Raw genomic sequence first — 144,179 nt, forward strand, 5'->3', positions numbered from 1 at the left:
GGGTATTTCCAGTTCCGCGAATGCTTTTCATGTTTCGCAGTAAAAACGGGTGAACACAAGTATTTCAACCCATTTCTTGAGCAGGTATTGATTTCGCTTAAGTACGTGAGTAAACCCAATTCTCGGTGAGCCTGACTGTATACTGCAGTTTCGCTAGAATAATTGGTCAAGACGGCAGCAAAGCTGCTGACGGCAAAATGCGTTTAATGAAAGGCTCAAATTTGTGTTGACTCAGCCTCATAGTTTTCCCTTTTGTTACTTTCGGCATGTAGCTAAAATGATGTACCAACTAAATATAGGTAGTTTCCTTTTCATGAAATTCATTTAGCCGCGGCTTGAGTATTTACTTCTAATACTGTCACTTAAATGCATGTGATGGACTAAATGATTTTAAAAACCTTTACAGGGACTGCCGCAATAGCCAACGTTTGGACAAGTGAACTTTTCTTCGTCTGGGCAGCGCGTTGCCCTGACGAGGACAAGTGAACTTGTCGAAACAATGTTTCCAGTGCCATTCTCTCTTATGAAAGTTATGATCACGTCAAACCTCTCTCGGCCTCTGAACTTCAGTCTCACTTGGTACTGAAGTTCTGTAAGAAAACTATGTGCGCCATCATAACAAACGTGATTGCGTGATATAGGACGTGTCCTACTGAGGATTGTTGATAATTTTTGCATTACTTCGGATATTCTGTGTTCAATGTTCGCTCATTGTGTCCATATGCCACTTGCAAATTGAAGCTGCTTTTATAGACTGACACTTTCATACGACGTGTATGTCTCTTTTTTTCTTTGGTACTAGACGTGCAATAAAAAAGTTCATTTTATTTGTGCCGATCAAGTTTTATCTTACTGAGAAATTAATCAGCCTACTTTCGCCACTACACAACACAGGAACAAAATAAATAAAAAACAGGTAACAAATTTTTATGAATGGCCGCATCAAACAAGCGACCAGTGGTCCTGAAAAAAAAGGCGCGAGCGCATTCCGCTTGCATGCGAAGTGAGAAAGGAGGGCTTTCGCGGCAACCCTCCTTCTCTCGGTTTTTCATCCTTTCTCTCTCTTTGGGGACCTCACGACGTCACGAAAGGAATGTTCGTGAGTTATTCCTAGTTGGATGCCCAGCAACCGCCAGTGGCAAAAGTGGCGCTGCCGCTGCGTATCAGCATACGAGGGCGTGTACATGGCAGGTGCAGGGAATTTCCGCACCCTGGCAATAGTTCGAAAGTTCAGTAACTTTTCAGTACTATGTTGCAACTAGCCATCGTTGTGGTCGTGTGGTTATGACGCCCTACTGCTAACCCGAAGGTCGTGGGCTCGAATACCATCTGCAGCGGCCTCGTATTCATGGAGGTGGGATTCTAAAGGCTTGTTGACCGTTTAAGGTTTCCAGGCAATCAAAATCTCGGAAGCTTTCCTCTGCGGCTTCGCCTTACGATCATGTTAGGGTTGTGACACGTCAGACACCAGGAATTTTCATATTGTCATTTTCCATCAATTTTGACATGACAGGACAGTTTCCGAAAGCCCAAATTAAGGCCAAAGCTTCACGCTGACATTTTTTGGTGAAATTTCAGCAGCATAGTGTTTATTTGACGTTATGAGTTTGGAAATATTTTGCACGTTTCGGACACGTTGGTTCACTGCAATTTTTTGACGCTTGCTATGTGAAGATTTCGAGCCACGTGGCACACAATGTATACCACTTCAGCTACATAAAGTTACGTATAGATCCTAGCAGACACCGTTAATATCTTTCACTTCATGACCATCTCAAGCCGCATTAGCATGTGCATTTTTTTTCAAACTTTCGGCGTGCGTAATGTCACTGATGAGGTCACTACGTGCTGAAAGATAACCGTGGAAAGAAAACTGTAATCTAGAATCAGCGTCTGCAGGTTTAGGTCGTCCTATATATGGCTATCGATATGTTTCTAGAATTCTGACGTCAATCCCCTTTGACAAAGAGACCTTGTACGAGATATGAGAAAGGCGTTCTTGCTGACACCTCGTTGAAGTTCCCTGATACCCCTCACCTCCAGCTTTTTTTTCTCCTGTGCCTCAACCCTTGTGCTAGAAAATATCGCGGCCACGGCCACCTGGCGGAGGTAATCTTGAGACGCCTGGTCTATGAGATGTGTAGTATAAACCCGGATAAGAAGTTTCAGATTCAACTGAAGTTAGCTTCATTGTGTTTGCATATTTTGATCTTCAATTGAATCTTATTCGCTATAATTCAGTTCGACCCCCCGCTCTTTCATTACTGTCAAATTATAGTACAGGTGACAGATACTTTCATCAATGAAAAGATTAAATGATTCGCTTTTCTTTATATTGCAGATATTCTTTATTAGTTACCCTATTTCTGACCAAATATTATAGGTGGGTGTCAGACAACATTTTACGGTCTACGTCTTCGTGAATGCTACCGAGTGGGCACGTGTCTTTATTATCATCATCGTCGTCACTGCCGGCGAGAGCAGTCTATGCCGGCCATGACACGTCAGACAGCCGCAGTTCTGTGGAGGACCCTGGCGATCGAGTCCATCAAGCGCCACTACTTGCTGTCCCTCCTAGAAGTGCTGATCGTCCTCATGCTCGCGTTGCTCTTTCTGTCCACCAAGTTCGTCACACAGCCGACGACCGAACAGGGCCAGCTGAGACAGGCGGTGGTCAGCACTGGTGAAGACACCGCGGGAACCGGGCAAGGCGTCAGAACTCGCAGGTTCGATTGCCGTGTTCTTAATATTTTTTATGAGCTTGATGTTCTTAGTGAGAGCTATGTACACTTAAAGAAAAGGTTTCACTTATTAACTACCGTTTGGTAACTGCTGGTCAAGTGGAACACCAATATTATGCGTGTTTGGGCCGAAGGTATATAAGAGCCACATTAGCGATAAAAAAATTTTTGGATTTATTCACTCTCTCTTTTTTCTCTTGATGAGTAATCGATGGAACATACCGATAATTCAATGGTGAACGGTGTGTGTGTGTGTGTATGTGTGTGTATGTGTGTGTGTGTGTGTGTGTGCGTGAGAGGGAGAGAGAGAGAAAGAGATTATTACCGCAGGAGTGCAGCAGTTAATACAAAGGCATCACTTCAAATGTTATGCGATGGAAGCAGAGTAGCTCAGTCCTTCGGCTTCCAACGTGGCAAATTTAAGAAAATGCTTACGAAAGATATTGCGACCGCGGCAGCGTGGGAGTTGAACTTCGTTCAATGCATCGCTTAAACGCAAACTGGGTGTTGACAGCGCAGAACGTTAAGCTCTATGACTAGCCTGCTGATTTCTGACTAGATATACTTAAGCGCTTTCGGCCACTAAAAGCACGCAGTTCCTGCCGGATCACATTGCCCCCTCTTCGACACTCTCTACGGCTGTTTAACTTCCGCTTGAGACGCTGCCGTCGTCTTTGGCGTAGACAAAACGATAGGCGAGTGTTGTTATCGTCCTTGGGCATTATACAGAACATCACGGCGACGGCGACGGCAGATGTGCACCTGCCCGTTTAGTTGCTGTTGCAAGGATACGCACGGTATACACACAGACCTAAGATTATGACGTGAGAAAAAGCGACCCAGTGGATAGGCAAATACCTAGATTTTATAAAAGCATTTATATAGTTCTTCGGCACGTCCCTGCACGATCTTATTTTTTTTTCAATTGCCTGTTCACCATCAGTTCACATCAAGTTTGTTAGAAATCACGGTTCACGCTGGCAGCTACACAGCGGTCCAAGGCGAAAGGAAACACCAGAACGCGTGTCGTATACTCGGCGTCACTGCCAGTCGAAGTCACGTGATTGGTTTCGCACTGTGAGCCCTGTCGGTGTTGCTCTTTTGGTTGTACGGCCGCGGCCATTTGAGTCGTCCCGAAGCGGGCTCTTCAGGCGACGAAAGGACTCGACGCCCTTTTGCCTGGGCGTGGAGCCCGCCGCCCGACGCGAGCGGTTGTAGTAGTGTTCCTCGTTTATTTATGATTCACGTGTCGTTTATTTATTATTCACGTGTTCAGTGTTCTCGTGTCGTGCTTAAAACCATTTGTGCGCCGTACACCACCGTTATAAACAGCAGCCTGATTGGCCACTTCCGCGCAAGGGGGAAATTAGTGTAAGCACAATATTCACAACGTTTGACCTTCATCTTCTTCATCTGTATATAATCATCATCATGAAAAAACTATTCGTTCGAAGCGTTGATCAGGCGATTCGACCTAATAAACGCCGTCGAGACTTCAACGCTTCTACTGTCTTACAGTATGTATGTTATTGAATATTTACATGTGCTGTTTTGCGGTACCTGCCCGAAGTGCCTAACGAAGAGTGGGCAAAGTCAAGAGACTCACTCTCTTTTGCCCACATCGTGATAATTTTGTGAAAACGCCCAAATAAATAAATAAATAAATACAAAATAATGGCCTCATTTGTACGAAAAAAAATAAAACTATAGTTTACGTCGACAGTTGTAAAGTACAGGCCACATGCTGTGGGGCTATGCTTGGCTTGCGTGTTTTCGGGAGGCCCAACTAGCCACCGGCGAAGTTTCTTGACTATGTTGAAAAAGTGTGGCGAAATCCTTCTAAAAAAACTTTGAAGCGCATGTCGTCCACTCAGTGCCACGGGTGGCTTCAAAAGTTTAGTGTGAGCGAAGTTAGCGGCAGGCGTGGGGCCCATCGCTCACTTCGCTCGCACTTAACTCTTGAAACTGAAGTTACTAATGACCTAGCAATCATTACTAACTTATCTTGCGCCTGCACAATTCTAGTGTTACTAAAGTGGTACTATAATGTTAGCAGCTGACTGTGAGACGAAGTAACGCCTCTTGTAGCTAAGTTACTGCTTGCAGTTAAGGCTTTTGACTAACATATTTCAAGAATTTGAGCCCGATTGGGAGGAGGTGGAAACGACATTGACTTAGTCATAGGGGCCCCATGCCCTCCGAAATCTTCGCATTTGTCTTGTATACGAATACACGGTCGAACTTGTACAGCCGGGGCCACGTCTGTGTAGAGCACGGTAGCCGTCGGTTTTTGCTCTGCGACACAAAACCTTAAGAGAGTATCAGGCTCTGACATGGTCAGCCTGACAACTAGACCAAGCATGCTCTTTATACACCACTTCAGAGCCCGAAAGTACCTCAAGCTTTCGCACCACCGGGGAAAACCGTCTGCTCGCGTGCTCTACACAGACGTGGCCACGGCTGTACATGGGGTGTGAAAGATCCCCTTCCTGCGCATAAACACACATGCGAAACAACTCTGTCCCTAGGGACCAAGGCATATCACTACGTTACATCTTAAAGAGCGGCTCCTATGCGGCATATTCGCAACCTGCATGCGGAGGAGGTTATAGCAGGTTCCGGAAAAAAATGGGTGTCGACTGGACTCCCTAGCCCCCCTCTCAAGTTTACATTTAAAGATCCAACGCAATCTTTTTGCAGTAACACCGCTCAGCCTCATGGTGGCGCGTAAACACTTCGCAGGTATGAGTTCGACGATGATCAATACCCCGACAATGACGACGACGACGACAACGAAGACGGTGATGACGACGATAAGGAACATGACAACAGTGGCGGTGACAAGAACACCACCGAGGAGGAATGCGGCCTTTACAGCCCCTGGGGTGACGAGCCCGAAAACCTTTTTCGCGCCGCCTTCCCTGGCATCAGTACGTATTAGGTATCGATTAGAAGGACCTCGAAGGGGAAAATGCTTTGCGGATTGTAGTACGCTTAGCACAAGGGTGGCGAATTTTGCTGGGTACACTTAGCGCTAAGCGCGGTACACTTAGGGAGAGAGGAGAGCAGGACGGATCAAACTGACGATTATTTGATAGTCTAGGTTTTCGCCTTATCTCATACACGAGTACTTTTAAAAGTGAATTCGGTGTCAGGGAACTCGAACAGTCTATCAATGCCGATCAGCAGAATGAATCAAATCTGAGCACCCATACGTTAACGTAGCTTTATTCTACCCAAGGGTACCTCGAAAAATAAGAAACAAATAATTGTAGATCCCACGTACCATGGCACTCGATGTTTTGTAAGACATGTCGAGGGAGGCTCGCTGTGGTCTCTTGTTTACTGAGTGAAACGTTACGAAGTCGCGTGAAAGATGTGCACAAATGATGTACGCACACATGTGTTGGAACATTCACTTATGTTTCATATAACGAGGTTTTCATACAGTTGTTGAACGATGCCAACAGCAACATGGGTAAGCTTATATGCAACGCTTGTGCTTGCGAGTGTGGCAGTCCTGGCTGGTACTACGTAGACCAACTTCAGTGGATAGCGCCTAAATATGCCATTGTCGTTAACCCTATGTAACGCCTGTATCTTAGGAGTGCATATGTGATGTTTACAAAAGTATGCAACACAGGACAATTTACGTTTCACCAATATTATACATGAGTAGGATCTTTTTTCTTAGCAGTTTCGAGACTCGGCGTGCCTCTGTCAATAAACAATTGTATCGGGCCAGTTGGTAAGTATCCATCTTGCTAGGAAGCGCAGCCCCTGTTACAAAGAACACACACCACAGCACACATCATACACCACACACCACACACACACATAAGCGCTTGTGTCGTGTGTTCTTTGTAATAGTGGCTGCGCTTCCTAGCAAGACGGTGCCTCTGTCGTTGAATGCCTGAATACCTCGCGGAACGCTTGGGTTCGACTCCTGCTGAGACCCTGGTAGTTATTATTCGCATTCGTAAGGTCGACGCTGCCGATGTCTAAATTTCTTAATGATCTCGTTTCAAATTCCTAACGTCTGTTCTCGCCATTCTAGGGTCAATCACCTGTGGCGTATACGTGCGTACCACCTCCCATGGCATACGAATATGTGCCATGCGTGTCAAGAGGAGAAGGCTTGACGACGTGCGCGATGCGATTTTCTCTTTATGCCGTGTACAATCAGACAAGCTTGTCAAAGCCTCTTGCCATCTCTTACTAATTTTTGTATGCCCCAAGTTAATGACGCCATCATGAGAGCACCCCGACGTAGGTGGGTGGGTGGATGGATGGATGGATGGATGGATGGATGGATGGATGGATGGATGGATGGATGGACGGACGGATAGATGGACGGGCGGGCGGGCGGGCGGGCGGATGGATGGATGGATGGATGGATGGATGGATGGATGGATGGATGGATGGATAGATGGAAGGATGGATGGATGAATGGACGGACGGACGCACGGACGGACGGACGGATGGATGGATGGATGGATGGATGGATGGGCGGTTGGTTGGGTGGGTGAATGTACGGAAGGATAGATGAGTGGGCGGGTGGGTTGATGGACGGATGGATGGATGAGTGGGCGGTAGAGGGTGGGTGGATGGATAGATGGATGAGTGGGCGGTAGAGGGTGGGTGGATGGATGGATGGATGAGTGGGCGGGTGGGTGGGTGGGTGGATGGATGAATGGATGAGTGGGCGGGCGGGTGGGTGGATGGATGGATGGATAGATGGATGGATGGATGGATGGATGGATGGATGGATGGATGGATGGATGGATGGATGGATGGATGGATGGATGGATGGACGGACGGATGGACGGATGGATGAGTGGGCGGTTGGTTAGTTGGGTGGATGTACGGAAGGATGGATGAGTGGGCGGGTGGGTGGATGGACGGAGGGATGGATCAGTGGGTGGGTGGATGGATGGATGAGTGGGCGGTAGGGTGGGTGGATGGATGGATGAGTGGGCGGGTGGATGGATGGATGGATGGATGGATGGATGGATGGATGGATGGATGGATGGATGAGTGGGCGGGTGGATGGATGGATGGATGGATGGATGGATGGATGGATTGATTGATGGATGGATGGATGGATGGATGGATGGATGAGTGGGTGGGTGGGTGGATGGACGGATAGATAGGCGGGTGGGTAGGTGGTTGGATGGATAAAAGGACGGACGGACGGATGGGTTATGCAGTTGGCACCAATGTTTTCAAGCGTTAGAGGGCCCCTTTAAAGGGGTCGTGAAACGCTCGCTCTAAAACGACAATGCAAAACCACCGGCGTCCACACGCACTAATTAGGTGACGTCATAATAAGTAATGCATTGCCTATGGAGGAACGCGGAACTCCTCGGTACTTGCGAGCGCGTGCAATTTGAATAACCATCAACGTCTCTGCCATACGTAATCGGCGCTAACTTGAACTATGACGTCATATTAGGCAGCGTTCTTGTGGGACGCGCATTGCGTATTGCAGACGCTGATGAGCGCTTCTTGCGCGCGCTCGATATGCGGTAGAGTTCCACGTTCTTCAATAGGAAAAGCATCTATGCAGGTCCACTCGGGCTAATGATATAACTAGCACGTGTGGCTGCCCATGGTGCCGCATTGTCGTTGTAAAGTGGCCGTTTCACGACCCCTTTAAAGGGCCACTCACCAGCCCACATAATGACAGTGGAAGTTCTTGGGTGTCCAATGAGGAACATTTCGCCACAAAAATTTTTCGAATCGGTTCATCACGAGTGGAGAAAACAGGTTTTTTGAAGCGGCGCGAAACGAGGATGAGACGACGTGAGCTTGAAACCCTTGCCGCTCCTCCGCGTAGCCATCGCAAGACATGTATTTCCTTAACCTCTCCAGCATCGGACAATGAGTTGACGTGCGCATGATGTGCCCGAACAAGTCCAACCCCCGAGCACGCTAGCAGCGTTGCTTTGTTGACCAGTGTTATTTCGTGGTCTTCTGCCTGTTTCTGCGGGATGGTTTGGAAACGCCGGCTTATGCCTAGTTCATACTGAAACATCCGCTTTCTACAGCGACCGAAATTCCCCTGCCGCCGAAACGCAGCGTCGTTCGCACTGGACGCGCCCCGTGCCGCCGAATATGCCATCTACTACGGGGCGAACGCGGGATGAATGCGCTGTCACCCGCTTGTTCTCGCGACTCGCAGACGCTACTACGCTATCCGGTGGTGCTTCGACGATTCTCGCACGCAAGAAGCAAGAAAAGACAGTACTGCTTAATTTGCTGGCAAGTGGCCGTCTTGTAATGCACGAAGAGCAGAAAAATCACCGACGTCAGCGGCGTTGGTGGGTTTGTTTTGTTCTGCAAGACCGCAACAAGCTCGGTCACGCCAACAGCAAGCTCGGTCACTTCTTTTACGAAATACGGAGGCGAAGTAGCCACAGAGTAGGTCAAACTCCCGTTGGTTTCAACATTCAGTTACGTGCACTGCGGCATAACATGTGAGTAGGGCTTGGTCGCCATTTTTCAAAATTCTTTGACTAGCGCTCCTATTGGTCCACGGTGACCGATTCGGCGGCAGACGCCGCAAAAATCGGTCCGAGAGCGATCGGCGCGGAGAGGGCCCTTTTGGCGGCACTCACCGCCGCCGAACCGGATTCGGAGCACTTTCGGCGCCGGAATGCTCCGGGTGAACGCGGCCTTAGACGCGGTAGAGTAGATGAGCACAATGAGTGCGCGAACACGGAGGAGCGTTCTGCGGCTGTCGTCTGCTTAAAGCGCTGACCGCGGGGACACGAACACATGCGAAACGCTGGCACATTAGCCCTGCATCTCACAGCATTTCACGGGAGAAAAATGAAAGAAAAATGCACACGTTTTTCATTGCGTCTTATTATTTATTTCAAGTTTTATTCTCTTAAAGCAACAAATAAATAAACCATTCATGTTGTGTTAAATAATTTTTGCCATGTCAGGTGGTATATACTCTTGACAATGTCAGTGCAGAGTCGTCTACGTAGAGGATCAACGTCATTGCATTGCCGTGTACGTAGGGCCATTCATACACCCACGTCATGTCCTCATTCTCTAGGCGTGCGCCGGCAGAGGGGGGGGGGGGGAGCAGCGTTCATCTTGAAATTCGACCCATTTCCGCGGTGCGTAGCGTTGAAAATTTTGGCAGACGTGATCACGAACGCCTCGTCTATATACTGCGCTTGTCAGCTCGAAATGGTCAAACCTGGTGAGTGGCCCTTAAGGGACCAATGAGTGGCACTGAAGTTTGTCCAACTTTTGAATGCGCTAGCGTAAATTATGATTGAAAATCGGTTGTGATGACCCCTTCAATCACTAACTACTATTAGAACACCGTTCTTTTCGCAGAGACAATCAATTACAATGGTGAGGACCAAGTGGCGGCGCTGTGCGCGTACGAGGGATGCGTGGTGTGTGTTCACTTCAGGACGCTGACGAATTCGACGCTGGAATACGCGCTTCACCTCTACGAGGACGAGAACCCTGGTCAGAAGGGCTTAGACATCGGGTTTCGTCACCCCAGAGAGTTCTTTTACGACCCAGAGATGGACAGGCAGCTCTGGGGTGAGTTTTTATACACCGTGAAAAAAAAAAAGGGGGGGGGGGCAGCTTTGTACTATAAGGTGGCGAAACAGGAATGAAAAGCGCAGCTGCACTGTAAAAGTGTTTCCGGAGAAAAACAAAATTTCTGGCAGCTATCTCGCCACAAATCTTTTGCAAAGCTGTTTTATGTTGTGAAGTTGTAGAACGACGTTTGCTATTAAACTTTCCCGTGCTTAAAAGGTTTCCTTTGTTTTACTTTTATGAAAATGTTCTGCATAAACACCATTCTAATTTTTTCGTTACATGAGAAATGCAGTGCTTTCTGTTTGTCAACATTCGGCGATTTTCCTTTTTTCTGTTTTACTGTACACAAAGGCCATGCTTTGTTTAATATGGTTACATCTTTAAAAGTGTTCTGTTGAGAGCCTTTGTATCTGTAATTGATTACAGCCTAAGAATAAATGTTAGCTCCACCCACAGTGGTCACCATCCCACCCAGGCGGAATTTCCACGAATGTCCCGCTAATTGTAATCGCTTATTTACGTGACGTCCGAACATTTCATGTATTTAAGCAAATGGCTTGGCTGTACAGGCACATGTATTCGTTTCGATAGTTCTTGGTCAATAAGCTTTACTTAATGGCAAATTTTATCGGACGTTCCGACTTCACTGCTTAACCCAACTTAACTTCAATAAGGAACGATGAGCTTTCAATTCGTAGTATATGTAGTATTTGCTTTCACAGCAAAAAATGCCACCCGCAACTTTGCACGAGGGGGGGGGGGTGGTATCGCGTGAATGATGTGTAATTGGGTATTTTTTGGGAATGCTTAATCGTTATGTGCTCTTTATTATTTTTATTTATTGAATGAAGGACAAGCATTGCCTTCAAGGAATGGCAGGACGCTGATGTTGAGTTCTGCCCATAGAGTTTTATACAATCATAACTAGAGCGGAATCTGGTGCTAGTGTCAACGCGGGCTCCTTCAGGTGCGCTTGTACCCGAATGAGAATTATGGGAATATACAGGCTGCGGACCTGCTTCGGATGGATCATGTTCTAGATATTCGTGACGCTTGTTTGCTGAGTGTAAAACAAAGTAATTTAAAGTTATGCCTAATTGAAACATGCTTAATTTTTTTGTGCAAACTTTATTGAAACGGTTCTTGTGACTAGGCGGTAGAAGTGAAACCTTGACAAATTTAACCACCAGGGTATGCATAGCTCTGCCATTGTGTTCCAGATTTGGCATGAAGATGTAATCAATTATTCCTTACAACATTTGAAAACAAAAATTCTTGGTTTGCCTTCGAAAGTACGCAATATCTATTTATGGAAACAACAGCACAGTATTAAGTGAGGAATATTTAACCTTTTGTCTGCTGCGATCATTTACTCGTAGTTGAAACAAAGTTCGTTCGCATTATTTAAAGAGACTCTAAAGATATTCACAATTTTTTCACGTATTAGAAAATCATAACTTCACAATATCAAAAACACCACTACTACCGCGAGACAACGTTTGATAAGCGAAAAACGCAAGAAACAAAAATAAGGGTACACGTGACAGCAGAAAACTGCGGTAGGCAAAGCGTGTTTTGCCTACCAAGACAGTGCCACCGCATTTTCGTGACGTAAGTCCGGTGGAATTTGTCTATACGGGGAGACAAGCGAATGATAGGGCAGCGTGGGCAATCGGTTTTTTACTAGCAGACGCTGCCTGCGTCGGCCTTGCGAGGAAAGAGATGGGGAGGGGAGTGACACTTGGCACGAGACGTGAGTATGCGGCACGAGACGTGAAATGCGAGCGTGCACAGTTCGGGTGCGGACGGCACCACCGACAATGGATCCGTGACATCGTGCTACTATAAGAAGTGCTCCGCATTTAAAGATTGTTATGATTCTAACGGCAATCGTCAATAATTGCTCCGTTGCACAGGTGAATGACCGGCGCGCTGCAGTACTGGGGGTGGAGTGCTCATTCATTCTTATGTTTTAACCGGCTATACTGACGGTCACCTTTGACTATGCTTTCAGGCCTTCCCTGTAATTTCTTTCGTTTTGCTGTCACCATTCGTTACCGTTAAGGGCGTTTCCGCACAAGGATCTCTCCGCGACTACTGAAATGCTTCTACAGTGTGACGTGATTTCTTGCAGAAATGTTTCGCAGTCTGCGTTTTCCCGTTTGCTAGATGTTTACTCTTGGCTCCACCCTTTATTATCGAATGGTTTTATTCTGTCTGGTGTCACACTTCTGTAGTAGATGAAGCATGCTAGCAGACTTTCCGGAGAATTGACTTGATGCACAACGCCCTAACAAATTTTCTGTTGAAGAACGGATAAACTTTAATGATGTTGCGTATTCCCACAAAATGACTAATATGTAAACTGTACCGAAGCATAGTAGCGTCAGCTCTGCGCCAGCGTGAAAGAAGACGTTGACGTCTGTGTGTGGCTCGTGCTTGCCGTGTTCCTGCCTGTACCAGCATGTTGCGGCTAACGTTTCTCGAATAATAACCTGTGTTTTTACGCAACCTTGCTCGTTGCATTTGGTGGAAACGTGCTGGGTAACGTCCTGGAGCTCCGCAGCCATAAGCTACAATCTCAGTCCGCGATGACCGAGCGCGTCGATCCCCCACAAGCCTCTTCCACGCTGCCGCCTTTCATGTGCCCTGGTGTGCTTCGTCTGCGTGACCCACCAGTATACAACGGCACTGAAGATCAAGATGTCGAGGACTGGCTGGCAGAGTACGAGCGTGCAAGCGCGATTAACAAGTGGGATGACCCTACGAAGCTGACTCACGTCATCTTCTACTTGACGGATTTGGCCAACCTATGGTTCACCAACCACCAATCCGACATCCCCACCTGGTCGGTTTTCAAAGAGGCCGTCACCTCGTTTTTCGGTCGTCCAGCCATGCGCAAGCTTCGTGCTGAACTGGGCCTGCGGGGACGACTTCAGCGAAATGGTGAGAGCTTCACGAGCTACATTGAGGATGTGATCAGCCTCTGTAGGCGAGTTGGTGCGAGGATGATGGAGGCTGACAGAATTAAGAATATAATGAAAGGCACTGATGACGACGCTTTTCATATGCTTCTGGCCAAAGACCCACAGACCGTCATGGCCGTGATTCAGCTACGTCAGAGTTTCGATGAGCTTCGCAAGCAACGAATTTCTACACCTCGCGCTAATACGCAAACAGCTGATATTTCGGCTTTGCAGTGCAAAAGCAGTGGCCCCGACTACAGCGTGTTAATGCCTCAAATTCAACAGTACATCCGGGAGGAAGTTGCTAGACAGCTCTCTCTTGTCGCCACCATCAACGAGACCCCCACAACACTGGACCACTCACTTCGCCGGGCTATTCAGAGGCAAGTTGCCGAGGCTCTCCCTTCGCCCGCGTCCCCAATATCAGTTGCTGCACCACTGACTTATGCAGAAGCCGTCCGCTGACCTCCTGCCCAACCGCTGCTCCCTTCATACAGTCCAGCCACCAACTACTACAGGTCACCAGTTACGGTTTATCCGGTAAATCGGCCCTTTCCACCACCTCGAGGACCTGTAAACTCTTGGCGTACTCCGGATAACCAGCCCGTCTGCTACAACTGCGGTATTCCAGGACATGTCGCGCGCTACTGTCGTCGCCGTGGATTCTATTTTAATAATGTTCAGCATTCCGGCAACATACTTCGGCAATCAGAATCGCATGTGACACCTCATGCACATGACCCCCGCTCACGTCGACCAGACTTCAGCCGACGTCGATCTCCTTCACCCCGTCTTCAGTCTCCTTCCCCATGCTTCGCCGTTCCAACCACGCCCAGGAGGAAAACTAACAGTCGCAGTTCCTGAGGCAAGAGCTGCGCCACCGACGAAATTTCCAAGGCCTCATCTTTCGCCCCCTAATGAGATTGCCGTGTTTGTGGACGGTTTCGCCACAACTGCTCTTGTCGACACAACTGCTGCTATTTGTATAATCAGTGAAGTGTTATGCCGCAAACTGAACAAAGTGACGACTCCACTGGTTGAAATTTCTTTACGCACAGCAAGTTCGCAACACGTCCAACCTTCTGCCACATGCGCTGCTCGTGTTGTGATTCAAGGAGTGCTTTACATCGTTGAATTTGTCGTCCTTCCGCATGCGTCTCATGAAATCATCCTGGGATGGAACTTTCTTTCCGCTAATCATGCGGTTGTCGACTGCGCTCGTGCTCAACTCGTTTTGTTTCCATTCAGCACGACATTCATAGATCTCCCTCGCTCACCCAAAAAGGTGATCGTCGCCGCTGACGTCGTCATTTCTGCTTTTTCGGTCGCCGCAGTATCTCTTTTGGGCAACTGCGTTTCCGATTCAACTGCCCTCTGTATGCCGTCACAAGAATGCGCTCGTCGCCGGAACCTTGTCGTCCCGTTTGCCGTCATAACACTTGCCGATGGTTCCAGTGCCGTGTACGTGTGCAATATGTTCCCTTGTCCCGCTACCTTATTGCATGCCGAATGTATTGGGAGTCTTGACACTTACGATGACATCTTTCCTTTCGATGCCCGTTCTGATACGACGCTGATGTCCGTGGATGCTGTCACAGCTGCCACCGCGCCCTCACTACCCGACGAAGACGTTCTGTTGCGCAGCGTAGACACCGGCCTTACCAGCGCAATCAGCTCATTCAACTACTTGACCGTTTCCACGCCTCCTTCGACCACGGACAACCTCCCTTGGGACGCACGTCAGTTGTCGCTCACCATATCGACACCGGTCATCATACTCCACTTCGTCAGCGCCCCTACCGCGTCTCGCAGGCTGAGCGTGACGTCATCACTCAACACGTCGACGAGATGCTGCAACCTGGTGTTATTCAGCACTCACACAGTTCTTGGGCTTCGCCAGTGGTCCTCGTGCGAAAAAAGGATGGCTCCATCAGGTTTTGCGTGGATTATCGTCGACTAAACAAGATCACACGCAAGAATGTTTATCCCCTGCCACGCATTGATGACGCCTTGGATTGCCTTCAAAGTGCGGAGCTTTTCTCTTCACTGGATCTGTGCTCTGGATATTGGCAAGTGCCAATGGCTGAACCAGACCGTCCAAAAACGGCGTTTGTGACCCCTGACGGCTTTTATTAATTTAATGTAATGCCCTTCGGTCTTTGCAATGCGCCTGCGACTTTTGACAGAATGATGGACAGTGTCCTCAGGGACTTGAATGGCACATCTGCCTTTGCTATTTAGACGACATAGTTGTATTGTCGTCGAATTTCGAAACTCATCTTTCCCGTCTGGAACAAGTTCTCAAGTGCCTTACGGCAACCGGGTTGCAAGTAAACTTCAAGAAATGTCGTTTTGGCGCGCACAAACTCTCAATTCTCGGCCACGTCATTTCAAGAGAAGGAATATCACCAGACCCTGCGAAACTGCGTGCCGTTGCCGAGTACCCCGAGCCTACTACCCTAAAGGAGCTTCGAAGTTTCGTAGGCTTGTGTTCCTATGTTCGGCTTTCATTCGCAATTTTGCCTTTATAATTGCCCCCCTGACTCAGCTTCTGTCCCGTAGCGCGGACCTCTCTGGCTGGAATACCCTGCGATGACGCATTCACGGCGCTGCGCCGGCTACTCACGTTTCCGCCAGTTCTCCGCCACTTTGATCCCAATGCACCCACTGAAATTCACACGGATGCAAGCGGTGTCGGCCTCGGTGCCATTCTCGCTCAACGCAAGGATGGCTGCAACGAGTACGTTGTCACCTATGCCAGCAGTACCCTAACGAAGGCAGAGTCCAACTATTCCGTCACGGAAAAGGAGTGCTTGGCTATCATTTGGGCTATAGAAAAATTTCGCACTTACCTTTACGGACGCCAGTTTGATGTTGTCACAGATCACCATGCCTTATGCTGGTTAGCGTCCATGAAAGATCCTACTGGCCGCCTCGCTCGTTGGGCTTTACGCCTTCAGCAATACGATATCCGTGTTGTTTATCGCTCAGGACGCAGAATTTCAGACGCCGATGCACTATCCCGTTCTCCACTGCCTCCTGACCTTGCCTGCTCATCAACTGCCATTTGCGATTCGTCATCGTGTAGCATCCCTGACATGCCATCCGAACAGCGCAAGGATTCTTGGATCAATTCTTTGCTCGACGTCCTCTCTCACAGTTCATCAGAAACGACTTCACGCTCCCTCTCTCGTCAAGCAAGACACTTTGCTGTCCGTGAAGGCTTGTTGTATCACCGCAATTACGTGACGGACGGCCGTAGGTGGCTCCTTGTCATCCCTCGTCATTTGCGTTCGGACATCTGCGCTGCCTTTGACGATGACCCCCAGTGTGGCCACGCTGAAGTATTTAAGACTTACTCTCGCCTTCGTCTCAGATACTACTGGCGCGGCATGTATCGGCACGTTCGCCGGTACGTTCGGACGTGTCAACGACGCAAGACGTCTTCTTTCACGCTGGCACACAACCTTGCTCGTTGCAAAACAAACTATAGTAGTGGGCAAAACTGGCAAAAACACATTATTTAAAAATCAGCATCTGCATTTTTCATAACGCAGCTAATTCCATGTACGTGAAACCGAAAGTACCTGTAAGTTTCATGAAAAAAATCCGTAAACAGATGTTGAGTGCTTGAGCCAGTGGTTCGACAAGTGCACGTGTCTTCTTTAAGGCTAGAACCTTCTAGCCTTGAAACAAAAAGTTCACCTGTTGATCTCTCTTCTTTACTGCTTGAGCATTCTAGCCTTGAAAAAAAAGTCCACCTGTTGACCTGCAGGTCTTCTTTGCAGCCTTAGAAAAGACTGGTCAACTTATCAATCTGTGTGTTTGAGGACTAAAATCTGCTAGCTTTGAAAAAAAAAGTCCACTGATCGACTTGATAAACAATTAATTGACCAAGTTCGTATGAATCTGCCGTGTTAAGGAAGCGCAGAGCTTTTACACGAGAGCACGAGAGAAAGACACACGCGCTTATTTCCACTAAACGTTTATTGCGGTACGTCAATGTATATAGAAAGGAGTGAAAGAAGGACAAAAGTGAAAGGCAAAACAAAACACAAAAAACCCACGTGCCGTGCCATACATTACTCTCATTCATTATTTTCAACCACACCATCGAAAATAAAACCAAGTTTTCCTGCGTGAGCGGCATATATTCTGCGCTCACGCACTCTAAGTCATCACGGGTCGTTTATGCTGCCTCCACAATCAAACGAGCCGACAAATTTCTGTCACAATGTAGAATGCATGTGTTCTCAAAATAGGGCACAAAACTGCACTGAATAAAGCCGGTAGCCTTTTCTTGCGTCAAAGTATCAAAAGAAAGGCTATCGTTTTTAAAAGGTATCCAAAAAGCCTTCTATTGGTCAATGGAAGGCAAGCGAAGCAAGGCATGTACGTGCATGCCCTTTCTTTCGTTCGCCTTGCCCAAGCCTCCATCCCGTGTTTCTCGTTTATCCATGCCAAGCATTAGACCTTTATCCACGTGCTTAGCCCCGCAACACTTGAACACCTCTGAAGTTTGTAAGTCATGAAAACTTTCGTCTGTAAACTCTATTCGAGTGTCATCTCCGGTGCTTCTCTCTCTCTCTTGATCACTTTCTAAAATGTAATTTTTTTTAGGTGTTGAAATTGCATTGAGTATCATACTTCCAAGAGTCAAAACTCCAAGCCGCCCGTAAATTAGGTGCACCATTGCGTTTTTTAACAGTTTCTTTTTTGTTTTAACTTGCAGAAAGAGCCTACAAGATGCAGGTGGCGTTGAACAGTGCTTTCCTGAGACAGCGGGACAAGGAAGACATGGTGAATGTTAGTATTTCACCTGAAAGTGTGGGTTAATTATGAAAACGTGTGCTACATGCACCAACGCACTCAAACTGATGCAGATTTTTGAAGGAAAAAAAACGCTGCATTTAAATATACTTTAGTGCAGTTCATTCACGCAGCCTGAGCGTACTGCATGCGTTGTTAAAACGCATGGACGTCAACGGCGACTGTCGCTGTACCCTTGGCGGCAGTTTTCTTGCTAAGGTCCTGCGCTGATCAGCCCGAGGATGCGGGTATCAAGCCAGGTCATGGCGACCGTATGATTATTAGGGCGATAAACTAAAACGCACAAGTGAAAAGACTTATCCGCAATCCTTGAATGTTGATGTTAGGTAGTTGACATTCTACAGCTTTTCGCTAAGTATTGCCAGAAAATCTGTGCGGAATATTCGTAAAAAATATTTTAAGAAGTTTGTCCTGATCTTGGGATCGAAACCAGGGCCAAGATATTTTTCAGTGTGGTCTGTTTACCAAAGATATTCAAGAGCACCATTTGGATCTTTATTCTCCGAACGGATCGACGTCATTTTTTCCTTTCACACATGCGCTAACATTTAGGTGAATTCAAAAGAAGTCCTAGTGGTCAATATTATTCCTCAGTTTTCTGCTACGGCGTGCCTCGCATTCATTACATAATGCTGGTGCGTAAGAACCCTTGAATTTAATTTTCATTGCAGATCACGATGAGAAGCTTTCCTGTACCTGACTTCCCGGAAGACGTTCTGCGGTACCGGTACGGCTTCTTCTGGCTGGCGTCTACTACCTTCCTTTTCCCGATGTACAGGATCATCAGTCGCCTTTGCTTCGAGAACAACAGCGGCCTCAGGGTAAATATGCCTAAATCGTACATCTTGGCCCGTAGCAAGGAATTCTTTTTTCGGCGAGGAGAGGGGCACGTGTTCAAAGCCTTAAAAATCCTTATTTTTGTTATTTGTCCTTGGTTCCTTGGTAAAAAAAACCTTTCATGCGAATTTCGGAGAGGACCCAGGCCCACAGGGCAATACACTCCCCCATCCTCTCGCTAAGAGTCTGGTTACGTCGTTATGGCGACGGCCCAACGTCTCTCACACAGTGATGCCAAGAGAATTAAAGGGGTTATTACAATCAGTCGTATGTAAATGTGGAGAAAGAAGTGTACAAAAAGATAACTTGCCAACGGCAGGATTCGAACCTGCGACCTTCGAATAACGTATTCGATGCTCTACCACTGATTTACTTACGGTGGCGGTCATTCTTCCGTCCAATTTACAGCGTATGTGTGTAATAAACGTAGGAGCGACAGTCAGCGATGCCTACGGGGATTGCGGCGAGTGTGGAACTTTTTTTTGTTGGGGTCTGATGTGATCACGAGCTAACAGCTGATCAGCGGTCTTATTACGAGCTGAAGGTCCCTAAATTTACTTTCTTTCCTTCATCCATACGAGGGTATTGTTCTGGCAGTCTTGATGCCTTCAGGTAGTAATCGAGGAAATGTTGGTAAGCTTCCAAGGTCGTTGGTCAGCTGCTCTGGAAGCACGACGATGTGCCAACGCCATTGCATATACCGGAACGCTGTACAAGCTTACTCTTCTCACTGTTTGATGTCGTCACTTGCTCAACGTGTAAATGCGGCATGCAGGAGTACCAGCTGATGATGGGACTGGGCAACTGCTTCTACTGGACGGGCCATTTCGCGTGTGCCTGTTGCTTCTTCGTGGTGCACAGCGCCATCTGCGTCTATGGCGCCGTCGGATACAGGCATTTCGACACCGGCGCCCCCTACCTCGACCGCACGGACCCTTCGCTGCTGCTCGTCGCGTTGCTGCTGCACAGCGTATCGCAGATACTACTCGCCATGCTCGCTGCCTGCGTGTTGAACTTGGGTAGGTGGGAACGTATTTTTGTCCTTTGCTACACGCGACGTCCTGAGTGTTATGGATTATTTATCTACTAATCAACTAATTTAATATGTACGACATTACACTGTCCGACACTGAGCAGGTGGGAATGCATCGCAACAACATATATTAATAAAAAAGCGCTTAACAAAAAAACAGCAATAGCAGATTAAGAGAAACATAATAACAAGCAAAAAACAACAGCGTACTGGTACCGTACCAAGGAATATGCGGAATGCTGTTCCTCCTTGGTCCTCCCTTATTGGTCGTTTGAGCCTGCCAGTGAAACAAGCGACTGCCTGCGGCACAATGACCTCTTTTCGTTTGCTATACTTAAATACTTCAGGGCCTCCTGCATGCGCACAGCGTATCGTAGTGATATGGATCAAAAGTAATAGTATTCCGTATTTCATGTAGGGTGCCCCCAGAGTGCACTAATAGATCAAGGAAAAAAAAAACAGTGCAGTATGACATATATCAGGTGCACAGAAGCGGCATAACTGGCCTATGATATTTATTTATTTATTTATTTAAAAAGTCCTTACATAGGCATTTTTTGGATTACCCCCTTACCCAATGCCTATGGCATTGGGTAAGGGGGAATCTCAAAAAATTATCACACATAGTGAATACCTATTGTTATACAGCGTGAAATGAATAAAATTACCCACATAGCTTCGCAACCTAGTAAAATATTGGTTAATAATGAAAAAAGGAGCAAAAGAGTATACCAATACGTGTACAACTAAAACTAATTAGACAGAACATGAAAATATACATTTTTTAAACGCGCAGGCAATTCAAAATAAAAAAAATATGGTTTAAGGAGCAAATAGAGCCGTTTGGAATATTTCCTCTTTAATTGCACACTATTCAAAGTTTGCCTATAAGTACATACGCGTAATAGTCCAAACTATCCCGCTTTCCGGTTTCACTTTTGATTGACGAAGTTTCAAATCTATGTATAGTCACTGGCAGGATATGAGGTCGTTTTTAAACATAGTGCTTGTTTTTTTTTCAGAATACTTATTATCTCGACGCGTAAACGTGAGCATGTACATCGCTAGCGTCAACTGATTGCCCGTGGTTGAACCAGAGCAGACAGGCAGACAGACAGACATTTATCGTTAGAGGCCTTTTTTTTGCCGAGCAGAAATGCGGTATGGCGATGCTATGCACAAAAGCTCCGTTTCGAGACCAAGGAGGATTTAAAGAATTGATGGAGTCGAAATGATCACGCAGAAGTGAAGCCGATCCTTTGGCAAGAAGGCAGCTGTGGCGGCCATCTTACTGGAGGCATGATAAAGTATCACCATTAAAAACAAAGCGTTTCCCTTGCACGCCCAACGAATTTTATGTGGGAGCTTTTTCGGGTGCCCCAAGTGCGTCTTACAGTTACTGGTTTTACTTATAAAACCTCTAATTGGAGGCGAAATTCTTTGAATATTCAGTCATTCATACTGGTTTCTGTAGGTTATTTTGTCAAGAACAACTATCTTTAATTATAGAACCAACGTAGCATTTACACAAAGTATCAAAGCCACGTGATGTTTAAGTGGGCACTATCGGAAAAGGGCATGTTTCCGCCATCTTGGCAGTGGCAAAAGGTGGCTTCACTTCTGCTGGCAAGGCATTGCGGGAGCTTGCACTCCAGCAATTTTTCTTTAATCCTCCTTGTTCGAGACCCGGCCAAGACGGCCCATTTCAGCCCGATAATTTTAAGAGCTCGTTTCACAGAAATGTCGGGAATGGTGTCTGTGGATGCATCCTCCAAAAAGGCATTTGTAATGTTCCTCATATACTTAGAAATTTGGCGCAACCTCGACTCACGCAAACACTCACACAAGCACACACACTTACACCAGAGCAACACACACAACACGCAGCGCTCACTACCAACTGTTTATTGCTCCTATCCGACCTTCTTAAATACGTACATCGAAATGCGCAAAGGCACAAACTAACAGAACTGCGCCAGTAGAAAACCAACATGGCGTCACCACACCACTAGGAACAAGTAAAAAGTAAAAAAAGTAAAAAAAGTAAAAAAAGTAAAAAAGGGGGGGGGTTAACACGAAAAGGAGATATAATCGCTAAACCCTCGCATCAAGGAAAGATATTTCTTGTTGATGCAACACCAAGGATGGCTCGCTGACACATATATCTTTATTCTTTTCTATATAATATGCTTCTAACAGCAAACGTGCTGATAAATTTGAGCTTCTCCCAAGAATCCTTGTATCAGAAAATCGTGGTTCACACCCACATGCGGCAATATGCGACACAAGATGTGCGTACTTGTCCTCGTTTTTCTTAACCTTTAGCGCATGCTCCCTAAGCCGGTCATTGAGGCATCGCTCGGTAATGCCAATGTACACGTTACCGCAGGAAAAAGGAATGGAGTATACAACTCCCATGGAACATTTTACGAAGGCATTCTCATGTTTTTTCACGCAACCGCGTCTCTTGCCATTGCAAATACGCGGACATAACTTGGCGAGCTTTTCTGGCGCAGAAAAGACCACAGCCACACCATGCCTTGCAGCAACCTTCTTAATATTATGGGAGAGCTTGTGCACGTAAGGCACGACTTGAAGCTTGGAACCCGAAGGATCCCAAGTAGCTCTATCCCTTTGTGTTCCACGTTTCATCTTCTGCAGTAGTGACTCGGTGACCGCGTTTAGGACCGACGAAGGGAAGCCCGCCGCCGTCAATCGGCTGATCTGTTCATAAAAACTAGTACGCATGTGGTGTGGACACGACTTAATCAACGAGGATTCTAGACAAAGCGAAGCAATACCTCTTTTAACTAATTTTGAGTGCGCAGAATCATACGGCAACAGCCCCTTCTTCACTCTAGGCCGGTAGACCCAACAAAAGTGTTCACTACCCCACAGTAGCTTGAGGTCTAAAAACTGGAGACAAGTCTCTGTGGGTACCTCGGTAGTGAACCTAAGTCCGCGTCCATGATCTTTAAAAACACTAAGCACATGTTCACAATAAGAACGCTGCACTTCATATGATACCTCATCCGCACGCACACTCACTGAAGTACAGGCGTCTACTTGAAAATCTAAAAAGTAATTAGGGGGTGTATATGGCCCCCGCTTGTCTAAAAGAATTAAAAAATCGTCAACATATCTAAAAATCTTCAAAACCTTATTCCCCCTTAAAAATTTATCCAACGTCCTATCTACATCTGCTAAAAAAATATCAGTAAGAACAGGGGCGACACAAGAACCTATACAGATGCCTTGTCGTTGTAGATAGGGCTTGTCGTTAAACGTAATAAAAGTGACGTTAAGATAAAATTCTAAAAGTGCTAAAAAGTTTTCAACGGATACGCCCGCATTATTCATAAAAGAAACGTCACCATTATCTTCTATGCACTGTCGGACCGAAGTCAAAAGCTTATCATGAGGTACCGAATAAAACAGGTCTTCAACATCTACTGAGAAAGCAAAGGAAATCTGCTGGTTATTCCGTATGAAATCTGCGACATCACTAGAGCTTTTAGTGCGAAACGGGTCACTAACACTGAGTGGCTTTAGTTTGCTTAACAGGAATTTGCTAACGTTGCCCTGCCATGAACCATTTTCACTAACAATGGTTCTGAAGGGAATGCCCACTTTGTGGGTTTTAGCGGAAAAAAAAAGACGTTCAAGTTAGTGCTTTTGCTACTAGCTAAGGTTCCAGCCAGCGTAGGAAGTCCTACTTCCCTACAGAACGCGGTGAATTTAGATTTAACGCGTACAGCACTTTTTTTAACAGGTAAAAAGTTCTTGTCACCGCGCGGTCACCGAGTCACTACTGCAGAAGATGAAACGTGGAACACAAAGGGATAGAGCTACTTGGGATCCTTCGGGTTCCAAGCTTCAAGTCGTGCCTTACGTGCACAAGCTCTCCCATAATATTAAGAAGGTTGCTGCAAGGCATGGTGTGGCTGTGGTCTTTTCTGCGCCAGAAAAGCTCGCCAAGTTATGTCCGCGTATTTGCAATGGCAAGAGACGCGGTTGCGTGAAAAAACTTGAGAATGCCTTCGTAAAATGTTCCATGGGAGTTGTATACTCCATTCCTTTTTCCTGCGGTAACGTGTACATTGGCATTACCGAGCGATGCCTCAATGACCGGCTTAGGGAGCATGCGCTAAAGGTTAAGAAAAACGAGGACAAGTACGCACATCTTGTGTCGCATATTGCCGCATGTGGGTGTGAACCACGATTTTCTGATACAAGGATTCTTGGGAGAAGCTCAAATTTATCAGCACGTTTGCTGTTAGAAGCATATTATATAGAAAAGAATAAAGATATATGTGTCAGCGAGCCATCCTTGGTGTTGCATCAACAAGAAATATCTTTCCTTGATGCGAGGGTTTAGCGATTATATCTCCTTTTCGTGTTAACCCCCCCCTTTTTTACTTTTTTTACTTTTTTTACTTTTTTTACTTTTTACTTGTTCCTAGTGGTGTGGTGACGCCATGTTGGTTTTCTACTGGCGCAGTTCTGTTAGTTTGTGCCTTTGCGCATTTCGATGTACGTATTTAAGAAGGTCGGATAGGAGCAATAAACAGTTGGTAGTGAGCGCTGCGTGTTGTGTGTGTTGCTCTGGTGTAAGTGTGTGTGCTTGTGTGAGTGTTTGCGTGAGTCGAGGTTGCGCCAAATTTCTAAGTATATGATGTATAACCAACTAGCCCAACAACAAGTTTTATTAAATGTAATGTTCCTCCCCGGCAGTTGTTGCGGCGACACTGTCCATCGTGTTGGTGTCCGTGGCGCTGCCGTACTGGGTTCTTGAAAGCACGGGAAGCCTGGGGACGCTGGCCCAGTTCGTGTTCGGAGACCGCGTCTGTATGTTGCTCTCCTCCGCGCTGCCCACGGTGGCCGCCTTCAACGTGCTCACCATACTGGCCATACAGAACGATTTTGACGGTACGTGGAGGCGTTCACTGCACTTGGGCAAAAATGCTTGAGGCTCGCGTACTTAGCTTTGGGTTCGCATGAAAGAACCCCGGGTGGCCGAAATTTCCGTAGTACTCCACGTCGGCGTCCCTGATAACTATTTCCTCATGCTCGGACATTAAACCCCGACAATTTTTAGACCACCTAAAGTTTTACACTACTAAAGGCCACGTCGGAATACTTCGTTTTTTGCCTACGAATATAAGCGGGCTTCTGGTGGCTCTTGGAAACGAACCCAGACCATCACGAATCGAAGATGAATGCTCTGCCATCTGACCGCAGACATGGGGGGGGGATAATTGACATTATTAAGCTAATCAAGTATAAATTACTGGATTCCGAAAGCAGCAAACACTCGAGGCGGATACAGAAAATTGGGTAGGCAGATGAAGTTAAAGAAGTTTGCAGGTATAATGTAGCAGAAGACAGCACAGGACCGGGTTGATTGGTAGAACATGGGAGAGGTCATTTTCCGTACAGTGACAGTACTTAGGCTGATAATGATGATGTGGTGATGGAAGTGTGATGGAGGGGCTTATGAAAATATGCGATTGAAGGGTGGCAGGTTAAAGAATGACAAGCGAGGAAGGAAGTGGTTTTTAGAATAGAAAATGGAAAGTGCACCCCACAACTGTGTGCGCCTCAGCGCGACACCTCAGCAGTCGTTCACAGGAGAGGAGGATGGCGGCTGGTAATAGCGAAGAGTGGAGAGAGGAAAGGAGAAGGAGAGAGCGAGAGACGCGGCAGAAAAAAAGGAAAGAGGTGGGGCCCCCGGATAATCTACCAAAATCACGCTGGGCAAACTCTTTAAATTAGCTAATGCAGTCCGCTCCGTCAAAAAGTTCAGCAGCACAGAGAGAGCACAGTTGATGCGGTTGCGGCGGCTGTTCGGGAACAGGAGGTGCTCAGATGATGTCCGAGGCAGGCCGGGAACTCCATACACTGCGAGCGCCACTTGCCCACGTCACCAGCCGGGCAATAAAGCAAGAGGTGCCCTCGTCCTGGCAGGCTTTGAGTTATCATCCAGTAGGCTTATCGTTGACCTGCAACTTATTGCAAAGATAACTTGCCACGACACATCCTGTGGCAAAAAGTATTCCACACTCGTCTCATTGGTCGCGACTGCACCGGGTAGTACTCCCCTGCATTGCGCGAACAGAAGCACCCGACGAATTGGGCGGGAAGCGCTTTACGTTGTAAATAAATGAGTAGAGCATTGAACACGTAAATCAATGGATTTTGGGTTCGGATCCCACTAAGAGAAAAAGCGTTTTTTTTCGTCCACCATCATTCATTTCTCTTGAAACCACTGCTGCTAAGGACAAGAGTTATGACCCCAGTTGTTTTTAGCCTGTTTGTTGGAATAAGTTGGCTGTGTCTAACGAAGAAACAAGCCCACAATAAAAAATGCAGGCTTCGTTTATGCGAAACCGTCATTTCAGTACACCACACTTCTCTTCTTAAAGCCCTGGTGATTAGCAGCACGCACGACTTCATCACCTGACTCGAGGTGCCCCGCATTCAACGACGATGGTTGTGCGCGCAGGTGGCGCTGCATGGCAAAAAGTCCATTACGTGACCTTGGGCATCGTTCCTGCCACTGTGCTCGAAGTGTGGGTTGTCAGCATCCTGACGATGGCCGTCATGGTACTGCTCATTGGCTACTGCTCCAACGTGCTGCCTTGGAACACTGCGCTTCCACTGCATCCGCTCTTCTTCTTCAAGGTAAGCACTATACGGGCTGGCCATTTTCGTCACAGTGCTTAGACACGGAGACGTCGCTTGCGTTTCACCCATTTCACCAAGTATGAACCGAGGGCGCAATGCAGGGTCGGTTGAATTTCGCCTGAGTTTCGCGAAACTCGGGATATTCCCAAGCTCTGGAGACACCCCCTTCTGAACGAGTCAACAAGTACGAAAAAGTGAAATCCACTTCTCAGCGCACTGCGTTTCATTGGTTACGATGAAACCAGTCATCGCGTCGAGGATGGTCGACTAAGTTGGGCAGTGTTTTCAAACCCGAGGCATCTTCTTTCCCTTCTTTCTCGTTCCACTGAGTGCAGAATTGCATCCTTGTTTAGTTTTTAAAAACTATAGCCTTTCTTGGAAGACCTTCGACGCAAAAAATTTGGTCTGTCTGTCTGTCTGTCTGTCTGTCTGTCTGTCTGTCTGTCTGTCTGTCTGTCTGTACTTTTGTCTGTTTTTCCGCCTTTAACAATGCTACCCTAAACGGCACCAAACGTTACTCCGCACGGTCGACCCTATCCGCAGCGTCCACGAATATTGCTCAAGATTTAGCGCTCATACTTGTGCAATTGTGAATGAAAACACTTGCCCCGTATCTGTATGTTAATCTTCAAATGTAGTCGAAAGACGATAGTCTTGCGTGTGGAGAGAGTGAACAAAACATTTATTTGATGTTCTGCGCAAGAATTCGGAGAATGGTATTCTACAGGCGAAACATTAGAGTGCCTCGAGCGTGCAGCGGAGGCGAATGTGCGCATGAAGCCACGTCAAACGTGAGACATGAGCGCCACCTGGAAGTTTTCTAGGAAAAAGAAGCGCGCTTCTCTGAGACGGGCGTGTGCGCCCGTCTCACAGCCACGCGCTTCCACGCGTTACAGCAACTAGGAGGGTGCAAGAAATTTTAGGAAGAGCTTTTGGGCAGTTTTTATCGTAGACTTTTAGAATCGGAAAGGTAAAGGCTGCCAGAAACCGCCAATATGATTTTGGAAAAATATTTTTTTTACCATTTTCGCGATGCGAGGAACGCACCACCCATTAAATGCAAAGTCTCATTAGGCTTGCAAGGTAAAGCACCGACAACATCATTTATAACACTGGAAAGCGTAAGCAGGAATTTTTTCTGGCTATGGGCCTGATACTGAGAAATAGGATGGGACATAGGATGGCATTACATGAGTTTTGCCATCAAGCATACAATGGCAGCATTACAACAAATCAATACAGAATACCATCTGCTATTAAAGTGCGGGAAGAGCTAAAGAAGAATGCAATGATATATCACGAAGAAGTTACAAATCAATACGTCGTTTCAGTGGGTGGTTGATTAAGGGAGGACGCTTTATACGGGCACCGTATAACTATAGGTTTTGGTTTTCAGGTGGGAGGCCGGGAGTTGCAACATGCGCATAATTCTACTTGTTATACCTAAAATGCCTCCGAAGAGCCGTCTCAGTCAATATCTGCACCATACATAAAAGCAAGCCAGGGTTGAGATGTATATTATGTTTAACGCTGCAGCCATATTATATCGACGACCCGCACATGATGCCGTCATGCCCTTACTCCGCTAGCCTCACCAAGCGTCGTTGTCCTTTTGGACAACGGGTATGTTCACGCCAGCCACCGCAGAAACGTCGTAAACATATTATACGCCAAAGAGCACTAATACTGCGTCCTCGTAGCCCGCCTTGCCAGTTTTGCGGGACTTAAGTGCCATTCGAGTTCTGAACCGACTGCGAGCCGCCTCCTCTTCGGAGATTGAATTTCCAACCTGGGCGGTTCTCAACGCGGTCGACACGCCGTAGTTGTTCGGGCCTCAATGTGGCGGGCAATGGAATACAATTAAATTCGGCGGTCTCCCGCAACCGAGGAAGTCGTACGACGTTCACCTGTGTCGCGGCTGGGTTTTGTGTAATATTAGGGTCATTTATATCTTTGGAACATGATGTAGTTAAATGGCACCAAGGAGGTTTAAAAAAATTGTTGGAGTGGAAATTATCACCCACGAGTCAAGCCGTACCCATTGAAAGGTGGCCATCTTACTAGGGGTATGATAAGCTGTTGAGATTCGGCAATTAAGAAGGAGTGTTTTCCTCGCACGGCCAGTGAGCCCCACCGTTGTGGTCTAGTGGCTAAGGTACTCGGCTGCTGACCCGCAGGTCGCGGGATCGAATCCCGGCTGCGACGGCTGCATTTCCGATGGAGGCGGAAATGTTGTAGGCCCGTGTGCTCAGATTTGGGCACACGTTAAAGAACCTCAGGTGGTCGAGATATCCGGAGCCCTCCACTACGACGTCTCTCAAAATCACGGTGGTTCGTGGTTTTGTTTAGAAAAAAATTATTTAGAGCATGTACAGAACACAAAGGCGTCATACCATTCCAGTAAGAGGGCACATACACTTCGGCACATCTATGTTTCACGACTAACATCACTACGTTACAGTGAAGACATTTGATCGCATATACATGACAATGTTGGCATATATGTACACAAGAACTCAATGCGATATCATGATACAATGGTATAACGATACAATAGATGCAATGAAACACAACATGTAACAAATATAACACCAAATCGGTCGAAAAAATAGTTGCATCCTTTCATCTTCAACCTTGACGAAAGGGCACGACCAATGCAGCAGAAACTCCTGCTCCCCGAGGAAGAAAAGCTCCTCGGAGAGGAACGCGAGTATTTCTCGTAGCATTCTCCCCCGCATCGGCCACAAAGCACGCCGGCGGCAATTGGCAGCTACGGCCTCACATCCGTTTCTCCAAAGGCTGAAGAGCCCCACAACTATTAAAAGAGCAGAGAAGTGGCCGTGCGGAAATTGGCCGTTGGACACGAACGTTCGCACACCCTGTCCCTGAAAACCAACATGAACCGCACGCCAAAAAAGGCTGGAGACCACACATTCAATCGTCGCGTGCTGATTGGTTTCCACCATGACGCAGTTGTGGCAAGTGGAAGTGCGAACCACCTGCCACCGCTGCATCTGATATCGCGTGGGTAGAAAACCCCAGCCTAACCGCCAGACAAAGTCTCTGAGATGCCCTGGCAACACTGCTGCAGTTATTGGTTTCCAAGCGTGGTTGATTATAGATTGACGATGCTGGGGCATCAAGGGCTGTAGAAGGGCGGCCAGCGTGTACACCACTTCAGAATCGGTCACCTCTATCTCTGGGCACGTAGCTTCCAAACTTCGGTGAAATGCCAGAAAGGCTCGATACAAAGATGGTAATTCAGTTTATTGGGGAGCTTGCTAAATTTGGCTAGCTGGCAGGAAGACACGTAGTGATGGCCCCTGATGGTAGCGAGCCAGTGTCTGAGCGGGCGTGCCATCATTGCTTAGTATTCGCAATAGAGTGCGGAGGCACAGTGTAGAAGCCGTGACGGAAACGTCGGGGAATGCAAAACCGCTTTGATCTCGCGATTGAGCTAACACCGGACGAGATAACAATTTTGTGCCACCAGACCAAAAAATTGAACTGATGCAGCTCTGCACTTTCCTGCAGACGTGGAGTGGTGTTTACCAGAATGGCAAAGGTACCGAAATTTTCCGAGGTACACCATGTGATTTAAGTATCGGCGTTCCAAGAGGGGGAATTCGAAGTGCCTGGCTGCTTTGCTATCACTTTGAAGAGATTGTACAACGAATGACCAGATGCTATCCTGTGCACCAAATGCAGTTGACGTAACTCCGAGTATTGCAATGTTAGGAGGCCACTGTAAAGGTGACGTGATGTTGATACGACCACTGGGCTTGCCAATGAAAAAATACTGGCTTTTAGAAAAGTTTAACGTTGCACCGGAGATAATGCCGAAATGATGCAAAGTATCAAGGGCATGCTGCAGCGACTGTTCATTAGGTACATATAAAGTAATGTCATCTGCATATGCAGTGACTTCTACTGAGTGTTACTGGGTAGGGGTAAGCCTCTAATCTGCGGGTGACGTTCAACGGCCTCTAAGAAGGGTTCTATTGCAAGGATAAATAACAATAGGGAGAGGGGACACTTTTGACGGACCCCACGCATGACTTTAAATGGGTGAATCTCACGGGAATCTACGTAAAGATTACTTTCCGAATTAGTGTACATCGCGTGGATGAGGTCAATGAACTTATCCGGGAATCCGAATGCGTGTAAAATACTTAGTATGTAGCCATGTTCTATGAAGTCAAGAGTTTTCTCCTGATCTAAGGAAACCAATAGACCTTCCGAACATCGGCTAGTGGTGTATTGAATGATGGCACACGCATTAACCACGTATGGGTGTGTATTTGTCGGCCCGAAACAGAGAAACCAGGTGGGGAGTGATCAATGTTGCAAGAGATGGACTGATTCCGCGCACCAAAATGTGTGACAAGAGCTTGTAATCTACATTGAGCACGGTAATAGGGCGCCAATCTTCTGATCACGTGGACATTGGGTCTTTCTTGGGAACTAGTGTTATACGGCCTTTGTGGGAAGAAGTTGGAAGGGTAATATTTCGGAAACACTTGCGTATGACGCGTGACATAATAGAAGCAATGATAGGCCAGAACTGTACATAAAACTCTGCAGGGAGTCCATCAGGCCCTGGGGCCGAACCCTTTTTTATTGCGTCTAATGCCGCCCTTTATTTTGTCATCGGACGGCAGGGATAGCAGAACGTCATGAGACATGTTGGAATCATCTGGTAAGTCTTTTTGCAGTGGATGCGAAGAAACGGATCCTGGGTAACTGACACTATACCAACAGATTGAGCCATTGACTGAAAGTGTTGAGTGAATGCCTGAAAGTCGCGCGTACCCGCAGCAGCTGGCGCGGTAAGTTTAGCGAGTGGGCAGGCGAGCCAGGTGGACGAAGCAGAGCTCTGCGTTCATACCATAGCACCTCAGGGTGCGCACACGGTGCACTTCTACAGCGCCAAGCTGCAGCCGAGAGCGAAGAAGCGCGCATAGTACGTTGGTACCGTTCGACGAGCTCCTCTTGCCATTCCCGCATTACGGGGGAAGGGCTGGGATCACGGCGGACATTGCGTATTTTTTGGATTAACAATGACGCAGCCTTCGACATACAGGTGCGAAGTCCCCTGTCCGACGCACTGCAATGATGGCGCCACTGTTCTTTGAGGTGATCCCAATCAGCTATATCCGCCCCAATGAGCGATGCGCGTAACGCTCGAAACAATTTATCCGTAGACTGAGAGTCCTGGAGGACGCGGCAATCGAGACGCCATGATCTGTGAATCGCTGGCGTCCCCGCTGGCAGGTGGAAAGAGAGCATAACCAGTTGATAGTCACTAATGTACACTGGTGTCGGTGGCAATGACATTACCCTGGTGTCGTGAACGTAGGTAATGAGACCGGGGGATGCGTACACGCGATCATTCTGCTGCTCGACGCCAAGTATAGGCATAATTGCTGCCATGTACACTTTCACGAATGTCACTGAATGCCAATTGCTGCACTAGACGTTTGAGTTCTCTGGCATTCCAGTTTGACTGGCTGCGACCCGGACCTCGAACGTCTGCGTGTGAGTCTAAGACACAATTGAAATCCCCTAAAAGTACCACGTGCTGTGAATTTCAAAGGAACGCATCAAGAGATTGGAAGAACGCATCAGAGTTCACGGGCGCCGCTGGGGAATACACGGCAACAAACCTTATTCTTAACAAAAAAAGGTGCAGTCCAACGCCAGCACACGTCTCAAGGCATCGAAGCAAACATGATGGTCACGCAAAAGACCTCGGTTAAAAATGATGACTCTGACGCCAGTGTAACGCGTGCTGGCGTACGAAAAAAAACAATCAACATTGAATGTGCGCTTGAAAGCGAGTACATCAGGAAGCTTGAAAAAATTTGTTTCTTGCACGAACGGCAAACCACAGTGCACTGAACGCGCGAGAGCCAATACCTCAGTCTGTTTTAGAGGCGAAGCTCCTTAAAGTGGCACCTGTTCGTCCCTCGTAGTAGTCGTAGTCGTTGTTGTAGTCTGTAACCAGTCTTACATTTTGACACTGCAAGGTGGTGCTGGTGAGAAATTTCTCCTGTGCGTTGTTGAACAATCAAAAATTCGCGGCATGCGCGTTAACTAAAAGCCGAATTTTCTTGTCTCTCATTCACCATTAGCAGCCATTGGCATGTACATTGAGCACTAGTAGTATAAAACTAGTATAGTGAATTCGAGGTAGTTAAAGGTGGGAAGTAGATACAAAGTGCAAGCCATAAGAAAGTAAAAGCCGAATTCTCCTGTCTCTCATTCCCCATTAGCAGCCATTGGCATGTACATTGAACACTATCTGACAAGAAAGGATTGCTACGTTCTACTCGCTGGGCGTAACCTCCTTGGTTTTAGAAAGGTTTAGTGAGCGTTGGGCCGCAGTGCCATGAATACAGTGAACTAGTATATACCATGAACTCGAGGTGGTTAAAGGTGGGAAGTAGACACGAAGCGCAAGCCGTAAGAAAGTGTGCGTGCGCCACCTCTCGTTTAGTCCTTGGAATGTCTGCAGGGTGGCGGTGCTTCTATATGGGGAATATATGATGAAAAGATGCGAGATGGTGGTATTTGGAGTGTTGAATAGATGGACGAACGGACACACAGACAGATGCATGGATGGAGGCACGGATGGCTGCATGGACAGATGGACGCACGGATGGACCTCTCGTTTTGTCTTCGGAATTTCCGCTAGATGGTGGTGCTTCCGTATGGGGAATATATGATGAAAAGATGCAAGATGGTGGTACTTTGAGTGTTGAATAGATGGACGAACGGTCACACAGAAAGATGCATGGATGGATGCATAGATGGCTGCACGGATGGATGGACGCAAGGGCGGATGCATGGACGAACGCAGGGATGGACGCACAGTTGGACGTGCGGATGCACGAAAAGACACGCGCACGGATGGGCGGATTGACGCAAGGACGGTCACACAGACGGACGCATGGCTAGATGAAAGCAAGAACGAATGGACGGACGGATGCTTTGCCCCACTCTCCATCATTCACCCCGTGGATATTCTGCCATTTTTTGTGGATTGCGGAACCTTGAACGTTAAAAGTAATAACGTCTAGACCACGAGCCATGGGAAAAATTAAAACGTAATATAGAATCACACAAATGCAGGGGTACCTTTAGCAGGCACGGGAGCCGGTGCCCCGGGAGCGGCTATACGTCTAGACCACGAGCCATGGGGAAAATTAAAACGTAATATAGAATCACACAAATGCAGGGGTACCTTTAGCAGGCACGGGAGCCGGTGCCCCGGGAGCGGCTGAGTCATTTTTTACGGCCAGGTGATCCACCGGAGGCTCGGGGCTTCCACGACCACGTCGAAGTCTGCAGGGGACTTCTGTCTCTGTTAGGGGCTTCTGAGTCACTAGCAGATATCCGGTGGCATTTGGCGTCCGGGTTCTTGATCGAGGATGGTACAAAGGCGTCTACACAGTCCTGTCTTATGTCACTGGGGCTGGTGTCTTCGTCAATTTGTAAGAACACCTCACTTGTGGGACTGTCGGAGTCCTCAGAGATGCAGGCGTCGTCGTCTTGAGATGCAGACTCCCCATGACACCTGAACTTGTGGTAGATTGAGCAGCCACGCGAGGAGCGTCAGATGCAATATTTCCATTTGAGACGCCTTCGTCACGCGGTACCTTGTCTTACGAGGGCTTAGCCTGCGATTCCTCAGAAATGGCTACAGGACGCGGGGAACTTGAGTTTTCAGAACGTGGAGTAATTACCAGGTCCAGAATCGTTGGGGACGCAGTGGGCGTTTGGTGCAGCGTCGCGATTGGCGCACCTTGGTCGTGGTCTTTTACCGCGGTTCCCGTTGACGAACCATCGCACCTGTTCTTAGACGGCGTCCCTGGCTGAAGTAGAGGGAAATCCTTGGACTCCGCCTCGGAATACGACGGCCTGATGGTGCAGGTGACGGTGGCATGCGGGTACCCACAATGGCGACACGGCAGCGAGCAGCCTTTCTCGTCGTGGCCATAAATGCCGCACCTTCCACAAAACGGAGCTGTGCAGTTCTTGCGGAAGTGCCCACTGCCTCGACATCGATGGCACACTCGCTGGATCTCTTTCTAGTCACAGGTCACTCGATGACCTAAGACGTTGAGGTAGTTGGGCACCGGTGATGATGCCTTCATTTCCATGCGAACGTATCGCGTACCAGTGGTCAAGGTTGGGTGAGATCCCATGACTCCTCAGGTTCTATGCATTACCTTCCCGTAGGGGGACAGTGCTTGTCCGAGGACTCCACTTGGGACGCGGCACGGCAGGAACAGAACAGTTACCTGGGTGACTTGAGGACTGAGGTGTATGATGGCGACGCGCTCTCCTCGGATGGTGAGGTGTGAAGCGTCCACGATTTGAGCCAGGGCGGCTTCGCTGTTTACGGTGACTTGATAATTCCGGCCTCTGAAGTGCTGGACACAGTAAACTTCTTCGATTCCTACGATTGAAGACGTCGCGTGAACGACGTCTCCAGGACTTGCCCCCTCAGGGACGATGACGTCGGTGGCTGGCTTGCCTTGATGGGCGCCCACCAGCCTAAGGACGCCCTGAAACTTGCTGCTTAGCCCTCTGCCGATGGTCCAAATGCCACTATATGCCAGCGTACTCCTGTAGCTATCGGGTCAACAAAATACGGATTGCGCATCTTTACCATTCCTTTTACTATTCGCCTTTTGTGTTCACAAAAATGTTTAACGATTTCGAGTACTTCGTACTCAACCATGGGAAAGCACTGAGCCATCCCGCTAAAACCAAGGAGGTTACGCCCAGCGAGTTAGAACAGGGATGTTTATTGCAAACTGGTAACAACATTTCAGGTGAGTACAACTGTCTGGTGTAACAAAATTACTTCAGTGGCGTGTGCAAACAAGAAAACATAGACAGGTTGTAACACACAGCCCTTCAATATTCTCACAGGTCACACTGTTTAGAAAAAATTTATTGCCACAAACGTCAATAATACTCAACAGAACATTTCCGTCTTAGGCATACTCTAACGATGATGACAAGACAGACGTCATTTACATGAACATGGACATGAGATGACGTTGAAAAAACATGTACATTCGATGGTTCACACAAACACAACCACAAAATACTTCAAGGTAAACAAGAGACAAATAAAACATAAATATGTACATTTTGCATATTTACATGTTGGCATGCCATTTCTGCCGGCGCATCGACAGATCAGCCTACCAATACCAGGCCGGCCGAAAGACAAGTTTCACTCGTCCATCATAGACCGACACAAAAGGGCAAGACCAGTGCCGAAGAAATTCCTCTTCACCGAGGAAGAAGAGCTTCTCCGACAAAAAAGACAGCAGCTCCGAGTACAATCGTTCTAGGATCGGGTAGAGCGCGCGGCGGCGGCGGCCCGCTGCAACCGCCTCGCAGCGGTTGCACCAGAGGCAGAAAGCGCCGGCAACAATGAGAAGACAAGCGAAGCGGCCTCGCGAACAACGCCCAGAAGAAACGAAGCGATTTACTCTGAGGCAGTGAAATCCGGCATGTATGGCTCTCCAAAAAACGCGAGCAATGATACAATGCCTCAGAAAATGCTGATTTGTTTCCCGAAGGGAGCAGTTCGGACATGTTGCTGACTGGACTATTCTCCACCTTTCGAGGCGGTCGAGAGTGGGAAGTACACCCCATCCCAGGCGCCACATGAAGTCCCGAAGGTGTCCAGGCAGAAAAGAAGCCGTTAAGGAGCTCCAAGACACTCGTCTAGAGCGAGCACGGCGGGCTGGCGGGACCAACGGAAGCAACAAAGCAGCAGTTGTCTCAAATATGTGGTTGTTCAAAACATCTATGCCAGGACAGCTCGACTTGACATGGCGAAAAAATGCAACAGTTGTTGCATAAAACGCAGGAAGTGTTATTGACTGTGGCCCCCTGTTAAGTTGCACATTAGGCATCAAATGGCGAAGGTGAGTACCCAGAAAGTAATATGCAAGCGTTCGTGCGGGAGATTCCTCCCCTTGCACTAGGCGCAAAAGGAAACGCAGTGCCAGCAGCCGACAGCGTATGGACACTGAAGGGAAAGCAAAGCCTCCTTGAGCACGCTGCTGTCCCAGTGCCGTGCGAGAGACCAACTCAGTGCCACCTGACCAAAAAAAGGAACACAAAGCAGACTGCAGTGATCGCACGATACGTAAAGATGGTTGTACGACGTGAGAAAGGTACCAAATGCGACCGCAAAATACAGTCTGCGCAAGGTACCTCCGCTCAAGAAGCGGGAAGTCAAAATCCCGTGCATCCTGAATTTTCAGTCTTACTTCCTCGAGAGCGTTTAACCAAACAGATTCGCAAATGCCGTAGTGGTTGTATGAAATACCTAAAATACGAAGGGACGCGGCCGGCTGAATGGGAACACCGGCGCTAAGCCTGGAGTTTGGAGAGCCAATGAAGAAATACCGGGATTTGGAGATGTTCAACGCTGCACCTGAAATGTCGCCATACTGGGAAAATACATGCAGGCTGCGTGAAAGGCTATCTTCATCTGAAAGGTACAAGGTTATATCATCAGCGAAAGCTGTGACTTTCACGACACTGCTACCAGGAAGCGCAAGACCCCGGACACGTGAATCCGCGTCAAGAGCACGCAAGTATGGCTCAAGGCTGAGGAGAAATAGCACAGGATACAATGGACATCCCTGACGGACCCCACGTGTTATGGAAAAGGCAGCACTTTCCCAACCATCCAGAACTAGTGTGCTTTTCAGACCAGTGTACGTATTTTTAATCATTTCCACAAACGAATGAGAAAAGCCGAAGGCTGTGAGCACATTAAAGATATACGCGTGCTCTAGTCGGTCAAACGCTTTTTCTTGGTTCAAAGACACAAGGATACCACGTGCAGATCGTGACAAAGTATAAGCTATGATATCCCGTGTGGTATATGACAAGCTGTGTATTTCTCGTCCAAGCACTGATGAAGTCTGGTGATGACCTATTAGGGTGTTCAACAGACCCCTCAAACGTTGAACGGCTACCGCCGCGAATATCTTATAGTCAACGTTGAGGAGCGTGATAGGTCTCCAATCTTCAGGATTAACAGAGGAAGCATCACCCTTTGGAATAAGCACAATGCGTCCATCTCGAAAACTTGATGGAAAGACACCGTCCTCGTAGCATCGCCGGATTACCGCGGTAAATGTAGCACCAATCTCATCCCAAAATGTCAAGTAAAACTCAACAGGTAAACCGTCTGGCCATGGGGCCGTTCCACGTTTCATAGATTTCAGTGCCGCCTTTACCTCTTCAGCCGATGGAGGGATGTGCAGGCAATCCGCAGCTTCTTGAGAAATACGGGGCAAACTTCTAAGCATTGGCGGTGTTTCATCACAGTTAGTCCGCATGGCCGAACACGACATTGCTTCAAAATGCGCCAAGAAAACAGATCAATCACGCGTAGAAAGCGGCTGCGCAGGTGGTATTTGTGCTGTCATAGAGACAGGTGGCTCTGATTGCCCAAAAAGGAATGTCTCGCGTAGAGCAGCACCTCGGGATGTGCACATGGGTTGTGTCTACAGCGACATGCTGCTGCCGCCAGGGACGAAGCAGCAGTCAAGCGCTGAAAGCGTTCACGCAGTTCACGCTGCCACGCTCGCATCAGAGGAGAAGGCGTCTCGGCGCGCAAAGCAATGCGTAACTTCATCGCGGTATCAGCAAGCTCTTCAGAAACGCGTCGACGAAGCGAACGCCCCTCTACTGCGCAGCGCAGGCGCCACTGTGTTTTAAGCGCATCCCAATCTTCAGGACCAGACGCCGTGAGCGACACACGTATTGCGCGTGACAAATCTGATCTTGAGCGCGCGTCCTGCAGGACGCGAACATCAAGACGCCATGGCTTTTCTGGAAAAGAAAATGGAACTTCGAGCTTCAAGACAATAGGTCGATGATCAGATACGTACACAGGAGAAGGTGGGAAGGACGGAACGCATAAATCAGAGACAAACGCCTCTAACGCTCGTGGGATATAAGCCCGGTCGAGCCTGCTGGAGGATCGTCCACGTCGCCATGTCCAAACAAAGGTATTTCCGTGCACTACATTGTGCGCGTCTAGTAATGAAAAGTGGTGGACAAGGTGGCGAAGCTCGCGTGAATTCCAAGCAGACCGGCCCCAGCCAGGACCTTGTACATCGGTTCGCGTATTTAGAACGCAGTTGAAGTCGCCAATCAAAATGACATCACGACCGTCAAGAAAAAACACATCCAGGTCTCTAAAAAAGTCATTAGACTGTCCAGCTTGCGCTGGCCCATACACACACAGTATCCTTAATCTGAAAGAAAAGTAGCTACAGTCTAAAGCCAAAACCCTGCCCACGCCATCCTAAAAAGCATGATGATCCCTTAATAGAGCTCGGTTAAAAATAATAATACCTACTCCCATAAAACGAGATGTAGCAAAAGAGAAATAACAATCTAGGTTGAACTTTCGTTTAAAAGCAAGCACGTCGGATAGCGAGAAAAAATTTGTTTCCTGGAGGCACAAAACATCAAAATTTGCAGCGCGGGCGACACTAATCACTTCAGCCTGCTTTGCCGGACTGCGAAAACCCTGAACGTTCAATGAAATAATATGCAGTGTAGTAGCCATATTAAAAAAATTGCCCGCCGCTTCCCTCGGGGGAACACTGAGGAGGATGCGGAGCATATAATTGGTTAACGGGGTGTTAAAGTGCGACTTACTTGGGTCGATGGCTAAATTGGTTAACGTGGTTGTGAAATGGGGTGTTAAATTGCGACTTACTTGGGTCGATGGCTAAATTGGTTAACGTGGTTGTAGGAGGGGGTGTTAAATGAGTGAACACGTACACACGTATGCGAAAGGGCGGCGCTGGTCGAAGGGACGTCGATCATTGTGTTTGTGGATTCGTTGGAATTCATTTCACCGCGACCTTGGACGTCGACGCGCCGTACAAACCAACCGACGAGCGGCAACTGAGCGAGCGAGCGCCGACCTTGAGTATATATACAGCTCGACGGCGCATGCACTGTCAGCTGTTGAATGTTCTCGAAGCGCGACGCCACATGCGCGTCCACTGGAGAATCAGGAGAATTGTAGATGTCGAACGCGGTGTGTAGAGGAGGAAGGGTGCACAGATGGTGGAGGAGTGAAGCACGCGCGGTGTGTAGAGGAGGAAGGGATGCACAGATGGTGGAAGAGTGGGCGACGGCGCGACGGCGCATGCGCGTGCGTCAGCTGTCGAATGTTCGAGAAGCGGTGCGGACGGCGCGGATGGCGCACTACAAGGCGCGAGTATAAGATGCTTCCGCATCTAAAAGTAAAGACTAACCTGGACGCATAGTTCTAGACGGTGTCCTGGAAAGTGTCCAGGGGACACTTGCTCGACCAAATTACAACGCACTGTTCGACCCTCCAGAAGAGGGTCGAGGTTTTTTGGACCGTTGGGATTTACCACGGCCATCACTGCGTTCATCGGAGCAAGAGCTGGAAGTGTGCCCTCGCTTTGTTTCACGTGGAGCTCCCATTTCAACGTCAAAATCGGCAAGGCTAGACAGTCCGATGCTACTATCCAGTCCCAGGCTGAAGCCGTCTTTCGAAGACGTGTCCTGAGGAGGTAGGGACTGAGCCGCCGGCAAGCTTGGATCCACATTCTTGATGCTGGCAGCACTGTCCGCGTCTCGGCAGTCCCGTGTAGGCACCCTTTGTGTGGACGATTTTTTACGTGTACGACGCGATGTCGAAATGGTCGGAGCGGCCGCAACAGAAGAGGCTGTGGTGTTTTCGCCACTGTTTTCCAAAATAACAGGGGTCGTAGGGCCAACTCCAACAGCAGCAGCCTGATAACTGGGGTCATTTGTGCACTGAACATCAAGTGGCGTCAAAGAAGAGACGCCGACGCCGTTTTCAGGGCAGTGCGTTGCGTCTTTCGAAGCGCATGGTTCCTGCACCAGCGGGGAGGCCGACGCGCCAAGCGTCGCATCGACAATCGCGCTTTCGTTGTGTGCTTCGTTTGAAGGAACTTGTAGGGGTGAGGACAGCACAGCGTTGGTGACCTCCTCTGCGTCCCCCAAGTCGGTAGTTGGTTCAGTTGCAGGTGTCAGTGGTGGAAAATCACCGGCGGCAGCGTCTGAGTAAGAGCGGCGGACAGGGCAAACCACAGTTGGGTGGCCGTCCCCGCAGCGTCGTCATGGGCGGTCACATCCTTCATTAACGTGACCATGCACACCGCAGCGACCACAATACGGTGTTGTGCACTGGGCTCGTAGATGGTCCCCTGAGCCGCATCTTCGACATACACGCTGGAGACCACGGTAGTCAAACGTAGCACGGTGACCGGAGATGCGCAGGTAGTTCGGCACAGAATTAGCGGCGTTCATCTCCATTCGAACATACCGCGTTCCAGTGAGTACGCCGCGTCGCCCGCTCAACAAACCACTGGTGACAGTGAGCACCTTGCCATATGGGGATAACGCTTGGACGAGAGCTTCGTTTGAGACGAACGATGGCAGGAACAGGCAGGCGACGTTGGTCACTTGTGGGCCAACGGGAACGACTTGAACACGCTCGCCGCCAATCACCAGGCAGCCAGCATTGACGATTAGAGACATGGAGGCCATGCTCTTAACAGTGACTTGGAAGTTTCGAGCTCCCTGATGCTGCACGCAGTATACCTCTGAGAGGCCGACTATTGAGGCCGTCGCATCAACGACGGTCTCTGCACTAGTCCCCGTAGGGACAACAACGTCGAAGACAAGCGCCTTCGAAGGCGTCCAAGACGCGACGGGCACCATGACTCGTACTGACGGACGCCCCTGACGTAAAACGATCAGGGACGTCCTTAGCACTTGCAAACAGAGGCGAAGCTACGTCTACGTCGCATTTTTATTATTATTAATATTATTATTTATTATTATTATTATTATTATTATTATTATTATTATTATTATTATTTTATTACTCAACCATGGGAAAGCACTGAGCCATCCCGCTAAAACCAAGGAGGTTACGCCCAGCGAGTTAGAACAGGGAGGTTTATTGCAAACTGGTAACAACATTTCAGGTGAGTACAACTGTCTGGTGTAACAAAATCACTTCAGTGGCGTGTACAAACAAGAAAACATAGACAGGTTGTAACACACAGCCCTTCAATATTCTCACAGGTCACACTTAGTGTTAGATGGCTTCCGCTTTTGAGCGTCGAAGTCAATGCGTTCAAGCAGGAAGCATTTATTTGGGACGCCATGACCTGCCACCATTCTCAGGTACTCCTTCCATAATTTTACTAAACAATGATGGCAAGCCCTGGACAGCCTCAAGTTTTATGAATGGAGCAGAATTGCTTCACTGGCAGCGTATTTTTTATAAGGTAAAACGCTGATGTTAGGTTGTCGGAACATGTAATTCAGGTTTCTACGAATTGAATCTTTCTGCACTGCTGAGTCAAACTTGCGTAGGTTACTTCACGCCTTCATGGCATAATATTCTTGGTCGTTAGCGGCTTTCACTTTATCCCCTTAAAGACCCCATGAAGAGAGGTGTTACATAAGCGGGGAATAAACAGAACAAGAACAACGACGACAGCAACCACCACCACCAAAATCACCATCATGACCGCCATCACAACAACAACAACAAAGAATACAAGTTAGTTATGCGACAGAGAGCTAGCGATAGTTCCCGCACATACATATGGGTTTGTAATGATGGCAGTTCTGTGGGAAAGGCCATTCCATTGATATAGTGAGCAGGAAAAGAAGGAAGTTCAGAAGATAGGATGCGAAGAAGCTTTCTAACTAGCCTGCGTAACGCTGTCCCCCCGTACGAACGTGCCACGTGCCGCAGATGTTGGCGCAGTGCCAACCAGGTCCAAGGAGGATTAAAGAAAAATTGCTGAAGTGGAAGCTCCCGCAATGCTTTGCCAGCACAAGTGAAGCAAGCTTTTGTTACTGCTAAGATAACGGAAACATGCACTTTTCTGATAGGGCCCACTTAATGTTATGTAAAAGGTACGTTAGTTCTATATTAAAAGGTAGTTGCTCACGACAAGATAACACACAAAAACGAGTATGGGTGACTGAATCGTATAAGAACTTTGCCTCTAATTAGAGGCTCACTAAGGAAAACTAGTAACTGTAAGACGCACTTTGAGCACTATGTGACCCGAAAAAGTTCCCGCATTAAAATCGTTGGGCTTGCGAGGGAAACGCTTCATTTTTATCTTGCCCCTAGTAAGATGGGGGCCGCCACAGCCCCCATCTTGCCAGAGGAACGGCTTCACTTCTGCGCAATCATTTCCACTTAAACATTTTTTTAAAATCCTCTTTGAGTAGGTCAAGCCACTGCTGCGCAATGAAGTCACTGCCTCTCTCACCTGCCGCGCGCTCGCTGCGGCGCTCACAGCTGCCGCCTCGTCCAATCGCCCACAACACCTGCCGCGGCCACCGCTCGCTACACCACCGATTCGTCAGTTCACGCGCAATAAACCTGACGCTCGCCTAACGTACGCGTTGAAACATGTCGGTACGTGTCACCTACTAGACCTACGCCAGACATCGCTTCAAACGAATCTTCCAGCGCTCAGCGCAGCACCCGCGTTAGCACCGTTCAACCCGTGACGCCACCCGTTCGCAGCGCTGCTGATTTGCATCCCATCAGGGTTCCCTTCAGGGAGATGGTCTAATTTTTTAGGGGCGAAGCTCTTTACAACGGCTTTCGTTCGTCCCTCGTAGCCGTTGTAGTGTGTAACAAGTATAACATTTTTGACCTCCAAGGTAGTGCCGGTGGGAGATTTCTTCTGTGCGTTGTTGAACAATAAAAGATAGGGCTCAATGTACATGCCAATAGCTGCTAAGGGGGATGAGGGACAGGAGCGTTCGGCTTTTAGTTAACGCGCACGCTGCGATCCCCATTAGCAGCCATTGGCATGTACATTGAGCACTATCTGACAAGAAAGTGTTGCTACGTTATACTCGCTGGGTGCAACCTCCTTAGTTTTAGAAAGGTTTAGCGAGCGTTGAGCCGCACTGCCATGAATACAATGAACTAGTATATACCATGTACTCGATGTGGTTAAAGGTGGGAATTAGATACGAAGCGCAAGCCCTAAGAAAGTAAAAGCCGAATTCTCCTGTCTCTCATTTCCCATTAGCACTCATTGGCATGTACATTGAGCACTATCTGACAGGAAACGGTTGCTACGTTATACTCACTGAGCGTAACCTCCTTGGTTTTAGAAAGGTTTAGCGAGCGTTCGGCCGCAGCGCCATGAATACAATGAACTAGTATATACCATGAACTCGAAGTGGTTAAAGGTGGGAAGTAGACCCGAAGCGCAAGCCGTAAGAAAGTGTGCGTGTGCCACCCCTCGTTTAGTCCTTGGAATGTCCGCTGGATGGCGGGGCTTCTATATGGGGAATGTATGATGAAATTATGCGAGATGGTGGCATTTGGAGTGTTGAAAAGATGGACGAACAGACGCACAGACAGATGCAAGGATGGACGCTTGAACGGACGCAAGGGCGGATGCATGGACGAACGCAGGGACGGACGCACGAACAGACGCACGCACGGATGGGTGGATGGACGCATGTACGGTCACATAGACGAACGCACAGACGGAAGAAAGCAAAAACGAATGGACGGACGAATGCTTTGCCCCACTCTCCATCATTCACTCCGTGGATATGCTGCCATTTTTTTTTTGTAGTGTGACCGCGTGCCTTGGCGACTTTCAAGGCTTGCGGTTGTGCGGCGAGATACGCAGGCTGTAGGAGTGATGAAGTCGGGGTGGTTGCGCGTGATTTTATAAAACTTAAGGAATATTTTAAGGTATAGTTGCAATAGATAAACATCTTACCTTCTACTTCCCAATTTCTTGTCTCACAGAAGTTAACACTCTCTGGAAATAACAGAAAGCTTTCGCTGACCAACGCCTGTTTTCTTGTTTTTTTCACACACAATCTCCTTGTGAAATCCGCTTCCACATGAATTTGTTGACTGTTGCAGTGACACATCGTTCAGAGACGTATTGTTTCACCCATACCGCCATCTTTTTTTCTGTTCTTCTGTTATTATTGTTTGCATAGCTAGCGTTTTCACAAAACCATATGTTACCCTGTGTATTTTCTCATGCAGTAATGTCTTCGAATGCTAAGAGTGTGTTGAATAAATAAATGAATAAATTAATAGATAGATAGATTACAGGTGTGTTGAATAAATAGATGAATAACTTAATAGATAGATAGATAGATAGATAGATAGATAGATAGATAGATAGATAGTGACAGGCTTGCAAGAGTCAATGAGGATCACTTTTTTATTATTCTTGATGCCCTCATGTTATATGAATAGGATGACTGAATCAATTTCACCGGCTGATATTATGCTGCCTCAAAATATTCATGAGATATACTTATCGAGGGCTCGAAATATCGTTGACATATTATAGCTTTGGTCGTATGATTAATTTCTATGCTAAATATTTTAGGGATTGGGGCATGCGAGGTATACAAACGATGTTTTCGTAGTCACGATTGTTTTGTTAGCAACTGCAGCTACATTCGAAGCATGTGTGCATCACTACATCCTCATTACACACGTCGCAACGTGCTTGACCTGCTTGTCTGCATATCTGGACTTCGTTACGTCATTAGATTAAGGGTTTCTGTCGAGTCAAAAATGTTGTAAAAGTGATTCTTATGCCAAGTCTCTAACATCGAAAATGTTGACAAATCGGTCCTGCGGTATACTGCCAGGTGGAGTTTGCTTCGTGGAATCGAAGAATCACCTCGTTGGTTTGTCGCACGAAGCTGCAAAAGAAACAGTGGCTCGACCTAGGCGTTGAAAGCTCGAAGAGATGTCCGAGATTCCGGAATTCATGACGTGATTTAGGCTCCGAAATCAATACCGGCGCATATTGAGGGCAAAAACAAAGCCTTCCAGATGGCTTCCTGATGTCACCGGAGCGTATTTATTGTGAAGACCACCCACAAGGTTGTCGTTGTTGATCGATAGGTGAAGCGTCAACCTAAAGTGATTGCTATGACTGTCGAGTGTCATCGAGCTGCTGACGATACTCGTGGAAGGCAGAAGTATCTTTTTAGCGGGAGTTCTTCAAAGCCTACAAAAAACCTCACTGTGGCTTCCAGACTACCATCCATATATCCCGCGCTCGCTATATTTAACCTTTCACTTTATCTAGCATTGATTTTCGTTCTATTGGTCGACAGCTGGCATCGCATAACCAAACTCTGACGTCACAAATGCAGGATGGTCCACATCCAAAATGTCGCACACTCAGGGCATTGCTCGGTAACGAATAGTAAACTTTTGGAGCTCACTTGTAGGAAAATAAATTATTTGTTCACGTATACTGTTCAGCATGGATCCTTTAGAGTACCACGTATGTCAGTGGTCATAAAAACTGGCCGCGTGTCTATGTGTTTCCCTGCAAATGAGGTCGAAAAACGATAGTGTTCTTTCTAGAGAGAGTGAATAAAAAATTTCTTTGACGTTCTGCTTGAGAAGATCGCTGAGTGCTGCGTGAGGTATGGCGCCATCTGACAGTAATGTGAAAAAACGAAAGTTTTTTTTTTAGAATGGAGAGATGCTGGAAGGTGGCAGCACCATGTCGTTTTAGTGAAGCGTAGGAAATAGCCGTTTTTTAGTTGATAGCGTGGCATTGTCAGCGCAGTGTAATAAACACTGCAGTCTACTCGCTCTCTGTGTTTCGTGCCAACCGGTTGTGCCCCCGCGATCTCCGACGACAGCGCAGCTCTGGTCGACTGGGCTCGCCCTACGCCATCTCCTGACGCCGAAAAGAGCTCTCGCTAAGTGGTGCCCCGTCCACGGACTCCTGCGACCGTGTCCATCTTTCCTATATCCTAGCCCAACTTTCGATTCTGTTCCTATCTCCTCTTTACTTCCGTCGTTTTCTGTCGTTCGCTGTCCGTGCGCCTCGCTCTCTCCTTCCTCTCTCTATCTGTTTACCTTTTAATACTGCCCCTTTAATCCCTCCTTACCCCCCTTCCTCGTGAGCTACTGCTGAGGTGTTGCACTCTGATGCAGAGAGTTACGGGGCTCACTTTTTTCTTCTTTTCTCTTTAAGAATAACATAAGAATGACGTATATACGCAATTTCCAAAGAAACACACTATACCTAATACTTATGTACTCATGTTGCGCCTGAAGTATGTGTAATATTTGTATTTGATCCTACACTACATCCAGCTGACTACATCCAGATGCGTGGGCGTTGAGTACGGGCTTTAATTTTCGCCGGTTTGGTGAATCGTTTGACAGACGCGAACAAAAAACATACCAAAATTTTTGCGTGGAAGCATCCTAAGAAAGGCTATCATCTCTAAATAACAGTACCGCAGTTACTTATTAGTGTGCATAAAGAGTTAATACGCTAATCACTGTCTCGCAGATGAGTTACTGGCAGCCACAGCAAGTCCAGTACAGGCGCCGTATCAACCCGCTGGAGTACTACGACCCTCGCTTTGAGTCTGCGCCCAGTTACGTCAAGTCCGCCTTGGACATCGCGGATCTTTCAGTGGTGAGTCTGGCCGGCTCTTATCTTGTCACGTATAAAGAAATGCGTTGCGGGACTAGCCAGTTCTTAATCTCAAATGTTGGATAGCGTGGTTTGGAAACACTAAAATGAACGAAGGAATTCCGACCGCGGACGCCACATTTTTGGTGGAGGCGAAACTGCTCAAGGCCCCCATATGCATAGATTTAGTTTGTAACTATTTTCAAAGAACACCAGGTGGTAGAAATTTATGGGGCCTTTCACTGAGGCATCCCTCATTATCACTTCTGCGCATCAACACGTTAAACCGCAGATATTATGACAAAGAAAGAACATTGGTGTACAGGAGAAGTGCTTGTCTTGGTGCAGCAGTGCTCTCTTTATTGCAACTTGAGCAATTATACAGGCACTTGCGACCACCGGCATCACCGTTTCTGTCACCGTCATGTTCTTAGTCCAAGTTGATAACATTCCCCCGTGCATTGTATATTCTAACCGCGTGTAAACGAGCGTGAGTGCAGGTGATAGATAAGGCAGAAGTAGAACTTTGATTGAAATCCGTCAGCCCATCTCCGTCATTCTGAAAGCGCATGCAAACCCCCCCCCCCCACTCACCCACCCACCCACCCACCCACCCACCCACCCACATGTTTGACTGAGCGTTGAATGCTCAAGCAAAAAGAAAACGCCCCGTTCGTGGCAGATTTTGTATGGTTCTCGACTGCTGAACCGAAGGTCGCGGAATCGAATCCAGGCTACCGCATTTCGAAGTAAGCGTAGTGTTAGATGCCCGTGTGCTTAGATATCGGGGCACATTAAGGAACTTCACCGGTGGTGGAAATTCCTAGAGCCCAGCAAATTAGATAATCAACCTCTGTCGGAGTAAAGAGCTTTACAATATCGGCCTTTTGAACCATTGTGGCCAAAACGCCCTTTCTGTATGCGTTTTCGTTTTATCCTGAGTAGACGTGAGTTTTTTTTCTGTTTTCTCTCTCTCTCTTTGCCCTGCCGCGGTGGTCAGTGGCTAAGTATACTAGGCTGCTGATTCGCAGGTCGCGGGATCGAAGCCCAGCTGCGGCGGCTGCAGTTTCGATGGAGGCGGAAATGTAGACCCATGTACTCAGATGTGGTTGCACGTTAAAGAACGACAGGTGGTCAAAATTTCCGGAGCCCTCTACTACGGCGTCTCTCATAATCATATGGTGGTTTTGGGACGTTCAACCCCACATATCAGTCAATCAAAATTGCTGTTATTACCCGTGATTCCAGCGCACTTGTTTCTTTCAAAATCTTTTTTATTTTTTTCTGGGAGTTATTAAAATACACTGCGCACTGATAAAATAGCCAAGAGCTTAACGTTAAAGGCAGAGCTTTTTTTTTTACTGACGCCTCTGCTACATAACCTGATGCGAGGGAGTATTCATCACTTATACTGAACATTGATTGAATAGAAAGTCACAGCTTTGCCGCAAAGGCGAAGCAATAAACGCAATAGCGAAAAAATGGAACGTCACGTGTAGAATGGCTAGCAGATTAAAGCGTTCACCGCATTTCTCACGCACAAATGACACACAAAACGTACTCAGAGGTACACAAGAACGCAAATAAGCGTCTCAGTTGTTACTTCGCTGTGCCCGAAAAGAGCGCCTTTTTCGCAAATGGAGACTATGCAACGATTGCAGTGCCCTTTGTAAGCCCGGTAACTCTAACCGAATTGTTCCGGTGAAAGCCGAAGGCCAGCTAAGACGTAAGATTCTCCCCATAGCGAGATGAGCACGCACGTTCGTGTCCACCCTGCTCCCTCTTCGCGAGGCAAACTACGCGTTGGAGATGAGAGCGCGTGGGGATGACGATGTGGCGACGCACGTTCATTGCGCCATCTTGCCGCTAATGCTGAAAACTCGATAGCCCCCCCCCCCCTAGATGCCTGTCACAAGTGCTAAGTGGTAGCTATAAATAGCTTGCGGTTTCAACGTTCGAGGAGGTGCTTCCTCGTGGCTCAGTGGTTAGCGCCTCAGACTCAATTCAGAGGTCACACGTTAGATTCCGTGCGCCGGAGTCTTTTTCTGAATTTTTTTTCTTGCGTTTTCATATACATAGATACGTATGCATATACGGTGAGCAACGGCGACACTGACGCCGATGTCGACGCAGGCGACAAAATTTAACCGAGAGTGTTTATATAAGTGCTATCGCAATGATATTTAGCCTACTTATATAGTAAGCGTCCTTATTGTTTCTAGTACTATTGTCTGGGTCCTACGAGCGTGCTAGAGTAAAACGATAAGGGACTAGAGGTGAAGCCCGTACTTATAAAAGTACGACATGCCTCGCAGGCATACGGAAACAACGAGGCTCTGAAGAGCGTCAGCTTGCAGGCCTTTGACGGACAAGCCACCGTGCTCGTGGGGCGAAATGGTGCCGGGAAGACTACCCTTATGAACGTCATCGCCGGTGAGCAGCGTTCCTACTAGTATGCGAACCCTCCTGTTATTTAAAACATTGTCCTGCCTGTCAGAAGTACTTCGTTGGGTTAGTTGCTTCATTCCTTTATTCAACGAGCAACTCGTGTGATGACCAAGAATATTGCATTCACAGGGCATTAGGCACTTTTAGCTGACTGTATTTTGCCCCCCTCTCCGCTCAGCCAGTTGGTGGTTGCACCACTGCACATGCCCTTGACCGTCACGCGCTGAGCGTGTGAGCGGACCGTCGTAGCCAGCGAAGGATCACGTGACGCGAAGAGAAACGACCAATGCTGCAGCCTCTTGTGCCGCGACCCCGCACTGCTCTGCAAACGCAGTGGTTGTTCGGCAAACACGCAAGCACCGACGGCTCTTTAGCACACACAGGATGTGTGCCTCCTCCTAAAAGTCGTCACAGCCAATCCCTTTGAGAACACGCGCATGTGGGGTGAAGTTGCATGAAACAATCTAGAGCTGACACTTCGGGCCATAAAGGAGCGCCTCGAGATTCTTCTTCCGTACTATCGTCAAAAGCACTTCGCAAATCTTCGATAGTAGGCGAATTTATCTAACACTAGTAGCAATTTACTTTTTAACGGCAGCCACTCTTCCACCTATTCAGAAAAGCTCTTTAGTTTGATTTTCGACAATGCAACGCGGTGAACGAGGTGCCTCAGGGCAGGGTGTTTGAAGGCGTTTGGGTTGCCTTGAGGCCTCGATTGTAGTCCAGTTCCAAGTGAAGGTGAGAAAAAAACAAAAAAATGCTCGTGCGGCGAACGGTAAATGAATTCACACTATTTAAATACAATATTTTCTACGTTGCTGAAAGTTAAGAACAATTTTTATTTTTTTGCAACAAATTTCCTCCATCGGTGGCATCACGATTGCGTTGACCGAATGACGCTCGGGTTAAACCGAAGACGGGCGTTCCGCTCCGGTAACGTTGAGAGTTTGAGCGGAACGGAGAACGGAGCACAAAATCGGTCAGTTAAAGGTGCCTATTGTTTCGGGCTAGTGGGTAATTCATAACTACAAGGTTTATAATGCGGAAATTCTCACACAAAGCTAAAAAAACGATAGATTCAAGGGCTCCCTGCATATATTTTACTGTATACGTGTCCCAGTTCTGCCCCACCACGGTGGTCTAGTGGCCAAGGTACTCGGCTGCGGACCCGCAGGTCGCGGGTTCGAATCCCGGCTGCGGCGGCTGCATTTCCAATGGAGGCGGAAATGCTGTAGGCTCGTGTGCTGAGATTTATGCGCACGTTAAAGAACCCCAGGTGGCCAAATTTCCTGAGCCTTCCACTACGGCGTCTCTCATAATTATATAACGGTTTTGGGACGTTGAACCCCACATATCAATCAATTCTTCGGGTAACAAGTTCCGTGCTATTGTAAGTCAAAAATGCTGCGCGCGGACTCACAGTGGCACGGCTGCGAAGGGATGAACAATGTCGCTTATGATGCAGCCAATGGCACGCGTGCTTGGGTTCGACGCAGTGAATGGTGTCACCAACGGAACTCCCAATGGCGCGCGCACTCGGGTACGACGTAGAAACGGCCTAATCCAATGGGGACAGCGTTATCGTTTCTGGTGGCTAACGGCTTTTCGTATCGCTTAGCCTTATACTGATTTCACTTTATTGTACTTGTCGAGTACTTTACAGAAATAAGGGTCGTCTTCGAGACATAAAAGACGACATTCATGTCAAGAAAACATGCAGCATAAAGACTTCGTATGCTGGGGATGGCAAAGTGTTGGCAGAGGCACGCGAGCACATGAAAAAATCGCCACTTGCTGCTTAGTTATGGAGTTGAAAGAAAACGTTATTTCGCATTTCATAGTGAGCGACAGTGCCCTGTAGAAGTTTGAAGACATGAAGCAGGTCAGCGAGATCTCGTCGCTATCACTTCTGTGCTTGGCTTGAATTCACGGTCTCCTTGACAGAAGGGAGGGTGGCCTATTGGGCAAGTTCACTTTTGTTAAAGTTCGTTCACACCTGCGGCTACCACCGTTCGCTGGTAGCATATTGCCGATCTTGTCGCAAAGGGACTGCTTCGTCTGAGTCGCTCGCTGATAGACTTTATTTCAGACGCACGACTGAAGTCGCAAAACCTCTAAACCAATGCGAGTGCAGAACTGGGGCGCCAGTTTTTTTTTTTTTTTTTTTACGGGACGGTTTTAATGCGAGATGACGAGAGTTATTGATGGCATCTGTGAGTTCAAGCGGCAAACGTAGATGACACCCATACTTCTTTCTGCGTGGGCGAGTCCAAAGGTTGCATTGAGTCGCTTTTTGGTCGCTAGTCACGAACGCTCGCGCTACTTAAAGCTAGTCGCGGGTATGAATGACCTTTTTACGCTGCAGGACTGCTGACACCCGACTCGGGAGTGGCCAGAGTGTACGGGTATGACGTCATTACCCGCAGTAACGAGGCCCGTGTTTTCATGGCCTACTGCCCTCAGCGGGACATACTGTTTCCGGACATGACCGCCTGGGAGCACCTGCTCTACTTCGGCACGGTGAGGAGTCAGTATACAGTGCACCTGGTGACCTGGAAGCTTGTTTATGTACGCATATATTCATCGTGTCTGAATAGGATACGAACCGATGAGTACCAGGTGTGAACCTAGTCGAACACATTGTCCCAAACTTCTATAGCGGTTCTAAATTGTGAATGAGTCATTTTTGATTTACTATAGAGCTCGTTTGTGCCATCGTAGCATTCAAATGTTTCTGCCTCAAGGACACAGCGGATAAATATTTTTTTCTTTTGCATGCGTGCTATTTTTGAACCTTTTGGAAAGATCATTCTATAGACAATTTTTCGTATGGCTGGAGTAATACTTCGAGATGAGCTAGCGCTGGGGTCGTTCCCTCCCTTTGCCTGTGTGTCAGTGTGCGCTAAATATAAGTTATGATTTCTGTAAGGCGTCTAGGCATTGCCATATAGGGTTGTTAAGCCAACGTTTTCTTGTTTTTGTGTATCAGACGTGGATTTGTGTATCAGACGTTGATAATGCCATGAAACATCGTACGCACCAACCAATTACGCACCAATTAAGGGAACACGCCCAAAAATTAACGAAAAGAGATGACAAGTATGCGCACCTGGTTGCGCATGTAATCTCGTGTGGTTGTGACGCACGATTTTCTGAAACGAAGATTCTGGGCAGAAGCGCAAATAGAACCGCACGTGAAGTGCTAGAAGCCTTTTTCATTGAAAAAAATAAAGATCACTGTGTAAGCGCCCCTTCAATTTTGTTGTTACCAAGCGAACTTCAGTTTATCGCTCTAAGGCCATGACATTGTTTAACTGTACGTTTTGATAATGTATGCTGTTGGCCTTCTTTGGTGTGTGTGCGCACAATGTGTCCTGTATATATTCAAGCCTTCGAGCTATGAATAAATCAGTTGGAAGTGAGCGCTGTGTGTTTGATGCATGGGTGTGTGCGTGTGTGAGTGATCGTGTCAAGTTTTCGCGCTCTAATTAACTTTTCGAAAGCAACCGAACCACTTTCATGCGCATGCGTCTACCACAGTACTCTTCATATAGCTGTTAAATAAACAAAACCTTCAGGTTAACAACCCAACATGAAGACGCTCAAGTCCATTCGTTAAATAGTCTATAGCCAGTAAAGTTTGACCCCTCGTTACATAGCCTGCATCGTTGCTAGCGTAGCTGTTTATTCCTTCGAACGATGATGATAGGGACAACGATTTCTTTGTTTACTGACAGTTTTTCACGAACGCCTCAGTTGGCAACTACGTCGTCAGCAAATGGCCCCGCCACGGTGGTCTAGTGGCTACGGTACTCGGCTGCTGACCCGCAGGTCGCGGGTTCAAATACCGGTTGCGGCGGCTGCATTTCCGATGGAGGCGGAAATGTTTTAGGCCCGTGTGCTCAGATTTGGGTGCACGTTAAAGAACCCCAGGTGGTCGAAATTTCCGGAGCCCTCCACTACGGCGTCCCTCATAATCAAATGGTGGTTTTGGGACGTTAAACCCCACATATCAATCAATCAATCGTCGGCAAATGACGCTCCAAGTGATGACCCTCACGAAGGTGACGTTATGTCGACAGACATTCTTTAGTGTAATCAACTGCTTGCTGCCTTGTGTTTCCCCTTTTGCACGTCTAGATATCCTTATCTTTGCTTACGTGCGGTGTTGTTCGAACATTTAGGCAAGGTACCTTCCATGTTAAAGAGCGTCAGCTTTCACGCTTCAACTGAAGTCTAGGATCATTGCCGAAGCTGCGAAAGGCAGAAACAAGGGGGATATTGCATAGCAGTTCGGCACGCCGAGTAGGCCGATGTCTATAGTTCGCTGATTGAAAAGACAGCATGGTACTACGACGCATTGATGTGCGTGTTTGTAAAGCTTCGCGACTACGAACTTTTCGAGGCAACGACCAAAAATAACTCCCCGACGATTTAGTTTTCGGGATGTTAAACGTTAATATGAACAAAATCAGTAGTAGTACAGGCTAAATTTACGCGTTCCCCATCATTTTGTCAATTCATTATCTTTGTGTTCATCAAATAATTCACAAGCACCGTAAATGTTGAATTACCGTATTTCGTTTTGTATAAGTGGCCGCTGCACGTAAAACACACCTCCACTCTAAGTCGCAGTAAACTAAAACTAAAGCATAACTGTTCTCTGGGTATTGCGGGGAAGACGTCTCCTTTGCTTAAAAAACAAACTGCCCATAACACACCAGGGCACATGGGAAGGGAACGCACACAGCTCTTCCGTCTATGGATGTTGTGTTTTTTAGCTGTTTTTTTTATCTTGCACAGCCAACAAGCCCAGCTTTCCGCACTTTTTGCTTTCTTATGTAGCTGCAAGACAGTGCCTCGAAGCCACACTGCCCGCCTTCAGGAAAACGCGCTGACCACGCTGACCAGGAAAACGCTATACCATTACTGTAACTTCGCCATTGCTACTTTCGCATTTATTTACGTATCGGCGTAAATTAGCGCTATTGAATGTGAATGATAGTGACAATAAAAAGCAACTCGGCGATTTAACAAATCACAAACGTGTGGTCAGATGTTCATTTTTAATATTTCTAGAAGAAAATTTAATGTCGTTTAGTCAATTCACTGCGCGTGGGCAGGAATTTTTTTTTTAAAGGGGTGGCACCACCTTGATTTTAACGGAGGACCGGGAAGGCAGGTGGGGTCGAGTTTCATTTTGTACTGTGTTTGTCATGGTTAAAAAGAAAAGAAACGTAGGTGGGGGGGGGGGGGGAGGGAGTGCTCAGGCCTGATGTGCCACCCCCTGGCTATGCCATTGGTTTGCAGGCATTTGGCTGGCTGGCGCTAACCTAGCTACTTCAGTTCAAGGTCACGGCCGATTGCGCGTCTTCTTACTGAATTGTAATTGGGGAGTGGTGGTGCATCATGGTCTGCGCTTTCTGTTATTACGTATGTACATCTGTACTTCACGTTAGCTCTTTTGCAAGAAACACGATGAAAACTGAATACGGCCGTCGAGTTCAGAACGCCTCAGGGGCTGTTAACGCTTGTTTGGTATGGTAGTAGTAGCAATGGCAGCGGCGTTGTGGTAAGATTGTAACACATGAGCCCTATGGGGAGATTTTGATGTCGAGTTTCGAATAACTCTTTAAGGACAACACAGAAGAGAGACAACACAATGTGTTGTCATATGTCAGCCAAAATTGTGGAGCTCGCGCAGAGTCGCTCATGAAATATATTGCGCGCTTAGGACTCACTTGAACTCAAACTCACCGCGAATTATTCACCCGGACTCACTCAGACTAAGGGAGTCCGAATGAGTCAAGTGTGGAATCTTCAAGTTTAGAATTAGTTTTTATTGCGATAGCAATTATATGGACACTCTAGGCTGGATTTCACCACCAACGTCATGCACTTTATATATATATATATATATATATTAAAACGCAAGAAAGAAGAAAAACTCCCAAGCATTTCCCCGAGGGTGAACATGCTTAAGTGCGAATACACAGGGTGATGCTATGAGGGGTATTTTCTAATTCGCACTATTATATTTATTAATCACACTATGGTGCCTTTATGGTGTAATGGTTCCTGGGAATCGCAATTTGATCACACGGGGAGTTTACGTTAACTCACTGGCGAATGCCAACGGATTTTAACTTTACTCCCCCTCACGACCTGCTCTCGACGGGAGACTGAGAGAGAAGGCGGGCGTGCGAGAGAGAGGGGTGCGCGCGCAGCTGCAGCGAGTGAGGAGAGCGGAGGAGCGAGCGAAGGGGGATATCAGCGTCGCGTCCGTGGCTTATTCGGTAGAGCGTCGCGCTGCGGCCCGCCAAGTCCTCTTTCTTTTAAAGATAGAGAGAAGACTGCGGACGCCGCCGACGGCGGTGGATGGTTTGGGGTCGCTTATAAAGTGTATTCACACTTAAAATCCGGAAAAAGACTTCGGCACGTGGAGTCGACCTCCGCGTCGTGAATGCGAGGCGTTAACTACTGAGCCACCGTGGTGGTCTAGTGGCTAAGGTACTCGGCTGCTGACTTGCAGGTCGCGGGATTGGATCCCGGCGGCGGCGGCAGCATTTCCGACGGAGGCGGAAATGCTGTACGCCCGTGTGCTTAGATTTGGGTGCACTTTAAATAACCCCAGGTGGTCAAAATTTCCGGAGCCCTGCACTACGGCGTCTCTCACAGTCATATGGTGGTTTAGGGACGTTAAACCCCACATATCAATCAATCAATCAATCAATCAATCAACCATTGGGTACCTTCTTGGACGTTCAAACGGCAAGCTATTTATATCTACCACTTACCGCTGTTGGCAATCTTCTCGGGAGGGAGGGGGGTAGCTCTCGTGTTTTCAGCATAATCAGCAAGATGGCGCAGTGAGCGCGCGGCAGCTGTCATCTCTCGCGCGTACTTTGGCCCGCGTACAAAATAAGAATGTATACGGTCGATCGCGTGCCCTTATCTTGAAGTTGGGAGTATTGTACGTCTCGTACGTATTCTGTTGCAGTTACCGGGCGCACAAAGGTCACTGCAATCGTTGCACATCCTCCGCTTGCGAAAAGGGCGTGCTTTTCAGACGGGGCGAAGTAACAACTGACACGCTTATTTGCGTTCATTTGTACCAGTTAGTACATTTCGTGCGTCATTTGTGCGTGAGAAACGCGGGGCACGTTTCGATCTGCTTGCCATTCTGCGCGTGACCTTCCAATTTGTTGCTTTCACGTTCATTGCTTCGCCTTTGCGGCAAAGCTGTGACTTTATTTAGATTATGGCGTCAATGCTATTTAACACCAATATCTCAGGTAAACGGTGCTCTTCTTAGCGCTTTTGATATAGTACCTTCGAATACTATGAGTGGTTCCAAACCAGCAGCGGTAGTTTTATTGAAAGACGACAACTTAAGATCATATATATTTTTCAGAAAGCTCCCGGACCAATTGGTGGAGAGGGAGTTGTGATGTTATTGGGGCAGGACCGCTCCAGAAAGAATCAGACAGCACGCCAGTGCACAAACACACGTCCAACTTCTATTGTACCCTTCACACATGGACAACCCACACATTACGAAGTTCCTAACACAAAACACGCGGCTAAACTAAATGAATAAGTAGAACGTTCGGCCTACAGTTCAGGTCGTCGGGGTAGTAGCCTGGGCCGTCGTGGATGCCCCGTCGGCACCATTCAGTGGCGAAGTCGACGTTGGGTGGCGTCGTCACCTGCAGTGACGAAGTCGGGAGACGCAGGGTCGCCGCGTCGAACTCCAGTGGCTCAGCGCCACTGTCGACGAACTGGAGCCGACGACCCACGTGTTCCGGCGGCAGGGAGTTGTGCCCTTGAGCACCTGCAGTCCGCCTCGGAAACCCACGCCAGCCCTCCTGGAACAGCGGCGCAAGGGCAGGTTCAGGCACCCGGCGCCAGCTCTCCACGACCAGCGGGACAAGGACAGGTTCAGGAACCTGGCGCCAGCTCTCCTAGACCGGTCGTCTAGCGGAGGCTGAGCTGTCCACTCGGCTGGTACGAGTGTCGCGACGTGGCCTGGGTCGTACCTATGGGCCAGACGCCCAACGAGGTAGTCCTGCCTCGAACGACGTACCTCGCGCACTCCCGAAGGCACGGGTCACGCACCCTCGAGGCCGCGCCTCACGAGCTGTCGTCTTCCTCGTAGGCACCGCACGGCACATACACGCACACATCACATCCTCTTCGCCACCGCACGGCACACTATTGTCGTTTTTTAGTTTCTGTTTCGCGTCCGCGCAGCACATATTATGACATCACCCCCTTTTCCGAGAAAGTTGTTTGCAACTATTCTACTACAAGGGCGCGGGGCGAACGAATGGTCACTGCACTGCACGGTCACTGCACGGTCCCTGCACTGCACTGCATTGTCTTAGGGGTCGCATGTACATAGTAGCAGAATGTTCACAGAAGGCTGCTTACAGTTCGGTTGGAGAACTACCGTACAAGTAGGGTTGCTATGTCGCAACTAGGAGTCAACTATTCACGACTGAGGGCTAGTAGTATTAAGAACCACGTTGCTACCTAAACGGCAGTTATGCGCGACTCAAGTAGTCGGCTCCAACATTGTCACAACCTTTGATGTAATGAACTGTGAATGAGTACTCCTGCATAAGGAGACTCCACCTCAACACTCTGTTGTTCACGTGTTTGGCGGAATTTAAATACTGTAATGGTTGGTGGTCTGACTGATTGACAAAAGGTTTGCCATAGAGGTAAATATGAAATTTTTGCACTGCCCAAACAAGTGCAAGGCATTCCCGTTCTATTGTTGAATAGTGGGTTTCTCGGGGCAATAAATTACGACTTGCGTAAGCAACTGGATGCAGCACCTGGCCCTTTCCCATCTGGAGCAATACTGCGCCCAGGCTTGTATTGGAGGCATCCGTACGAAGAACGAACTCCTTCGAGAGGTCGGGAGCAAGGAGGATGGGAGCATCACCGAGCTTCTTCTTGAGGGCCGTAAACGCTTCCTCTTGATGTGCGCCCCATGAAACAGTGTGGCTTTGTCCCTTTCTTGTAAGGTCCGTCAGCGGCTTGGTCAGTTCGGTGTAGTTAGGTATAAACTTCCTGTAATAGCCGGTCAAGCCAAGAAACGACTGCACTGCTTTCTTGGTTTTAGGTCGTTTTGCGGCAAGAATCTTGTCTAGCGTTTTGAGAAGCGGTTCAACTGTAGTCTCCCCGATTCGATGTCCCAAGAAGGATATGCTTCGCTCTCCTATCTCACATTTACTTGGTTTTATGGTGAGGTGAGCTTGGTTAATTCGTTCAAAAACTTGTCTGAGGGTGTCGATGTGCTCTTGCCAAGTATCGGTCGCAATGATGACATCGTCGAAATAATGGTGAACGTTGTCGACACCACCCAGTACTGATCTCATAAGGCGCGCGAATACTGCTGGCGCCGTTTTAATGCCAAAAGGCATGTAGAGGAAGTGATAGAGCCCAGACATGCTGGAGAAAGCAGTTTTTTCACGACTGTTTGGATCCATCGGTACTTGCCAGTATCCTTTCGTGAAATCAAATTTGGAGAAAAACTGCTTTTGTCCAACAAGTGCAAGAACTACATCGATGCGTGGTATTGGCTCGCAGTCGGGGACCAGAATCTTGTTCAATTCTCTGAAGTCTATGCACAACCTAATCGTGTTGTCCGGTTTCTTCACCACGACAATGGGAGCGTGGTACGGCGACTGAGACCGCTCAATAATACCGAGTTTCAGCATCTCTTGCACTTCCTTTTCTACTCTTTCTTGCAAGGCAAGGGGGATGGGGTACTGCGGAACATGCACAGGCTTATTGGAGGTCAGACGTAGCGAACACTCCACGAGTGCTGTTTTCCCTGGTAAGTCAGAAAAAATGTCCGCATACTCTTGAAAAAGTGCTTGCACATTCTGAACTTGTTCAGCAGTGAGGTGTGGTGATAGCTTGACATCCGTGCTGAACTGCGTGCGATACAAGCTCAATATGGGCATTTGTTTGACTTCGTCTTTTTCTTCGGGGAGATTTTCGTGGAGCTCTGCAACAACTGACACCTGTTGTGGTTCCGTCACTTCGCGCTCTTCGTATTTTTTGAGCATGTTGATATGAAAAATCTTGTTTTTCCCAAACACATCGATGACGTAGTCGACATCATTTTTCCGTTCGATGACTTGGAACGGCCCTTTCCACTGCATTAACAGCTTGTTGGAGTCAGTCGGGAGCAGAATTAAAACCTTGTTGCCTGGGCATAATTTTCTAGGGCGACTTTTCCTGTCATAATAGGTTTTCTGCTTCACACGAGCCTTCTCCAGCTGTTCATGGGCTATCTTGCAAGTCTCCTCTAGGCGATTGCGCAAATCAAAGACGTAGGTGTAAGTCGTCCGCGTTTCTGCGTCTAGCCCCTCATTTGTCCACAGTTCTCTCAGCACGGTTAGCGGTCCTCGGACGTGGCGGCCGTAAATGAGCTGAAATGGAGAGAACCCGAGGCTTGTCTGTGGAACTTCCCTATATGCAAAGAGTAGCGGAGCTAGGTACCTGTCCCAAGATCGAGGCCTCTCTTGGCACATTCTCTTGAGCATTGTCTTCAGGGTGCCATTAAATTTCTCCACGAGACCGTTCGCCATCGCATGATATGGGGTTGTCTTTAGCATCTTCACGGAGAGAAGCCTGCTAACCTCGTTCATTAATTCTGAGGTAAAACTTGCCCCTTGGTCGGTGACGATTTCCTTTGGCAAGCCGATGCGGGAAAAAATCTCGATGAGTGCTTCCGCAATGTGAACTGCATCGATTGCGGGCAATGCTACAGCGTCAGGGTAGCGAGTCGCAAAATCAATAAGTGTCAGAACATATCGGTTCCCACGGTCCGATCTTGGTGAAAATGGGCCGATTAAATCAACCGCGACCCTTTCAAAAGGTGTCCGGATAAGAGGCATGTTGCCTAGTGGTGCGACACCAACTTTTCCTTTAGGGGTAGTTCTCTGGCACTTGTCGCAAGACTTGACAAAGCGCTTTACGTCTCCGTTCAGGTCAGGCCAATAAAATTCTTCTAGGACACGATCAGTAGTTCTTTTGATGCCTTGGTGTCCCGCCATGATACTGCCATGAGCAATGTCCAGTATGCCTACCCGGAACGCTTTCGGAGTGACCAGCTGTTTAAACGTCCTGCCAGTGGCAAGGCGGTAGCGTCGATAAAGCAATCCTTTATCTTCGACGAAATCGTAACAGTGGCCCTTTCCCGATTTGAACTCTTTATTCACTTTAGCAAAGACAGCTTTGAGTGTCGGGTCATTTCGCTGTTCCTCGACGAGTTGGGCTCTGGTAACGTCAGGTAAGAGCGTTGTTGACACGTACAAAGGCCTGATATTTTCTTGACCTTGTTGATTGGCTTTGGTTTTTGCCACGCTTGAAGAAGCAGATCTTGAGGTGACAGGTGACTTGGTCGGGTGTGCTTGCGCAGGTAACTCATCCACCTGGGTATGAGTCGCCTGCTTCCAGTCAGAATCTGGATCGTATGGTCCTCTGACGCCTGGAAGATTTCCCAGCACAAGGTCATAGAGGGGTTGATCCATACAAGCCACTTTCAGCATCCCTGTGAAGTACGGCGTGTTGACTTGTACAATAGCTTCCGGGAGATGGCTAGTTGACCTGTCTAGGAGAACGACACTGATTTTCTTGCCTGTCAGGCACACATCAGGAACGAGCTCCCGTCGGACGATTGCCGTGTTGCATCCCGTATCGCGTAAGACTCGAACCTCTCTTCCTAGCAGCAGACCTTCGACCACTGGCATCCCGTCGGCCAGGAAACGTATTGTACCCTGCACGTTCTTGTCGTCGTGGTGACTTGAGCAAGGAATCTTCCCTCCTGGACGCTTGGCTGTTTTTCTAGCACCAGCCCGGGCAGAGTCAGGTTCGCTAAATGCGCACGAAGAACTCGGTTTGTTGTTCCCATGCTGGTTTCGGCAAGTTTCTGTGACATGTCCCGTTTTACCGCACAACTTGCATTTCAGCATCTGCTTAGGTGGATTGCGGCAGTCCGGAGCCAAATGTCCGAAACGATGACACAGGATACACTTGAGTTGCGGTTTCCGCGACGCTTCGGTAGGCTTTCCACTGGATTCTTTCGCGGGGTCAGGACCTTTTCCTATATTAGTCAAATTCTGCGCCTCAAGGAAGCGATCCGTCAAATTAGCGAGTTCATCTAGTGACTTGCACTCTCGCTCTTTTAAGAAAACAACCAGCTTTGGATGGCAACAACGCAAGAATTGCTCAGAGATTACGTGATCCCTTAGACCTTCATAGGTTTGGGATACGTTTGCCATGTCTATCCAATGGTCGAAATAACTGGTAATTCTTGCTGCTAACTGTCGTCCAGTTTCACCATCTGCTGCTCATGCTTTCCGAAACTTATCTTGGTAGCCTTGAGCCGTAAACTGAAATCTCTGCAGTAGAGCTTTCTTTACTTTTTGGTAGTCCAGCGAATCAGCGGCAGTCATTCGGCCTATCACGGTTAACGCGTCACCCGTTAGGCACAGGCTAACAGCGAGACCCCATTTTTCTTGCGGCCAATCCTGTCCTGTGGCTACGCGCTCGAATCGCTGCAGATACGCGTGCAGATCATCGCGTTTCTCGTCAAATACAGGCAGTAACTTCTGCGGATTGAGGGGTGAGGAGGTGCTGGGCGTAGTCAAAGCGTCATTAGCTGCTACAGGCATATTCTGAGCTCCTTCCTGAAGCTTTAGCTTAAGCTGCAGAATTTCACGCTGCCTCTCGTCAGCTTCTTTGGCTGCCTCTCTCTCTGCAGCTCTCTCATCCCTTAGCTTAGCCTGTTGGGCCTCAATCCACTTGTTTAGCTCTGCACCCGAGAACCCTAGTTGGAGCCCTATAGCGGCGAGTTTTTCCAAGTCCATGGTGCAGTCTGAACGTGTGTCTGCCTCGAGCGAAACTGTCTCCTTTCCCTGGTTTAACGAGCGGATCCTGGCAGGCTCGCCAGTTTGTGATGTTATTGGGGCAGGACCGCTCCAGAAAGAATCAGACAGCACGCCAGTGCACAAACACACGTCCAACTTCTATTGTACCCTTCACACATGGACAACCCACACATTACGAAGTTCCTAACACAAAACACGCGGCTAAACTAAATGAATAAGTAGAACGTTCGGCCTACAGTTCAGGTCGTCGGGGTAGTAGCCTGGGCCGTCGTGGATGCCCCGTCGGCACCATTCAGTGGCGAAGTCGACGTTGGGTGGCGTCGTCACCTGCAGTGACGAAGTCGGGAGACGCAGGGTCGCCGCGTCGAACTCCAGTGGCTCAGCGCCACTGTCGACGAACTGGAGCCGACGACCCACGTGTTCCGGCGGCAGGGAGTTGTGCCCTTGAGCACCTGCAGTCCGCCTCGGAAACCCACGCCAGCCCTCCTGGAACAGCGGCGCAAGGGCAGGTTCAGGCACCCGGCGCCAGCTCTCCACGACCAGCGGGACAAGGACAGGTTCAGGAACCTGGCGCCAGCTCTCCTAGACCGGTCGTCTAGCGGAGGCTGAGCTGTCCACTCGGCTGGTACGAGTGTCGCGACGTGGCCTGGGTCGTACCTATGGGCCAGACGCCCAACGAGGTAGTCCTGCCTCGAACGACGTACCTCGCGCACTCCCGAAGGCACGGGTCACGCACCCTCGAGGCCGCGCCTCACGAGCTGTCGTCTTCCTCGTAGGCACCGCACGGCACATACACGCACACATCACATCCTCTTCGCCACCGCACGGCACACTATTGTCGTTTTTTAGTTTCTGTTTCGCGTCCGCGCAGCACATATTATGACAGGAGTACAAGGCACCCCGCTATGTAATTCGTCCCTGTTATTAATAGAAATCAAAATGGTGTATAAACGATACTGTTTTGGAATGCTTGTGAGTAGACGTGGCTATACAGATGAACCCAAGTAAGGCTAATACTGTTGAAGATAACTGGATAGGACCGTACGTCAGCAAACAGTAATGAAACTCTCTTAGATTCACTCAAGAAATATATCTCGCGCTTTGGACTCACTCAGACTCAGAATCACCACCATTTTTTTGAGTCTGACTCACTCGGACTCGCACTCACTAAAATTTTTCTCGAACCAGACTCACTTTGACTCTAACTCAACAAAACATTACTCACCCGGATTCACTCAGACTCGTGGCTTGATCCGTGTCTGAGTGAGTGGAATCGATACTGAGTTCGCCGCCCTATGTGTGTGGTACATTCTCGATGCGTAGTTAAGCCCCCACAAATTCTACTTGTGCTTTAGTTAATAGCGGTAAATTTCTAATTTCGATTTCAGAGTTGTGGACTAAATTTGGTGATTGCTTGGTTCTCCCGAGTTTTCATGCATGTTAAATGTCAGTTTGCTGAGCTAACTATCGTATACACATCTAGAAATCCTGTTTTTCAGTCCTTAACCTGTTCAGGCTGACCAACTGAGATTTTTTTCTTCCGTACGCAACCTACAGGGTCACACTTTTTCTTCTATACGCAACCTACCTGATAATACATGTGACGCATTTATATACCGTTTTTACTAGCGTATGAGCCACACAAAGTATGCCGAAAGGTCCCATCTAAAGAGTGCTTAACAGAGCTCTCGGAGCTTGATGGTTTATACGTGAATTTCATTACGCAAGTTGGTCTCACAGCAATAAGCAATCTTTTGTTTTAATTTCTCGTGGCTTGTAGTGGCGATTGCGGGTTTTACGTGGGGGTAAGATGTCCGCCAGAAAGTGCGGTTTAAATATTCTGTTTATATTTTTGCCAGCTGAGATACATGACGCCCGGATCTCTGAAGAGAGCGGCGCAGGACGTCTTGTCCATGACCGGTCTTGAGGCCCACACTCTGGTCCGTGATCTCAAGAGACGCCAGACCAAGCGACTCAGTATTGCCATAGCAGCCATCTCTAAACCCAAGGTTTGTGCACGTGTGTGTGCTTGTAAAATCGGTGATGTAAGATGTAACGGGTGCATTTAGATATGTGCAGATGCACAGACTGATCAGCCCGTTCAGTGGTTCGCAAATGGTGGTCCGTGAAGCGATTCTTGGGAGTCCGCAAATTCAACCCTTGCAAAAACAAAAAAAGAAATAATGGCTGGGGTTTCACTCAGTTATACCTGGGTGTACGTAGCAAGAGGTTTGGTTAATCTTGTGATTTTGCTTGGTTCTCTGTACAGCAATGCTTCTCGAAGCGTAAGACTTCTTTTTTCTCCATCTCCTTGGCTCGCTGTGTCGTCTTTATTTTGTTTCGACGGCAAACTCCGCCTTCTTTCACATCTCTCCGACTCACTCACCATATCTGCCTATGAATCCCACCGAGCCACTACATCTGTATATAGGATGCAACGCCGACTCCTTTGTTGCAACGTGCTTTCACCCAACGTTACTAGAGCAACTTTGGTTTTACCGGATCCTCCTCTAACGTCATGCCAGATGGTACGGCCAGTGGCGATGCCAGGTGCTGCGGTTGCTAGGCAACGGCTCAGCTCATGATGCGGCCACTGACCACAGTGAAACGGCGAGAATGCAGCCAATTCAGCTCTCGCTACAAAAACGCTTTTTCAAGGCATACTATGTCACATGTCAACGATTTCTTCTGAGCTTTTGGTATGCTTCACGGCACTAAACTTGAACATTGCTGCTGAGCTTAGTGTACTTCTTTCTCCATGACAAGGTCGTAAAGCCTTTTTTGCAGTTTTACACGACATATACACGCGACTCTTGCATACTTTTTGTACGCTTCAATAATTCGAGAAAAAAGCATAGCTAAAAACGAGTTCACTGTCACCGCAGATGGCACAACCTATTGACAAGTGGTTGAGATGGAGCTGGCCTAGCTCTTTAGTTTGATCAGTTTTTGTCGGGGAGAAATAAAATGCACCTAGTTGACGCGGCATGGGGCGTTAACTTATTAAGCCCCCCTTCACCCTTGAATAATATTATTACGTCCCAAAAGCACGATATGATTATGAGAGCTGCCGTAGTGGAGGGCTCCGCACATTTTTTACCATCTTGGTGTTCTTTAACGGGCACTTACATCGCACAGTAGACGGGCCTCCACCATTTCGCCTCCACCGAAATGGGATTGCCACGGCCGGCATAAAACCCACGACATTCGGGTATGATGGCTAGAAGGAGAGGTGTAAGCATCGGCGCGCCGGAGAGCCAGCGAGAATTCATCCGGATGTGGCGGCACTGTGGTCGCTTTCCAGATGCCCCTCCTCGCACCCGCGTGCGCGTATCAAGCGTTTGTTGTTGCAGATATTTCACGCTACCCTGCGGATTATAACGAAGTCTACCTGTCACAATTCTTGCGGTGCGCTGCAAAGCGTGTCGTGGCACTGAAAACTGGTGTTTTCAATTCACTTCGTAGTTTATCAGCTACAAAGCTTAGAAAAGAGATAATGAAATGACTTGCCGTGAGCTTGACACCAAAACAAAGTCCGTGCAGTTATCACTTTGATGCCACAGCGTTTTCCGTGACGTCTCAATGTATGTAAAGGTATCGGCAATCATTATTTTTATGACTTGCGCAATCAAGGTCTACTTTTACAAGCAAGACATTTATTTTCAAGAAAGCGAACAACAACATGAAAAATAAACACAACATATGCACTAAGGTTGGAGAGAACTGCAAGTTAAACGAAACTCAGCTAAGCCAAGTGAATAAGGCAACTAAAAAGAACAGTAAATATACGATGATACAATTGGCACACATACACACATGACATTGAGATTTGAATGGCAAACATAGATAAGTCACAAACCACCTTACGAAAAAATTGATTTATGCATATGTGAAACACATCGAGACAGTGACATCACAATTTTTAATGTGAGGTTGTCAACAATGTGAACAAGACAATAGTAAAATCACAAAAGAGAACGCAGTGTGAGTAATGCGTAATAACGTAAAATAAAACCTTGTTCGCTGAGTTAGCACTATGACAGTGAAGTCATACATGTCAACTTCCAAGAACTCCATTCTTTTTCTCTCTCTTTTTTCTTTAATTGGACGCATTTTCTTTAGCAACGAGAAAATGCATTCTGGTCTGTGTAAAGAATCTAATTATCTGATTTGTCACTTCCAGTTTGTGCTGTTCACAGCATACCATATTTAACCTCTTCAAAGACAGGCAAGAGATAAGGTCTGTTATGCTGTCACTTTTCAACTTGTTGAAGCTAAATCAATAGGTGAATGCACCTTCCATAGCTTTGACTAGGTCTGTTAAGGACTCGGACGGGTACAGAAGGTCACCTTTGTCTATATAACATGTGAGGCGTGATTCTGCCGGAAGCAAGCTGGAATTCGCCGAGTGAAGCAAAAACCTGCTACATTCGTTGCACTTCGTCTTTTTCACCATCTTCCTGGCCACATAGCCACTGACGTAATAAGTGATCCGGGAGTCACTTTTGAGTCTGATGAGATCAGTGTGGACAGGGAGGGCTTCACAAGCAACAACCATTTCGTGAACCTCGTTGAGGCACCCCGAATCTAGCAGCTCATCCAGCTTGTTCTGCAGTTTTATTGAATTATTGTGGATGCCCGGACATAGAAGGCTGCTCAAAATTCTGAAATGTATGTTTCCACTGGAGGGTGATTGTGCCAAACTGTAAAAACTGAGGCGATTCGCGGAGATCAAAAACTGTGTCGGCGTATCGGGATCATTCGAGCCAGACATTTGCTTCAGAATAGTAAAAAGATTTCAAGCGCATCTTGCCAGAGGTGAGATGTCATCAAGTATTTATAGCTCAAGGTTTTCCTGACACAGTGCAGGATGGAAAGGGTGCTGGTTAGGGTGACGCGGAGTCCTTCGGCAGTTCATTCCCTCAGGAACCCACCCTCCTTAGGTACATATTTTTCCCAAGTTGCTAAGAACCCGTTAATAACATGCTTGTAGCTATGGACAATGAAGTTTTCGTCAAAATGAGCTTCGCACACAACGCAGTTTTTTTTCCAGTGGTTTGTCAGCGCGAAGAATCGCACGCTCCCAGACCTTGCGCCGTTCCTCGTCGGCGGGAGCAGAGAGGAGAGACAATTTCTTTCCTAGTTTGCGGGCCGAAACATATCCCGCATTGCATCCAGGTGCAAAGCAGTGTCTTTGCTGTTTACTCATCACTGCGGCGTGGTCACATTGGCGCGTATTCATCTCGAACAAGTCCAAATCGGCAGAGCGCAGACGTTGCGACTTGCGAGTATACGTTGCAAGCGACTGAAGTGCCGCGCTAGCAGCTGGCGAGCGCTCTCAACCGATCGCGGTGGCGACTTGCGCGCCGCCCCGCGACGAAATGAAATACCGGCACGCCTCATTTCAAGGCCCAACCGAGACGGTGCTGAAACCTCTCCTTCTTGCCACCACATTTCGGGTCTGCAGCCGAGTACCTCGAGCTAGATTCACCCGCGAGAGCTAAATTCCGCTGCTCCGCGCACTGAATAGTCACGTGATTAGTAAACCCGGCGCAGCAGCGCAGACGTCGCATGCACACAGTCAGAGCTACGCTCTCGGAATCCTCGTGCATACTCTCGACTCCTATACTTATGCGAGCGATTATGTGTTTATGCAGGCCACGCGCTATCAATGAAAAGCACCAATTCACCACCAAAAACCACATTCGGTCGTCGCTGCAAAACTATAGTGGCTAGAAAAACTACTCGTGGTGTATTTCTATACACTGTAGCAAAACTTAAACATTTGCATTGTAAGCCGGCAGCCTGTTTCCTAGCCACGCCAATCCGATCACTCTTGACAGATTTGACGCTGAATCCTCTCGATCGAGAGCAGACGACGGTCAAACGGAGGGATAGAAATAGCGGCGACACATTTACATCCGTGCCGCTAGCGGAGAAGAGCGGATGCAGCGAGGACCCAACGTTTTTGGCGAGGACAGCATGTTTCAATGACGCGCACGTCACGTGATGCACTGTCAGCTGCGAAAATTCCTCCTTCGTTCCCTCGTGTGAATCTACCTTTAACCGCTACACCACGGCAACGGACTCTTCACTCTTTATTCTCTGACTCCAAGGCTCCCTCATTATTTCCACCGGTTCCGAAAAATGCATGGCTAAGAATTACTGGACCAGTTGGTGAGGTGAGAAGGAAAGAAGTGGATATTTAAGGGCTCATTTTTCTTCGTTAGACACAGCATTAGGAAGAACCATTGGGCAATAGGCTTCACTTCAACCAAAGGCAAATAAACATCACTTTACGACAGTTAAAAAAACCATGGGTATGGTTGTCAGAAGTAATTGTAGTGTATGTATGAAGAAAGAAAAGCAGACAAAAAAATGCCCCCGAATCTGCATGTTACACTGCAAACGTCGTCGAAAGACGATAATCTTGCGTCTGGAGAGAGTGAACAAAACCTTTATTTGATGTTGTGCGCAAGAAAATCGATTAATGGTATTTTGGAGGCGCTGCGTTAGAGTGCCTCGAGCATGTAGAGGAGGCGAACGAGTGCACCAAGGCACGTTAGACCCGAGCGCCATCTGGCAGTTCGAAAACGAAAGCGTGCGTGCCCGCGGAGAAAGACGCGCCTGTCTCGGAGGTCATAAGGTGTACAACGCAAAGCAACGGACAGGTGCCACTACCGTGTCGTCGTAGCAAAGCGTTGGAAACGCTTACTTTTTTTACCATCGCGTTGCACTGTCAGCGCAGCGCGATAGACGCCACAGTCCTTAGAGTTACTTGTGTGTACCTCTTCTAGTATAAAGGCACACATAAAAAAACGTCTACGTGTTGTTATGTTGCCTCAGATATGCGCAATATTTGCTTTTTTAATTGACAATCGCACAACTATGAACGCTGAATCTTGAGCAATACTGGTGGGCGCTGCGCATGGAGTCGGTCGTTTGGTGCCGTTTGAGGTATTGTTAAGAAAGCACAAACAGACAAGTGTTCAGACAGACAGACAGACAGGCAGGCAGACAGACAGATAGACCAAAATTTTTCCGTCGAAGGTCCACAAGAAAGACTATCGTCTTTGAAATGTAACTTGCCACCGGCAGGAGCCGAATATGTGACCTTCAAATAACGTGTTCGATGCTCTTTCACTGAGTTACTGCGCCAGTCATCTCTCCGTCCACTTTATGGGGTATACATACGCAGTGAAACGTGAGAGTGTCAGTCACGTTCAATTTCATTCGATTGCCTTTTGCTATATGTCACCGAGATCTTCGCACTACGAGTGAGAGCTACCGAAAGACTACGATTTGTCTTGCAGAAAGATAAGCTATTACACATAACCTTGCTTTAGGCCCCCTTGCCGCGATTGAGGACGTGAGAATGTTGCATTTCTTTGTTGTTTCTTTCGATTTTCCATAAAAGCTTTCGTGTTTAGCAATAGATATTCGATATTTTAAGGGCCATTCAGCTTATTGTTATAGGCCATCGATTCTCTGTGAGAGCAGGTAAACATAGTTTGATGTGGCACTGCACAACGCGCAGAAAACTTGCCAATATGATATTTGCGGTGTTCAATGGGCGCATTTGGTGTTTAAGGGTACTCACTCATAACGGTTTCAACCCCCGAAAGAAACTCACATGGTTGACCAGTGGAAGCACTTATTTCTTTATACGTCAGATGAAACATTGGCCAAAAATGTTTTGTCATCCCCGCCGCTAACAAATGATGCTAAATGAAAGGAAACGGTGTGGTGACATACGTGCAGCAGTCTAACTAGAAGTCACTGTTGTCTCTTCATAATGCCATCAGGAATCTCATTTGTTAGAAAGTACGTACGCTGACATCCTGTCAATAGCATGCTTGATAACTTACTCAGAGATTGGTGAAAATGAAGATGAAGGCCTCGAAAGATATATGACATACCTTGTTCTCTAAGTAAATACGCAGTATATAACACAAAAGATTGACAACGCTGTGCTCATGCAGTCTTCCTCTTTCACCGCCATCGCCTCACCGCGGTGGTCTAGTAGCTTCGTAAAGTACTTGGCGGCTGACCCGCAGGTCTCGGGATCGAATGCCGGCTACAGTGGTGGCATTTTCAATGAAGGCGGAAATGATGTAAGCCCTTTTGCTCAGGTTTGGGTGCACGATAAAGAACCCCAGGTGGTATACATTTCTGGGGCCATCCACTATACGGCGTCTCTCATAATCGTATGGCGGTTTCAGGACATTAAACCGCACATATCAATAAATCTGTCACCATCATTGTTCCTGTCCGCGCTTCTGCACCAATTATGTGAAAAGAGGGAGAAATGCGAAACGGGACCTGAAAGACTTTAAATGGAGACGATTTATTTAGTTGTTGCGTGGCACAGAGGTGGTACTGTTATGCGGGTTGCAGCGAACGCCCTGCGTATCTAAGCCTGTACCACGTTCCACAGAAAATATCACTGTGAGCAGGCTCGGTCGCTCTCGGCGATCACTGAGGCCGGTTTGATAACCTTAGCCACTGTCTAATTCCCGTGTCACACACGGCAAGACAAGCGCTCTTGCCGGCGAGTGTGCTCATTAAAGTCACTTCGCTGCGACAGAGTGTCTAGCCTTAGTAACAGTGGCTTCAGGACAGTCATTATATGAAGCTGCGTTTACTACATTTTTTGAACAATGGTTAATAAAAAGTGATCTTAATTAGTAGCGAGCGAGTAGTGTAATGTCATCTCGAATCAAATTCGAATCTAATAGATGTGACTATTGGCCGAATATAGCGAATATAAAACACAATATTTTATGGAAATTTGATGGAAACAACAAAGAAGTGAAATCTGGTAATGTCTTCGAGCACATAATGCGGTGAGTGACTGCTACCGAAAGGATACAAATTTTCATTCAGAAACATAAGCTCTTTCTCATGACCTGGATTTGGGATCTCTCGACGTGATGTGACAGCGTTTTTCGCACTTAAAAATTCTGCCTGGGTACCTAATTAGAAAGGTTAGAAGGTATCTCGACGAAATTGTGGCAATACCTGGACAAAGTCCAGCTCCATTCTCTTTCCAGGGTGTCAAAGGCCTATCCTTTTCGGGTACGTAGGACACAATGAAGTATTTCTGGAGCTATTGGCGGAAAGCTCTGAGCTCAGTGTGCTGGTTATTTGTTGACGCTTGCATTTCGAGATTCATCGAGGCTGCGCACTGCCCTTTTTTTTCGCTGCAGCTATTATGCCAGCAAATAACGTAACTCACTGGAAAATAAGCATGTGGTCGTTTTTGATCCAGGGTGCCAGTGAAAGTTACTACGAAAGCCATTTTGTATAACAACGTTTGGATTAGTTTTTGGCTACCCCTGCCTAACGGAGTTGCACCGTTGGCGTATGTCGCGTGTTGCATAGTAGTTTTGCCGAATCGAATTATTCGATTAGGTATCATCCGATTGGAATTCAATACTTGAGTATTCTCACACCTCTTTTTAATGGATAAAAATGCACTATATCACAAAAAAAACTACTTTTGATATACTCGCTTTCAGTCAGCTTAGAGCCAGGGCCCGCAACGGCATGCGTGAGTGAGTGAGTGAGTGAGTGAGTGAGTGAGTGAGTGAGTGATCGGGCGAGCGAGCGAGTATGAACTGCCCAGCACAAGCTGGGAACGGGCCGCAACCACCGTAAGTATAGCCATTGCCTCGGCCACCACTGCCAAGTTAAACTTACCTTTCTCGTAGACGTGGCAGCGTGCCGCCAAAGTGACAGTCAGGGGGCGCATGTGCACTCGCTAAAAGTGACACTAAGTGTTCCACTGTGGCTAGAGTATAAAGAAAGAAGTCTACGAAAGAGTAAATGAATGTTGACATTCTCGAAGTACTTTTGGAAAACTAAAACTATCGCTTTTGTTGTGGTCGTTGCTGCTCTAACAGCTAGTCGTGCTGGACGAGCCCACAGCCGGCTTGCACACGCCGGACGCGCGCGAAATCTGGGAGATACTTATGCGCCTGCGCGGATCGGTCTCGCTCTTCTTCTCCACGCACAACATGACCGAGGCGGACGTGCTGGCCGACCGAGTGGTGTGCCTCAGCGCCGGCATCGTCATCTGCAACGCCTCACCGACTCACCTCAAGAACGTTTACGGTGAGTGGCAGAGAGAGTTCCCGTGGCAGAGTGACCTACAAAAATGTATTGAAGTGACGTCACCTGCGGGGGACGGACGGTGGGGGGGGGGGGGGCTAGCGCATGATTTCCGATACCTGTAGGTCGCACATCGAATGACATCAATGACATTGAGTCCTATTTAGTTTTGTACTAGCTCGAGCTAATTTCCACATTTCTGAAAATATGGCCGAGCCAGCAGCAGTTCATGTAGAACTTCATGAGATGTTGAAGCCAGGGTCCCGGCAGTCTCCTGAATTTCAAGTTAAACTTCAGGCTCTGTGAACAGGTAGGTTGTTCTCATTTCAACTCAGAAGATAGAACTTCAGCTGTCAATTTTTGCGTTTAGGGACGCACCACGATTACCTGAAAGCAATCCAGTACTGTTTTGAAATATGCTCATGAATGTGAGTGTTTGTTAGGTGTGCTTTTAGTTGACCTGAAGTACTCCAAAATGCATATTTAGGTACCTAAAATTAAGATTTTGCTCCTCCAAAAATTGCTCCAAATTTATCTTCGTGATTGGCAGCACTGGTACATTATGAGTTTAACTTTTAGAGACCAATAGAGGGCAGAGTGGGTCAGGGAACCAATTGGTGGTAAAGCGGCCATGACTCAGTGACGCAGCAAATGGTGGTTTTCAGTGAAATGTAAAACTACGGGTTTATTCGTGTATATAACGAAAAAGAACGTGGCTGATCCGTCTTTTTAGGAATCGGTATACCACGAGAGCAAAACATGCCTTCACAGAGGTAGTTGAGCGTTTATTTGGGCATTGTTTCTCAATAAGGGCGAACGAATGAGTGCTACAGCAACAAATTGCGAAGTTGCGCGAAGAACGACAAGCAGTTCGAAACTTGCAGCGCGCACCTCAAGCAGAAAGCACGTACAAAATGAGCATACACAGGACGTGCCCGGACTACTAACTGTTACAGCTCGATATTTAGAGCGCTCTTGGATAAATATGTGTAGTTTAACGTTCCAAAACTACCATATGCTTATGAGAGACGCCTTAGTAGAGGGCTGCCGGAAATTTCGACCACTTGCAGTTTTTTTAACGTGCACCGAATGGGCACACGGGTCTACAGCATTTTCGCCTCCATAGAAAGTGCAGCCTCCGCAGCCAGGATTCGATGCTGAGACTGGTGAGTCAGCAGCCGAGTACTTTAGCCACTAGAACACCGCGGCGGGGGCATCGTGCTGTTCGAACAGAAAGACGCACGAAACAAACCCACAAGTAAACAGGGCACACGCGCGTACTGTCACAATTCTTACTTTTTCGTGAGTAAGCAGTGTGCTGCTTTCGTAAAAGCGTCCGCGGCGGCGAGTGGTGTGACCTTCGTGCTGTCACGAGTCTGACAAGCGCGTGAGCTGAAGAGAGAACGCCCCGTGGAGGCGGCACTCATCGAAACACTAGAGGCGACGACCTTGAGAGCGCGCTCGACGCGAGACCCTCGCGCCATCTCGCTACTGATGACAAAAACGCAATGAAATTGCGGAGCTCGGAAGGCCGACAAACAGTCTATGGTGCATACAAATAGCTTGCCGTTAGCAATCTTCACAACGTACACTTTGTGGTTTATTAGCGCCGCACGCTGCGGATTGAGAGGTCACTGCTTCGACATCCCGCGGCAGAACGTTTCCTTCTCACTTTTTTTTTATTTGCAATGGGTTGGTGTATATTTTACAACGTCATATCCGTGGCGGAAATACGTCAGCAAAGCCCTGATGAACCCCTGCATAAAACACTTTAGTGTTAAAAAAATGAATGGCAAAACAATTCTGAAATGAGTCTTAGAAGTTCCGGCTGTACACATCGCCCACTGCCGGTGATCGCCGTATCGATGAGGCTCGTTCGACGTCATACGCTTCATGAAGTATAGCCGTCATCTTTTATCACAGTGTGAACCACTGTGAACAGTTCAATTTTCAACACCAAGCTGAAGAAAGCTGAAATAGCTTCATTTTACGGGAAGCTGGCCACAAAACAAAATCGTTAAGCGGATTAGAAACTTTCGCAAAGCAAGCGGCTTGTTTCGTCACGCTTCGCAAGAGCTCCAGTGTTTCGCACACTTCCGGGCCACTGGTATATTTATATAAATTCTAGTTAAAAAATTAAGTTATCACAAAATGCGGTGAAATTCCGCCAGGATGTGTGTGAACACCCAAAAGTTAAACCACAAAACACGCATTACGAGCGGAAATTGGATGCCATGGCTCCTTTAGGGACGTCTTATTGTCGAAGTCAAGAACAAATGGGCATGTGCAGGGCTTGTAACCCGTACGCAACTCAACTACTGGTCATCAAGAGTAACAGACTGGATCGCAAGAGGAGGCAAGTGCATGGAAAAGAAAGCGGAAATCGGGTCAGGAGATGAAATCCTCATGAATGCTTGATAAAACTTGATTTTGTTCAAAAAGCAACTGCGGAGTATTCCGTGTTATATGGCCATCAGCCCATGGTTGAAAGCCACCTGTGTGATCCACTCCATGACCCTTGTTTGCACGACTGGGTCTGAGAGTTTGCAGTGATAACGAAACCGGAGGAAGCACACGACCCTGTTCATTGGGAAATTGTGGGACAGGGCTTTGTTTTGTACTGGGCGTAGTCAGGATGATGAAAATGGTGTTGGTGAGCATGACAGTTGGTCCGCTAACGTCTCAGCCGGGACGGCGAGTGTTCATAATACCGCTGAACTGCGCAGGCGTGGGCTACAAAATGACCTTGTCGAAGAGCGCGTCGGTGCCCTTCCAACGTGGGGAAGTGTTGTCCGTGGTGAAGAGGTGCGCACCCGAAGCCGCGTACGTTCGCGAGTCGCCCGTCGTGGCCACGATCGCTCTGCACACGGTCGTGACTCTGGGTTTCGACCGCATGTTCTTGGAGCTCGAGATGCGCAGCCATCACCTGGGTATCAGCTCCATCGGACTGAGCGCGTCTACGCTCAGGGATATCTACATCAAGTGAGCTTGCTTTCTATACCAAGTTGTTGCCGGTGCGTACTTTAGGAACTTAGATATTTCATTTCATGAAGTAAGGAGTGGCCTCTGAGATCCGTTTTGGGAACATGACGAAGCACTATGTTAATTCAAACAATACACCAAGACGCCTGTGTCAAGTCTCACAAGAGATACCCAAGTCGAGCAAAAGTAAGGGGCCAGTTCCAGATTTTTTCTTTTTTCCTGTATACTAAATAATGCTGATACATACTTTGGCACCATAGCTATTTCGTTTTATTAGGATGAAGTTTCATTGACCAAGATTACCGGCGAAGAGTGATTTTGTCGTGAAGTATGTGTGCATTCAAATATTTTATGTTTATGTTAAATGATATTCTTAACAGTATTTCCTTCTTTGTAAATCACTGTTCTCCACATCCCCACGTATTGCGCGTGAAGGCCATTGAGGGCAAAATAAATGATAAAGCTATGGTTGTAATGGTGAAGCTGAGAGCTTTTTCACAGTTGCGCCAAGAAAAAAACAGGAAGTATTGTAAAGTATTTGTGTACACTGTCTGGGGACGCCGGTAAGTTGTTCTTTAAACAGTTATAGGCTTGTTTTTGTGTGTTTAGTAGAACATGGTTGATTTCGTTATTTTAGGAATCGGTGTAACACGAACGTGAAACGTGTCTTTACAAAAGTATGGTTTATAATTTACTGTACATATATAGGAGAGCCTGCGCAATGTCTGTTGGCGTTTAACAGCTAAAGTACCGTTAATTGTAAATACGTCCACGTCGACGTTTAGTAATACATGTTGATCCCGATGGCAACGCCGATGATTAACGGTTGACTAATGATTAAACTTGCTTTTGTGGTCATGTGGTAGCTATAGTAAACGGTGAAAGCGGAACTAACGAAAGCGGCGTTACAGCACGGCTGATTGTATGCCAAATTTCGCTAAGGTCTTCTACTCATGGCATGTAAGGAATATTAGACAGATTTGGTTGAGCTCCCGTAACGGCTCTGCGAAAGCCGTCTGCCATTGGAAATGGCTGGCAAACTGCGTCTGCAAAGTTTCTGCGGACGCCCAAACAAATATGTCTACTGCCCGATTAAAGGCAAACATCTGCATGGAGGTTCAAAAAAAAAAAAATGCTGGAGTGAAAATCGTTGCCCAGGAGTGAAGCCGTGCCTATGACAAGATGGTGGCTGCGGTGGACACCTTATTAGGGGCATGATTAAGTATCGCCGTTCAGCGATGAAAAACAAAGCGTTTCCATCGCACGCCCAAAGAGCTTAATGTGGAAACTTTTTCCGGTCACACAGTGATCAAAGCGCGTCTATTACTAGTTTTCCTTATTAACCCTCTAATTGGAGGCAAAGGTTTTCGGAGATTCAATCATCCATACTGGTTTTTGTGTGTTATGTTTGCGGGAACAACTGTCCTTTAATGCCGAACATGTCGTTAAATTCCTGCATGAAATCTTCCGTGTTTCATTGTTGTCATCAAAGCTACCATGTGATTGGAAAGCCGCACGCATAAGTCCTGTATTTAAGAAAGGTGATCGCTTGTCGCCTCAAAATTACCGACCCATATCCTTGACCTCACCCTGCTGCAAATTAATAGAACACATAATTGCTACACAAATTGGAAATTTTTTGACTCAACATTCAATCCTGACCAATTTTCAACACGGCTTTAGAAAGGTATATTCGACAGTGACGCAACTAGTTACAATAATCCACTCATTTGCACTTAACCTGGATAACAATAGGCAAACTGACATAATATTTTTGGATTTCAGTAAGGCATTCGACAGGGTTCCACACGACAAATTGATCTTGAAACTTAAACGTATTGGCCTTCCCGAAATCCTTGTAAACTGGATTGCTGACTATCTAAATAACCGTGAACAGTTTGTTGCTATTAATGACCAGCGTTCGCAGTCTCTACAGGTCACATCAGGTGTACCCCAAGGAAGCGTCCTAGGGCCATTGCTTTTTCTTTTATACATAAATGGTATTGTTAATGTCATCACCCCTTCTGTACAAATTAGATTATTTGCAGACGATTGTGTTTTGTTCCGGGATATTAACTCTTTAGATGATCAAAATGAACTTAACTCAAACCTTCATAATATTCATCTGTGGTGCAATGAGTGGGGAATGATCCTTAATGCAGAAAAGAGTGTCTGCATGCGTTTTACACGTAAGAAAGTTCCACTAAATAATACGTACCAGCTTGGGTCTTCAACTCTTAGAGAGGTTACAAGCTACAAATATCTGGGCCTAACTATAAGTAGTAATTTGCCTTGGAACATGCATGTAGACAACATATGTTCAGCTGCCTTTCGGAAACTTGGTTTTCTAAGACATAAACTGCGTACCTGTTCTGCCAATGTAAAGCTTCTTAGTTATTATTCTTTTATACGACCTAAACTGGAATACGCCAGCATTGTATGGGACCCTTACACTAAGCTTAATATTAACAAACTTGAGCGGGTTCAAAGGAAAGCTGTTCGGTTTGTATATTCAAAATACTTACCGTCGGATTCACCTTCCGCGCTGATGTCTGCAAACGACATTCAGACCCTTGAATCCCGCAGACACGAACAACGGCTGGATTTCCTTCAATTATTACTTAATCAATAACTCGCAATCGATTCATCGCCTTACTTATCTTTTCTGTCAACAAGGGACACACGACATAATCATCCCAATTTGCTAACCCCATTTTTTGCGAGAACCAATGCCTTTATGTATTCTTTTTTTCCGCGAACAGTGTCGGACTGGAACAAGTTATGTGAACCTCACTCATTGTAACGTATGTGTAACGTATTGTAAAGTATGAGGTATGTAATGTATTGTCGTTGTTTGGCGTAAGTTACTACTTGTGTTGTGGAACATAGTGTAATGTAGTGTTGTAGAACCGGGTGTGTTGTTGCCTTGCATATTGAAGTTTATTGTAGTGTATAGAGCGAAGCGTGATGTTGTTACATAACGAAGTGTATTGTAGCGTGTCAAACAAAGTGTGTTTTTCGTATGATGTATGTCATTACGCCTGTGGTATGTGTGACGTGCCCTTCCTGCTTGGACCACTTAGTGTCCGCAGTATCTATTAAATAAATAAATAAATAAATAAATAAATAAATAAATAAATAAATAAATAAATAAATAAATAAATAAATAAATAAACCTAATGAAGCATTTACACTAACATATCAAAGCCACTGGATCTCTAAGTGGGCATTACCAGAAAAGAGCATGTTTCCGCCATCTTGGCAGTGGCAAAAGCTGGCTTCACTTCTGCTGGAAAGGCATTGCGGGAGCTTCCACTCCCGCAATTTTTCTTCACACCTCCTTGCTTCTCTGTGGGCCGTCCATGATATTTTGCGGGGGGAGCGTAAACGGGGAACGAGGAGTCACAACCAGATAAAGCAGGTGCATTGCTCTATGTGTTGTAGAGATATTTTGGTATGTATGGATGATTTGAGCCACGCCAACGCTTTGGGCAAAGTCACCACATCGTGGTGTGTCAAGGCGTGGACAAAATTGCACGTATTCTATTAGAAACGCATCAGGGCGGATTCACGCGTAGAAACAACGCGTTAAAGGAACTACTCGTGGGTGTGAAGGTCATGATGCATTACTAAACTTTACTAAACTTTACTTTACTGTGAGGGGGAAGTGGTAGATATAAAAGACATGTTTTAAAGCCTACAAAGTACGGGACCTTGGCGCACTGGATAAGGTGCTCCGCAACTGTTGTCGCTGCACCAAGAGGTCGTGGGATCGACTCCCTTAGATGGAACTTTTAGATTCGAAGCAGCTTATGCCGGAGTTCAATCTGGTGTTGTGCGGCGTCACCACCCTTACTGCGCATGCAACAGTTTGCCCAAGCACTGCCAGAACGTGCTCAGGCGCAAGCGCGTTCCGGACTGTGTAAGGGCAACGCCTCCTTTTTCTAGGAGGCTTTGGTAAGGGTTTGGGTTATATGCTTACACACTTACACTTTCTCGTCGATCATGTGATAGCATCGGGGAACAAGGTTCTGCAGACGTGCGATGAACCAACGCGTTGTATTCTATTCGCGCTTTCCAGCACCTGTAGGTGGCGCGGAGAGCGTCTTCATATGGCGGGTCGAGAGGTGATGGACGCTACCCGAAAAGCATCTGCGTCTCGAGAATAAGGCGGCTTTCGGGCCTCTGGTATCTATAAGCTCTAAACTTTGACGATAAACGTGCAAACAGAGAAGGTTACTGCATGCTATACTCGGTTACAACATAAGACTAAGGACACCCTCCGGCCCCACTACTGCAGCGCGCCGGTCATTCATCTGTCCAACCGAGTAATGAATGGCAATTTTCTTACAGACCATAAGCATTTTTTTTGCTGATACTGAAATACTACGCAGCTATATGAGCTCAAATTTCGTCGTTTTCTGCTTCAATGCTACGCTCAGCTGATCAGTGAAGTCTGAATTTTTTTATGTGATTTGCCAAGAAGTTATAATTTTTGACTGAAATATATCGAAATGAACACGTACCTGTAAAGTCATGTCATATGCGTGAACTACGGGAATGGTTCGATGTCACGGAAATACGCGATAGCAATTAATGGTTGAAAATTCTCCCTGTGATTGCTGTGGGTGGAGCTTACATTTCTTGTAAGGCTGTAGCCGACTATTATAACAGCAGTTGTGTGTTGGAAGAAGTGTTGAATGATTTAGAGTATTGCGTTCTCAGCTATAGGACAGAAGTCAGACTTACCGAAGACCTGGCACTTGAGCCATTGTACGTGCTCAAGGAGGGCATCATGCATTTTAATGACGTATATCACAGAACGTCTGGAATTCTATGTAAAGAAAAACCTAACGCTAAACTGCCTCATCTGATTCGCAGGGTACCGACACTATCGTTGGCATAACGGCTGTGTTGGGCTGCGCCGGACGCCTGATATCTTTTTCTCGCGGAAGTACTCGTCATTGAGAGGAGATTTTTAAATAAAAAATTAGGTGTGCCGCTTCCCAACTTTCCTATTGTGTTTTTGTTTTTAGCCCGATTGGCTGAGGAACAAAGATGGCAATTCTATCTAATTTCGAATCGATGGAACAAACCAGCTCCACAGGCATCACCGTCATGTTTCGCAACGGCTCACGTAGTTAGTAATAAATGGCCATTTACTGGGCCCCATAACAAATTTTTGTTAGACCGTGGGAGTTGTGTGTCCGGTGAAGATCATTATGTGAGACATTTTTTTTCATTTGGTTCATTACGGGCTTAAAAAACTTTTTTTTTGTTAATGAAACTTCGTGCAAAACAAAAGCTAGTGAGAGATTAGTGAAAGTACGTGCAAAACAAAAGCTTGCGGGGATTCCTTCTTCTCACGCAAAATCCGAGATTGGAACCACTTACCCAGACAAACAATCGAATGCGCTTCCGTTTCCATTTTCATTTCCGTACTTCAAAACAAGAAATGATGGTGCAGTTGTCACCAGTGATGCATTACATTTGTTACAAAAGCGACACTCATGTTTTCTTTCCTTTTTTCAATTATTTATTGTTGCTTCGTCGTTTTTAGTTGCATTTTATGATAACGTTGAAATGTCTAGTGCACTTTGCAGACACTTGCTTCTTTTCAATCCTTTTCATTGAAAGTGTTGAATATTGTATTGTGCAAACGTGTCACTACTTCTTTTTGATATACAGAATGTTCTTTTTATATTTTTATGTATACAGTGCTGCATTCACCTGTTGACTTTTTTATGACATTTTGTAAATTAGCTTCTTTATGGTTTCAAGTACATTTGTAATTACGGTGTTACCCATCCTTTCCTGCTTAAGGCCTGAAAATTCAGGCCAGAAGTATGAAATAAATGACAAATAAATAAATAAATAAATGATAGTTCTCATTAATTTTAGTGCTCTAAACTCTATTTTTTAATCAGGTGTGTCGGAGTAATTGAGACACACGAATGTCAGTCTTACCTGCAGTCCTGTCATGTTTCTTTTATGCCTGGTGACAGATGCATAAATCAAAGAAAAATTAAACTCGATAGTAGACGATAATGAGTACGCGTGTTTGTATTCCGCAGGTTGACCCTGGCGAGCGTGTCGCTCAGCGAGAAAACTAGCTGGGCACAACAACTGCGTAAGTCATGGCTTAATTCTGCTTGTTTTTTTTAGCTATACAGCCCTAAACACCGATTAGAAGTAAACATTGTCCTGATCATAGGCGTAGGCATGGTTCTCTGTTGGAGCTAAGTGTGTGGGGGGGGGGGGGCAAATTGGCGGAAGTTACGTTGCAGCACTGCTTTTAGGGGCGAAGCTCCTCCGTTCGTCCCTCGTCGTAGTACGTAACATATCTTACATTTTTACCTGCAAGGTGGTGCCGGTGTGAAATTTCTCCTGTGCGTTGTTGAACAATAAAAAATTCGCAGCATGCGCATTAACTAAAAGCCGAATTCTCCTGCCTCTCATTCTCCCTTAGCAGCCATTGGCATGTACAATGAGCACTATCTGACAAAAAAGGGTTGCTACGTAATACTCGCTGGGCGTAACCTCCTTGGTTTTAGAAAGGTTTAGCGAGCGTTGGGCCGCAGTGCCATGAATTCAGTGAACTAGTATATACCATGAACTCGAGGTGGTGCAAGGTGGGAAGGAGACACTAAGCGCAAGCCGTAAGAAAGTGTGCTTGTGCCTCCTCTCGTTCAGTCCTTGTTATGTCCGCTGGATGGCGGGGCTTCTATATGAGGAACATATGATGAAAAGATGCGAGATGGTGGTACTTGAAGTGTTCACTAGTTGGACGAACGGACACACAGACAGTTGCATGGCCGGACGCACGGATGGCTGCATGGACAGATGGACGCAGGGGCGGATGCAAAGGCGGATGCATGGACGAACGCAGGGACGTGCGGACGCACGAACAGACGCATGCACGGACGGCTGGAAGGACGCACGGATGGTCACACAGATGGACGCATGGACGGACGGAAGCAAGCACGAATGGACAGTCAGATGCTTCGCGCCCGTCTTCATCATTCACCCTGTGGATATGCTGCCATTTTTGTTTAACCCACTCCACTAAGACCCTTCTGATTAGAATGCATTGAAAAACCAAGTTAACGAAGCCGTGCCACACTTTGTGAGCATAGTGAGACAGCAAAGCGGATCGATAAACACGTGAACCATACGTTATAGGCACGTGAAAACACGTGACCCATACGTTATAGTCAGTTTATCTCTTGTAGTTCTGAGGCCAGCACATACAGATTGTCCCACATAAATTGGAGCCAAGAATTTGAAAATGAAGGGCACTTCAGTGGCAAATTGAACCAAACGCGTACTACTCGCACTAGCCTGTAGATACTCAGGTTATTTCTTATTTCTCCCCATACTAACCATTTAGAATTTTTGATTACCTTTTTTTATTTATGGGCTGGACACTCAAAATATGAACACTGAGACGCAGAGCGCTTTCAGAAACCACCGACTGAATTGTTTTCTTTACGATACGTGTAGCGCTGTTATTTTTTTTTTTCGCGTTGTATAGAAAGCCTATAGCAACACTATAGCAGTGCGCTCGCGGTCCGTCACACGGCTTCTTCTCACGTTTCGCGGGCTTTCTTTACAACGTGGAAAAAATAACAGTGCGAGATGCATAGTACAGTAAACTATTTAGTCGGTGGTTTCTGAAAGTGCTTTGCATCTCAATGTTCATATTTGGGATTTACAGCCCACAAATAATAAATTGCGTAATTAAGAATTATTCTTATTGTTATGGGGAGAAATAAAAAGATAGCCTGAGTACCTACAGGCTAGTGCGAGTAGTATGTGTTTGGTTCAATTTGCCTCTTAAGTGTCTTTCACTTTGAAACTCTTAGCTCAAGTTATATGGGACACCCTAGCTGTATATTAGATGCGAAGTATTTTTTGCCCGGGGCTGAGTCTATCTTTCCCTCACGTGTCAGCTCCCCCACTGTGCACGCACATCCCCTCACCCTTTCTCCCCTCTGCTTCACCCCAGCCCTCTCTCTACTGAGTCGGCCGTGAAGGCAAAGTTTCCGTGAGACGGAGTGCATCTGCTTTGTTCATAGCCGTTGGTCGTCAGTCTTTGCTGCTTTACACATTTCGTGAGGCAGAGCGCGTCTGCTTTGGTTAGCGCGGGATCACGTTCGATGTCTCTGGCATGTGCGTTGAGGGACGGCTGTTTGGCAGTGCTATAGTCTTGGTCACCGGCATCAAGCGATGGTCACTGGCAGCGTTAGTCTTGTAGATGTTCTCAAGGGTGATGCACCTGCTTAAGGCGACGTAGAAGAGTTCCTGTGGGTGCCCATCACCATTTCTGCGCTGCTTCGCAAACACACAAGATTTCTTTAGCGGAAAATGGTGTAATTTGGTTTTGGTAATAACCATTATGTTAGGCATTTACTGGCGAACCAAATGCATTTTACGCTTTACCTATTGGTCTATCTATACAATTGGCGGCCTAGCTCCGTGTGCGTTCGTGGCCGTTCGATTAACCTGATGTACTACACCAAAACTGACGTGGCATGAAAAAAGCACAGACGAACATATATGACTTGTCATGACATGAAAATCATGTCCAGCATGTCATGTACGTCAACTCATCACATACGTTACCCAGTATTGATTATCAAGCTATTAACTCGATGCATTACAAAATTAGCACGACATCCCATCAGCGTGTGAAGACAAATAACTGGTTGTAATAAAAAATTTATGCCAAGCATGACTTCGCGGCATACATGACTCGGTCACGGTGTCCTAACGCTTTTATTAACTTGATGAATAGCAAATTCGGTCAGCAAATTCGCGGCCAGTGATCTCAAATGCAGGGTCATATGCTGCGACAAGTAAACTAACCTCGCCATTCTTGGTGCTGTCATTTTGATTATTGAGCCTCGCATTCATTCCTTCGCTCGCTGTTATGAGGGAAGCGAAACATTCGTCGGCCTTCCGCATGTGAACCATGTATAGATGGTTTCAAGGTCACAAGCGTTGTACCCCAGAGACCTTCCGGACACCTCATTTACCAGTTTATAACGTCGATACTGGAAACACGTTTTTAAGCTTCTTTTGAATGTAGGTAATGTCTCTAGTTTTTCAGATAAAAGAAACATGCGAAATGTTCAACAGAATCTCTTATATTTTCATGAAGCTCAAAATAACATTCATCTGAATATATTTTGCCAAATAAGGGAAAGAAAGTGTAGAAAATCAGAGGACTATTTTCGTAAGCTCTTCTTACCCACCTATGTTATTTTGGCACATCGATGGACAAAACCGGATGTCATCAAGCGGCTGTGTTTATAACAGTGAAAGACAACAGGATAAACAACTTTATTTGGTCCTGAGAGGCAAGGCAGCGGGCCAACTGTGTAGGTCCCCACCCAGCCGTTGGCTAGTCCCATGTCGGAACAGAGAGGCCATGCCTCTCCGCTCGTTCACGGGCCCTCTGGACAGCCTGAAGCTGGACGTCTTGTCTGGGGTCTGTGATTGCCGTCGTCCAGTCTTCTTCTGTTTTAAAATCCTGTAACGCAGGGCACTGCCAGAGCATGTGACTCAAAGAGCAAAATTCACCACAATCTGGGCAAAGTGGATCAATATCCGGATGAAGCATGCTCAGAAAGCCCCTAGAGGGGTAGGACCCCGTCTGGAGCATGCGGAGCGTGCTTGCTTGTGATCTGTGGAGCTTATGATGGGGAAAGGGAAAAGTCTGTCGCTCTCCTCTGTAATGAGATGTTATCTCGTGAAAAGTAACGAGAGGATCACTGTGGACGAGCTCTCCCGAACTCACCCGAGAGACCACCACGTTGCGGCTTGTGAAACCTCGCGCACAGTCGTGGGCTATCTCGTTTGGGTTCAGGTGACCCGGCAGTACGTCTGGTCCCATGTGAGCGGGAAACCAGACTATGTGATGAATAACGTCTGAGGGGGGTTTGCTGTGGAGAATTCTGGCTGCCTCTGTGGCTATCAATCCCGATGCGAACGCCCTAACGGCCGCTCGGGAATCGGTGTACACCGAGGTGCGTTTCGTGTCCAGTAATGCCAGCGCTACAGCAGCCTGTTCTGCTACATCGACCAAGGAGGTCTTCACTGAAGCTGCCGAGACAAGTTCTCCCCTGTCATTGACTACTGCCACGGAAAACTTGCTGCCGCCGGCGTGGCGCGCCACGTCCACAAATGTCTCTGTTCCGGAGAGGTTCTTTATGAAAGCCCTAGCCCTCGCCAACCTACGACCTTTATTGTGTTGGGGATGGATGTTTCGTGGAAGAGGGTCAACAATAAAGGAATTCTTTGTTTGATAATCAAGCTGCGTAGTTTCTCCGTGATTGAAGATAGGACGGAGGCCTGCCGCATCGAGCAGTTTTCTTCCTGTTTTGAAACTCGATAACCGAATTATTTGTGCTGACCTTTGCGCTTCAATTAATTCCGAAGTGGTGTTGTGCACTCCTAACTTCATGAGTTTTTCTGTGCTAGTCGTGATTGGGACGCCGAGCACCTTTTTGACACTTTTGTGCATGAGCGTGTCCAATTTATCCCTTTCCGTTTTGGTCCAATTGAGAGCCGCCACTATGTATATGATATGGCTCATGAGGAAAGCGTGGTGGGCCCTAAGGAGGATATCCTCGCCTATGTCGCCCTTCTTGTTGAACACCCGCATAATTAATCTCAGAATGTTCTCTGTTTTTGTGGTGAGATGGGCTATAGTCTTTGCGTTGCATCCCTTAGAGTCTAATAAAAGCCCCAGAATTTTCATAGAATTGACTCTAGGAATTGTGCGACCATCCTTGGTGCAAACGCTAATGGGCACCTGATCGAGAGGGGTGAGTCCCCTAACACCTCGTCTAGCCTGTCTGTACAGCAGGAGTTCCGACTTTTCCGGCGAAAGCACCAGTCCCGTACCTTCCAGGAAAGACTCTGTAACGTCCATAGCCTCCTGTAGAGCTTGTTCAACCGCCGCCTCCGATCCTCCGGGACACCAGATTGTAATGTCTTCAGCATATAAAGCGTGTCCGACATTACGAACTTTAGAAAGGCTTGCCGACAGCTTGCGCATGGCTATGTTGAATAGAAGGGGGAGATAACTGCCCCTTGGGGAGTACCCCTTCGTCCGAGTTTGAAAGGCTCCGAGACTGATTGTCCCAATTTTATTGCCGCCGTCCGACTCTCGAGGAAAGATTCAACGAAGGAGAAGAATTTAACTCCCAGGTTCAAAGCCGATATCTCCTTAAGAATATAGTCGTGTTTGACAGTATCGAATGCTTTAGTGAGGTCCAGTGCGAGGACCCCTTTTACATCTTTGCTTGGAAAGTCAATTATGTGTGTTTTGAGGAGAAGCATGACATCTTGCGTGGAAAGTGAGGGCCTGAAACCTACCATATTATATGGAAATAGGTCATTCCTCTCGATGTAGCGCGATATCCTGTTGTGTACTGCATGTTCTGCTACTTTGCTAAGGCAAGAAGTAAGGGAGATCGGGCGGAGGTGATCTAAGCTGGGTGATTTACCTGGCTTGGGGATTAAGACCACTGTGGCCCTCTTCCAAGTTTCTGGTACGACGCCCTCCTCCCATACCCTGTTTATCTCCTTCACTAAGGCCTGAATGGCTTTATCATCCAAATTTCTTAAGAGCCGATTCGTAACTCCATCGGGACCTGGGGCAGACCTTCCGTTTAGGCCATGGAGCACTTCCCTGATCTCAGCTTCCGAGAAGGGAGCGTCCAACTCTGGGGAAGGCACACCCTCATACCGGTGGGGGACAGAAGTTGAGCTCTGGCTAAGCGGGAGGTACTTGTTGGCAAGTATCTGAAATTGGGAAGCTTCTGAGATGCCTGCCATTTTCTCCTTATTAATAAGTCGGTCTATGGCTAGTTTCTGATTGCCTTTGGATTGTCCATCATCTAGGAGGTGTTTGAAGAGGGTCCATTTGCCTCCTTTGCGCATTTTCCCGTCCGCAGCCGAGCAGGCGTCCCTCCATTGTTGTTTATAGAGTTCGGAGCAGTGCTCCTCAATATGCCTATTGAGCTCCGCAATCTTTTTCCGTAGCCTGCGATTTAGCCTTTGTTTTTTTCATCTCGCGATGAGAGAGCGTTTGGCGTCCAGGAGGTGCGCTAACCTTGCATCCATCCCCAGAGCATCAAATTCTGTTACTATTTCTTTGGTGGCCTTCTCGACATCCTTCTGGATTTGTATAAGAAGTTCACTGAAGGTGTCATGTACTGACTCATCTTCACCTCTGATTTGCCTAAAAAGGTCCCAGTCTGTATATTTATAGGTTCTTGGGGGTGGTGCTCTTATTTCCATCCGGAGTTCTATGATGCTGTGGTCGCTTCCCAAGTTCTCCTGTAAGTTGGACCACTCGACCACCGCATTTCTAGTGAAGCTGAGATCAGGCATCGTGTCTCTGGCGACCCAGTTTCCCAGCCTCGTGGGAAAACGCGGGTCGGAGATAAGCGTTAGGTTTAAGTCTATACTGGCTGCAACTAGATTGGCCCCTTTCTTTGTCCTCGTAACATAGCCCCAAGACGGATGGGGAGCGTTGAAATCCCCAGCTACTATTAAAGGGTGCGATCTGGCGGCAGTTGCGACCCTATGAAGGAGTGAGCGGATATTATGTTTATAAGCCGAAGGAGGGCTATACAGGTTAAAAACGAATATGTTGCTTCGGATTTTGCCGTTGGGGATGATTTCAATTAATTGTGCCTCGAGACCGGATCTCTTATCCGAGTCGCAAATTTTGACTTCGTGCTGCTCAAAGGAGGTATCTTTCCTGACCAACGTGGTGATACCTCTGCCATTTGCGCCTTTTTGACTAATCGAACGGTAGCCCGAGAGAACTACCTTCTCGCTAAGTGTTTCCTGCAAGAGCAGGACGTGCGGCATTGACGCCTGTGCTTTGATGAGCTGCAGTAGAGCAGCTTTACGCCTTAAGAAACTTGCGCAATTCCACTGCCAGATAATTATGTTTCCGGTTTGGCCCGCCATTTTGAATATTATTGAAGGAACATAGCCTGCGGCGAACTCGTAGCGTCCGAATCCTGCTGCACTATCTTGGCTTTTGCAATCGTACCAGTGTTGGTCGTCTTGAGTTTGCTAGAGTCAATCATTTTCATTTTAGATTCGAGGATTCCTACTCGACGTGTCAGGTGGGAGACGCTCCCGTCCATACGTTCGATTGTGCTAGATTGAATGGCTAAGGCCTCTCTCACCTGCTTGAGCGATTCCTCAATCGCCGTTAAAGACGCGAGTACATTTTTCTCAGGGACCTGAGCGGGGGACTCGTCACTTTGCATTGCCACGCTTTCCGCGATCGCGGGGGGCGAAACGGCCTTGCGCTTATTCGACCCTCCTGCTTGAACCGGTATGGGTGTGGCTACTTCACGGGGTTCACGCGAGTTGCGGAAGAGCTCGAACTCGGCCCTCAGCGTTCGTAGTGCTTCTTGAAGTTCTGCATTTTCTTTTTTAAGCATTAAAATCTCTGATTGTTCTCTTTTTGCTCTGGTAAAATGCCCTGCGTTACCTTTTGGCCGCTTGGGATGTTCATCCTGGCCTTGTCCGCCCAAGACATTTGCTTCTGAACACGGCCCTTGGAACCCGATCGTCCTCTCGAACGGGAGCGACTGCTGCCCTTGTCACGCCCTCTGGAGCGAGAGCGCGATATGCTGCCGGAGCGTCCTCTGGAGCGGGAGCGTCCTCTAGATGCCGATCTGCTGCGATGAGCGCTGGAGAATGATTCTTCTTCCGCCAGTCCTTCTTCGCCTCCAGCTGTGTCGGAGCCACGCCGCGCGCGCCTACGGCGGCGCCGCCGTCTTTGGCGCATGATGTAGGGCACCTGGAAGCGCTTTTAGCACTTGCGGTCCGCCGTTGGGTGCGCTCCGCCACAGATGGCACACGTGGGATCACACTGATGATCCGGTGATGGTGACTGCATGCCGCATCCACGGCATTTCTTCTGTTCATCGCCCTTGGGGCAAACATCGGACCTGTGGCCCAAATCACCACATGCATAGCACACGTCCACTTGCCTGCGATACAAGGAACAAGGGTATCGAACACCATCACACACGACGTGCTGGGGGACCTTTTGTCCGTCAAACAACACGATCACTGTTGGTGTCTTCTTGATTCTTCGAACCCCCAGAGCGTCAGGGTTCCTCCGGTTGACGATCATCTCTGTCAGTTCTGCGTCACTGAGATCCACATTGATTCCACGGATCACTTCTTTACATGTGTCGTCAGACGCAGCCACGTAAGCCGCCAAGCCTATGACAGTCGAGCCCATACTTATCTCTTGGACCCTGGCGTAGGCACGTGCATTCGCCTCGAACGGCGTGGCAACGACGAAATGTTCTGGAAGGGGTTCGTGCACAGCGTGTCGTCGAACACCTGCTCTGCTGTTAGGGAAGCCGCCATTGCGAGCGAGCGCTTGAAGATAAGAAGGTCTGTCTTCTTGACATCCATCCCTCCAGGTGGCCGTATAATGGTCTTAAAGTGATCCCTGGGAAGGTTTGGGGTCCTGGAAGCTTTCACAACACGCCTCAACACGTTCTGTGAGGCGGCAGTGCGGGAGCCGCCTTTACCGCTTCCTGTCGCTGACGTGGGCGCATTACCAGCGTTACAATCCGCCCGCTCGGCAAGTTTCTTCTTCTTGTTGGCTACTTCAATCCATCCCGCGCACTCCGCTTCTTCCGGATTGATGTCCATGCCTTCTGCAACCGACACATTGGGGTTGGAGGCCATTCTTCAGCTCGACGACGCGTTAGACGTCGTCGCGACGCTGTTGCAGCGCCCGAGAAACGCGTCGACGCGCGAGGCGTCTGCGTGGCGTGGGTAAAAGTCCTGGGGATGTCCAAAAATTTCACCCACCGGTAAGATGTTGGTATCTGCTGGTTCACTACAACAAACGGCGTCGAATGATGCACAGTTCTTGCTAGTTGAGGCAAAAAATCCGTGCCAGAACACTTGAACAAACGGGAGCCGACGTGTTCGCACATCCTCACTGGGCGAGCGCCTCACTTCTGACTAACAGTGAAAGAGTCTACACGCAGTGGCACTCAGCAGCCTGTCGTAACAGTTGATCAGCAGCAGTGAGACGCACTGCAGGCTCCCACACTGCAGCTTCGCATCTGAGGAAGCCAAGTGGAGGTGCCAAGCCAATGTTTGCCTATATTGCGATGGTAATGACGCCTACAGCAGAATCTTGCAAAATATTTTTAAAACTTTGTAATAAGGTTCCACGTTCACTTCGTAGAGAAATTTTCTAGGTTTTCATTTTCAGTTACATTTAAATCTTGCCTGGTTGGGCATGTACATTCAGGGTAAAATAAGCAAAAGCCTGATCTGCTCATATTCCTGACACGAAAGAGCTCCGCAATCAAATGCAAACGTCTTTGGCTGTGAATTTGATAGTGGATATAGATGAAGACGGGGAGACGCTCTAGGTGCCGACCAGTGCGGACGCGCGAAGATCAGCTTCTGCTTTCAAGAATGCTTTCGTGTGGTAATCACGAATTTGTCGCCGAGTTTTCAGTCCCATCGTGTGCCTAAGTTCTGAAGAAATCAGCAGATACCACCTTTTTGCTGGTGAGTGGACTTTTAAATTGTTTTGGGGGCATTTTACTCGCCAGCGCCACCGGGAGATTTAAGCATAATAACCAAGGAGGCGATTGTCGCCGATGCGCCGACCCGGCGCCAACGTGACTTAACGCTCTGCGCGTTCCAGGACCTGCAACTGAGAATGGATACCAAGTAGATGGAGAGGACATCTCTCCAGAGGATTGCACGGAAGACATGGGTTGGAAGGAAGCCGAAACGAGACGCTCAAGGAATAAGCAAGCCGTGGTTAGCATTCCTGCTGCCAAGGGTTCGACCAAGGCTGGCGTTGCGGGAGATGCTCGAGCCAGTCGTAGTAGGTATGATACCAAGCATACAATCGTGCGAGCTGGACGCATGCAGCCACTACCGAAGGACTTCAGCAAAATTGTGATACGACCACGTGGAGGATTAAATACCTTGAGAATTGGCACTGGAGCTGTGGCAGATGCGATAGTACTGGTGGCCGGCATCAAAGAGCAGGAGGCCATGCAGGACATCATCTGTTCCAACTTGCAGCAGAACATTATGGTGGCAAGCACTCCGGACCAAGACTGAGCTTCAAGATACCTCAAGGTCGAGCAAATTGACATTGGAGGCAAAGTTTTCGAGGTTAGCGCGTACGCCACGGCACCCCATGATACTTGTGAAGGAGTGATTCGCGGGATCCCCGTAAGCGATACTCAGGACATTTTGACCCGAAAGATTGTGAACGCGAACAACCCGCTCGCGCCGCAGGCCAAGAGAATCAAGGACACTGGGACAATAATCCTAGCGTTCGAAGGACACAAGGTGCCCAGATTCGTGAGATATGGACCTTCACTTTTGCAGTGCTCACTTTACCGCAAGAACATCGATATTTGTTACGTCTGTGGAAAGCTGGGACATCGGTCTGACGTCTGTCCGAACCCAGCTGAAACCATCTGCAGAGGCTGTGAGATCAAGAACCCTGTTAGCCTGCACCAGTGCAATCCAAGATGCAGGCTGTGCGACGGTCACCATCCCACCGCAGACACAGAGTGCAAGAAGAGGTTTTTAGTGCCATAAGTCGTCAGACGCAGACGTTGGGAAAGATCGCGAGCAGCCGCAGAAGCCCAGGACGCATCAATCACATCGAGTCCAGACATCAAAGACAAGCAGCTTATTCCAGCCTACGGGACCCAGAGCATCCAGACTACACAAGAACAGGAAAGGCAGCCCCACTCCAGGGGGAGGTCGCGTTCCAGAAGAGGTTCTAGACCCAAGGCCCGCTCCCAATCACGGGGGTGCTCGAGTTCTCAAGGTCACCATCAGAGTCGGGATCAGCCTGGGCGCCACCCAAATGGCCAGCTGCCTGGCGTTCAGTTCGAGATCACGGCTTCCGACCCGGGGAGGACGCCTGCAGTTACATCGAAAGGTAGCTGGGCTGAGCGAGTGTGCAACCGCGTGGCAGAGGTGATGACAGGTAAGCTGCCAGAGCATGATATAATTGCACAGCTAGAGCAAGAAAACGCGAGACTTACAAAATCGAATGAGAGGCTATCAGCTGAGTTAAATGAAATAAAAATTCTTCTCACTAAGCTAACGAGCGCGCAGTCTTCACAGCGAATGCCTCAGCCAGTTGATGTCCCTGTGGCTGAAAACGTGGGGGACTCGAGAACGACAAAAAAAGAGGTCAGTCATGGCAGAACACGTGGAAGCCAACCAAACGACCATGTTAGATATGAAAGAGGTCTTTGACACGCTCAGCAAAGTAGTAGCCAATCTTAGCGAGTAGATGGGTAGCCTACAATCAAGCGTGGTGGCACTGGAAGAGCATATGTCTTTGCGCATTACAAAGGTCGAAGCATATCTGCACAATACAGCAAGCCCTCCTCATGCACCAAACTCACCCCTTCGGCCACCAATACTAGTGGTACCAAACCTGTCGACAGGTGCAGCATCGGGCTCTGGCCGCCCATGTGATAACCATGATGGCAGCGCTACGTGAAGCATTTCGTATCTGGCAATGGAACTGTAGAGGTTACCTTAAAAAAAGGCAGCCCTACAGCAGTATATCAGGAGCTGCCAAGAAAAGCCTCACATTATATTATTACAAGAGACCCTTTCACCGCAAGCAACGTTGCCTGGATTCCGGCATGTAATAGGGGATACTGAAGGGAGGGGAGTCTGCACCTTCGTATGCAACAAACTAACGCACGTAACCCATGACCTCAAGATAGAAGCAGGCCGGTTGGAACACGTCATGGTAGAGATCGTGCCAGGTACCAGCAATCGTCAGAGCATTTTCATTCTTAATATATACAGCAGTCCAAAGGAACAAAAGCAAGGATTCAAGACGGTTTTAAAGAAAGCTGTTAATATCACCGGGGAATGTCCACTTGTCATAGCAGGTGATTTCAACGCCCCTCATCATACATGGGGTTACAAGTACAACACTGGGAAAAGAAATCGACTTTGGCAAAGTGCCACACAATTTTATCTCACCCTAATCACAGACCCCAGCCTACCAACAAGGCTTGGTACATCTTGCTCAGGGATTCCACCCCGGACCTTACATTTGTAAGGAACATCAAGAAGGCCCAGTGGATGAACCTTGCTGTAGACCACGGGAGTGACCACTGCATTCTCGCCACTACCTTCTCTGTGGAGCGTAAAAAGCAGAGAGAATTTCACTTCACAGACTGGGGTAAGTTCAGGAAGATAAGGATGGAAAGGGAACAAGATGGCCACAGACAAGGCTTGGAGCAGTGGGTCCAACAGATTAAAGATGGCATCCAATCCGTCTCCTCCACCATTACCACAGATTTTCCGGTTGAAAGAATGGATAGCCAGCTCGCTCATCTTCTTGAGGCAAAGCAATCACTACTGAACCGTTGGAAGGGTCAGCGCCTGAATCGAAGACTGAAGAAGAAGATAGCTGAGGTAAACAGATCAGTCGAGGAACACTGTCGCGCGCTATCCAGGCAGCAAAGGTACGAAATATGCAACTCCAACGATGGTCAGATGCGCATTGGCAAGACATGGAATATGTTAAAGCATCTCCTCAATGAAAACCAACAAAACAAATCAAAAGTATGTCATCGCTCGAATTTTGCATAAGGAGATAGGGCACACTACAGAACAGCAAGTTGTGCAGCGGCTCGTGCATAAGTACCTCCCAATCAAAAGAGGATTGGCACCAACAAGTAGACAGTACCAGGGCAGGCCCAATCCAGGTCTTGAGGGCGACTTTAACATCGAGGAGATCAGAAGAGCCTTGCATGATCTCAACGGCAGGTCGTCCCCTGGCCCGGACGGTATATCAAACAAGGCCCTTCGTAACCTTGACGATTCAATTGAAACCCTGAAGGATATGATTAATGCAGCATGGAAAGAAGGCAGGGTGCCAGAGCAGTGGAAGCTGGCCAGGTCGATCCTTATTCCTAAGCCAGGAAAGCCCCCTAACTTGGACAACATGAGGCCAATATCCTTAACATCATGTATCGGCAAGGTTGCAGAACATGCCATACTGCACAGAATAAAGAAGTACTTAGAAGATAACGACATATATACACACAATATGGTTTGATTCAGGGCAGGGCTATCCACACAAGATGCATTGAAACTTATCAAACACCAGGTCATCGACAACAAAACCAGAGACGTGAGAGCCATTCTGTGCCTAGATCTAGAAAAAGCGTTTGACAACATCCACCACTCATTCATACTCGAAGCAATTCCCAAGCTTGGTCTGGGGAAAGCCTTCTATGACTACGTATGGTCCTTTCTTACAGATCGGAAAGCCGTGATGACGATTGCAGATATCGAGACCGCAGCAATCGAACTAGAAGCAAGGCGCACGCCGCAATGGGCACTGATTTCACCAATGCTGTTCAACATTGCCATGATTGGACTGTCAATGAAATTATCGAGCATTGAAGGATTGAAGCACAGCATCTACGCAGATGACATTACCATCTGGTGCACAGGTGGAAGCGAGGGGCAGATTGAGAGCGCCCTGCAAGAGGCGATTGACACCGTAGAATAGTACCTTCGTCCTTCTGGACTCAAGTGCTCCTCGAGTAAGTCAGAACTTTAACTGTATCGGACCGCACGCCGGGGACCGAAGCCCAGGGGATGGAAGCCGTTAAACCAGATAGACATCCACCTCTGTACAAATCAAGGGGATGCCATCCAGAGGTTTGACTCCATCAAAGTGCTGGGCATGCTGATAGAGTCTACCGGTGCCAACAGCAAATCTATAACCAAGTTAACTTGGTAAACAGACAGTGCGGTGCACCTCGTACGCAGAGTGGCCAAGAAATGAAATGGGATCAAGGAAGACAACCTCATAAGGTTGATGCATGCGTTTGTTCTAAGCCACTCCACGTACGAGGCAGCAATGCACAACTGGTCAAGAGCAGAGTCCGAGACACTGAATGTGCTCCTCAGGAAAGTTATCAAGAAGGTCCTGGGTCTACCCATACATACCAGCACCGAGCGTCTACTTGAGCTTGGCATTCACAACACGCTCGAAGAAATAGCAGAAGCCCAAGAGAGAGCACAGTTTGCAAGGTTATCTACAACAAGGTCGGGGAGAATAATCCTGCAGGAGCTGGGCCAACACTTAATGGCAATCAGACACAATTACAATGATATCCCCGACAACATCAGGGAGAATGTCACGGTGTCTCCTATACCAAGAAACATGCATCCAGAACACAACGTCGGAAGAAGGGTAGCGAGGGCCAGGACTATACTTCGTCAAGTCTCAAACGAGGAACGAGGGGTCGTATTTGTTGACGCGGCTTCCTATGCCATTGGGAAAGCGTTTGTGGCAGTGGTGGTCGATGGGGCTGGCCATGTCGTCAACTCAGCGACGGTCAGGACGAAAGACCCAATCATTGCGAAACAGGTGGCCATCGCCTTAGCACTCAAGATGGATAACATTGAAGTCGTCTACAGTGATTCCATGGCAGCACTATGGGCGTTCGCCAAGGGGACGGTCTGTGAACAAACGCTGAAATACTGCAAGGCAAGAACATAACGCATCATCTTCTGAGTTGGTTCCCAGCTTACCTTGGGCAAATCAACAATTCCCCTCCGAATCTCAATGAAGCAGCACAAGAGGCGGCGCGAGAACTCTCCAACCGCACCTCCCCGGGGATGCGTTCTACCGGTGAAGGGGATAACCGGGAAATTCCTACAACATATAACGAGCTCATTAAACATTTCTACCTGTCTAGAAGGATTTTCCCTCCACCTCACAAAAATCTAACCCGGCTCCAAGCACTTACATTAGGGCTTTTGCAAACGCTGATGTACCCTACTTTGAAAATGTTTCACATTATGTACCCTTACCTATACCCAAGTAATCTTTGTCCACATTGTGAGGAAATAGCTTCAATAGAACACATGCTCTGGCAGTGCACCAAATTCGCTCATACATCGAACATCACCTCTGCCAGTTGGGAGGCGGCAATCCGCAGCTCGTCCATGGCAGATCAGCTCTGGGCTGTCCACCAAGTCCACGAGGCGGCTGAGGAGCTTGGCATCTCATTCCCCACGTGGGAGCTGCCCGCAACACGGTGATCTGTGTTTTGGAGGACCAAATAAAAGTTTATCCAATCCAATTCAATTCAATAGGTGAAGACGGTTGCTCGTTGCCTAGTCGTTGCGTGCGTGCAATCGGGATGGCTCACTGCTCTCCCATAGATAAGTACGAAGTACTCGAAATCGTTAAACACGTTTTACAAACACAGTTTTATAAACACAGCCATTGGCCATGTGTCCTCGATGTATGTAGTGGTAGGCATCTACCTCTCGTTTAGTTCTTCGAATGTCCGCTACATGGCGGTACTTGTATATAATGAATCCGTGAAGAAAATAGGCCAGATGGTGATACTTGGAGTGTTCATTAGATGGACGAACAGACGGACGGATGGACTAAGGAACGGACACGGCCAGCAGACGGACGATTCACGCTTACCAATAAAACCTTCCGAAACTTTGCCCCACTCATCGCATTCACTTTGTGGATATGCTGTGATTTTTTAAGGAAGCATACATTGATAAAGGCAAGCTTCCGTGCGATGCAGTGACATCAGTAAAAGTGTGCAATTCACGTGCGGAGCGCTGCAATGGGGCCATGTGCGCGAAACCCCCTGGTGGTGCGTGTACACGACACGTTCACGTACGAGATTGGACAAGAAGGCTCGTGGCACGCGACCCCAGCCGGAATGAAAAATCTCGGAAAATCGCCTGTCACTGTACGTTAGGGCTTCAAAGTGCGAAGATCGGGAAGGCCAGCGTCGCTACGGCGACGGAAGCAGTAGAGCCGCCTAGGTATGACTTGTCTGGGGCTATCGCCGAAGAGGCTCGGGGAGAGGCCGTCGATCTTGCAAGTGAGGCTGCTCAGACTTGCCGCAACCTGTCATAGCGGTTCCTGGGGAGACTACAGTTCTTCCGCTTCGAGCTAGAACGGATGCGGCCCGCATCAGACTAACGAGTCAGGCGGAGCCTAACTGAGCCAGAGAAGACGACGAAGACCAGAACCAATTGGCAATGAGTTCGAGCGTACCATTATGCGAAACAGAACGACAACTGTAGCAACTAGGGAAAGGCGTTGAGGACACTATCGACGAAGCGTCGACAAGGCAAGGGCACCGAGTCGACGTGGCTAACGTGGCAACCCGACAAGCGGTAAGAACATCTCGATACCAAGACGCCATCTTGGATAGATGTTGGCTAGCTCTAACACATATTGTTGCTAGTTTTAATTTCTGTCTGTATCAGACTGGTGTGTACATCATCATCATCATCATGATCATCATCGGCCTAACTACGTCCACTGCAGGACAAAGGCTCCTCCCATGTCCCGCCAGTCAACTCAATCCTGTGCTTGCTGCTGCCATTTTACACCCGCAGAATTCTTAATCTCATCTGCCCATCTAACTTTCTGTCTCCCCCTAACCCACTTGCCTTCTCTGGGAACCAAGTTAGTTACCCTTAACGACCAGCGGTTATCCTGTCTACGCGCTACATGCCCGACCTATGTCCATTTTCTCTTCTCGATTTCAACTATGATATTCTTAACCCCGGTTTGTTCCCTGATCCACCCTGCTTTTTTCTTGTCTCTTAAGATAACACCTACCATTTTCCTTTCCGTTGCTCGCTGCATCGTCCTCAATTTAAGTAGAACCTTCTTTGTAAGTCTCCAGGTCTCTGCTCCGTAGCTAAGCACCAGCAAGATGCAGCTGTTGAATAGCTTTTTCTTCAGGAATAATGGCAATCTACCAGTCAGTATTTGAGAGTGCTTGCCAAATCAGACCCCCCCCCCGCATTCTTCTAGTTACTTCAACCTCGTGGTTCGGCTCCGCGGTTATTACCTGTCCTAAGTAGGCATCGTCTTTTAAAACTTCTAGTGCACTATTCCCTATCTCGTAACGCTGTTCTCTTCCGAGGTTGTTGTAGATTACTGTCGTTTTCTGCAGATTAATTTTAGGACCTACCTTTCTGCTCTCCATGTCTAACTCCGTAATTATAAGTTCATTCTCTGAGTTACTCAGCAATGCATTGTCATTGGCGAAGCGCATATTAATAAAGTACTCTCCCTTAACACTTATCGCTAACTTTTCCTATTCTAGGCCTCTGAAAACCACCTGTAAGCACGAGGTGAAGAGCATTAGAGTGATTGTATTCCCTTGCCTTACACCCTTCTTGATAGGAATTCTCTTGCTTTCTTTATGAAGCAATATATGGTAGCAGTTGATCTCCTGTACATTTCTTCAAGAATGTTTATATATGCTTCGTCGACGCCCTGATTCCGCAGTGCCTGCATGACTGCTGGTATTTCTATTGAGTCAAACACCTTCTCGTAATCTATGAAGGCTATATATAGTGGTTGACTGTATTCTGAGCATTTCTCTATTACCTGATTGATCGCATGAGTGTGGGCGATTGTTGAGTAGCCTGCTCCAAATCCAGCTTTTCCTTATGTTGATTTATTTCTAATGTTGCCTTAATTCTGTTAGCAGTTAACTTTGAAAATAGCTCGTATACGGCGGAGAGCAAGTTCGTCGGCTTGTAATTAAGTTCTTGGCATCTACTTTCTTATGTATTACGATGATGTTAACATTCTTCCAAGATTTTGGTACTCTTCCCATCAGGAGACACCTTGTAAACAGGGTGGCTAGTTTTTCTAACACAATCTGTCCTCCATATTTTAGCAGATCTTATGTTACCTGACCCTCACCAGTAGCTTTGTCTCTTTGCATGCTCTCCAAGGCTTTTCTGACTTCTATCATTACTGGTGGGTTGCCATCAGGGTTACTGCTAGTTCTTATAGTAAGGTCGTGGTTTTCCCGGCTACTATACAAATCTCTGTAAAACTCCTCCGCTATCTCAACTATCCTATCCAAGTGGTAGCTATTGTCACGGGGTGAGAGTAGGCAGAAAGTAGAAATCGCCTGTCACTGTACGTTAGGGCTTCAAAGTGCGAAGATCGGGAAGGCCAGCGTCGCTACGGCGACGGAAGCAGTAGAGCCGCCTAGGTATGACTTGTCTGGGGCTATCGCCGAAGAGGCTCGGGGAGAGGCCGTCGATCTTGCAAGTGAGGCTGCTCAGACTTGCCGCAACCTGTCATAGCGGTTCCTGGGGAGACTACAGTTCTTCCGCTTCGAGCTAGAACGGATGCGGCCCGCATCAGACTAACGAGTCAGGCGGAGCCTAACTGAGCCAGAGAAGACGACGAAGACCAGAACCAATTGGCAATGAGTTCGAGCGTACCATTATGCGAAACAGAACGACAACTGTAGCAACTAGGGAAAGGCGTTGAGGACACTATCGACGAAGCGTCGACAAGGCAAGGGCACCGAGTCGACGTGGCTAACGTGGCAACCCGACAAGCGGTAAGCAACATCTCGATACCAAGACGCCATCTTGGATAGATGTTGGCTAGCTCTAACACATATTGTTGCTAGTTTTAATTTCTGTCTGTATCAGACTGGTGTGTACATCATCATCATCATCATGATCATCATCGGCCTAACTACGTCCACTGCAGGACAAAGGCTCCTCCCATGTCCCGCCAGTCAACTCAATCCTGTGCTTGCTGCTGCCATTTTACACCCGCAGAATTCTTAATCTCATCTGCCCATCTAACTTTCTGTCTCCCCCTAACCCACTTGCCTTCTCTGGGAACCAAGTTAGTTACCCTTAACGACCAGCGGTTATCCTGTCTACGCGCTACATGCCCGACCTATGTCCATTTTCTCTTCTCGATTTCAACTATGATATTCTTAACCCCGGTTTGTTCCCTGATCCACCCTGCTTTTTTCTTGTCTCTTAAGATAACACCTACCATTTTCCTTTCCGTTGCTCGCTGCATCGTCCTCAATTTAAGTAGAACCTTCTTTGTAAGTCTCCAGGTCTCTGCTCCGTAGCTAAGCACCAGCAAGATGCAGCTGTTGAATAGCTTTTTCTTCAGGAATAATGGCAATCTACCAGTCAGTATTTGAGAGTGCTTGCCAAATCAGACCCCCCCCCCCCCCGCATTCTTCTAGTTACTTCAACCTCGTGGTTCGGCTCCGCGGTTATTACCTGTCCTAAGTAGGCATCGTCTTTTAAAACTTCTAGTGCACTATTCCCTATCTCGTAACGCTGTTCTCTTCCGAGGCTGTTGTAGATTACTGTCGTTTTCTGCAGATTAATTTTAGGACCTACCTTTCTGCTCTCCATGTCTAACTCCGTAATTATAAGTTCATTCTCTGAGTTACTCAGCAATGCATTGTCATTGGCGAAGCGCATATTAATAAAGTACTCTCCCTTAACACTTATCGCTAACTTTTCCTATTCTAGGCCTCTGAAAACCACCTGTAAGCACGAGGTGAAGAGCATTAGAGTGATTGTATTCCCTTGCCTTACACCCTTCTTGATAGGAATTCTCTTGCTTTCTTTATGAAGCAATATATGGTAGCAGTTGATCTCCTGTACATTTCTTCAAGAATGTTTATATATGCTTCGTCGACGCCCTGATTCCGCAGTGCCTGCATGACTGCTGGTATTTCTATTGAGTCAAACACCTTCTCGTAATCTATGAAGGCTATATATAGTGGTTGACTGTATTCTGAGCATTTCTCTATTACCTGATTGATCGCATGAGTGTGGGCGATTGTTGAGTAGCCTGCTCCAAATCCAGCTTTTCCTTATGTTGATTTATTTCTAATGTTGCCTTAATTCTGTTAGCAGTTAACTTTGAAAATAGCTCGTATACGGCGGAGAGCAAGTTCGTCGGCTTGTAATTAAGTTCTTGGCATCTACTTTCTTATGTATTACGATGATGTTAACATTCTTCCAAGATTTTGGTACTCTTCCCATCAGGAGACACCTTGTAAACAGGGTGGCTAGTTTTTCTAACACAATCTGTCCTCCATATTTTAGCAGATCTTATGTTACCTGACCCTCACCAGTAGCTTTGTCTCTTTGCATGCTCTCCAAGGCTTTTCTGACTTCTATCATTACTGGTGGGTTGCCATCAGGGTTACTGCTAGTTCTTATAGTAAGGTCGTGGTTTTCCCGGCTACTATACAAATCTCTGTAAAACTCCTCCGCTATCTCAACTATCCTATCCAAGTGGTAGCTATTGTCACGGGGTGAGAGTAGGCAGAAAGTAGAAATATATTTACAGATTGTACACAGCATACACAGTGTCCTTGAACCAAGATGGCGGAGTGGCAATCACAACACGAGCTTTTGTTCAATCGTCAGCTTCGTCACCTGTATGGTGCATTCGTTGGTGTTAATGATGACTTGTATCGAATAGCCGCTGCCGGTGAAAGCACCGTCTCGGCGCTTAAGAAAGCGCGTAATCCTGCGCAGAGAAGTGCGGCTTAAGGTGGGAGACGCGTACAATATCAGTGAATGGCAGAAACGATGAGGATGGAGTGTCCAAGGGGGCGATCTCATAGGTGACCTCGGTCAGTTGGCGCAAGACTTTGTGAGGCCCATTGTAGCGAGCGAGGAACTTCGAGGATAGGCCAACGTGATGGGAGGGAGTCCAGAGCAAGACCAACGATCCAGGGAGTAAGAGACAGCTCTTTGACGGCTATCGTAGTGATCCTTTTGAGATAGCTGCGAGGCAGAAAGGCGATTCCGGGCAATCTGACAGGACGCTCGAGCCCAAGTAATTGCATCGCGGGCGTACTCGATAGGAGTGTCAGTATGCGACAGCAGAGTAGTGTCAAAAGTCAAAGTGGGGTGACGGCCGCACAAGAGATAGAAAGGAGAAAAGCCAGCGGTGTCGTGTCGTGACGAGTTGTAGGCAAACGTCATGTAAGGCAAAGTGGCATCCCAATCACGATGATCTTCGAAGACATACATGGATAGCATTGTCGTTAGTGTGCGGTTAAGGCGCTCAGTGAGTCCATTTGCTTACAGGTGGTAGGCCGTAGTGAGTTTATATCGTGTGGAACACGAGCGAAGAATGTCGTCCACGACCTTGGAGAGAAATGGACGACCATGGTCGGTCAGCAGTTGACGCGGTTCTCCATGGTGGAGAATAACGCCTTGAAGGAGAAAGTGAAGCACAGCTTGTTGGTAGAGCTCGCGTGATCGCAAAGCGTGTCGCGTAGTCTGTTGCCACCACTACCCACTTATTCCCACTGAGAGACGTTGGAAATGGTCCAATGAGATCGAGGCCGACGTGGTAGAACGGGTCTGTTGGTATGTCGATAGGCTGAAATGGGCCAGGTGGTGCCAATGGGCCAGGTGGTGTCAATGATGGATGCTTGTGGCGCTGGCAAGACTCACAAGATGCAACGTATCGGCGCACAGAGCGGTAAAGGCTGGGCCAGAAGAATCGACGCCGTACGCGGTGATACGTGCGGGCTGCTCCGAGATGTCCAGCAGTTGGGGCATCATGAAGTTGTTCGAGCACAGTGGAATGGAGCGTTGCAGGAGCTACCAGAAGAAGTTCTGGGCCTTCGGTGCTTGTGTTGCGCCGATAGAGAATTCTGTCATGAAGGGTGAACAGTGGAAGGGAAGGATGTGAGGTGTCAGAAGCTAGACGGCGTATGATAGAACGCAAATTGGCATCAATGAGTTGCTCCCTACGTATATCCGTGAAATCAGAAATGGCGAAGACACATGCATTAGAATTGTGCGCTAACGGGTCATAGGGATCGACGAGATGGCGAGATAGACTGTCAGCATCTCGGTGCATTCGGCCAGACCTGTAGGTCACGTCAAAGCTATATTCCTGTAGCTTTAAAGCCCATTGACCGAGGCGTCCAGAAGGATCTTCGAGAGAGGACAACCAGTACATGTAGGGCGTGGTGATCCGTAGTGACACAAAAGTGGCGGCCGAACAAGTATGGTCAGAATTTTGCAACTGCCCATACAAGAGCGAGGCACTCGCGCTCATTTATGGAAAACTTGCACTCGGATGGGGAGAGGAGGCGACTTGCGTAGGCGATTACACGATCTTCCCCCTGTTGCTGCTGGGCGAGAACAGCGCCAACACCGTGTCCGCTGGCGTCGGAGCGAACTTCAGTGGGCGCTGAAGGATCGAAATGACCTAAGATGGGCGGGTGAGTGAGCAACGAGTCGGCGAAACTAATTGGCTTGCTGGGGACCCCAAGAAAACGGCGTGTCCTTCTTCAGCAGCTGTGTCAAAAGATGGGTAATGTCGGCGAAGTTGTTGAAAAAACGCCGGAAATAGGAACAGAGGCCGACAAAGCTCCGCACATATTTCGTAGAATGTAGTGTGGGGAAACCTCTGACGACGCGAATTTTGTGGGGATCGGGTTGCACGCCTTTAGCACTGTTAAGATTGCTTAGCACAGTGATTTTTGGCGGCTGAAACGGCATTTGGAGGAGTTGAGCTGTAGGCCTGCCCTTCCGAAACTTCCAAAACAGCTAACAGACGGCTAAGGTAACTTTCGAATGACGGCGAGAACACCATGACGTCATCGAGATAACAGAGGCACGTTGACCATTTGTAACCCCGTAGCAGGGAGTCCATCATTCTCTCAAATGTAGCGGTAGCATTGCATAAGCCAAAGGGCATTACCTTAAACTGGGAAAGTCCATCTGGTGTAACAAATGTAGTCTTTTCACGGTCTAATTCGTTGACGGAAATCTGCCAGTATCCTGAACGCAGGTCTATAGAGGAGAAGTAGGCGGACCCGTGCAGGCAGTCAAGGGCAATTCAATCCGTGGAAGTGGGTAGACGTCTTTGCGCGTGACCTTGTTTAAGTGACTGTAGTCGACGCAGAAGCGCCAGCTGCCATCCTTCTTTTTTACTAGAACGACTGGTGAGGTCCATGGACTGCAAGATGGTTCAATGACGTCTTTTGTGAGCATTTTATCAACTTCACGTTGGATGACTTGTCGTTCTGCGTATGACACGCGATAAGGACGTCGTCAGATTTTACTGGCGTCTCCAGTGTTGATCATGTGCGTAACAACTGACGTCTGACCTAAAGGGCTGTCGTCAAAGTCGAAGATGTCCCTGAAGGGTGCCAAGACATGCTGGAGAATGGCTGCCTGTGCTGGAACGAGGTCTGGCGCGATCATCTTGTCAAAGTCAGCATCAGTGGAGCTCTGTGAAGAGGATGCAGTAGCGGTCAAAGGAGCGTCTGCAATGAATACAGAAACAGAATGCTCACTGATGGAAGAAACGTTGGCTAGAGTCATGCAATCTGGAACAGCTTGAGCGCACCAGCTAGATTTCAGTATCGGTAGCGACGCCACATTATTCGTAATCGTCAACAGAGTATCAGGAAGGGCAACATTTCTGTCTAATCATCATCATCATCATCATTATCATCAGCCTGACTACGTCCACTGCAGGACAAAGGCCTCTCCCATGTTCCACCAGTTAACCCGGTCCTGTGCTAGCTGCTGCCAATATATACCCGCAAACTTCTTCATCTCATCTGCCCACCTAATCTTCTGTCTCCCCCTAACCCACTTGCCTTCTCTGGGAATCCAGTTAGTTACCCTTAATGACCAGCGGTTATCCTGTCTACGCGCTACATGCACGGCCCGTGTCCATTTCTTCTTGTTGATTTCAGGTATGATATCCTCAACCACCGTTTGTTCCCTAATCCACTCTGCTCTCTTCTTGGCTCTTAAGGTTACACCTACCATTTTTTCCATTGCTCGCTGCGTCGTCCTCAATTCAAGCTGAACCCTCTTTGTAAGTCTCCAGGTTTCTCCTTCGTAGCTAAGTACCGGCAAGATACAGCTGTTATATACCTTCCTTTTGAGGGATAGTGGCAATCTATCTGTCATAATTTGAGAGTGCTTGCCAAATGTGCTCCCCCCATTCTTATCGTTCTAGTTACTTCAATCTCGTGGTTCTGCTGCGCGGTTATTACGTGCCCTAAGTAGACATAGTCGTTTACAACTTGAAGTGCACTATTACGTATCTCTAAGCGCTGCTTTTTACCGAGGTTGTTGTAAATTACTTTCGTTTTCTGCAGATTAATTTTAAGACCCACCTTTGTGCTTTTCTTGTCTAACTCCGTAATCATGAGTTGCAATTCGTCCCCTGAGTTCCTCGGCAATACAATGTCATCGGTGAAGCGCAGGTTACTAAGGTACTCTCCATTAATTCCAATAACTAACTGTTCCCATTCTAGACTTCTGAAAACCTCCTGTAAGCACGCGGTAATTAGCATTGGAGAAATTGTGTCCCCCTGCTATACACCCTTCTTGATTCGTATTCTGTTGCTTTCTTTATGAAGCACTATGGTAGCAGTTAATCCCCTGTAGATTTCTTCCAGGACGTTTATATATACTTCATCGACACCCTGATTCCGCAGTGTCTACATGACGGTTGATATTTCTACTGAATCAAATGCCTTCTGGTAATCTATGAAGGCTATTTGTAGTGGTTGGTAAAGTGGTTCTGCCTGATAACTCGTTCGAAATCGGTACCAGCACATAATCGCCATCGTGTACCGGAGGCAAAGGTCTCATGGTTACATTGGTAACGGCTTGGGGCGCTAGGCGAACGTACTCGACAGAACACAAACGTCGTAAAGTGTAGTTGGAGTGTCATAGCAATAAGATAGGTCAAGCTGAAGCAAGCCTATTTCACAGTCTATTACGGCAGAGTGCACGGCAAGAGTGTCCATGCCCAGGATGAGTTCTTGAGAGAACTTCTCGAGTACAGCAAAAAAGCACAGTTGTGGAGCGGTCAGCAACACTAACGCGTGCGGAGCACATCCCAAGCACAGGTAAAGTTTCACCGTCGGCGACTTAGATGAGCGGGACTGTGGGCGGTGTTAAAACCTTTTCAAGGCGGCGGCGAAGCTCCGAGTTTGTCACCGAAATGTGGGACCCTGTGTCTACAAGGGCAACAACAAGTGCACCGTCTACTTTAACGTCTATCAGGTTGCGTAGTGTCGGCATAATCAGAGGATTTGGCTGGCGAATCGTCGATGCAGCATCACCTCTGGGAGCTGCATTGTCTAGTTTTACCGAGCCAGATGTGCAGTCGGCGAAGGAGGACGGCGAAATTGGGGTGAGCGCGACGATGGGCGACGAGAAAGCGCTTAGAGGGACTGGTGGCTGGGAGGGGATGCTGACCGACAACACACCGTCGCTGAACCGTCACCACCGGCTGGCCGAGGCGACTCGTGGCGAGTTGCGAAAGGGCCATCATCTGCCTCTGCGCGACGGTTGTAGCCATAGGAAGGCTGACGCCAATACCACCTTCTACTGCAATAGCGGGCCACGTGACGAACACGATGGCAGTTAAAGCAAATGAGCCGGTCATCAGCAGTCCTCCACTCAGCAAGATTGCGAGAGCACGTGGAGCCTCTGGCCTTGGGCGTAGGAAACTGGCGGACGATGGTCAGTCGGTTTGGAGGGGGCGGCGGTGCACACAGATTCCAGGCTCTTGGCGAACAATGGCATGCACTAAAGGCACCATTTGACAGCTGGACTCATAGGCACCTCCACCCCGCACCTCCAGGTACTCCGCACCTCCACCAAAATGCCACGGAGTGAGAGTAGGCAGAGGGCAGAAATATATTTACAGATTGTACACGGAGTACACAGTGTACCTTGAACCAAGATGGCGGAGTGGCAACCACAACACGAGTTTTTGTTCAATCGTCATCTTCGTCGTTCGTATGGTGCCTTCGTTGGTGTTAATGATGGCTTGTATCACTATTTTGGCTTCGATGTACCGTAGTGCATACATTTGATTTTTGCCTATCCCAAGTTTCCTCTTCACTGCTTTGACGCTTTCTCCTTTTTTCAGAGCTTGTTCAATTCTCTCCTTAGTATACCTTCTTACATCGGATACCTTACGCTTATTAATCAACTTCTAAAGCTTGCCAACTCTATTTTGTCTGTTGTACTTGAGTCTTTCAAGCTTTGACGCTTCTTAATGATGTTATTCGTTTTCTGGTACAGTTTGCCGGTGTCCTGTCTAACTAACGTACCTCCAACTTCCACTGCACACTCCGTAATGATACTCGTCAGATGATCATTATTTGCGTTAACGCTAAGGCTGGTTTCCTCAATAAGAGTCGAGTACTCGTTCTGAAGCGAGACTCTGAATTCCTGTACTTTCCCTCTCAGTGCTAGATCATTGATTGGCTTCTTGCGTATCAATTTATTCTGTTCCTTCTTTAAGTTCAGGTGAATTCTACGGTCACTGCATCGTACCTTGCCAAGCACTTGGGAAGGTGTGTACGTACGTGTTAATTTATTTTAAGTGCTTTAACGTAAACTTAGCTTATTTGCTTCATCCGTACTTTGTATAAAGTGTGTTTGTTTTGCCACGCCCGCCTCCAGTCTCTCTCAATCCAATCTGTTGCAAGCGCTCTCGAGATAAAACGTGACATGCAGGCCATGTGCATAATGTTGAATAACTTGTATCTGCGGACGGAAGCATGTTCAGTCTGTTGACAGGTCGGTGTGTGTCCCAAACGTTCATCAACGCTCCGCGAATGACCGTGAACTTAAGAGTCAGCAAGGCTTTTTATTTATTGAAATCATTTTATTTTATAGCTTTTTTTCTTGAAGGGCTCTTGCAACAGGTGCCTCATTGACGCGACCTGCTAATGCAGAGCAGGCGTAGATGGGTCATTCCAAGTGAAAGGACCCAGCCTCGAATTCCACCTCCAGTGATTCTGCTAAAAAAATTGAGCTGGAACGTATCAATTTAAGTGTGATGTTACCGAAGCTTTTTGTTGTAAAAAAGTGTGTGGTCACGCGACCACCGTTAAAAAGTGTAGGCGAAAAGGAAAACTTAGGCGGGAATAAATTATGTGTATGCGACCTGAAAACTGGGTATGGCGACACATTTGGTTTTAAAGCGCTGTGTTGTCATTTTGTTTCACGTGACGTCACAACTAAAACCATATATCACTTCTGCAGCCTAAATAGCCTTGGCAAAAAAGCAATAAAGCACGCGAATTCAGTCATTTTTCGTAAAAGCTGCGGCAACGTTCGTTCAAGCTGCATTTTTTTCTGCTTTTATACCAGACGTACATTTTGCAAAAAAACCTATTCTAAACATCAATACACAGAATTTCTTAAGAAAAATTCTTACGAAATTGACAAATAGTGATTTTTCGAGAGATTTATTCGTAAGTTAAGCCTCAAGGCCGTCGTGCTGAAAATACATGAGATAATTCATTATGTGATCTCTTGCTTTTCTTTCTTTTGATGTGGGAAATTTTATTCCTGTAAACTTTATTTAAAACGAAAAATAGCTTTTGATGTGCACGGTCAATGTTAGGGGATTGAAGCTTTAAATGCATTAAACGTGAACTTTGACCGCCGGCGTCATGTGGTGTCGGGAACTAGTGATGCGTTACCAAATCACCACGTGGTGACGTCATTCGGCGTCACAAATCGCCGAAGGTCGTGACGTCCAGGCCGTTAGCTGCCCACTTCTGCAACTTCATTCGAGCCTTAGCGAAGATTTCTGTGGCACGGTCATAAAGCTGACACGCGTCTGATGCGAAAACTGGTGCGACCTTGTTATCCACATGAAAGCAGCTCTCCAACTTTTCATCTGTCTGGTAGCAGTTTCCGAATACGCACCAGAACTCATACTGCATTGTCTCAGTAAGAAAGGACTTGCCACAGGGCCAAAGGCTCGTGAGTCATGCGTTACTCGCGAAAGCGATTCATGTCATGTGCTCCCGTTGGCGTTCGTTCACACTAATAGAACCACAGGGCGTCATTTCACATGGTTTCATTCCTATCTGCAAGAACGCTTTCTGAGCGACAGCGGCAATTCCGACCTGGTGCTGGTGAAAGCGCAACACCTGCAAGAGGTCGTTGCTGATGTTCGTCCCTTGTTCAAGTGGTCACGCAGGGAAGTCACTTCCATGGCATGGGACTATGCATCGAAGACAACTCTGAGTTTTGTTGCGGTGCACGATTCTGGCTTTGCTTCTTTATGGGGCATATGCATTTTCTGGTGGTCGCATCGTCGATGATGAGTCATCCTCGATGACGTCTTGTGATTTTACTATTTCTTAATGACTTTATCTTGACGTCACTGTCATGTTGCGTTTTACGACGTCACGTGATGACGCCATCACACGGAACCATAACCTGGTCAAATAAAGACCAATCACAGAGTCAATGTAAAAACCACGTCCGGCATTGGCCTGTAATTTTTGAGGCAATGCAAAACCACGTTACGTGCCGGAAGCTTTTGTTGGGTGGCGGGGCAGGATTAATAGAATGAGAAGGAAAATTATGATGATATGTAGAGTTTAACATCCCAAAACCACCATATGACTATGAGAGACGCCGTAGTGGAGGGCTCCGGAATTTTTGACCACTGGGGCTCTTTAACGTGAACCCAAATCTGAGCACATGGGCCTACAACATTTCCGCCTCCATCGGAAACGCAGCCGCCGCAGCCGGGATTCAATCCCATGACCTGCGGGTCAGCAGCCGAAAACTTTAGCCACTAGACCACCGCGACGGGGCCTGAGAAGAAAAAGAGGATGCCATTCGTCTTCGGGTCATGCTAATTGAATACATAGAAGAGCCTGTAATTTTCTTTTTTTTTGCTTTTTCGAAATGCTACTTCACTCATCCACCGGTCTTGTTCTCTTGGCTCGCAGCGGCCAACCTGTCAACCCTGGTGAGCACTCGCGGCTGGAATCCGGGCATGTGGCGGCGCGTGTCGACGCTGATGCTGGAACGCTTGCTGTTCCTGCGGACGCGGTGTCGGCATCAACTGCTGGCCACCCTGATGCCCCTGGTGGTGCTGGTGAGCGCCTTCCACTGGATGGCCGCTGGCAAGACGGAAAGCCAGAACGCCACCACTCTGAACATCCGTGTGCCAGTGTCCCTGCGAGAAGTCTACCCCGAGGCTCGCGTTTTCCTCGACGACGACGAAGAGGCCGAGAAAGGGATCAGCCCGTATTATATGCATCTGGTAAGGGCGCGGGTAGAGCCATTAGCCTAAAAGCGTAACTCGGGTCGGCTGCGTAATGACCTGTACATTTCGTATGACTACATGATAGCTGATACTGGCCTAATACTGACCAGTTGTTTCAGTACCACTTCACAAGTAATCTCACAAATCCCCGAATCGCCTTGAAAATTCGGTGTAAGTTCTCTTTTTAAGTGGAGATCGGTAACCTTTCAAGGCGAGGAGCCGAGTTGTATTAGGCCGATACGGTAGAGGTCGCAAGGCGCACTATCAAGGGGAAGAGGGGGTGGTTAAGCAGAAAAAATTCACCAGTTTTTCAATAATGAAGCAAAAGCTGGATTAAAAATTGTGTTTGTTTTCAGTGTGCATGTCACTAGGTAGCAATTTATAAATATATAACAACAGGTACTACAACAAAAGGACAAAAAAAAGCTCTCTCAGTGCAACTTTTGGTTGGGAACATTCTTAGACAACTCGCAATTATGTGCTCCAAGGTTGATCGCTCACACAAGCAGAAAGACGTGGAGGTTATCATCGTTTAGAGAGGCGAGTAGTTATGGCCCTGCGCCAGGGGCAACATAATAGAGCGTCGCATGCCGCAAGGGGTCGAGTTCTGACTAAGCGTACCAAATTTGTCAGTTTCGATAACTTCCCTATGAAATGAAGGGAAATTACACCAATTCTCGCCTATAACGCGTGTTAGAAATGCAGGAAATTCGTAATTAGGTACACGAGTGCAAGTCATACACAAATTTCGGTGGGCGAGGCGCTTCACAGCAACCCCTCGCTGCATTGCAAGCAGGTTGGTATTGATAGCGGTCGATGTGATTAACACTTGTGACGTCACGTGAAAGAAAAATGAGAAACATAACACTTTAAAACAAAATGTGTTGCCATACCTAGTTTTAAGGTTGCATGCGCATAATTTATTCCCGCCTAACTTTTCCTTTTCGCCGACACTTTTTAACTGTGGTCACGTAACCACACACTTTTTTTTAACAAAAATGCTTCGGTAACATCACTCTCAAATAGTTACGTTCCAGCTCAATTGTTTTTAGCAGAATCGCCAGAGGTCTAATTTGGGGCTGGGTCGTTTCACTTCCAATGACATATCTACGCCTGTTCTACAGTAGCAGGTCGTGTCAGTGAGGCAGCTGTTGCGAAAGCGCTACAACAAAAAAAAAAAGCTATGAAATAAAATGATTTCAATAAATAAAGAGGCTTGCGGACTCTTAAGTTCGCGGTCACTGGCGGAGCGTTGATGAACGTTTGGGACACACACCAACCTGTCACCAGACTCAAGACGCTTCCGTCCGCAGATGCAAGTTATTCAACATTATGCACATGGCCTGCATGTCACGATTCATTTCTGGAGCGCTTGCAACGGATTGTATTGAGAGAGACGGGAGACGGACGTGGAAAAACAAACACACTTTAAACAGATTACGGATGAAGCAAATACGCTAATTTCACGTTACAACACTTAAAATAAACTAACACTTATGTACACACCTTGTCAATTGCTTGACAAGGTACGATGAGAACACAGGGTGGCAGCGATGGCGTAGGCGTGCGCTCGTGTTCACACGGCGTGGGCCATTTTCTCCCCCAAATTGTCTAAGGAAACGCCAAGTCTGCCCCTTACCTTCACTCAATCGAGACTGTCCATGTAGCGATTTTGCAGAATAATTAGAAAAACACTGCTGATAGATAGCCAAGGCTCCCGAGAACACGCAAGCCGAACAATATAGTGCAGCATGGGGCCTGAGATTACATTTAGGTCTTTAAAATCAGCTAAAATTAGTTCCCTTATCTCTGGACAAATGTCACTGTCGGGTATCAGCATCGTGAGCTGGATAGTTTCCGTGGCCGCCGTGGGATGCCGCCACGTGCCATCTCGTACACTCACGTTCACAGTGAAAGTCAGCCGCACGTTTGAAGAAAAAAAAAAGTGCCTATTTTCATGACACGCACTTACACTCTCCCTTCCCCCTCAAGCAAGCTCGTTAGTTCGAAAGGAAAGAGAAAAAGTGCTTGAAGCGTGTGACCAATCGTGAAACTCCACTCGGGCTTGATGGACTCTAAACATTTTTGCGGCAGTTGATTCGTGAGGCAATAAAAGCTTTTACTTCAACCAGACTACTTTGTTGTGCTGGGTTATGACCATGTAGTTCTCTGACAATCGTTACCATGCATCTACTGTAGTATTCTAAGAACAATTTATTTCCCCATTTACTAACGGAAAGCTGGGTGCCAAAAAAGGCCGGCCATTTTGAGCACGTCGTTCCTTAGCATTGATTTATGCACTCTTTGCGAACCCTTATTGTGTTCTCGACCATTTGAAGTATGCAAAAGGTAGATCTCACACGCACTTTAAAGGACAAATAACCCAGCGCATGCTTTAGGACAATAATATCTCAGACCCAGTTGAAATGAACGTTCTGCAATGTCCCAACAGTGTAGGTGCTTATATAAAAAAGGGACGAATGCCAAAAAGTTTGTTTTCGCAGGTAAAGGAGTGGATAATACGTGGCTGTAGGCATAGTTCGGCAAACTCACTCGTGAGTTGACTCGCTCGGACTCGCTCAGTCTCGGATCAAGCCGTGAGCCTGAGTTTGAGTGAGTCCAAATGAGTAGTATTTTGACGAGTTTGGGTCTGACTGAGTTCGGTTGAAGAAGATGTTTGTTAGTGTGAGTCCGACTCAGGCAAAACTTGCGTGACTCTGAGTCCGAGTGAGCTCCACAGTTTTTGGCATGCTATGGGTGTATGGGACAAGATTTCCGTGGGCCGAAGTTTCCGTGGGACTAGATCTCCGCGGATCGCAGATGTTGGTGCGACCTATGCGAATGAAAGTATGCTCAAAATATGTTTTTTTTTTTGTTCAGAACCGTGTGCCAAGACAGCTTCAGTAGTGCTCGTTGCACCAACGTGGAACTCCTTCTTAATCGCCCGATCGTTTCCTTTGCGCAGCTGGAGGAGGACAGAGCAGTGGTGACGCGCTACAACGACACAGCGGAGGATGTGCTGCTCGCGGAGGCCGAAAAGGACTACGTATCCTACACTACAAGCATGGTGCTCGGCGCAGTGTTCCGCAACAGGGAGTGAGTCACGCACAATAACGTTCCACCCATGCGCAGACATCGTTATTCTTATCAAAGGTTTCATACCTACGTGTAACGAGGGGGCGTAGCCGTAATTACTGTGTACGGGTAGGTGCCACAGAAATCGGGTGAATCTCCATGCTCACCGGTGGTCCACTAAACATGAAGGCAGCTGTTAGGCCAACGAATGGCCTTGAAGCGACGACGGCGAGCCGAATACCCCGAGTACGTGTAACAGAAGAAGACTAGGCAACGGGAGAAGTGACGGTGGCTGCAAGAACAGCCCGATGCAATAGGAGGCCAATAAGCAAACAATGATGGGCCCGCAAATTTAAGAAACGTGCGAGTTCTTTGTTTTCAGCGCGCAGTTCCTGCAGTTTGGACATCCATGTCGGGTCTCTGGCTGTCTGTGGCTTAACTCGAACCTCTCTGCGATTGGAATAAACGTAGAAGCAACCTGACACCACCTACCCAAAGCCCGACAACTACCTCAAAAATAAACAACCTACCTGGATCACCTAGCAGAGGCCTAGAAACAAGCGAGAAGCGTAACAGAGCTGTAAATCGGGCTGAAAATGTTTGTTGCGATATGCCTTGTACAATAAAGCTATAGAAGCAACCACATAAGTATTCATAATCATTCGATTTTTCTGTTTCAAGCCCTACCAGCGCAAGCTTCGCCAGTTTTCCAAAGCTTGTAGCGCACTGTGTTTTTACTAGCGTTTGACTTGACAAATAAATAAAATTCAGGACCTTTACTACTGCGTTCGTAACATTCAGTTTGAGAAGGTGTATATAGAATTAGAGGTATAGACATTGTTTAATGATGACATACTGCATATGCATGTTATGTGCTACTGAAAAACGTCTGTTTTCTGTACCATGCACCCATATATGTATAATTGATATTGTAGCATTGAGGTTTCTAGGCGGGATGTTGAAGCATCATTCGGTATGGCGGATAGTTAGGATACAGTGCCTATAAGGCCTACAACCTCTTTCAATATCATGCGATTCCAGTGTTGTGCATTCTACTTGTACAAAGAATGTCCAAGGCTGTCATTTCGCGGATCCTTTGCCAATCCGTGGTTCAGAGGCCGTGTATTCAGTTCACGTCAGATAATGCATCAGTTAATAAATCATTCATTCAGTCAAATTTCATGTATCTTAGAAATGTTGACGATGTTTAGGGCTCTGTGTTTACTGGGTGTGCCCTTAGGGATGCTAGCATTGGCAACATGTGACATTCAATGGATAAATATTCGCATAAAATTCCTAATATAGCATAAGGGAGTGAGGGTGTTTCAAAGTATCTGCAGGGATCACATCAAATATTTAACATATCATGCGAAGTGTTACAGTAAGACTGACATCAAACGCTTCGCACAACTTGTGGTAGAAGTGGAATCGGCAAAAACACAGCCGACACATACGAAGCAGCCCAATTTTAGTGTTAGTTTATACAGTGCAAAGAACTTCATAATAAGAAGGGACCTCTAACTGTAAAAGAAACTGAAAACAGCAAACCTGAATTATCAAAAAGTATTGCATAGAATAAAAAAGTACTGTAATTACACACAAAAAAACATATCCTGAGGATGCCGCATTGAGCATGCCGTCTCTTACTGCCGTACAGGTTGGAGGCCTGGTACAATCCGTACGCCATCATGAGCAAGATTATAGCGTACGGCCTCGTGAGCAGTGCCTTGCTCGCATACACGGAGAAAAGCTACTGGGCTCGCATTGAGACGACGCTGGAGGTGCACTTCCCAGAGGTAGGGGTACTGTTCCTAATTCGGCTGCAGTCGTTGGTCAAGTGTTTCACGGCACTCTAACGAAGAACTTCGCATTTGACTGCTGGAAACCGAGGGCCCCAAACACATTCAGCCGGATCTCTTAAACGGCACATCGTTCCAGCTTGAAGTCGCTTGCTCTCTCTCCTCTGATAAATCGCCGGTTTCTTCTAATGGAATGTAAGGGTCAGCAGATTGATTTCCGAAAGTTTATAAATATACGTGGGGTTTAAGGCCCCGAATTCAAGAAATGATTATGGGAGATGCCGTGATGGAGGACTCCGGAAAATTTGACCATCTGGTGTTCATTAAGTGCACTGTTATCGCATAGTACACTGGCCTTAACCACTTCGCCTTCATCGAAGTGCGACCGCCGCGACCAGTATCGAACCTGCGACTTTTGTGTCGGCAGCCGAGCACCCTAACTACTCACTGCACCACCGCGGTGGGAAATTTCAAGAGATTGAAAGTGTGACAGTGGTTGGTGGAGTGTTAGGTGGGTGGACGAGTTTACCTAAGGGCTTCGCTGGGAGAAGGTGTCTTCAGGATAGCCAAGCACCGCGGGTTAATTGAAGGTATGTGGGATAGCTTTTGCCCTGCGCTTGGGGGGTGTCAGGCTACTGAGTAGGTTGCTGCTGCTGATGGTTACAATAAAGCAACGTAATATAGAGCTATTTCAATCGAGAACAATATGAGAGGGAACACCAAGCTGGAGCTTACGATTAGCTGCATTTAATCCGAAGTAATTTCATTTATTTCATTTATTCTTTTATCATGTGACATGAGCACTTGCTTTCGGTCAGGACAAAAGAAGGCGGTAAACTCGCTGACAATGTCTTGCTCGCGCTGGGCGTAAAACCAGCGGTGCTTACTTGCATATTCATAATCACGAATTTCATGAAACCGCCAAAGCAGTAGTCAGCTTGACCACAAAATTATTCTCCGTTATACGATCTTCTGATAAATAGTTATAGGCACTGGTATTTAACATAACCGCCACGTTTTGATGCATGTAGATACATTAGGTGCAGAATAAAACTTATTACATTGCGGATATATATGTACTTATATGAATGCATAAACATATCTGCACACATAAATGAGGAAAACCTCCACGGTGCGGACATTTTGAAGTAAAAAATGTTGAAATTTAGCAACACAAAAAGAAATGTGCGAACGCATGGGAAAGATGGTAATCTAGAGCACTCAGCTAGGCTTGTTTAGGAGGAAGCTTTCAGGGTCTGATACTCGAATTTGCGCACTCATTTTTTTACCTAAGGAGAACTACTGCGTTTCATGGAGTAACAGGAAGGCCACATAAGCTATGAGGAGTGTCAAGTTGAGAACTGATCCGCAGTCAGTGTAGCATTCAACGGTGCCAAGAAAGTGTGGCGGATTGAGCTACTTAGAGGTAGTGCATCAGCCTAGCATGCAAGAGGTTCCTGGCTCGAATGCCGATGCCGGACAACTCCCAACCGGATATATTATAAAACAAATTCTAATGATGGAATCGCAAAAAAAGGGCCTGGGGTGCAGCCTCACTAGACACAAGAGCCGGTAATACACTCTCTAATAAGAGCAGGATTGACCACCCTGGTGCAGTCTACTTGGCCACTACCTCCCACGAGTGACGTATACTGACTTTGGAAGAGATGCATTTCCGCTATACGATTAAGTGATATGAAACACTTTTGCTCTTGCCGGTCGCATTTAGCCGGCATGGACTTTAGAAGGTAAACTTAGTGTTTCCGCTGGCATTGTTCACGATTGTACATTTCGCGTCCAGGTCGTTAAGCCCGAGCACAGCCATCGGCAGAAGGGTGATCCGGGTTCCGAATACTTCGAGGACGACCCCATGGGCCACGTGGACTTGCTGGTGCACAAGATGGCGGCCATCTGGGCTGTTATGGCCCCGCTAGCGTCGGTGCTCATCGTGTCCTCGTTCGTGACTTTCCCAAGCGCCGAGCACTGCAGCCAGTTTATGCAGCTGCTGTTGATGACGGGCGTTCCTGGGTGGCTGCATTGCTTGTGCCACCTCCTCTTCGACTGTGCCCTCTTCGTGTGGATCATCTTGCCAACCTCTGTGGCATTCGCTTTGTACTACGAAGTGCATACGATCGCTTACAGTGAGCATTTCACGATTATCGCGTGATTACACACGTGATTACACACGTGATTACTAATTTACGTACGTGTTACCAATGAATGAATCAATGTTGAACAGATCAGCCAGTTCCACATCGTTAAAACTGTCGGGCCAGTGTGCCTGATTGGGTGGTGAACACACGCGGAGTAGTGAATCCGCCGCTAGATTTCAAGTGCGCACGCTAATTCTGGCCCTGAGATGGACCACCCAAGTACGGAATCATTTTTGGTGAGATATAGTGATTTCTACTTCTCTGCTGGTGTGAATTCTCGTCGGTGGTGTATTCCCGAATGAGCAATTTTTCACATGAGCAAAAAGTTCTCAAAGAAATGTCTATGCCGAATGGGCCCACTCGACGAAAGTGACTTCACTGTCGGCGGCACTTTCGCTGCGATGACGAGAACCTTCAGAGATATGGCACTAAACTGTTTTCTATGGTACAAAAAGCGCGAACTTAAGCTCGATAGCGTCTGCTAATCTGACCAAGCAACATCCGCGTGTCGACAAACGTCGCATATAGGGTTGACGCCACCATGCCAACCTCCTATGCGGATAGCAGCAATCATTCTATTCTTCTGTGTCAATAATACATTGTGCATCGAGTGATTCGACTTGGATTTGATTTATGGTAGAATTCAGCTCTAAGTTCCTGTTTTGCATATGAATGATAATGAAAATATTGCTGTGAGCTTTTCTCTTTTGTTTGGTATGAGGAATCGGAAAATGTGGGGTGAGGGCTGGGGCCAATGTTTGCACAAGCAGACTTCTCTTTTGTTTTCAAGGCTGCAGGCTGGTAATTTTCTAATTACTTGTGGGTAAATGCCTCGCACCCTCCTCCCGAAGAGGGCAAGAGCAAAAAGGGGAGGGGGAGTATTAGCGAGGACAGTGAGAGGCCGCCATGGCGACTTCGGTGAGTCAAAAGGAAAAAGGTATTGTTTGAAAAAGAAAAAAACGAAGAAAAAAATGTCGTTTTTATTCCAACTCATGTTCGAGAAATTTTGGTATACTGCTTTAATGTTTATTTGTTGTGTCATCGAGGCATAATGAGTGAAAAGAATATAATAAACTTTTTTTGCAGAGGCCCTGTTTGTGGTGTTTGCCATGTCCGGCGTCCTGTTCATCCTGTCTGCATACGTCATCGCTTACTCCTGCAAAACAGCCTTCAAAGCCTACGTCGTAGTGTTCGTCGTATTTGGCCTGTTCGGTGAGCTCTCCCCCTGGATCTTCATACGTTTCACATCATTCGATAAGTAGTCAGCAAGACGTGCATTGAGAAGACAAGAGCCAGTGATTCACAAAAAGGTACCAGCATAAGGTTTCCATAAATACACTACTGCTTCTGGCTTCAGCCAGCATAAGAATAAGTGGTAGTACACAAATTTATGTAATCATCCTTCTTTCGGCTCCGTCTGGTTTTGCGTGGCTTCCAACTGCTTTGATGACAATCAGCGAATTTTCAGCGGTTGTACTTCACTACTTTAAACTTTGAGTTTCACCACTTCAAAAAAAATTCCGCCATATCCACGAAGTGAATGATGATGAGTGGGCGAAGCTCCGGAGGTAAACCTGGTAAACCATGAATCGTCTGTACATTTTGCCCACTCGATTTTATTACATCACTCCCCCTAGCGTACGTCGCCGCACTAAATCGAACGATTGCCTTCAACCAATGACACGCGCCATATGTGACATCATTCCTATTTTATAAGATCTCGCGTCTTTCATCAACTACAAGTACCGCTTTCTAGTTTATAACATCTTGCATCTTTTCATCATCAGCTACAAGTACCACCATCTAGTAAACACTACAAGAACTAAACGAGAGGTGGCTACATACAGGAGACGGTACCGCCATCTAGTGAACACTGCAAGAACTAAACTAGAGGTGGCTACATACAGGGGACGGTACCGCCATCTAGTGAACACTGCAAGAACTAAACTAGAAGTGGCTACATACAGGCTACAGGGGACGCACAGCCCACGCCCTAAGGAGCTTCGCCCCTAAAAGGTCACGAAGTTCACGACGGTACGTTCTTTTGTCGAGACAAAACTAAAACACAGCAAAAAAAACCACAAATGTGTTCCCAGCGAGCAAGCGCTAAACCGAAACGAATTCGGGCACTACGGTACTATGCACCATTTCTATCGTAGCTGAATGATCGCAGCGTGAGAGTCCCCTATAGTTTATTTCAGAAAAATTTGTTTGTGACGGACTGGGTTCGAGTTGTGGGGCACCAGAAAGGTGTGAAGATGCGATTAGCATTAGAACTTTGCGGCATAACTGGACCGCCGCTATGGCTTGGGACAAGTTAATCGGTAAAAATGTTGTACAGCCTTTTGCCAAGCAGTGGGAGTGGTATGGCTAATGATGATGGCGACGACTTGGCAGGATTTGTCAAATGTTCCGTAGGAACGCTTTAGTAATTTAGCTCCGTTATTTGCCCACATTGCTGGTGCAGTGATTATGGTGCTCGGCTGTTCACCCGAAGGTCTGAGGTTTGATCCCGGTCGTGGCGGTCACACTTCGAGCGGGGTCAAGTGCCAGTGGCCCGTGTACTGTGTGACGTTAGTGCACCTTAAGGAACACCAGATGGTTGAAATTGGCGGGGCCCTCCAATACTCATCTCTCATAACAACGCCTCCTCTATAAAGGTGCCTGAAGAATGGCTCGCGCTCCCAGCGGAGTTGGCCTGCCTTCAGTTTTAAACAAGCTCTGCGTGGTGGCGCTCGCGACCGACACTATCATCATGGCGGCGGCCGGTACCAGCTAAGCGTTTTTCATCTGCGGCCCATAGGGGCGCGTCAGTCGAGAGTTGTTCGAAACCTGCAATTGTGCACCACTCTTTCGGAGGCCATGCAAAGTGTTGCGTTGTTGCACCGTCCACCACAGGTGACGCTAGTGACCGAGAACATTTTAAAATGAAGGAGGGAAAGGGTGTGGCAGCTGTTTTTCTTCTCATGCGGCAGGCATCTTTCTAGAGGAGGTGTTGCTCATAATCATATCGTGTTTTAGGGACGCAAAACACCAGATATTATCTTAACAGGGAAGATGTTATGAGTTTAGGCTTTTAAGTCCGGGTATCGTGGTAACAGTGATGGGAAACGAAAACTAGCAACCGTCAAAAAATACGGCAGTTCTAATTATACTTACCATCGGTTCATCAAGGCAACAGCAAGCCCAACAAACGTGTACGTGCCATCGAAGTCCGTGTGGCGTATCAGAAAGCTATAATCGGCATAGATGTGCATGTATCGCACACGCTGGTTAAATACCACTACACCCAACTCCCAGTAATAGAAGGCAACTACGCAGTAAGCTCAACAAGTATATATAGGGCGCGCGTTACCATAGTCGCATCACTGTCACGTGGTTATAAAAGCTTGCGGCTATGCTACCACCTCGAAGCTTCACAAAGAGTATGTAATAGAGAGCAGTGATACCACATATAAAAGGCCTTCAAAAACACAGAAACGCGATAGCCCGATGAAAGGAAGGTCCCCAGCTTCACTGTTTAATTACTGTCCTCGAGGCGGAGCGAGTTAAATCTTTACTCCCCAGTATTCACGAAAAGATTATAACGGCGTTTATCCCGGGCAGGCGCTCTGACGTTCTTCGCGACCGTACGACTGGCGACGGGCGGGCACGACGCCGGTTTCCTGTGCAGCGCTTTGCCGCCCTGCGCCGTGCCCATGTCGTTGATCAAGGTGGTCGCCCTGGACTGGTCTCGTCGCGCCTGCAGGCAGCTCGCCCTGGAGCGGCTCGATGACACCTCGGCGCTGATCGCGTTCTGCCGCACGGTTGCCGACTACAAGGCCACCTACCACGAGGAAATGTTCGCCGGTCTTCTCAAGATGCAAGTGGACATGTGCTGCGAAAGTGCGTATACGCTTCTGCTGTCCTTATCATTTAAAGCATCGCAAACGACAGGGCAAGAAGTGATTGATTTGATTGATATGTGGGGTTTAACGTCCCAAAACCACTAAATGATTATGAGAGACGCCGTAGTGGAGCAGGGCAAGAAGTGGACACCACGAACGCTTCGTAGTGTCCGTAGAACTTTTCGAAACGTTTTTAGTCCAGACTTCTTGTCCTGTCTTTAACGCGCTGCTTTAAATAATATGGAACAATACCACCTAGACTAGCTGTCGACACTACTGTCCTGTTTCTTATTGATCAATGCCTCATCCACCCAGAAAGTATACCGCTGGCGGGAACACAAGTGATATATAAGAATGTCACTACGCGCTGGTGTCACCACATTACATCATGGCACCACCAAAACTTCTGACATACTTCTGATGTCACGTTATGACGCCACACGATGAAATCTCATCACATCGTTCCGTGGTGAAAGGTGGCCTGATCATGGAGGCAATACGAAACCAGGTGAGGTGCAAACAGATTGAAATGCCTACGAGCTCAAAGGCAATGGAAAAGACGTTAAGTGCAGGAAGATTTCAGAGCGGGGGGGGGGGAGGCAGGATGAGTTTATTGACTGAGAAGAAATAGCAGAAGTCTACTTTCACCTTCATGTCGTGTAAGGCTGGCCATTGGGATTTTTCACAGTGGGAGGTATACTTACATTCGATGAGTATTAGAGTCACCGTCATGTTGGTATAATGTGCCCAACAGTAAGATTACCCGGCACGTCGTGTGTTCTACGTGCTAGGCCTACCGTCTTTCGTAGCCCTAGAATAGATATAAAACGTGCCGGCATACCCTGCGTGTGCTGTACTATCACAGCTTGCTTTTGCGTTCAAGTTATAAATAGAAGAACGGTCGCTTCACTTGCTGGAGTGGTCCTATTCCCTTCCGCCAGCTTTTTTTTTTCTGAATGCATCGGAGGCGCGTTACAATGAGATGCAGTGCGATGTATTTACTCGCCTTTTTGCTCATTGCAAAGTCATACCAGTGCTGTGACAGAGTGGATTCTTTGTCATGGACTGACTCCTTATGAGATACAAGTCAGTATGATGCATACAGACGTAGAAGCCTGTGTACTGTGCGATGGCAGTACGCGTTGAAGAGCGCTAGATGGTCAAAATTTCTGGAGCCATCCTATATGGGGCACACCGACGCTACTTTTGTGCCATGTTGAGCAGCCTTAAAATGATTTGAAGGCGAGACAATATTTCTACTTCACTTGGTTATCAGTTTAAGTGTTCAACCTACCTTCCTTCACTCGAAGCTTTCTGCTCTTGACGTGGTTTTCCACTGCTTCCGTGATTAGCCCATGTTTGATCAGGCGATGGTGTCACGCGATGACGTTACCATGGGACGGCACCTTGCGTAGCGTCATAGACGTCAGGATGTCACACCATTCGGCGATCTGCAACGTCACGATGGTATCATATGGCGATTTCCTCACGGTATGATTACTTTTTGCCTCATTCACATTCACGCTGATGCAAGTGGTCTGTTTTTTTTTTCGTTATGAGGCGAACGCTTCACTGGGATCATAACTTCTGCTCGCAGTGCTGGACACGGATCTCAAAGACCACGTCGACTGGAGCCCGCTTAATCCGTCAAAGGTGGGCATCGGCTTGGAGGTGTACTACCTGTTTACGGAGGCCGTCATTTTATTCGTCTATCTGAGCTGCCGCAACTCTGGCCGATTTTTTCGCCCGGATTCTGTGGGCGACCCGTTACGGGGCTCGACAGACGCGGAGGCCAACAACGAACGGCGCATGGTGAGTGGTATTTCTGCAATATAACACAATATCTCTTTCACCGGGTGCTGGCAACTATTATGACAATTAGTGAGGAGTCAAAGGTTGAAAAGGAAAGCAGCTATAGGCCTTCGGTGTCTCTACTTCACGTCATTTAGACACGGAACTGGCTGAGCCCGTGTCCGGCGATCCGATGTATATACGCAACTGCGTTGCCGCAATACCAGGCTACCACTCGTAGCGCATCTTTCTGGCCCGCAAGTCGCGGGTTCAAATCACGGCTGCGGTGGCTGCATTTCCGATGGATGCGGGAATGCTGTAGGCCCGTGTGCTCAGATTTGGGTGCACGTTAAAGAACTCCAGGTGGTCGAAATTTCCGGAGCCCTCTACTACAGCGTCTCTCATGATCATATGGTGGTTTTGGGGACGTTAAACCCCACTTACCTACCTAGTAGCGCTTCCTTGCAGTGCTGGCCCTAGGTCGAGAAAACTTCAGGAGCTCACTCGGACTCAGATGAACCTGATTTTTCCCGAGCCGGAGTCACTCGAAAATTTTTTTCCACCGAACTCACTCGGACTCAAACTCGGCAAAACATTACTCACCCGGACTCACTCAGACTACGACTCACGGCTCGCGGTCTGAATCCGAGTGAGTTGACTGATGAGTCTGTTAGCCTATAGAATTAGCGTTTTACACAATGGTGCCGATGCTCTTCAACACCGATATCACACGTAGTCAGTGCTTTGCTTGGCGTCTTTTGATACAGTACCTTCGAATGCGAGTTGGGAGTGCTTGCAAGCCAGCAAGGTCTCTTTACTGAAAGAAATGACAACATGACTGATTTGTCGATGAAGTCCTTGGAAGAGCCGGATGGGGGCGGGGGAGGGGGTGGACTGTTGCGACGTTTCTATTTATCGATCACGATACTCACAGTACCTTTTGGCATTACGGGGGGGGGGGGGTGACAATACTGTAAAAATACTAAGTTTGCCAACTAAAAGCAGGTAATTGAACAAATGTACAGCCACAAGTAGCCAAATGCACAAAAAATCAAAACAGTGAGACACATTTAGTATTAGAAACACAGAAGCAAATGTCCCAAAGGCAATCACGAGGACCATTTACGATAGAGATTCTGCAAAGAGGAAGCATATTAATCGGGGGAGATAACAGTGGCAATGAGTGTCACGAGGCCGTTGGTTGCACTGTAGTGAATTGTTCTGGGAAAAATAAAATTAGTTCATCCTACATCTTATATCCCTGATCTTGTAGGCATCATAAAACGTGAGTAAGACGTAATTAGGATTGTGCAAGTAGTAATCCTGGTTAATACCAGTGACATTATAAAATATAGCATGAAAAATGTGAACCTTAACTATTCCCTACGCTGCTGCAGTGACTCCCATCCAAGACTTTCCTTTGCACTGGACATGTTAAAGTGACGGGTGTAATTGGCATAAACAAATTTCGCAGCTGAATCTTAGAATCTTTTAATGCTTTCAATGTCCCCTGCTGGCAAAAATGCCAAACGCAACAAGAGTATTGAAGTATTTGTCGAACATTTTGGTTTTACACACGAGCTATTTTGCTGCAAGAGTTAAATTTCTTGCAGTTCTCCAAATAAAAACTAGAACACTTCCACCTTGCAAGTCACAGAGTCGTAAAAGAAATATGGGATGAAGACTGTTATTTGCGGGCAGCGGGCCTCACTCGAAAGGCCGGCGGGCCGCTTTTTTGATGCCCCTTCTGTATAGTTGCTAATATTTCTATCCCGTTTGTCGTTAAGTTCAGCTTTGCCCCTCACGCTGCAGGTTCACCACGCATGCGCCGAGCACACCGTGGGCGACTACGCGCTAGTCGCCGAAGAGGTGCACAAGTGGTACGGCGACGACTACGCCGTGTGCGGCTTCAATTTGGCGCTTTCCCGTGACGAGTGCTTCGGCCTGCTGGGCGTCTATGGCTGCGGGAAGAGCAGCGTGGCCCAGATGCTGGCCGCCCACACCGTCATGAGCATCGGCGAGGCCTACATGGGCGCCAAGAAGCTGTCCGATTCACCGCGACAAGTGAGTTCGCGCCCTCGTCTGAACGTGTCGAAGCGGTCAGTCAAGACGAATCAAGGCCCTGGCTTGCGTAGGAAACCTTGCCGTGCCGTGCCATAGCAACCTCCAGTGGCGTAAGCCGCTAACGCGAAGGCGTACAGCACAGTACAGGATAGCGTGTGCCATAGCTGCCTCCCCGTCAAGTGGCGCCATCTGTAAAGTCAGCCCCCACTAAGTGTACAGCACCTATTAATCGAGTATGGCTTTTGAAAACGGTGCTGAATCGACACAATTTGTGTGTTTAGAAAAAGAGGTTAACGATTTAGAGTACTGTAGGCACTCCCCTACGGGAGAGCCCAAAGCCGTCCCTGAAAGCTCATTGAAAGTCTTGATTTCTGTCAAAGTTTGACATGAATTTGAAGAAGATTAAAACTTAGTTTGGAGCTTACCTCAGCCACATGAGATATTTGAGTTGTACGGCAAGCATTTTACGTGGTGCGGCCATGTTTTTCGGAACCACGCATGCGCAGATCATTATTGGTACTCCAGTAAACGCGTATAAGCGCAAAGCATTTTACGTATAGTGGTAGGCCGGATAAACTGAAAAGCACTAGGTGCAGCATTGTGCGGAAGATTTCACCACCACACAGTTGTGGGATATGTGGTATGCACACCGTAGAAGTGTCGGTGAATGCGGACACTCATCGTTGTCGAAAGACGAGGTCTTCGTGGTCGGGAACTGAACCTATTCGATGGGACTCAGCAGCATAGCCTTGAAGCCATCGCACCAATATGGCTGGCCTCGCAGCTCATCAGGCGAAAAGGCTGTATTAGCCATTCTGCGATGCTGTAAGGATGGTTGGTATAGCGACGTTGTAGTATACAATGTTTGCTGATGAGACATGGCAATTTAGGGCTAAGTGACATACATACTTTCGTTTTCAATCTGTTCAGTGCGGGTCATTGTATTGGTGTAATTATGACTTGAACGCGTAGATCGGACCCACCAGTATCTTTAGAAACGAAATTCGTCGCAATATGACGTGGTTATAGAGTAACGGCGCGCACCAGTCGTCATAATAAAATAAATGTTGCATTTGAATCCATGATTGCTTTAATTGGAGTAAATAGGTCGACAAACTCACTCATGAATCGATTCACTCAGAATCAGATTGAGTCGGTAGTTTGAGCCTAAGCGAGCCAGCGTGAGTAATATTTTTGTGTGTTTGAGCTGAGTGAGTCTGGTTGTGAAAAATCATAGTGTGAGTACGTGTGACTCCGGTTAAGGCAGAATTATGGTGAACTGGATTCCGAGTGAGCCCTATGGTCAAAATATTTTTTACGACAAGCTTGAATTTTTTTTAAATTTTTTGCTGACCTATTATCTTATGTAATGTATTTCAGTATTACTCCCAGTCTTATGTCAACTCACAGATATATTCGCGACTTCTCGCGCGTACTACCAGAGAGAAAAGCAATTTCTTACCTTGCGCAGGGGTGTGGAAATATTGGTAAAAAAAAGATAGAGAGAGAAATAAAGCAAAAGACGATAAAAATATACCTGTACACACGCAGGGTGTCCGAAAAAAGCCGTTTGGAGAGGTAGTTTGAACGCAGGAAGCTCAAGAGCGCCTTGACCACTTTCTGCTGTGGCGTGAAGTTCTGTATGTGGCACAAGAATATTTCGTTCAAACGCGTCTGGTCGTCCAGTCAATCTAGTGCATTGCGGGGCGACTGTCTCTGCGAGAAGTACTGCGGGCATTTGCAAAGAACATGCTAATTTGTTTCGTCGCTGCTACAATGGACACAGGCTGAGATGTCGGCCATGCCTACGTGGAACGCGTGTGCATTAGTAAATGCGACACCCAACCACGATCGGCACAGCAGGGTAGCGTTACCTTGCCAAGCACCTGAAAGAATTGAATATGGAGGGTTGGGTCCAACGTACATAATCGTGCGTGCTTAAAATGTGGTTCGTTCCATTGCGACAGGAGCGTTAACGAGCAAGCATGCGGATCTTTCGTGCAGCATTAGTTCTGGAGAGCAGAATCGACCTTTGATTGTTTTCAGTATGGGCAGACCGGGAAGCTGGATCAGCCCTCTCACTGCCAATAATTCCACAGTGAATTGGAAGCCATTGAAAGGCCATGTACTACAACGTTACCGTTGGTACATAAGGTAAATAGTTATATTTTAGAGGCGTGAGTGGCCGATGTCAACGAAGAGGGAGGCCCTTTGAGCTACCCCTGTGCACTCTGTTATGGAATATTACTGATAATGATATTCTACTTGAGTCATAATGACTTTCTGTTCCCCGCCCCCCTCCTCCTGGATAAGAAGCACGAGCTGCTGGGTGAGTAGGTAACTCATCTTAACGGTGGTGGGCGAAAACAATTGAAGCACAAAAGACATAAAAATTTATAAAGAGCACCATCATGCCCCCCCCCCCCCCCCCCTGAGCATACGCATATGGCAGCAGGCGCCGTGTCTCTGGCGTTCTCTTCCAGTGGCAGTCTCAGGTCGGCTTCTGCCCCGAGGAAGACTCCCTCCTGGACGCCCTGAGTGGCGCCGAGACACTCGAGCTGTTCGCCCGGCTACGCGGCGTACGGAGCGACAAGATCGAGAGGCTCGTGGAATGCGTCGTCGGCGTCGTCGACCTGAACGAGTCGGCCAGACAAGCGTGCGGCACTTACAGGTGCGCCGCTTGGTGTATAACCCTGCTGTGGCACTCGCAGTAGTTCATATTCTTTGTTAGTTTGCTTTGCTCTCGAACCCGCGTTTGGAGTGAGCCACTGCAGCGTAAGACTTAAAGAGTTATTATTATTATTATTATTATTATTATTATGATTATTATTATTATTATTATTGGCCCCAGTTACATGTTGGCACGGCCACCACAGGGGCGGGCAGAAGTGTCACTTATGTGAAACTAACAGGGCCAAGTCTGTCTATCTATCTATCTATCTATCTATCTATCTATCTATCTATCTATCTATCTATCTATCTATCTATCTATCTATCTATCTATCTATCTATCTATCTATCTATCTATCTATCTATCTATCTATCTATCTATCTATCTATCTATCTATCTATCTATCTATCTATCTAATGACTTTTTATGTGTTTGTTCAATGCCTTCACAATCTTTGAAACAAGCGAAGAATATTGGGTGAAGGGGAATGCAAGCATTTTAAGCAGTATGAAGCAGCAGGGGTCCCCTGATCGATATACAAATCTAAATGAATGTTAAACGCTATTTATCGGCACAAATCTTATGCAGTTGAATCCCGTTGATAAGATGCTGCATCATATCTTTTTTTTGTATGCCCGGCCGACGTTTCTAGGAAGTAATTCATATTCATGCGTTTATTACGATCACAATTTTGCCCAAAGTTGGGCAATGCGAAGTGGACCTTGACCAACATATCTACGAATCCTACGTTTATTATAATTTTCTCGGTGTACTATCTCAGGCAGCGTCCCAAAGACTCACGTTCTGCACATCGCAGAGCCACTGAGGCCGCAGCAGCGTCGGCTTTGGTGTGGAAAAGACCACTCCACGTTAATGACTCGAACGCTTTGACGCACGTCGTATATATATCGCTTCGCCGTGAATGTCTGAATGGGCGATTTGAGGCTTTTTTTTTTCTCAAAAGATAATTTGTGGGATCTTACCACCCATCACTACGAAACCTTCATGAGGGTGCCATTGTGGATTGGTTATTCCAGCAAGTTCGTCTGCCAGGTGCTTTTTCAACGTGCGTCTAAATCTAAGCACGCGGGTCTCTAGAGTTTTCCTTTCCCGGAAATGTGGCCGCCGCAGCGGCCATTCGTTCCTGCGACCTTCGAGTCATCAGTCTACCACCTTAACCACTACACAACCATGGAGGGTTTTTTTAAAATTAGTTTTAGACGTCGCAAAGTGGAATGTGCAATGCAAATTGACCATTTACCTCGATGTTTGTCGATAAAAGCAGACTCATGACAAAGTATGGATGTTTTCCTCTTTCTGTCACCTATTTCTTTATTAGAATTTCTGCATAAAACGTTTTATTTTCCGGCTACAGTGATAGGCGTGTTAACGTGATTCAACAGTATATTGTCTAATAATGCATGCTGCAAGCTACAAAAAAAACATCATACACACACATGCTGCTGATTCAATTCAAAACGCGTTAACGCTGCAAACCCACGTCATCGTTTCAGAACAGATAACCTCTTGTGAGCTCGACAACCGTTGTTGCTGTTGTTGGAGTTTACATCCCAAAACCACCATTTCATTATGAGAGACGCTGTAGATGAGGACTTCAAAAATTTTGATCACCTGAGATCTTTTAACGGGCACCTTAATCTATAGACACATGGGCCTCTAGCATTCTCGCCTCAATCGGACATGTGATCGCCGCAGGCCATTTCATCCTGCGACCTGAAGGTCAGCAACCGAGTGCCTTAGGCACTAGACCACCGTAGTGTGTTAGCTGGATTACCATATTTTTGAAATAAAGCTTTAAATCTTAAGCTAAGCCTACCACTACCAATTAATTTGCTGCTATTATAGCCCTTGTGCTGTTGGGGCCCTTCAGGATCCCGTGCTAAATCCTGAAATGTCTTTCTTCTCAAGTTTTCGGTGTATTGAGTTTTTACATCTTGTTTTTAACGTAGCTGCATTGCCTTGAAACCAGAGGAAGTGCGTAACGGGAAGCCCAGTGATGGCCTTGGCAATCACGTGCTTGCTGCACTTGACAACGCTACGAAGAGGGCACCACCACCTCGGCAAGCGCCTGATTGTCAGAATGGTGGCGCCCCCTCACCAGTGGCGCGAGTGTAAGCCACATGTTTCAGAAGCATTCTTCGCGACTGCAGGCGTATTATTTCGGTTAATTCTCAGTCATTGCTGCAGCTCATATTGTTTCGGACCTTGATCGTTTATTCTATACTGGTTTCGGGCATTGTTAGCTTCAATTTAAGCCTGAATTGAGCATGGCGGTGCTATGCGACATCAAACAGTGTACACGCACTCAATAGCAATACTTCGTAAGAATCTCAACGAGTCGCCCCTCTCTCGCTTGCCTGTTTTCAGTGCGGACGCCAGACGGAAACTCTCCATCGGGTTAGCCATCATCGGAGCTCCTCGGGTGCTGATTCTCGATGACGCCACCAGGGGTATTGACACCACCGGGCGCCAGATGATTTACGAGGCGCTGCGAGATCTGGCCCGCGTTTCTGCGTCAGCGATTATTCTCACCTCACGCAGGTGTGGAAACACTGCAGTGTGTTTTAATCTTGCTGAAGGAACAGCAACCGTGGGCAATGTTGAGCAAAAAGGCGTCGTCGCGCGCACTTTCTCGCGTGAGATTGGTCAACAGCTTGTACCATTCTTCCGGTTGGGTTCTCATAGATTGACTGATATAGGGGGTTTAACGTCCCCAAACCGCCATGTGATTGTGAAAGACGCTGTTGTAGAAGGCTCCGGAAATGTCAACCACTTGGGGTTCTTTAACATGCACCCAAATCTGAGCACATGGGCCCACAGCGTTTTCGCCTCCTTCGAAAATGCAGCCGCTGCAGCCGGAATTTGATCCCACGACCTGCGGGTTAGTAGCCGAGTAGCTTAGCCACTATAAACCACCGCGGTGGGTACGGGCTGTTCTCTCACCGAGTACTTTGTGTGTGGTCGACAGACCGCATGAAATTCACTTCGCTTCGCTAGAGCTGCTGTATTCCTTTATGCCAGCGTTTCGTAGAGTAACGTCAGGTGAGATCCCTTGAGTTATTATTTGATAGTTTTATTTCGAATATTATTCTAATTTGTTGAATCGCATGCATTGCATCACTCTAGCGCCGGAAGTGTGATATCTGTTGATAAAGTTGTCTCGTATTTACTCACAAGACAGTGTCGTTTCTCGGTGGGGATGAATATGGAAGGCCTAATTGACATTTGCCCACTTGTAGTACGAAGCCTCAAGAAAACACAGATCTCTCACAAAAGGAAAGCCTCTCAGTTAAAAACAAATCGTCGTATAGTTCAGTTATCGAACCCGGGACCGACGTTTTTGTGGGGTGGTCGCTCTGCCAACTAAAGGCAATATCACTGAGCGCCACTACATTACACTGTTCAGGATCGCTGTTGCGTGGAATGGAAATGGCGCCAAAACTCTAGCCAAATATTGCCGAAGTAGCGTTGTCATATAATAGCGTCGCTAAATTTGCAGCCAAATAGAAGATCAGTGGTATTATCAACAGACTCTTTACTATTGGTCATTAAGTGAAATCATTTTGAAAAAGTGAAACAGGAAATTTCAATGTAGCCAGCAAATACCCATGGCCCCAACTGGTAATTTTAGCCGAAAGTCGAAAGTAGCCAATTTCGTCGAAAGTAGTAGTTTAGTCGAAAGTAGCCAATTTTGCACAAAGTAGACATTAACGGCAACCCTGGCACTGCCAACGAAGCTAACCAGTACGCTAGCAACTGCCAGTGTGAGGGCAGATAAGACAACAATTCGTCCTCGTATACTCGAAATGAGGCTGCGCGGTACAAACGTGTTTCTTGTTTTTATTACCCCTGCCATAACCCATCGCTATCTCGCTGTATTTTGTACAAGCCATTTGCAGTACGATGCAGCGAATACTTCAGTACAATGCAGTACAATGCAGCGAATACTGTAGTAGCTTTCCCTACAGCAGTGGATGTGGTTGTGACCGCGGTGCAGCACGGAAGAGTGCGACATGGCCTGTACCCGTGTGGGCTTGATGGCCGGCGGCGAGATCAAGGCCCTGGGCAGCATGATGGCGCTCAGGGAGTCCTTCTCCACGGGTTTTGTGGTCACCTTCTCGCTCGCTGAGAAGTTCACTCCGTACGTGATCGAGAAGTCGGACAAGGCGGTCACTCGGCTCTTTCCAGCAGCAAGGCGAGTCGACTGCCGAGAGGTGAGAGAACGAAGTGCTTGCCCGTGTTCACTCCGTTTCGTTAGGAGGGCGTCTAAGACTGCAGTGTGATGTTTTCTTCTTTATTCACCTATTCAATTCTTCCATATGCCTTACAGGCCCATCGAAGGGCATTGAGTAAGGGGTGGGGGCGACGTCAGTAAATACTGAACAAATATTCACAGAAAAACAGAAGAAAAAAGGAAACAATACGAACAACAAGGTGCAACGATGTTATGTAACGCTAAAACTCAAGAGAATGAAGTTATACCACAAAGTTTTACGATTAGACATAAATACAATTTATGACTATAGATGAATGATTAGTTTACTACGTTTGAAAAAAAAAGTATTGCGCATGCGCAAGCGCTACGCTGCTGTACACTTCTCGTGAAGCTTGAAATGAAACGGAGAAAAGAAATTATTGCGGTTTACTCTGTTTTATACGGAGTAATGCCGGCGCGTAAATCATAAATGACGAGCTCTGTTTACTCCGTTAAAAAATGGTTCTGCTCAAATTTTAGTGTAAGCTATGTGTATTTAGCCCCGTTTACTCAACTGCAGAATGAGTACTTTCACGTGGGAGGTTCATTCAGGCATGCAAGACTCTGAAGCTTGAGTTGAAAGGGAACGTGACTGCCCATGTTTACTCCGTTTCGCGAGGTGTAATGCTTGCGTGGGAGCGTAAAGTTTGCATTGCAAGACTAGTCTAGCTCTGTTTACTCCATTTCGCGAGGTGTAATGCTTGCGTGGGAGCGTAAAGTTTGCATTGCAAGACTAGTCTAGCTCTGTTTACTCCACTTTAAGAAGTGCTGCTCAAATTGGAGAGTGAGCTATGCAACGAAGAGGGTGTTTACACGATTGCAAAAGAGTATTCATGTCGGAGCATCTGTTGGGCATGCATAGCACTTGAGGTTAAAGGGAATGTAGTGATTACATATGTTTACTTTTTTTCATAAAAAGCGCTGCTCACTTGTGAGCTTCAGGTATACATGACTGCACAAGTGCTCGTTTAAGAAGTAGTCTGTTTCATGTGGGGAGAGTCCCCCTGCGAGCACGTCCCTTGAAGCTTGAGGTAAGAGAGAGTGGAGTGATTACCTGTGTTTACTCCGTTTCATCGGGAGTACTTCAGATATTCAAACATGAGGCATACATGACCCCTGCAAGCTTATCCATCGGTTTATTACACTTAGGCTAGCACCGCAGCAATATTTCATTGCGTTGTTCAGTGTAACGTCATCATCTGCAAGTATTATATGTATGTTGTATTCAAAAACGCATAAGAAGCTGAAGCCGCATCGTCTTCCCACAATTCGACAATGTTGATTTTGCGGCTAATTATGAACCTAATTAGCAACCCCTTCGAAACATAGAGACCACCAGTAGTCACCCAGCATGCTCATTACGTATGAACATGTCAGAGCAGGGAATTATTTTGACTATATCTCGTTAATATTATTTTTGTAAATTGCTTTTGTTTTTTATTGCGCTGACGCCTGTATGCCTATAGTGCCTCCTGAAATTAAAGTTGCTGGAAAAGGTAGAATATAGCAGTAGCTCTTCGAAAGGAATGGCATTGCCATCTATGGCCGCTGACACAAAGCGCTCATTGTTCATTTCCTGTGTCCATACTTTTGTCAACGCGCGCGTCTTGAAATGCATTCGAAATGCGCCTAATATTTGGGACATGCTATTTTTCAGCGACATTTTTGGTGTTACATATGGCGAAAGGGAATGTGTTTGGCAACGCCCTCTTCACCTTAGTCGTACACGAGAAGGGTCAAGTTCAGTCCGTAGCACGGTGTAAGATAGAAAAAAAAAGTGTTTGTATCTTACACCGTGACCCAGACAATGATGTAAGAATGTATCTTACACTGTGGTCTGGAGTCATCCACTACTCCGAGCCTCCCAGTGTCACCCTGTCCTCTGCAGGTAAACTTCTGTGAATTACATTATACGTTAAGGGGCCTGCGGGATTCCACAGGGCACCTTCGTCTACCACGTGGCCAACAGTCTTCCCTGGAGCGAGGTGTTCTCTCGGATCAACGTGGTGAGCCAGTGCATCTCGTTCGAGTCCGTGCTGGTGGCCCAGAGCTCGCTGGACGAGGTTCTGCTCGGCATGGGGCGCGCCGAGATGGCCGAGGACGCGGCGGTGGGCCGGCGCGCCGTGTACGAGATGTTCAGCCCTCACTACGGGGGCGACCCCTGGGGACGAGAGCGGCAACTGAAGCACGAGCGCCGACAGAAAGTGCGGGAACGCCGCAAGAAGGACGCCGACGAAAACAGCACTGAGAAAGCAGCGCCATAGACTGTCGCGCTTTATCTTCTCTGTGCGTCGCATTTCTTTTTGTTTTTGTTTGGTATCATATATACTTAAATATTCTTAAATATCCATTTTTTCCTAATATGATAGAGTGTCGAATTTGTTTAGTAGAATAGGTAAATAAGCTCGACCACTCATCAAAGAATCATGTGAGGGGATATGTGGGCAGAAAAGTCGAAGCAGTACGACGATGACCTCCCGAGCCGCTGTAGATGACTGGACACTTCACTGCTTCGGCGTCGGCCCCTTACCTATATTCCAAAACGATAAAGATACCACTGCTATAATTAAAATAATGATCACAAAGCAGCATAATGTATATATGTAAGGCTCGCACGTTTCTACCTGCGTCATGGGTGACGCCAGGATTCCTCTAATGATAGGAGGAAGGTGAAGAGTTAGCCACCACGAGTGGGTTCCTTCAGGTGGTCGGGATACTGGGAACATATGGTCTGTGTTTAGCTTACAATACCTTTCGGGGGGGGGGGGGGTCTACAGGGAAGGTGGACGGCAGCGTCTCCAGGCTGAGGTACCTGCCCCTCCCCTCTTTCCGCATGCCACCGTTGATCCGACCCTGACTTCTAGGAGGTTATAACCTAACAATAAATACAAGCTCCTCTCACGGGCATCACTGTACCGCCAAGAAACACTTTACGTAGATGGTCTTATCAAACGACATCTGCTCATGTTGAGACATCAAGCATTTTCGGCCTGATTCAAATTGTTTATGACCCCATAGGGACGTTTATTGAACTTAAGCAATACCTCAAAAGCCCTAATGAAGCTGTTCTGCACTAATGCAGGTCTTTGAGGATGTGTCAAGTGTGTGTTTAGAATAAATTTTGAATGATTTAGAGCACTATAAACACTCTGCGATAGAAAGTCATAAGCTGTCCCGATACAATATTTACTCAACACTGTACATGGCCCATGAAAAAACCACTCGGCACCTTAAGAGAGGTTCCTAACTCTTTTTACGACGTCATTATTTCACATGTTTTTCTAGCTGGTTGCGTTCACTGAAGTCTTAAGAGATAAGTGTGGCAAGAACAGCAGTGATAGGGGCCCTCAGTGCAGAGTTATTCAGTGTAGAGATATAAAATTACAACGAAATAGATGCTTACTCTCAACTCAATTTTAGCGGGCTCTTTTCGACTGCGTTCCCCGCGTGTTGCTATGCGCGCGCGCCTTCACATGGCGTGGTCAAAGTGCGTATATAGATGCCCTCTGGTGGGATCGCTCACTAGCGTGCGCGCTTATCTCAGGATTCGGGCAGTTCGCACCCTTGTGCTTCCACCGCAAGTCTGCTTCAAAGATAGAGCGGTTAAAAAAAAGCACGAAGGTCGCTTCGCTCTCTGCCGCTTCCGCGTTTACGAAAGGAGCACGCTGCTCATACACCAAGAAGTTTGAATTGTGACGGTTGTTCGCGCTGGTCTTGTGTATACTTGTGTGTTCGTTTCGTGCGTCTCTGCTTCTGTTTGAGCAGGGTGCTTTAAAGTTCGAACTGTGAAAGTTGGTTGTCCGCGCACGTCCAATGTATGCTCATTTCATGTGTTCTCTGCTTGAAAGCGTGCGGCAAGTTTAGAGCTGCTTGCCCTTCTTCCAGTGGCATTGCAATTTTTTTTTTTTTGCTGTAGCATTAATACCCTTCACCCTTGGGACGAGAACCGTTTCCCTTTCATGCTATATCTATTCATAAAAAAGATGGATCAGCCACGTTGTTTCATTAGTAGCGCTGATAACGGTTTCTACGTGTACACATAATCATTTTCTATGATTGGCACTGATTTTTACGGGTGGGAAGGCGCCGAATGACACGATTCCCACGTGTCGAGTTTCGCACGTCAAACTCTAGACGACGGTGGTGTTAGCAATGGTTTGACATTGATTCTCTGGTGCAGACACCGTGTGGCAACGTCACCATTAGCACGTGGCAACAACTGAGTGGTCAGATAATGGTCAGCTATCGATACTTCAATGTTAAGCACCCATTTATTACTGATCGGCAATCGCCTCTTGTTCATTGTTAGTAAGTGAGTGATTTAAACGCCTTTTTTTGATCCACAATACACGCGTGTTCTCTCACAATGTCACCTGGCTCGAAACATAAAAAAGTTTGCAGCTTGTTGTTCCCTGTAGCAGTTAACAGTGTTTCTGCCTGTAACATACACTTCTAATATTATTCTACAAGTGAATTTCAAGCACCCAGAGTGCCGAACTCAGGGAGTTATACACAGTGGTCTACGCAATTCGCAGTACCCCTAGGAAGCTCGCCTCGTTACTTAGTACATTAAATGGGCGTTGCCTTGCTCCCTGAGGAACCGAGATGGATTCCTTTTAGCGTTTCACAGAGGCACTGCGTGAAATGCGAACGTGTAACGTAGTCAAGGGCAGCAAGACACGGTTAAGCGATTCGGAGAAGCGCTAAGACACGGGCGAGAAATCGCGAATAACCAACTCGCCCAATTGGCCATTCCCGCAACGGGGCCTACGCCCGCGTGCATGCGCGTTCATGGCGTCTCTTATTACCAATTCTATATTCCTTGATTTTGCGAAAGCCTTTGATAAAGTACCCCACAAACGCTTAATATTAAAACTGTCTTCGTTGAACTTGCACCCGTATGAACTTAACTGGATAAAAGAATTCCTCACTAGCCGCATGCAATCAGTGTTTACAAATGATAGCTTGTCTGTCCCTCTTCCGGTATCATCGGGTATACCGCAGGGCTCTAGCCTTGGTTCTCTTTTATTTCTAATTTACATTAATGACCTTCCGATGCACGTATCTTCTAATTACCGCATGTTTGCTGACGACTGTGTCATTTATCGTACTGTCACTGACCATTCTGACCAAATGTTACTACAAGAAGACCTCAACCATATCCTACAGTGGTTTGATGACTGGCTTATGACCTTGAACCGTACTAAATGCAAACTAATCTCATTCACTCGCCGTCTAAACCCTCTTCGCTTTTCCTATAACCTAGCTAACGTCCCTGTCGAATCAGTAACCACTTACAAATACCTTGGGGTTACTTTGTCCTACAATTTGTCTTGGAACACTCACGTTAATAAAATCGTATCAACATCTAACAGAACCCTGGGCTTCTCAAAACGCCACTTACGAAGCGCTCCGTGTGATGTAAAACTACTTGCTTATACATCATTAGTTAGATCTAAGTTAGAATATGCATCTCCCATTTGGAACCCGCCTGAAGTTGGTCTTACAAATTCCCTTGAATCCATTCAAAATCGTTCAGCTAGATTTATTTATGCTTCATACTCGTACGACATCAGTGTTTCATCCCTCAGAGCCACGTGTAACATATCCCCTTTATCATGTCGCCGACGCATCGCAACCCTCTCATTATTTCACGAGTTTTTTCACTCTCCACTTAACCGCCCTCCTTACATTATCCCTGCAGCTCACATATCTCGTCGCACCGGCCATGCGCTTCAAGTTTTTCGCCTGCGTGCCCATACTGAAACATTTTCTGCTTCTTTTTTTCCCAGAGCAGCAAAAGACTGGAATGGCCTTTCCCACGATATCGCCACAATCAACTCTCAATCAAGCTTCATGCATGATATTTCAAAAGTAACTTCACATTTACCATTGTGACAAAAATATCGATTGTATGTTACCCACCCTTATGTAATACCCTCTCGGTGGTCTTTAAGGAAATAAAAATGAAATGAAATCAAATGAAAATTTAGTATCGTTGCCTATTCAAGGCGATACGAAATAATAATAATAATAATAATAATAATAATAATAATAATAATAATAATAATAATAATAATAATAATAATAATAATAATAATAATAATAATAATAATAATAATAATAATGATGATGATAATAATAATAATAATAATAATAATAATAATAATAATAATTATTATTATTATTATTATTATTATTATTATTATTATTATTATTATTATTGCGATATCGGGTCCAAGGTGCATGGTTTGATTGCGCGCCGTCCACGGTAATCTCCAGTATCCATCGGTAGAATAATTACCCATCAGCAGCAGCTTACGACGCCGACCTTCAGACGACGCCACAGCCGTTGCATATCCCGAATCGTGACCTCGGAGATTCACGAGAGATGGCGTTGAAGTGTGGACAAATATTTCCTTCTCTCACTTTGATTTACTTTTTTTGTCGTCAATAGCCAACACGATCAAGAATATCCTTCCAGGCTTCATGCATTCTCGATGTCTATGACGCACGCGCAGCAGTTCCACAAAAGCGCGCGTCACTTGAACATCCGCAGGCGCGTAGCGGCAGACCGGCGACGAAAACGAGTGTGGAAAGAGGGCTCCAACGGGATACAAGCAGCAGAAGGGCAGAGCAGCAAGAAGACTGAAGTGATTATTAAAAAGAGAAGAGAAGAGAAAAGTGAGCCCCGTTATTGTCTGCTTCAGTGAGTGACACCGCCACAGTAGCTCACGAGAAATGGGGGTGAGGAGGGATAAAAAGGATAGGAGTAAAGATGTAGGAAAGCCGAAGAAGGAGAAGAGAGGAAGAGACTTGAGGTGGTGAGCCAGAGCGAGCGACGACAAAATGAGGGGATAGAAGAGATAGGAAAGATGGGAGCACGGTCACTGGAGTCCGAGGACGGGGCGCACCTGCGAGAGCTCCATTCAGCATCGGTGGATGGCGTAGAGCAAGTCCAGTAAGTCAGAGCTGCACTGTCGTCGGAGGTCGTCGGCGGCAGGAGGTGACGTAGGGCGAGCCCAGTTGGCCAGAGCCACGCTGACGCCGGAGATCGCAAGCGCGCGGACCGTGCGAGCGCCCGACCGGTCGGCCCGGAATCCAGCAAGCGAGATCCAGCAGGAAGACTGAGAAGGACGATCGGGCAGCGCATTTGTAATCTGCAGTAGGCTCAACGCATGGCAACCGCAGCGGCGCGCTATTAGTCACACTCTCGCATGGACGCCGCTGCGACGTGCACCTAGCAACGGCCGCCGCACGTACCTGATGACGAAATACTCTCGTTCTCGGAGTGCGCCCTGAAGGAATCCCTATGCGCGAGCCGTTCCTTTTAGAACAACTTGTGCGCGATGCTCCATGCTCCAAAATCAGCTTGTACAAACACTTGTTTATTTTCACACTCATGCTAAACATTACCTAGTTATCAGAAGCGTATTTCTGCACCAAAAATCCCGAAATGACTGCAAATTTGTATGTACAAACGCCACACGAGTCTTCCGCGAGTGTACGCAGATGCCGTATTTACATACTGCCATCATTTTCTGCACTTTGCTGTTGATGTCGATGATGATGCCAATGCTTTTATTTTCAGACTTTCAAACTTTTACCTGCTAACGTTCACAATAATCTTTAAAGTTATAAAACGTTTCATTTTGTTACTACTGTTAATAATTTTGTGTAGCATTTCAAAAATGTATACGTAACATAAAAAAAATTTGTGTTTTACACTTGCACAAGCTTTGGAGACAAAATCCGAGTCAAGATAAATCAACACAAAAACAACATAGGCACCTTGAAACGGTGCGTTCGCAGTGCGTGGTTGCTTGTTCAAATAGACCTCCGTGTTTCGTAATGTCTAAGTCGCCTACTGCCATTGACAACTTGTGTTTTCTCGCTCGGCCACGACTAACGGCGAAAAGGCTCTAGCATTGATACAGACGTCCTGCAAAATAACGGCTGAATCAGGTTACTGTAGTCAGGTCGTCTGCAGATCAGTGGAGTATGTCTTCAGCCACTTTCACTGTCACTGCCCAGCGTATATTTTATGCGTGCATTTTGGTTCTGACTTAACATTTTTCTTCTAGCTGCTTTGGTGCTGCCATGTTTTTTTTTTCTTTTTTGCTGCTGCTTCTGCCATTTTTGCATTGTGGTTATGTAACTCTCTTTTTCTTATTGACTAACGTTGTTAGCTCAACAAATTTTATTTTATGCATTCATTTTGTCAACTTCGTGTGTTGCCTCTATTAAGCTCTTTCTAGTTGGGAAGAATTTAGTTCGCTTCTTACCTCTGTGCACCATTGCTGCTATAGAAACCATTCCATTTCGTTCGTTCTCTCTATGTCGTTATAATTTCCACTTTCTAGTACATCTTACTATTTTTTAAGGGCTATCCTGGATTCACGCTAGTCGATCTCGGCAAATAGTTATTGTCCTAATTTTACCTAAGTAGGCCAGTTTCTTAGTGGTTATAACAAATAACCTTTATCTTAGTCGGCATGGCTTCAGAAAAGGTTATTCATGTGACACTGAGTTATTTAGGTTCAGGACTATTATTCACTTTATTCTAGACACAAACGATCGAAACAATTGCCCCCTCTTTGATTTCGCTGTGCGTTCGATACTCAAACTAATTACCATTTGATTTCTATATTGTCTGTCCTTTGTATTCCTTCATTACCACCATCTTGGCTACAAAAGCTTTCATTCTTGGTGGTCCGCTACATCTCGTCTAATGTTTTCGACATCACCTGCAGTGTTGCCCAAGGCAGTGTGCTAAGTCAGTTACTCTTTCTAATATACATTGAAGGGGCCCTGCAACACTTTTGAAATGGGTGTCACTGTTGGTCATGATGCCTCACAAATCACATGCCAAAATATTTTTTAAAGTATGCTGATTACAAGCGTAGTTCGAAGAATTCGCTGAATACTTCAAGCGGTTTCTGTTTTCGTACAAGCGAGTGCACTGACGGCAACTTGGGTAGGGACACAAGGGGGCAAAAAGATGCACCCTTTTGTCAGAGCACGTCATGACCTTGAGCACTTTCCTTTTTTCTCAGAACGCATGGCTACTTTCAGGGTGAGCACAAGCGCTGGCACATGGCAGCAGTTGCAGTGGCCACAGTATTTGCATAGCCTATGATGCTCAAATCAGTCAGTGGCTGTGGACTCGGGTATGACACAGTAATCCAGGTATAAGGCATCACCGGTAGAGAGACGAGGGAGCAATTACTGGCTGACTTTAAAAATTAATTGTGAATTTTAGACTGCATGCTGCGCTCTAATGTTTGGCTTATGTGCTTTTGGGAGCTGCGACTACCGATCAACAGTATTTTCAGACAATGCTAAAAAAGTGTTTCAGGGTCCCTTTAAGGACGTACCCGCCGACCTTTCATCCTTAATTTAGTTACATGACAACAAGTCTATCACCTATTGCAGTATTAATTTATGGACTAGTTTTTCTTTCTCTTTTTTGATGATAACTTCATTTTTCAAATGACCTTAACCTGATGTTCAGGTAGAGTGCAACTCGGCAGAACTCACTCATTGTATGATTAACAATACCTTTATTTCAGCTGCCCCTTTATAGAAATAAATATCTTTGTGTTTACCTTTCATCAGATTTATCCTATACTACGGCGTGTAGCAGCTATCTCAGCAAAAGCTTCTCAATCTGCAGGTTACCTCCACAGAAACTTGTGCAACACATCTTCTAATGTATATGCATTATTATATCTTATCTTTACCCACATTTAGAGTAGGCTTCATCTACATGGTCACCATAACGAGATTATCTAGTTCATATGTTGGAAGCCATTACAAAGAGGGCAGGCAGATTCACCTACACTAAAACATGACATTGACATGACACCATAGAGTTTCCTAAATATACACTAGAGGGAACACTGGTGATAGTGTCTATGGGAACTACCATGCATGGCGGATCAGCGAGCAAGGAATGATGCGTAGTACTCGGATTCGTCTAATCTTCATACTTCTGGATTCGTGTGTATTCGTGTGGCTTGGAGCTGTCTTCTCACAAAACAAAAATCAGCAAATATTCAGTGATGGCACTTTACCACCTTATTCTTCTAGGCTTACCATTTCAAATCAGGTCATGAAGTTCAAAAAGTTTGTTCTGTTCTTTGAAACAAAACCGAAACCAGCAATAAATGAAGCCCAAGTGGGGTTCGCCACCCGCAAGTACGAAGAGTAGGCAAATCTGTGTATACCCATCATTCCCAGGGTCGTTGAACGATCACAGTGCCAAAGCCCCCGCTAGTTAAATTTAGTAAACTATGCATGACATGGCCTAGCCACATCACTGCTCTTATATGTCTCTTCACTGGTAGAGTATTGTGATGAATTTCAGTGCTGCTTTATCCCTCCTGAGTACACGTCTTAGCACATTCACAGCACACTTAGTTTCATGTGCACTCATGGTTACACGCAGGCATTTAAGCCGTCATTACAACCTAGGCGATTGCATATTCAAATCACAGTCTTTTGAATCGCATTGCATCTAACTGTAATTGTAAAACTTTTAGTAGACTTTCAGTGATAATCTGATTTCATTACATGTTAGTATTGTGTAACATTGTTGCCCCTTGCCATTTGTAGTATTTTTTTAGTGTTCTTTCCTTGTATTTTTTATCTCTCTTTCAGTTACTGATGTCCTCCTATCGGCGTGTAAGGTATTTTGAATAAATAAATAAACTGGCTCTTGGTCTTCTCACATTGAGGGCTACCCTCACCAGCCTATGATAATTACATTCTACCTTGCCCCTAACTTCTCTCATGTGCATTGCCTGGGTCCCAGGATTATATAAAATCTACGACTCCGTTTCTCTGTGAGGGCTTTCCATATTCTCTTCCTATTTATAGAATTTCATAAAATGGTGTTCAATATGCAGAGTTCATTTCATTATTCTAGCATGTATATTATTTCAGGGTGTGTGAATATTCATGTTTAGAATTAAAATTGAGTGCTTCGATTCAACTTTCAAATACAGGAAAATATCTAAAATGTCTAAACACAGGCTCATTGCGCAACTCTGTTAGGGTGGTGTCCCTAAAACTAATGCGAAAGTCATTACAGTAGGCTTTAAAACTTTCGCTGATATCCTGGTTTGAAAGCCAGCACATGTTTCCCCTTCAATGAGATTATGCCATTCCTGCATGTCGTGGCTCCAGCAGAAAAAGGCAAGGAACATACTGGAAGTCTGTTGTATTGCAAGCAAAAAAAAAGTCAGATCTTCTATTCAAGAAACTGAAAATTACTTCACTGAGCTTGTGAACAAAAGAAAGGTTTGAAATACTGGAAAGAGTTTTGAACTGCACTTTATACAGGTATTACGAAAATTGCTTTCTGATGCGTTCGCATCTGCTGAGGTGGCCAGCGATCGCAGGTTTTTGGCTGCTGGAAACACCATGAGATCAGGACGAGAGCCTGAAGACTTGTAATGAGGCATGACTTTTGTTTCTTCATGACAATGTGTTCGACTGCAGTTTCTTACCGTGCTGTGTGCTCGAGGGCATGAGCAAATTTGATTTTCTTCTAATTGTCGATAAAACCTTTAGTATTCGATTTGATATTTTGGCCACTATATGTCACTACTTGATCCAAGATGAAGTCCTAGTATCAACCCTAATGTTAATATTGTAGCTCATCACCTCACCTTTCTGTTTCCTATCTTCACACTGAAGTCTGTCATGGCTATGGTGTACTGAGTATAGTTCTCTTGCATTGCATATTCAATATACTCGCCTATTACTGCTTCTTCGTATTA

At 47.1% G+C, this 144,179-nt stretch overlaps 2 protein-coding genes across 2 annotated transcripts; both read left to right on the forward strand.

Annotated features, from left to right (window-relative positions):
- Window positions 1-2,496: 2,496 nt before the first annotated feature.
- Window positions 2,497-75,688, forward strand: LOC142774289 (phospholipid-transporting ATPase ABCA3-like). The gene is made up of 14 exons (XM_075874684.1): window positions 2,497-2,705; window positions 5,484-5,671; window positions 10,101-10,316; window positions 18,018-18,091; window positions 18,787-18,936; window positions 19,728-19,971; window positions 24,720-24,914; window positions 26,491-26,669; window positions 47,102-47,230; window positions 49,543-49,660; window positions 52,041-52,195; window positions 64,449-64,598; window positions 72,495-72,705; window positions 75,429-75,688. The coding sequence occupies exons 1-14, from the start codon at window positions 2,497-2,499 to the stop codon at window positions 75,686-75,688; spliced, it is 2,478 nt and encodes an 825-aa protein (XP_075730799.1).
- Window positions 75,689-106,789: 31,101 nt separating this feature from the next.
- Window positions 106,790-134,657, forward strand: LOC119185200 (uncharacterized). The gene is made up of 13 exons (XM_075874685.1): window positions 106,790-106,934; window positions 110,358-110,674; window positions 113,643-113,773; window positions 115,410-115,548; window positions 117,353-117,692; window positions 118,791-118,916; window positions 121,311-121,589; window positions 123,189-123,403; window positions 125,195-125,446; window positions 127,930-128,117; window positions 130,506-130,679; window positions 132,136-132,352; window positions 134,334-134,657. Exons 1-13 carry the CDS (start codon window positions 106,790-106,792, stop codon window positions 134,655-134,657), a joined length of 2,847 nt encoding a protein of 948 aa, XP_075730800.1.
- The last annotated feature ends 9,522 nt before the right edge of the window (window positions 134,658-144,179 follow it).

Source organism: Rhipicephalus microplus, chromosome 10 (assembly GCF_043290135.1).
Source record: "Rhipicephalus microplus isolate Deutch F79 chromosome 10, USDA_Rmic, whole genome shotgun sequence".
Lineage (NCBI taxonomy): Eukaryota > Metazoa > Arthropoda > Arachnida > Ixodida > Ixodidae > Rhipicephalus > Rhipicephalus microplus.

Coding starts and splice junctions, on each gene's coding strand:
- LOC142774289 (XM_075874684.1), top strand. CDS start 2,497: ATGACACGTCAGACAGCCGCAGTTCTGTGGAGGACCCTGGCGATCGAG. Junction 18,937..19,727: donor AGAACAACAGCGGCCTCAGG/GTAAATATGCCT, acceptor TGCGGCATGCAG/GAGTACCAGCTGATGATGGG. Junction 19,972..24,719: donor TGCCTGCGTGTTGAACTTGG/GTAGGTGGGAAC, acceptor CCTCCCCGGCAG/TTGTTGCGGCGACACTGTCC.
- LOC119185200 (XM_075874685.1), top strand. CDS start 106,790: ATGGGCGACGAGAAAGCGCTTAGAGGGACTGGTGGCTGGGAGGGGATG. Junction 128,118..130,505: donor CAAGCGTGCGGCACTTACAG/GTGCGCCGCTTG, acceptor GCCTGTTTTCAG/TGCGGACGCCAGACGGAAAC. Junction 132,353..134,333: donor GGCGAGTCGACTGCCGAGAG/GTGAGAGAACGA, acceptor GGGATTCCACAG/GGCACCTTCGTCTACCACGT.